The sequence below is a fragment of the Phyllobates terribilis genome, unplaced genomic scaffold, assembly GCF_046119375.1.
Source record: "Phyllobates terribilis strain yellow unplaced genomic scaffold, ASM4611937v1 Scaffold_3__8_contigs__length_932513732, whole genome shotgun sequence".
Taxonomy (NCBI): Eukaryota; Metazoa; Chordata; class Amphibia; order Anura; family Dendrobatidae; genus Phyllobates; species Phyllobates terribilis.
Window position 1 is genome coordinate 289695458 of NW_027362763.1, and position 144179 is coordinate 289839636.

At 41.8% G+C, this 144179-nt stretch overlaps 2 protein-coding genes across 2 annotated transcripts in view; one reads left to right on the forward strand and one right to left on the reverse strand.

Moving 5' to 3' along the window:
• Positions 1–4068: 4068 nt before the first annotated feature.
• CLDN11 (claudin 11) lies at positions 4069–67474 on the forward strand. The gene is made up of 3 exons (XM_073674879.1): positions 4069–4436; positions 35920–36084; positions 64136–67474. The coding sequence occupies exons 1-3, from the start codon at positions 4211–4213 to the stop codon at positions 64369–64371; spliced, it is 627 nt and encodes a 208-aa protein (XP_073530980.1). The 5' UTR covers positions 4069–4210; the 3' UTR covers positions 64372–67474.
• Positions 67475–100227: 32753 nt separating this feature from the next.
• The window catches only part of SLC7A14 (solute carrier family 7 member 14), a 156045-nt gene continuing 112093 nt past the window's right edge, over positions 100228–144179 (reverse strand). Inside the window, exons 3-8 of the mRNA XM_073674880.1 lie at positions 121928–122164; positions 119092–119309; positions 117289–117435; positions 116128–116336; positions 115169–116046; positions 100228–102905 (exon numbers count right to left, since the gene is read on the reverse strand). Of these exons, the coding sequence (XP_073530981.1) occupies positions 102589–102905; positions 115169–116046; positions 116128–116336; positions 117289–117435; positions 119092–119309; positions 121928–122164 (2006 nt within the window). The 3' untranslated portion in view covers positions 100228–102588. The remainder of the gene's footprint in view (positions 102906–115168; positions 116047–116127; positions 116337–117288; positions 117436–119091; positions 119310–121927; positions 122165–144179) is intronic.

A 144179-nucleotide genomic window follows, 5' to 3' on the forward strand; every position in this document is an offset into this window, starting at 1 on the left:
GAGAAGCCCTGCTATTTAATAAACATATACAGTTATTTGAAAATTGTGCAATATTTGGAATTATTCACCTTATAAATTTTCCAAACATATTCACTGAATATTTAACTTCTAAAACTTGCATCATAAACAACAAAATCTATTAAAGGTCTTGCGGAACGTGGTGAAGCCTGTGTGTTGTATACAACAATGCGTAGCAGGCTTCACCACGTTCCGCACAACCTCTAGTGATTGAAATGATGAGGGGCCCCACTATGAAGTTTTGCCCCGGGGCCCCGAAGTTTATAGTTACGGCACTGGGCAGGGGGTGTTACACCCGTTCCTGGGAGATCTGATATGCTATCTCCTCTTGACACAATGGCCCTAGCGGGGGTCACCGGGTATCCCGCTAGGCCGCAAGTCCTCCTAACGAAGACGATCAAGGAACGCTGAGCTTCCTTCGCTCCAGGCGACCCCCACCCCTCCTGTTGTCTTAACCCAGGCCGACCCCTGTACCGTACGTTGGTGTAGGAAATGACTGCCCGTCTCGTGTCTCCCTCATTTCTCCACAAGTGTTATTACCTAGTCGAAGTCTCCACTTGGATCTTCAGTGCTTGACTGATGGAGGATGTCTGCTTGGTCTAGGGGAACGAGGGCTGGGCTCCGGCTCTCAGCTGGCCTCTGGGGATTGACTGGCATAGATTGGGGGTACAGGCCTTGACCGGCGCAGTCTGGACCCTGGCTTTTGACCGGCGTGGGTCTGGTCCTCGGGTCTTGACCGGCAAAGGCGCGTCTCTGGATCTCGATGGGCGTCATCTGGGCTCCGTCTGACAGCAACCAGTACTCTGTGTTCGCACGCTCTTTGCAGAGGCCTTTCACACTGACTTGAGTGTCGTCTCTGGCCCACGTCTGCTCTGCTCCACTCCTTGGTGCCAACTTTCCCTGTGGTTTGGTTCACAGGACCTTTATATCCGGGAACTTCATTATACAGGGCATCTGACCAGGTCCCACTGCAACTCTTCCGATGCTGGTTGATTCCATATGGTTCAGTCTAGCCAGTAGACAGTGGCCTTCCTTCACTAATGCCACATCACGCAGGGGCTCTTCAGGGATACCATTGCCATCTCTTACACCTGCACAAGTTCTTCTCTCCTCCAAGGTCACAAGTGAGTGGACTCTAGCTGTGCTTAGTAAAGGTTATAAATGTAATTCTTTTTTGTAATCTGTTATAGCTGGTCTTTTCTGGACATGAACTCTGGATTTGCTGTATGAAAGGTAGAAACACTAAGGCCAAATTCAGATTTCTATTAAACAGGGTGTCAGAACCAGGCGTTGCCTGACCAGAATTCTTGGAGGATGTTTAGATTCCATTCTTTATTCATAGCAATGTTCTTAGGCAAAATTGTGAGTACCCCCACTTACTTGAATGAAAATAGCCCCACACATGAATGGTCTCAAGATGCTTTACTGTTGGCATCTCACAGCACTCATGATAGTGCTCACCCCAATCTCCTGACAATCTTTCTTCCAGATGTCCCAAACAGTCTAAAGGAGGCTTCATCAGAGAAAATAACTTTACAGGCAGTACAGAGATTGGAATGCCAAGGACTGGGGTTGAGTCTTTGCAAAAACAATGTATTCATCTATGAAATATTAAAAACTTGTAAAATGCTTATAATTGTACCTCAGTAACCATAGAAACATCTGACTAAAGGATGTAAAAATACTGAAGCAGCACACTTTGAGAAAAACAAAATCTGTGTCAGCCTCCAAACTTTTAGCCACAACTGTGTTCTGTTATCAATTTTTTACTCATATGGGTGGGCACCTCAGCTTTCTGTTGGGTGCATTTTTTTTTCTGAATAAAATAGGACTGCATCTGTACTGTTCAGAATACAAACTAGGGGTTAACTGGCCCTATCACATAGGTGAGTGCAATGACTTTAAATCACCTTGGCTTCCTTGCTTCTCGGGGGCGTCTGCAGGAAAGCCACCCGGCGAAACATGCGTTGGAGTCCTGGGGTGTCCTTACATGGTATTTTTTCTTTTCCCTGTGTTATGAGGCTTTAGTCACATTATATTTACTAAGTGATATACCTATTGCAGTATGTTAATATGATTATTTATTCAAACTATCCACTTGAATTTATTTAATGTGATACATATTTATGGATTCTGCTGCTATATTTATATCTGGATATATTATACTTACACAGGGAAATTACCATTCATTCAATAGACCCACTCCCCATACGCTTTTCTGGGATTATTATACTTTTCCAGTGTAGTATCTCTATCCCCTCTATGTAATCTCCTTATAGTTGATTTTTTTTTTATCCTTATGTATTAATAAAAATCTTATTTTATATTGAATATTTTGAGTGTCTATTCACTTTTCTTTGAGTAGGATTTATTAATCATATAGTGAATATTCATACATATAACAAATATTGGTTGGTGTTGATGTTCTTTTTTAGGTAGGCACAATATCTGTAGCACTAGAAGTGCATCTAGGCACCATAACCATCCCAAATCACAATACCTGCTGATATATTCACACTTCCATGCACAGTCCATTTTATTCTCGGATACTACATGGATCCTAAGGGGGCGATTCATCAAGACTGGCGATTCTCTCACTGGTTTGTCTGAGGGGGGGGGGGGCGTTTTGGAGCAAACGCTCCTGATACATAAAGAGGCCCATCAGGAGAGGCGTGAAGTGGCGTGTGCCGCTATGTGCGCCTCACCACAAATCTCAAAAGTCCCTGCTACTGTAAGATTTGTGGCGTAGCAAATACCGCCACTCGGCATGAATTTAGCGAGCGGTGGTCTCCATGCCCTGCCCCGTTCAGTCCCCCTTTGTCGGAGCTGGGGCGTGAATGGCAACATGGAAGCAAAACAGATGATACATGAGAAAAAAAAATGTTTTACACAGATTTAAAAAGAAATACAGATGTGTGAATATAGCTTTATCCTCACTACCATATTCGATGGTGACTTTGGCCCCAATTCTTCATTGCCTTTGCGCCTTTTTTTGTCCAGTTTTCTGTGTTTTGAGTTTTTTTTTTGTTTGCACCCAATTCATTACTCTACTTTTGCCTTTTTTTTAGTCTATTTCATATGTGCTCGTCTACTTTTTTTTCCCTCTTTGTGGCCAGAGTCTAGCGATTCCAGATGTTTTCATCAATTTTACTTTTTAAAGGTAGCAAAATTTGGCGCAAATTCATTCCAGCCCCCCAGGACTGTTTTTTCTACACTTAAACGAAAGTCGCGAGACACAAAAAAGAAAAGTGACTTAAAAAAAATCCTGCAAATGATGAATCAGGGCCCATATGTTTATTGTAATTTCCTCATGGGAAAATAGTTTTTATTCACTGCTGGCACAATTATTATTCTCTGTTATTGTATTTAAAACTTTTAAATCAAAAATACTAAATTTGAAAACAAAAAAATACAACAGCAACCTGATGGAAATGTGCTAATGGAAGTGTATTTAACCTGAATGTTAAGCTAAACAGAATATGTCCTCCCATTTAGCCAGTATTATTGTAATGGTATCACTCTTTATTTAATTTTTCTAAGCCTGCAATATTCAATTGCCTAAAGCTGCATTACCGACAATGTCCACTAGTGGTCTCTGCATGAACGTTAATTGGAAGAGTGCGACATTTCCAGCCTCAGTGACTCGTTCATGTAGTACAGCTGTGCTCAGTACTAGAACAATTATAAGTCATTACAAGTCCATACAAACTCTGAGAGAGCAAACTTTAAGAAGTTTAAGTAACATCTACAGGTGAGTGAGTAAGTAGATAATGATACTATTATTATCATTTACATTTGTACCACTTTTCCTCCTTTATTATATGAATTTATGTCAGTAAGTAATAACAGGAGAGTTATCAGGCAGCAGGGTCACTATAAATGTTTGTTCCATAAGGGATGTCACTTAATCATCAGTACAATCTGCTGTAATGGGAGCCCCACTGTGTAATTCCTCCTCCTTCCATGTAATTGGTGTGTCCAGGCCACTCATCCAGTTCCCCCCCTTGTTCCTCTGTAATTGGCTGGAAGGGATTTTTGGTCCCTGTCTTATAATAGGAGGAGTGGGCAGAGGAGGTTACTGATGCTGGGGGAGTCCTAGGAGTCCAGCACTTGTGTAGGACACAACCTCCCCTGACTCTCAGCAGAAGGAGTATTAGGAGCCCTTCACCTCTCCTCTTGGCCACTTTCTGTCATGGCTGGCACATGCCTGCAGTTTTTTGGGTTTGTCTCAAGTTTCATAGGATGGATTGGGGTTGTAGTTGCCACCACCACCAATGACTGGGTGCTGACTTGTGACTACAGCATCAACACCTGCAGAAAACTGGATGAACTGGGCTCCAGAGGACTATGGGCAGATTGTGTCATCTCTATAGGGCTGTATCACTGCAAGCCTCTGGCTGACATCCTCACACTGCCAGGTAAGTTCCCTGTGCTCCTTAAGATACTTATTAAACGTTTTACCAATAGACTTCTAGTATACAGGAAGGCAGGAGACAAATGTAGACATGGATGAACACATAAAAGATACACAGATGATAGATTAGATATGAGGTACATTGCTATTATATAGATACATAGATATTCACAGATAAATATACATAGATAAAAGGTCATAAATTCAGAGACCGATAAAGATAAATGGCCATAGGTAGATAGACACAAGTGAAAAGACAAAAAGGGGCACACACATATATATAAGATAGATAGATATATAGACAGACACAGAGATATAGAGATAGATTCATATAGGTAGATAGCGAGATAAATATAGAGAGATATATAGATAGATATAGATAGACAGAGAAATAGATATATAGATAGATTTAGAGAGATAGATTAGATTGACATAGAGATATGTATATAGACCGATAAATAGATATAAAGATAGATAGACATAGATAGATAAATAGATGGACAGACAGACGGATTGATAGATGTGAGATAAGTGATAGCTATGATAGACACAAGTAAACCCATAGATAGCTACTTGTATAGTATTAGTATAATATAGTAAAGTAGGTAGCTGCACAAATGGATATTTTAGGACAGATCCGTTGTAATGCATACATACTGTACATAAACACAGATAAATGGACATGAATGCCTAGGTGTTCATTATATCTTGCATGTTTGCTATTGATTATTGTAAACTGTTTGCTGTGCTTCTGTACTTCCACATGTAAGTGCTCCTCTGGCTAAAGATGAAGGGTCACTTTGTATCAAATTAACTGTGCGATAATTTTTTTTTGTTTCTTATAAATGCTAGATAGAGATAACTTGCTTGTACAATATCGTTTTTTTTGCCTATGAACTCTGTAAATAGGTTTGCGCTTTAAATGTTATTTGTGATATATTATTTATACTATTTAGAAATGCTTGACAAATATTTTTTTTTAAAGCTCCTCCATAAAATCTGGATCTTTTCCAAACTTGACAAGTTTAGGACATGCCAGTTTAAAAAAGGCCCAACTTGCTGCAATGTTTATCTATATCAAAGGGGTTTCCCATCTCGCACATATGACACATTTGCAGAATATGCCATAAATGTATAGTAAATGGAAGTCACACTTATGGGACCGCCATCGATTTCGAGAACAGGACTTTAAAGTACTCCACTGTAGGTGCAGATGTGGTAAGAAATCCCATTAATTTGTATGGTAATTCCAACCATCTCTCTACTGACAGCAGTGCACAATGGGGCCCTTTTCCCGAGATAAATATGGGACCTGCATCTACTGCATATTTGTGGCATATCTTGTCATTTTGCCATAAATATACGGGATGGTAAATCCCCTTTAAACTAAATCAGTTTACTCTCCTCAATAATTTTGGAAACAGTATTTTTCTTGTGGATAAAGTTACATTTAAATCTTTGCAAAAATATATTGTGATATTTTTCTAAGTGAATTGTAGCAGAAATCGTGACAACTTGATCTGAAAGGTCAGTATTTTTGCATTTAAATATAACATTGCTGATAAGACAATTAAACATTCATCTGATTTAACTCATCATAAGTGTTGTAGTTAGGAAATAGTAGAAGCCCAAAGTTCTGCCTACCAGAAGGGGGAGAAACAAACCAAGTCACCTTAGTCTGGGTCTATAGACACAGTAATAACTAAATCTTACACACTGGGTGAAGAAAATTGTAACTACACCTTTTCCTGGTACTGTAAATTGTAGCAAGTAACAAGCTTAGAGTTTAAGTACAGATACTGTAAAAATGGAAGTTATATAGAGTAGAAGATCTCTGATCCCAGAGCTGGGACTGGCACGGTCACGATAAGGGTCAGTTCGGCTATCTACTGTTATGTAGGGAATTCATGTGTTACTGCAATAGAAATTTTGGCTACCACTTTAATAGAGGCATTGTAAACTACTCAGTTTTAAGGACTGTGTTGCTGAAACTATTATGAAGGTACTGTTGCACAACAACAAGCTTGGATAAGTCAGCGAAACTCAATGGACCCCTTTTTAAGTCACTGGGATATGTTGGGTGCTGCTTATGTCTGTCGTGCAATGGATCTGTCGCAGCTTTAATTCAATTATTTTATTCTCTCATGATGGAAAAGAAAGACGGAATTCACAATAGAAGTTTGGAAACAGTAGTCTACTTCCTCAAACTCTGTACAGAATTCAGATCTATCCAATGACATTATTGTAACTTATGTATTCCAAGTCTCACATCTATTATATAGTACAGCACATATCATCTGTAAAAACTATACAGATATATTTACTGCTCTATCAGCAAAACTGAGAATGGCGTCTAAGGTCTTTAGAAAGCTGATGTCTATATCTAGATGGTCTGAACCAGGCATGATTTATTTGAACTATATCTTATTAGATTCTTGAGGATGGAACAGAACAGGCTCTGGGGCACAGATCAGGCCTTAGTTCATGCTTGTTACATATTTCCTTTGATTTCTGTTGGTTCTCAGCGTTCTCCTTCCACTGTTTGTCACTTTATGAATATAACAATGGTGTCATTAGCTGACGTTATCAGCTTGCATCTGGCAGTGGCACTATTAATGCTGAGATCTGTCTTGGGACCAGGAACACAAATGGAGACTTTCTTCTGGTTGTATGAGACAAGATGTTGTCTCTTCAGTGAAACATTCCTATCTGCCTCCTGTATGTACTGAATAAATAAGATTTCTACACCAAAACGCCTTCTGATTTGTGCACAATGTTAAGCTCGTGTACTTAATTTACTGTATCATTACTGATATTGATAACATCAAAGAAACAGCTTATTCTCAGGAGGAAACAAAATCTCCTGCCAGCGGTAAGGAATAAACCTTCTGTCATGTATAACAATATCCATGTGCGCAGAATTATAAAGAGGCTTCCCAATAGAAATCATTTCACTGAAGTACAAGTAAGATTCACAGTGAGACCGGTACAAATTATACTGGAGAACATTGCCGCCTCCATGAGGCTGTTTGTACTCCTGTCACAGGATCTAGACTATTGAATAGGTTGCCCATGCTGCAGGAATAATATCACTATGCCCCCTCCATGCCATCTCTTATGCAGTGCTGGTCCCTACTGGGTTGCTGCTTTCCCATTTCTATTAGATTATTTGTATTGTTTCCTTACATGAGTCATAGTATCAGACAGATGGCTTGATGTGCACAGGAGTAGAAAGCTCTAGTCTAGAACACGTTAACAAAGGTAGCAAAGAAAATTAGTAAATGCATAAAGGGAACCTGTCAATTAATTCTGCCAAACCATGTGCAGCGGGAATCTGAACCTGGGTACATGATTGCAGCAAGGTATATTTAAAGGTAATCTCTCACCAGGTTTTTTCCACTTCTTCTGAGAGCAGCATAATGTAGGAAAAGAGACCCTGATTCCAATGATGTATCACATAGTTTACTGGGTGCAGATGTTGTGACACAATCAGAGTGTTTAGATGAAGCATGAAACAGGGCTGAGAAAGCTAACCCCGCCCACACCAGGCTCAATATGTACATTGGCTATAGACAGTGATCTGCTTATCACATGAAGGGTTTTGGTCAGACAAGCAGTCACGTGAGACCTAGTCCAGTAGTAATAATCTCCAGGTGATAAAACCTTCGTTGTAAGTAAACAACAGAACACAGCCAAAAAAGTGACACATCAGTTTGACCCCAACATCACGCTGTCCTCAGATTACATAGCAAAAACCTGCTGACAGATTCCCTTTAATATAGTTTGAAGAGACGGCCAGGAGAGGAGAGATGAGATTAGTCCGCTTAAGTTTTTCCCCGCCCCCTCCAAGTAATTGACAATTCTCTCCCATGTGTGTACATAGTGTGAGATTTGTCCTTCACCTGGAGGCAGGGAAAAGCCACAGCGGACTCATCTTGTCTCTCCTGGCCGTCTCTTAAAGAGAAAAAAAATACCTGGTTCCAATCACACAATCAGGCTTTGATTCATGCTGCTTATGGTGACAGGTTCCCTTTTCGGTGCAACTGCATTTATAGGTATCTTTTATGAATAGGCGGTCATGTGTGTTCACGAGGAATAACACTATTTCTGACCATTATGTTCTCATATCTGGCATTTTCTAGTTTTTCCTTATGCACTAGAAGCCATAGAAGTTTCTTATTATCACTCTATACACCGGTCTCCCTTCAGCTCTTTGCCCATTTCAACTCTAAAGACTTTTATAGGCAGCAAGTATAATTTGATCCTTCGCTGAAGACGGAAAAATATTAATATTTGAGAGTCCTCAGTGGTTGATGCCTTTTAATGATTAACTAAAAAGATGGTAATAAATAGCAAGCTTTCAAGACTACTCAGGTCTCTTCATCAGGCATAGTATACCACAAAATTTGAAGAGTCACATATTTATACACAACAGGACACAGGAATAATGCTATAAATAAGACAAGTGACGTGAAGCAGAACTATCAATGTGGGACCGGGAGAAAACAGTTGTAGCAGTAAATATTGGAGGAGTTCATAGATAAGGAGTGTGAAAGCTTTATTGTCCCCTGATTGAGGTCTCGTCCATGGTTGTGATGCCCCAACAGGTCTGAGGAGCACTTTCCTTATTTGATGTAAAAAGACATAAATTCATGCGACACATTCATTCCTGCTCTAAATTTGTGAAAGGCATAGCTCCCAACCATCCCGGATTCAGCGGGACTGTCCCAATTTGAGGGCTCAGTTCCGCGTTCCGTCACATCATAACTTTTGTCCTGGACTCATATACTCAACTCTCTTCTCGCTGATGTCTTCATTGCTCCATAGCTCTTCCTCCTTGGGAGAACAGGGCTGCTCTCAGCTTGGTGCATAACTTAAATTATACATTCACTGCTTCTCCGTCCTGTGATCAAGTCTCACCAGGACGCAAAGTCGCATCTCCATGTTCACAAGCTGTTGCTCTATCCAGGAGCCACAGCCCACAATGATGTAGCTAGGATAATTTGGTAATCTTGACCTCTATTGCAGGCAATGAACCCAGAAGCAGGTTATACATGTCCATTGAAATACATTGTCTATAACAAGGTCTTCATATGATCCCTGTATACGGAGGTGAAATAAAATATTTTTTTTGTTCCTATAAAAGTGGTAAAATAATAAGAAATGACAAAAATGTCATTTTTTTAATGTTACTCTACCCAGGTCTTAATTCCACACCCTTAGAATTACAGGCAGGAACTTAAGCACCTGAGCCACAAGCTCTGATGATGTAATGAGGAGAATTTTGTGTACTTGATCAGTATTGCAGGCTCTGACTCTACAGACAGATTGTACTGATAGAAATACACTGCTATGTACAATGTATGTATTTGCATTCTAGAGGACGAATAAGAGATTTTTTCATGCTATAAAATTACTAAAGAATAATAATGAAAAACACTTGATAATGAAAAAAGTAATATAATTTTTAATGTGTTAATTAAAAAATAATAAACATCACAAATCAGCAAACACAGACATATTTGCTGTCCCTGTAATTGTATTGACTCGCACAACACAGCGAACAGATTATTTACTGGGATCGGTAAAAGACGTAAAAAAAATGTTGTGATTGATATTTTTCTTTATTAAATCCATAAAAAATGTAATAAAACTGTAATGCTGAGGCCATGTTCACACGTAGCGTAAATGCTGCATTCTTTCTGGCGCATAGAGGGCATAGATTTCATGGAATCACATCCACTTTGTTCGAAATTTAGACCATGTTCACATGTAGTGTAAGTGCTGCAAATTTTCTGCTGCTTTTTTTGCAAAAAATTTCTGCTGTGTTTGACTGTTCCATCAAAGTGGATGTGATTTAATGAAAACTGCAACCGTTGTGCGCCCAAGGACGCTGCTGAACTTTTTTAAGTGCAGAATCAAAGCTTTTCTGTACTATAAAAAACACATTAAAAACGCAGCTTCACATCTGCACCCGAAACGCAAATCAAATAAGGGGGAGAAGATTGTTATTGTGTAGTTTGGTGCGGACATCTGCAGAAAACAAAAAACACAGTATTTTTGCAACGTGTGAACATGGCCTTCTTACAAATGAAAAAGTCAGATGTCATGTAGTGAAACTACATAAAGATGAGAAAGTTCTGGCGACTCAGACTGTGAATGAATAAACAAAAATTAAATCCACAGGTCCCAACTAGAGATGAGCAGGACACAGAGATGATGTCACACCAGCCCTGGCTAATCAAAAGCTGCGTGGGAACGCCGGAAGGTTAGATATTCACGGCTTCCCGTAAAGCTGCCAGGTAGCACTGACCTGGACGCTGGACCAGAGACCCGTGAATCCATCCACTCATCTCTAGTCCCAACTGTCCCGGATACAGCGGACAGGCCTGGATTTTTGTCGACGCCCTGCAGTCTTGGGCGTCTGCTGAATTTCCCTCACTACCACCGCCCCTCTGACATCTGCTCCTGCTAGGATAGAAAGAAATGGTAATGGGCGTGGATTGGAGTGTGGCCAAAGTTTGCCACCGCATGCTGTGAGCGCCGCATGATCTGTCCCTCTTTCTGTTATTCAAAAGTTGGGAGGTGTGGTCAAAGGTCATCATAGGTTTGTACTCCCACACTCTTCTGTCTCTCTGGTATGTGAAGTTACCTTTCAATACCAGCAATTTCATGTCCTTGATGCTGTGATCAGGGCTACAAAAATTTTTGATTATAGGTAGATCTATTTTTATTTCTTTTTTTTGTGTGGCGATGAGAATTCATCTATGTTCAAAGTTTTTCCCGGTCTCCCCTACATGCAGACCCCCAGCTGGACATTTGGTACATATAATTAAGTACACTACATTAGTTGTGGTGCAACTGAAAGTACCTGAGATCTTGTAGTCCTGATATGAGATGGGAATCTTTAGCTTGTCCGTTGTCATTATAAATGGGCAGGTTTTACATTTTTTCTACTTGCAGAGAAAGGATCCTTAATAACAGAAACACTGCCATACAATAACCGAAAAGAAAAGTTCGGGCGGATAGCTAGTCACGTGACAGGCATCCGTCCAAACAGCATGCTGAAAAACATAGTAAACAAGGAGAACAACTCAGCATATCATTGCAAAAGGTATATGTATTTAAACATACAAGAGTAAAGAGTAAATGTTTAAAAGACAAAAGAGGTGACTAGATGGAAAAAATGCTTGGAGGTCAGGCACATACAAGTATAAAAATGATGATTTTAGTCCCTGGGTTAGACAGAATTGCACAATTGCCCGTAGTCAAAATTTTTTTTAAATCATAAATATGAATGTATTAAATGAGCAAAAATCAATCCCTAATAAAGATCCCTCTATAAGTGAAAACCTTCTACCTATTGGAAGGTGAGAGAATACCAATATTATAACATATGGGAAACATAGTCCAAACCAGGTACCAGAACAGAGTATAGGTCCATGATAAATAACTGACAAACTAGCACAGTCAGAGAGAAGGGGGGAAGATTGAGTGGTAACCAGAAGCCCAACGCGCGTTTCGCGGTGTGACCAACCGCTTTCTCAAGGGCAGTTGATGAGCCTGTGGTGCCCCAAGGTGCGCTTATAAGCGCTATCATATAATGACCCTGAGTAAAGGCAGCTGTGAAGCGGGGCACGCACCCGGAAGTGGCCAGCTAAGCCGGGGGCGTGTCCCCCCGATCACATGACGTGGAACAGAAACTGAAACGGCGCATGCGCGCGGGTCAGGGAGTGCGCCGCGCGCGCCCCAGCCGTCAGACCGCTACTGCGCACGCACGGACAAAAAGATGTCCACGCAGGTGCAGAGCAGCACAGAGACGGCCAGGCGCGCGCGCGACGCGGCCCCCCCCCCGCTCCCGCACACCACGTAAATATGTAGTACTACATGCTGCCTGTAGAAATTTTTAAAGGGACAGAAACGGAGAGTGAATGGGACAAAAAGATAACAATATGGCGAGTGCACAAATGGACCAGTAGAAATACAGTTTATGTTTCTAATCTGTAGAAATAGTACATATTCTAAATACGGCCAGACATGATATAGATTCTGGTCCAGTAGCACTCCCATCCAAAGTAGTGAGTCCCATAGTAGATGTATTTCACATGACTCTCCAGATAGCAATAGATTCTGAGGGAACGTCCACAGTAGTGCACTGTTGAAAAAGAGGAATAGCAAATACAGAAGAACAATAATAATTAAAACCAAAAATAAAAACAAAAGTAAATATAAGGTTAAAACCACTCAAACACACATGCTAAGCCCTAAGCATGTGGAAATAGGATGTGCAAAGGGTATGGTTACAGAAATGGAGCAAAGCTCAGGGACTCATTCAAACCATACGGTGTCACCGTGTTCAGGAGCACGATCCACTGCGACTCCCTCTGAGCAAGCAACTTCTTGATATTGCCTCCTCGTATCCCCATGTATACTAAATCAATACCACGCACCATGAAAGAACGGGGATTACAATTATGTTTCATTTTAAAGTGACCTGGTATTGTCTTTGTTAGAACTCTCCTATTGGTTTTTTTCTAGTTTGCTGGTCACATGACCTTTTTTGCCTATTTAATCCGGCTCCGTCCTCCTGGCCTTGCTGGACTTCATTGTATTACTACTCTTGAGCTAGCTTGGTGCTCTGTTACCTTTCTCTGTTAGTTTTGCTAGGTCTTCTGACCTCTATGTTCTATGTTGTGTGTTTGTCTTTTACTGCTACAATTTCTGCTAGGAGGTGTCCAACTTTTTCCCAGTCCCTAGATCTTGTAGGGATCCCTCCCTTGCATCTATAGGTCTTCGTACAGACTAGCTGAGGACTTTAGCGGGTCTGATCGCAGGATCAGGTTCCCCATTACATCGTAGGGATTCAGTTTAGTTCTATTGTAGGGACAGATCTCCTGTCTTTCCTTAGTGCTTGTAGCAGATCATAACAGTCTTTAGTTGGGCTGGATCACTCACAGAAGCTGCTGCAGAGATGTCGCGAATATGCTCGCGTGTGCGTACCCGCAGTTCCCTTGTAGTCAAGCCAACATAGATCATGGGACAGCTACACGTGGCATAATAAATGACATTAGACGTGCCACAAGAAATATGGTGTCTAATGTCAAATATCTTGTGGCCGTCAGCCGAACAGAAGCTGGTGCACCGTAGAATATTAGGATAAGCCACACAATGTCCACATTTAAAACTACCGGTCGTCGGGCCCCCCGAGTCAAAAGGGCGCAACACCGGTGCTACATAGTGGCTCCTGGTTGATATGTCACCAAGATTACGACATCTCCTCGGTGTCATAGATGGGTTAGGCCCAAGATGTCCCCTCAGGGAGGGCTCCACCATCAAAATGTCCCAATGTTTTTGGAGGATGACTCTCATATTGTCCCATTCGTGGTTATAGGTGGAGATGAATCGTATGGTCTCATCCCTCCCAAGTGATTGAGTTTTGGAGCGAAGGAGGGAAGCGCGAGGGGTCTTAGATGCCCTATCATATCCCCTCTTAATGCATCTCCGACTATAACCACGCTGCAGAAAGCGCTGTTTAAGGTCTTGTGCCTGACGCCGAAAGCCCTGTTCAGTAGAACAGATGCGCCTCATCCTCAGGAACTGTCCGACCGGGACGGCCCCAATCGTGGCAGGACTGTGGGCAGACCCAGCGTGAATCAAGGAGTTGACGGAAGTTGGCTTCCTGAATACATCCGTCTGGATACCCCCCCTGGGCATCAACACACAAGGATATATCCAGGAAGTTCACCTTTTTGGTATCAAAGGTGTAGGTCAGCTTGATGTTATATTGGTTCACGCTGAGACAGTCCATGAACTCACCGAGCTGCTGTGCTGAGCCCCGCCACAAAAACAAGATGTCATCAATATATCTCAGCCAGCACAACACATGGTGGGCCGTCGGTATAGACTCCCCATCAAAAATCTCTCTTTCCCACTGCCCTAGGAAGAGATTAGCAAAAGAGGGGGCACAGGCCGCCCCCATGGCTGTGCCGCGCTTCTGGAGGTAGAATTGGTCCTTGAAGACAAAGAAATTATGGGTCAGGGCAAATTCCAGCAGCTCAAGGATGAGTTCACACAAAGGGCCGTCCAGGTCGGAGGCCCCAAGGAAGAGACGCACCGCATTTAAACCATCAATGTGGTTAATAATGGTATAGAGGCTTTCAACGTCGGCAGTGACCAAGAGAGTCCCCTCATCCACCGTGATACCATCGACCCTAGTAAGGACGTCCGTTGTGTCCTTAATATATGATGGTAAATTAATCACCAGAGATTTTAGATAATGGCCAACAAACCTACATATGGACTCACATAGTCCCCCAATACCGGACACAATCGGGCGCCCCAGAGGGTCGACGGGATCCTTGTGGATTTTGGGTAAAAGATAAAAGGTCGGGGTCCTAGGGAGGGCCACCGTCAATCCCTCAAACCTTTTTGGATATAATTGCACAATCAAGGGCCTGGGTCAAAATGTCCTGCAGCATGATTGAAAAGAGGGTCAGGGGGCAAGAGGGCAATCTGACATATGTGTTGGGATCCCTCAGTTGTCGGAATGCCTCATGCTCGTACTTTTGGGTAGGCCAAATAATGTTGCCCCCCTTGTCTGCACCCTTAATAACTACATCACTGAGTTCCTGAAGCTGTTGTAATGCCTGACGATGTTCAAACGTAAGATTATCTAATCTTCGCTTAGTAGGCAGCTTCAGGAAATCCTCAGTGACTAGTTTGGTGAAGATCTCTACTGCAGGGCACAGAAAAGGGGGGAAACCTTGTGGACTTAGGCAAAATAGATTGGGGGAACCCACCTCGTGAAAGGCCACAATGTTCCTCTGCCAATTCCTCCAGACACCTCAATGCCTCCTCCTCGACCCTTGCTTCATCCGTGATCCCCAGGCCCCTGTGGTGCAATTTCTTCAAAACCAATTTACGGGAGAATAGATGTAAATCCTTTATCGCTGTAAAAGAATTAAAGGCATTAGTGGGAGAGAAGGAGAGCCCCCTCCCCAGGATCCTGTAGCTGGTGGAGAGGACAGGGAGCTTCTGACAATGATGCTTCTTAGATTTGGGGACTGCCTAAAACACATAAGTGGGGGAGTCTGGAAATATAGATTTTACTCTTCAGGCATCTTTTTGTATTAAAGGTTGTAGTTTTCGGGGGTGCCCTCCTTAGTGCCTCCAGATTTGGATTGTGGGTGACTACAAGAGGCACCCGGCTGCTTTCTTCTTCACATTTGTAATGTAAGAGATGATTACTTGATATTCAGGTGGCTCTTGTAAACTGATTTTCAATTGATCTTGGATGGTAGCCCTGATTTAAAAAGGTCTTTCTGAGGCCACCAATATGTTGGTCTATATCTGTAGGGTTGGAACATATCCAATAGTATCTGATGGCTTGACTGTAGACAGATTCGTTTATGTGTTTTGGATGAAAACTGTCCCATGTAAGGTATGTTGGACGGTCAATTGGCTTCTGGTACAGAGACATCTCTATTTCATTGTTCTTGCTAATAGTGTCCAAAAAGTTAATTTCAGTACAGGAGTGGTTGAGTATTAAGTTGATGGTGGGATAAAACTGATTAAAGTGTTCATGGAACTGTAGCGCCCCGAGGGTTCGGCCGCTACAGGGGTATTGCACCTCAGCCCAGAGTTGTGATATTCCACTCCCGGGTAAGGATGGAGTATGGACCAGGGCTCAGTTAGCTGCATACAGCACACACACCCCATTTCCGAGGGACAGCTCTACGGTGCTCCCACTAGACAGAAGTGCAGGCACGACCGACTATGTCCCTGTCTGGAGTGGGGAGGGGGGATGGAACACCCAGTGCTGTAGGGGCAGATAGGGGTTGGTTCCTGAGCGTAGGAAGGAGCCCATTGGTTGCTGGTCACCTGGGCTCATGGTCAGAGGGAGGTATAAAAGGTGGGCACCATCTTAGATCTGGGTTCGTTCAGTCAGAGGAGAAGACCGGGAGTGGAGGCTCTGTAGGAGCTCCACTCAGGAGCGGGCCTAGAGAGAGGCCGGAGAAGAGAGAGAGAGGAGGTGAAAGGGAGCTGTGATTAAGTCTCATCCCAGCTCCACGAGAAAGGAACAGAAAGGAACAGAGAAAGAGAAGGAGAGACAGAGAAACAGAAGGGCTCAGGAACAAGAAGGTGGAAGGGACCCTAAGAACCCACGAGAATCCAGGGTGAAGGGTCAGGCAGATTAAGGGTACCGGATCCCAAGTTGGTGGAGGAGAAACTACCCTCAGCCAAAGACCGGTCGTTGTGATCATCTATTGGTGCGACACCTCATCAAACCTACTAGGAAGGCGCCATATAGGACAGCGGAGGACGGGGCCCACGTTTAACCGCACAAGTCCGCGGCAGCTGGACAAAAGTGGGTCACTGGTGAGGCAGGCCAGAGAAAGGATTAAAGGGGGTCCTGTGCCATGCTCCTGAACTGCCTGGGAGTTGACCGAGCCCCACACCTGGTGGACGCAGCACGGCTCGGGCGGTCACTGCTGACAGAAGTGACCCGGAACAAATGAATTGTGAGTAAAGACCCTGGACTGTAGCTTGTTGTCTGTGTGCTCCTTCGCGCCTCCAGCACTACCGGTACTGGGACTCTCACCACCATCACTCCCAACATCCACTACACTGCCCTGGGGCCGCACTCTTCCCGTGGGGAGTCACACCATTCCAGCTGCATTCATCATCAGCCCCAGCGGACTGCCTTGCAGCGGCGGTATCTAATGACCGCAAATCCACGGGTGGCGTAGTCGGACATAATCAATAGCACATAACGGACTACCATTGGTCTGACCACCCTGAGCCACGGAACCGGGTTGCCACTACTACTCCCATCGTTTCCCTACCGCCTGGATCCGAGTGCCCCACGGCCCAGGGGGCGAGTCAGCTTTGGCGTAGTCGGCAGGATCTCGTGCCTGCTAACAGCGGGTACTGCGCGCCTGAACAGAGACTGTTTCATTGTACTAAAGATGGCGCCCGCCCCAGAAGAATGAGCGCCATAATGTGCGCGCCAAAAGACCACAGGAGGCCGTCTCCCATCGTGGGCCGGGTCCCAGAATGGAGCCAAAGAGGAAGCCCGCCCCCAACAACCATGAGTACGGCTGTGGAAATGTCCGTCAACGTGGGGCGGCTGCCCCTGAGAGTGATTGTCAGCAGAATGCCCCAGGACCACCCCCCATGGGGGCGGAAAGAGAAGAAAACTGCGGGGCAGGGGGTGGTCTGGATCAGTCCAGACAGACCACACCCGGGGATGGACGCCCTCAGCAGCACCAGCCTCCTGGCCCGAAGCCTGCTGCAGGCCGAACCGCTCTGCAGCCTAGCAGAAGTCCTAGCGCAGCTCCCCAGAGACCTGGAGTGTGCGCAAGCTGCACTGGAGGACCTGGAGCGGAGGATGGTCCGGGCGCAGCGGGGTGCACTCACTGAGTGGAGAGAGGAACTGGCTCGGCAGGCCGAGACCCACCAGCGACAGGCCTCAACCGCACCCCGGAGTTTGCCTGCCTCTGAGGACGGCGCAGGAGGAGAGAGGACCGGACGCGACGCCGCGGAGGGAGCCACGAGGACTGAGGCAAGTGAAGGGGACGTCACCACCCCAAGCCCAGCAACAGCAAGCCTGCCCCAGCCTCCCATCGCAGCACCCGAAGCCCCACTCACCGCACCTGTTGCCGCGCCGCCACTGCTCCCAGCTAGGCCTCAAGCGGCGAGCGCCGCGGCCACGCGCCGCCTGGTGCCACGCCCCTTGACCCCGGGCGCCGTAAAGCAAGAAGCATCATCGGCCCGGTCGCAAGGCCTGGATGACCTGGGCGCCATTGCTAAGCCTGCGCCCCTGTCCCGGATGGGACTGCCACCTAGCGCAGCCAAAAGACCCCCGGCCTGGTCGCAAGGCCGAGTGCCCCCGGGCGCTGCTCCCAGATCAGGTCCCCCCACTATACCATCGCTGGGCGTGGACCTATTGGCACATCATACCGGTCCGGATGGACTGCCGCTGGAGTGGCCGGCGGAAGTGACCGGCAGTCAGCCATGGAAGGCCCAGCCCCCGCGCGAACCTCTGATACCGGCTCCAGAACCCGTAGAGGTCACCCTACCCCCACTGGAGGACGTCCAATTTGCGTGGGACCCCACCAGCGAGAACTTGATGGGGTTCTCTCAAGAGACCCGGGCAGACGCGGTCCGTCGCCTGGAGGCCTGTCATCAGCAACTGGCGACCTTTGAGCGGGAGCGACGAGAGAGACGCGTCAAAGAGGAACGGCTCCAGGCCCAGAGTGCTGAACAAAAACGCAAGGCCCGCCAAGACCCCCGAGCAGCCCGTGGTCCCCGAATCACCGGGACCATAGTCAAATTCCACATGGAAAACGGCTGGGGGTTCTTCAGGGGCCCAGAAACCGCAGGCGATGTCTTTCTGACCTGCAGGGACGTTGAGAGTCATCTACCTGAGGGGCACCGTGGCCGTGACTTGTACCCTGGCGATGTGGTCGCCTTTACCCGCCACGTAGGTGCAAAAGGACCATACGCCCTACATGTTCATCGGCTCACTGAGGAGGAGCTACAATACCGCGGCTATGAGGAGCGCCAAGAGGACCCGGACGGGTCTGAAGAACCATATGAGGAGGAAGAGGAGCATATGGAGGACACCGCTACTAGTAAGTGGCAGAAGCATGTGTGTAAATAGTTACCCGTTGGGGTAAAAGAACTGTTTCCAGAGAGTGTGTGGTCCCCGTTGGGACTGTTAAGAGACTGTTACCTGTGTGCCCCTCATCCCCTACCAGGCTGAGGACTGTGAACAGCCATTCCCTTCCCAAAACTGGCCGAGGACTGAGAGCGGTCAATCCCTTGTATATAGTTGCGCTTCCTAAAGCGCCCCCTACTGGTTTTATAAAAAGACTACCACGTCTACCTTGGGATAGCAAGTCCCTCGTGTTTACAAGTTTGCCAAAGTTCCTGCACTTACAAGAAGAGTGCACACCTGGTCGCAAGTTGCACCGCCGCCAGGATCCAAGAATGTGTTGTAAAAATGTTTTCCTGCAAATGTTTTATATGAAAGTTTTTATAAGCTGCTAGATAGTAATGTGAATGTTTTCTAATAGTGTTTATATGTCAAAAGAGTTCCAGAAGTATTAGTAAGCGTTTTATAATAGTGTGACAAGAAAAGAAAAGCGTTTCCCATAAAGGGAATTGAACCATGTTGCCTGTTTTCTGATGTGAAAAGTTTTAAAAAATTTTTGCATGTCCTGTAATTAACTGTTTTTGCTCTTTTCCAGCCCGAGGACGTGCTGTGCTTTACCAGGGGGGAATGTAGCACCCCGAGGGTTCGGCCGCTGCAGGGGTATTGCACCTCAGCCCAGAGGTGTGATATTCCACTCCCGGGTAAGGATGGAGTATGGACCAGGGCTCAGTTAGCTGCATACAGCACACACACCCCATTTCCGAGGGACAGCTCTACGGTGCTCCCACTAGACAGAAGTGCAGGCACGACTGACTATGTCCCTGTCTGGAGTGGGGAGGGGGGGTGGAACACCCAGTGCTGTAGGGGCAGATAGGGGTTGGTTCCTGAGCGTAGGAAGGAGCCCATTGGTTGCTGGTCACCTGGGCTCATGGTCAGAGGGAGGTATAAAAGGTGGGCACCATCTTAGATCTGGGTTCGTTCAGTCAGAGGAGAAGACCGGGAGTGGAGGCTCTGTAGGAGCTCCACTCAGGAGCGGGCCTAGAGAGAGGCCGGAGAAGAGAGAGAGAGGAGGTGAAAGGGAGCTGTGATTAAGTCTCATCCCAGCTCCACGAGAAAGGAACAGAAAGGAACAGAGAAAGAGAAGGAGAGACAGAGAAACAGAAGGGCTCAGGAACAAGAAGGTGGAAGGGACCCTAAGAACCCACGAGAATCCAGGGTGAAGGGTCAGGCAGATTAAGGGTACCGGATCCCAAGTTGGTGGAGGAGAAACTACCCTCAGCCAAAGACCGGTCGTTGTGATCATCTATTGGTGCGACACCTCATCAAACCTACTAGGAAGGCGCCATATAGGACAGCGGAGGACGGGGCCCACGTTTAACCGCACAAGTCCGCGGCAGCTGGACAAAAGTGGGTCACTGGTGAGGCAGGCCAGAGAAAGGATTAAAGGGGGTCCTGTGCCATGCTCCTGAACTGCCTGGGAGTTGACCGAGCCCCACACCTGGTGGACGCAGCACGGCTCGGGCGGTCACTGCTGACAGAAGTGACCCGGAACAAATGAATTGTGAGTAAAGACCCTGGACTGTAACTTGTTGTCTGTGTGCTCCTTCGCGCCTCCAGCACTACCGGTACTGGGACTCTCACCACCATCACTCCCAACATCCACTACACTGCCCTGGGGCCGCACTCTTCCCGTGGGGAGTCACACCATTCCAGCTGCATTCATCATCAGCCCCAGCGGACTGCCTTGCAGCGGCGGTATCTAATGACCGCAAATCCACGGGTGGCGTAGTCGGACATAATCAATAGCACATAACGGACTACCATGGGTCTGACCACCCTGAGCCACGGAACCGGGTTGCCACTACTACTCCCATCGTTTCCCTACCGCCCGGATCCGAGTGCCCCACGGCCCAGGGGGCGAGTCAGAACGTCTATAGCTGTTGCTCAGACTCTGTCCAGATGATTAAAATATCGCCAATGTAATGGTAATAGACCAGAGGCCTGATGGGACCAGAGGACAGAAAGTCACTTTCAAGCTTGGCCATGAAAAGATTTGCACATTGTGGTGTAATTTACTACCCATTGCTGTACCAGCCTCCTGTAAATATATGTTGTGATGAATTTTCACCACAGAATCAGCATCAATTCCTGAATTTTCGATGAAGACTTTGCAGGCATTTAATCCATCCTAGTGTGGGATATTAGAGTACAAAGATAACAATAATATATTTTTTTATAGAACCAACATATTTTGCACCCCATAGTCATCCATAAAGAATAATGCACCCCCATAGTCAGCCATAAAGTATAATGCACCCCTATAGTCATCCATAAACTATAATGCACCCCCATAGTCATCCATAAAATATAATGCACCCCACAGTCATCCATAAAATATAATGCACCTCATAGTCATCCATGTACTAATATGGCCACTTCTTTTTTAAAAATAAATAAATAAATACCTTTCCTTCGCTCCCCCGCCATGCGCATCCTCTTGTGAAGCCGGCAGCTGACTTCGGCGTGCAACGGGAGCGTGTGATATCACTGACATACTCCCTGTCACGTTCACACCGACGTCAGCTGCTGGCCTCTGATTGGCCGGCAGCGTGTATTCTGGTGTGCGGACCCGATGTGTCTGTGCGCCTGAATACACTTCAACTGGATGTGCGTCCAAGGTTTCTGCTGCCGTCGGTGGTCCCTTGACCTGCCGGGCCTGATAGCAGCGGCAGTTACGCTGCTGCTAGTTTATTCATAAGGTCACTTGTGTCTTGAATGTAGCTGGGTGTATCCTTTACCGAGGGGTTTAAGAACCTCCTCTACCTATTCAGAAACTTGCTCAGTAAGGGTGTCCACTAGTGATGATCGAGCATGCTCGTTGCTCGAGATTTACAGCATGCTTGGGCGAGCACCTTTTCGTCACTCTGTGAACATGATTTGCGACTGACAGCTTTAATACATGTGAGTAATGCTAAAAAAACAGGTATTCCTCACATGTATTAAAGTTGTCAAATAGTCGCAAATCATGTTCACGGAGCGACGAAAACTTAAAGCCCGAGCACGCTGAAGATAATAGGTGCTCGCCTGAGCATGCTCGTAAATCTCGAGCAACGACCATGCTTGCTCATCACTAGCGTCCACGCATGAAATTATTGGTTTTCCTGGATTTCCAGATTTGGGGATTTTGGGAAGCATGTAGAATGTCCCTATTCTTGGACTGTCTGGTATCAGGTCATCAGGTCTCATGGATTTGTCAGGAAGACAAGAAATCATCTTGTAATAGTTCCTTGTAATAGTCCTGTGTAGGGTTAGACCCAAATATTGTGTAGTAGCGTGTGTTGATCAGTTGTTTGTGTACTTCCTTCATGTAATCTGATGTGTTCATCATAACTATTGCACCACCCTTGTCTGCAGGTTTAATAATGATTTCTTTGTTGGTATTCAGAGATTGTATGGCCCATCTCTCTTAGGCACTGATGTTGGATGGTTGTCTCCTGTTTGTGTCTAGGATAGTGGACTTTACCAAATGTTTGAAGGAGTCTATCTATTTGTTCAAATGAGGGTTGCGTCCAGGTGGAGGTGTCCAGTTTTTCCTCTTCTTGGTTGACAAGATCCTTCTTCCTTCAGTCTGGGTGGGTTCTAAATCTTCTGTGTCATTGAAATATTCCTGTGTCCCGTTCTGTATAAATATGTGACTCTTCAGATTTTCTGTTATATTATGCCTGATGAAGAGACCTGAGTAGTCTCAAAAGCTTGCTATTTTTTGCCATCTTTTCAGTTAACCATTAAAAGGCATAAACCACTGAGGACTTTAAAATTTTAATATTTTTCAATTTACAATCGAACACGGTACAAAGAGAAAAAGATGAGACAATAGGCATTTTTCTCTGTTAAAAATACTTGTACTTTACTTATTCACTCCAGTGAATTTTTTATTTCAGCGCTGTGTGGCGCCACTAATATAAGCTTCCTGGCCATAGTCTTATACATACCATCCGCCATCTTCAGCTCTTCCCGGTGGCTCTCTGGTCTCACACTGCCGTCCTATGAATGCAACTTCTAACTGACCAGAAGTCAGAGGAAACGGTCAAAATTTCTCAATGTAAGTCTATGAAAGCCTTATTCTAGCCTCATTCTGGCTCTCATAGACTTACTTTGAGTAGAGACTTCCGGATCGCCCAGCAAGCACTGGAGTGATCCGGCAGGTCACAACCTGCAGAAGACAACTGGAGCGGCGCCAATAACAGGTGAAGACAGTGACTGGTGAGGATGATACTAAGAGCAGGGAACTTAGATTAGTGACATCACTCCAGCGATAAAGTAAAAAAACCTCTGGAGTGGTGTTACGGAATTGTAAACATGGACTTGCATTATGTGTTAGCAGCAAGTTTCAAAAGTCATTGTTTCATTCAGCAGTGTAGGGAAATTCCAAAATTATCAAGCTAGTAGAAATATGATTTCTGTTATTGCTCGGAATTCAGTGATTGTCTATTTAAAGGGATACCTTATATAGTCTGTTAAAATCATCGCACCTCCTAACCTATCGATGTACTTGAAAAGATGACACGGCGTTGAGCCTCACTCAGTGGTCATTGTCAGTGATCTGGATTTGAAGTTGTAGCTAAGATTCAGTAACGCCATGATATTACTGTGCACAAATGACACAAAGATTATCTGCGGCTTCCAACACATATGGCTCCAGAGTCACTAGGTCTGGAACAACAAACAATTAAAAAATAAAAATGTCAACACTAGGCTATATTTTCAGTGCAGCCGTTACTTACAGAATACCTACCACATTATGGAAAATTGCACATACACTGAAAGATTATCGTAAACAAGCGTTTCTAGAAACACTCGTTTCAAGATAATCTTGCAGTGTAATAAAGCTTCTTGTCACCCAATGAACAAGCAAATTGTGCTGCTGAAAAGATCATTGTTCTCAGCAGCACATATCCCTGTGTAAACAGGACTCGCGTTGCCAGTAATAATGGCAGCCTATGTACACTGAAGGGTCCATTAGAGATCATCCTGTGTGCATCATTAAGTGCGTTCTTTTTGTCCAAACAGGCTATTAAACAACTGACAACATGGTCTGATCATACCACATCTCCTGGGCAGGAGAGGAAGGAAAAGAGTATACAGATATTACAGTACAGGATCACAGCTGATTCTTTCTTTAAGGTAAAACATTGCTTAAACAGTCAGGGAAATGTATTACCTCACAAAAGAAATCAGCTGTGATCCAATACTGGTCAGTATACTCTTGCTTCCTCCACTGCCCAGGAGATGTGGTATGATCAGACCATGTTCCTGTACGGTCAGACACAGCCATTATACAGTACACAGCAGGGGCACATTTATAAGATTATCTCAGCACAGGAACATTTTATTTAAACACATCCAATTGTGGAACTTATTATTATTCCAAGATCTATTGATTAAAATTAACTTTTGTTCGTGGGAAAACCCCTTTAACCCCTTTGTGACATAGGGCGTATTAGTACGTATCTGTGCCCTGGGACTTATGGACCAGATACGTATTTATACGCCCTGGCGATTTCGCCCGCACACAGGCTGTGCGGGCGTGATCGCCGCCGGGTGTCAGCAGAATCGTCATGACAACATCCGGGTCACCAGACAGCAGGAAGATTTTTTGGACATGCGCAGTGCATCTCCAAACTATCTTCTCCCTGTCCAGCGCTGACAGCCTGCATGGCACAGGGATGGTGCTCCATTCCTGTGCCATGCAGGCGATCAGAGAAAAAAAAGTGAAAGTCCCATAGTGGGACAAAGTAAAAAAGTAAAAGAAGTGTCATAAAGTGAAAAAAAAAAAAAAAAAAAAAAGTAAAAATATTTAAAAAAAAATAAAAAAAATAATCCACCAAAAATAAAAATATAATGTACCCATCAATAAATATTATTATAAAAAAAAACAAAAGTACACATATTTGATATCGCCACGTCCGAAACGACCTGACCTATAAAACTGTCCCACTAGTTAACCCCTTCAGTGAACACGGTAAAAAAAAAACAAAAAAAACGAAGCAAAAAACAATGCTTTATCACCATACTGCCAAACAAAAAATGGAATAACACGTGATCAAAAAGACTAATATAAATAAAAATGGTACCACTGAAAACGTCATCTTGTCCTGCAAAAAACAAGCCGCCATACAGCTTCATCAGCTGAAAAATAAAAAAGTTATAGCTCTCAGAATAAAGCGATGCTAAAAAAATAATTTTTTCTATAAAATTGCTTTTATTATGTAAAAGTGCAAAACATAGAAAAACGATTTAAATGTGGTACTGCTATAAACGTACTGACCCGAAGAATAAAGCTACCTTATCAATTTTACCACACGCGGAACAGAATAAAAAAAAAACAAAAAAAACAATTCCTGAATTGTTGGTTTTTGTTTATTCTGCCTCCCAAAAATCGGAATAGAAAGCGATCAAAAAATGTCACGTGCCTGAAAATGGCACCAATAACAACGTCAACTCATCCCGCAAAAAACAAGCCGTCACATGACTGTCTGCCAAAATCTGGAAAAATTATAGCTCTCAAAATATGGCAATGCAAAAGCTAGATTTTACAAAAAATGCGTCTTTTAGTGTGTGACAGCTGTCAGTCATAAAAAACCCATATGATTCTGGTATCGCTGTAATTGCACCGACCCGAAGAATAAAGTTGTCTAATCACTTATACCGCATGAGGAACGGCGTAAAAAATAACCTCTCGGGTTAGGTTTGTGCTAGGGTTAGGGTTGGGCTAGGGTTAGGGCTGGGATGGGGGTTAGGGTTGTGATGGGGTTGGGATTTTTTTCAAAAGTAAGAAAAAAAGATGACGATATGGCGACTAGTGTTGAGAGCAAGTGCTCGCTACTTGAGTTTGCATCGGGTGCTCTGGTATGCATTGAGTATCGTGGGTATTTGAGTGACATGCTCGAGTCTCCGCCCCATATGCTTCGCGGCCAAAAAAACTTTGCGGGGATTGCCTGCCACGCACGAGCGATCCCCGCATGTTTTTTTTTGGGTGTCTAATAACCGTGAAACATGCGGGGCAGGGACTCGAGCATGTCACTCGAGCAAACGCAGTACATGCTGCATACCTGAGTACCCGATGCAAACTCAAGTAGCGAGCACTTGCGCTCAAGACTAATGACAACTTATTCAATATGATGACCTAATGTTATCAAATTCTGTGTCGTACCTCTGGGTTCAAAATGTTCACTATACCCCTTAATAAAATCCTTGAGAGGTATAGTTTCCAACATGGGGTCACTTGTGGGGGAGCTCCACTGTTTAGGCACATCAGGGGCTCTCCAAACACGACATGGTGTCCGCTAACAAATTGGAACCATGTTGCGTTTGGAGAGCCTCTGTGTGCCTAAACATTGGAGCTCCCCCACAAGTGACCCCATTTTGGAAACTAGACCACCCAAGGCACCTATCTAGATGCATAGTGAGCACTTGGAACCCCCCAGGTGCTTCACAAATTGATTCGTAAAAATGAAAAAGTGAAAAAAAAAAACACTTTTTCATTTTTACGAATCAATTTGTGAAGCACCTGGGGGTTCCAAGTGCTCACTATGCATCTAGATAGGTGCCTTGGGGGGTCTAGTTTCCAAAATGGGGTCACTTGTTGGGGAGCTCCAATGTTTAGGCACACAGGAGCTCTCCAAACGCGACATGGTGTCCGCTATCAATTTGAGACGATTTTCCATTCAATTTGTTAGCGGACACCATGTTGCATTTGGAGAGCCCCTGTGTGCCTAAACATTTGAGCTACCCCACAAGTGACTCAATTTAGGAAACTAGACCCCCAAAGGCACCTATCTAGATGCATAGTGAGCACTTGGAACCCCCAGGTGCTTCACAAATTGATTCGCAAAAATGAAAAAGTGGAAAAAAAAATCCTTTTTCATTTTTACGAATCAATTTGTGAAGCACCTGGGGGTTCCAAGTGCTCACTATGCAAGCCCAATGTTTAGGCACATCAGGGGCTCTCCAAACGCAACATGGCGTCCGCTAATTATTCAAGCAAATTTTACAATCAAAAAGTCAAATGGCACTCCTTCCCTTCCGAGCCCTGCCGTGCGCCCAAACAGTGTTTTTTCCCCACATATGGGGTATCTGCGTGCCCAGGGGAAATTGCACAACAACTTTTGGGGTCCATTTTTCTTGTTACCCCTGTGAAAATAAAAAAAATTGAGTCTAAAGTAACATTTTTGCGAAAAAAGTTAAATGTTCATTTTTTTCTTCCACATTCCAAAAATTCCTGTGAAGCACCTGAAGGGTTAATAAAGTTCTTGAATGTGGTTTTGAGTACCTTGAGGGGTGCAGTTTTTAGAATGGTGTCACTTTTGGATATTTTCTGTCATAAAGACCTCTCAAAGTGACTTCAAATGTGATGTGGTCCCTAAAAAAATGGTTTTGTAAATTTTGTTGGAAAAATGAGAAATCGCTGGTCAACTTTTAACCCTTATAGCTCCCTAACAAAAAAAATTTGGTTCCAAAATTGTGCTGATGTAAAGTACACATGTGGTAAATGTTATTTATTAAGTATTTTGTGTGACATATCTCTGATTTAAGGGCATGAAAATTCAAATTTTGAAAATTGCAAAATCTTCTAAATTTTCGCCAAATTTCCATTTTTTCACAAATAAACGCAAGTGATATCGAAGAAATGTTACCAAAATCATGCAGTACAATATGTCACGAAAAAACAGTCTCAGAATCAGGGGGATCTGTTGAAGCGTTCCAGAGTAATTACCTCATAAAGTGACAGTGGTCAGAATTGTAAAAATTGGCCTGGTCATTAACGTGCAAACCACCCTCGGGAGTAAAGGGGTTAAGTCAACAGGAAGCTGAAAATATTACTAATGTGGGAAAAGAGTATTACATTCAGCAGCTCTGAGGAATCTCTAGTATTTTTGCTTAGTGTGTAATAAGGCAGTTTTCACCTATTCATTGTGATCAAAGCCAATGTTTATTTTGACTAATTGGTGTTCCTGTGTCACATTTCCCATAATTATATAGATATCCGTTCACTTGATTACAAATGATCTAAAGCCTATAGGATGCCACTGATTTTCCTATTCTTCAAGCAGTTAGTAGAAATACCTCAGACACAAAACATTTTACTTCCGTCTTCTCTTAAAGGTTTGTTTCAATATAGCCAGATGGTGCAGAAAACAAATTCAAAGAAAAATATATCAAAATCACTGAACAAAGGCTTCTCAGAGACACTTCTAAGTGTAAAGGCCAGATATGCCTCCTGTAGAGTGCATGGGGTATGCCATTAAACAGCTGCTCGCTGAATCGAGGGAAATTTCCTGCTTGCATTATTCTTTGATACTTTTGGTAGAAACCATGGCATTAAAGGGGTTATCCAGGCTGGGGGTTCAAGTTTGCGGTCACTCTATGTGACTGCAGACTTGTGAATCCTCGAGGTGCACATAGTACAAGCTGTCAGGATTATCCAGTGGTGGCAGCAGAAGCAAGTGGGCACGTGATTGCAAGTATGCGATTTGCACACATGCGGTCACGTGCAGACTAAATTTGCGCAGACTCACTCAATATAAGTGAAATGCCTGTATGCAGAGACAAAAACCTGCCCATTTCCTGTAACCCGTCTAAGTTACTAGAGGATATGAATGACTAATACATGGAATGTGTGTATGAATTGAAGGGATTCTCTTGCTCTGGTAAACATTAGGCCTTAGGTAGCATTCACACAGGCAATGAAGTTTTGGTCCAAACACATGCAGTTTTTATTGTTTTCCACAGATTGCATAGCACTAAAACAACAAAATCCTAAACATAAATCTCTAGACTTGTACATGTGCTAACTAAACAGTACAGACTCTGGCTACTCATACACCGCTAAGCTAGCCCCAGCTCGATCACACAAAACTGCTATCATCCATAGCAACCACTGATATTTGCAGTTTGGTGCATACGCCTTGTGCCGACCCTTTTCAAAGAGATTCTGGCTTGTCTTTCTCTTCAACCTCAAGAGACATCCAGTCTGCTCAGCCTCCCCAGCAGATTGACTTAGGTGAACACCTAGCCTGTTTATGTGCAGATCTATCCAGGTGTACTAATCAAAGCCTGCAGAGCTAGGATTTAACCCTAGACTACCTCGCATTGCCTCATACCCTCCACCTCTAGCCAAAGCTGAGGGCTGGACACCATCTGCCAAAGCACAGAGCCTACAGGGCTTTAAATTGACCTGAACATGAGGTTCATGCTTGATGACACGAGGGTGACCTAGTAACTCTAAGAATTTGCTCCTATTTTTGGGTACCAATTTTCGGCCGTGCTGAATTTTGGATGGCAGCAAAGTTCCTGCCAATTTGACACCTGCAAGGTTGGCTTCTGACAGGGCCAACCAGCAAGTGGTTTTGATTGGGTTCCTTCCTTTCCAGGGTTTTAGTACTTTGCAATAATATATGGGAAAGGCCTTCCTTTCCCCTTGTCAGTGTACTTTATAGTTGACCTCTCCCACTTTTTTCACTACCCTATAGGACCCTTGCCACTGGCTGACGAACTTGCTCTCTCCTGTGGGCATTAACACAAGTATGCGATCCCCAGGCTTAAATTGTCTCACTCAAGCCGACCGATTATACTCCCTGGAATTTTCCACTTGGGCCTTGAGGAGACACTCCTTTACCTGTCCCTTTACTTTGTCCCCATTACACAATAAATCATTACGCCTACCTCTTGCGGAAACCGACTATTGACTCCCATCTCCTGAGCTGCCTCGTTTACATTTTCCTTAGTACCTTTTACTGTTAAAGGGAATCCGTTAGCAGGTTTTTGCTACCTCATCTGAGAGCAGCATAATGTATGTAAAGAGAAGCTGAATCCAACGATGTATCACTTAGTTCACTGGATGCAGCAGTTCTGACACAGTCAGAAATTTAGATTTAGAATGAAGCAGAAGCTGAGAAAGCTAATGCTGCCCACACCAGGCTCTCTGTTTACAAAGTCCATAGACAGTGAGGTGCTTATCACAGTAGGGGGCGTTGCCAGACTAGTCCAGCAATGTTAATCTCTTAGTGATAAATCCTTCACAGTTAGTAAACAACAGCATGCACTTTGACAAGTGACACATCCCTGAATGCTGTGTTTCAGCCTCTATCTCCTGCTGTCTTTAGATTACATAGTAAAAATCTGCTTACAGATTCCCTTTAAGTCTCTGAGCTGGGCAGTCCCAAATTTGTTATGAGACTCCTCCAGGTCAGGGATATTGGCTTCAGGGGATGCTTCCTTCGCCCTCCTTTATAACCAATACAGTGAAAGACAATTCATAGTTTGCATCATGTGACTTTGTTACCATAGCCGACTCCTGGTGGCATACCGGACTACTGGGTGCTACAGCTTTAGCCCAAAAGTCCCAGAAAAATGGAAAGTTACGTCCGATAGCATGGGTCATGGAACCACAGTCTGTACTCATGGCAGTCTAGGCCATGGCATGGTTCTTGGCATCTCCCAAGGACTAGCACATGTGGAAGTGTGGCCCTTGCCAAGGCCACCAAACTCCCTGAGTCCAGACGTCCAGTCACTTAGACACCATTGACAGTCACCTAGTATTCCTGAGGCCCCCGCCAGGATGAGGAACCGCACTGTATATAGGATAGGCGAAGTAGGAGTAACGCTGGCCTACCCTTTTGGGGATCGGCTCCAAGGTCAAGGGACAAACTGCTGATATATGACCCATGACTCGATGCCTCCAACAGATAATGGTATGATATTTAACCTTTCAACCTGGCTCTGATCCCTCTTGGGTCTTTGTGGCCCCTTCTTTTGGGTCCCCCAGAAATGTAATCTTAAGCTCAATTAATTGCTCAGGGAGTTCTCCATGGCCAATTATCTTTTCACAAGGCTCACAAGGTTATCTGGATTCTGGGCAGCTCTTTGGGAAAACCCAGCTTTGCATGGATTTCAGTAGTGAGTGGATAAATCAGTCCACCACCACCCTTTCCACCATCTGAGCTGGAGAGCAGGTCTTGTGCTGTAGCCATTTTTGCACCAGGTGTGACAGATGGAACATCGGGGAACGGGGAGGTTTGTCCCTTTTGTAGGGCCAAAGGTGCACCCATTATGCTCGGACTGCCAGGGTGATCTCAAAATGTGCCATAATCTCCGCCTTCAGCTTGTTGTACTCCTTGGCATCCTGCAGGGCAAGGTTGTGGTACGTTTTCTGCGGTTCCCCCGTAAGATACAGCACCAGGACAACCGCCCAGTGCTCTGGGTGCAGTTTCTCATTGACTGCCGCTCTTCACAGACTGTCAGAATAGCTTCAACGTTATCCTCCAGAGTAATTTTCTACAAGGTCTCCCGTACCGTTCGCCTCACACAGCTCCCTTTGCTTTGGTTAGTGGGTGATGCCATCTCCTTGGCCCGGACAGTTTCTTCCAGGAGAGCCATCTGCTGCTGAACCTGCCGTAACTGCTGCTGCTGAAACTGCTGTTGCTGCTGAAACTGCTGCTGCAGAAACTGCTGCTGCAGAAGCTGCTGCTTTATCTCCTGCTGCAGCTGTTGATCCTGTTGGATCAGGAGTTTGTTGGTTTCCTGTTGGGTCTGCTGCTGCTGTAACTGCACCTGGACTAAATTCTTAATATGCTCCTCCATGCTTTCAGACTGTGTTCACAGTACTGTAGCTGCCTTTACCTAGGACATTCAGTCTTTACATTACAATCACCTGTGCTTTCTGGGACTTCATGCCCGCATTTTTCACCAATTGTAGGGATTCACTCGCTCTGGTAAGCATTAGGCATTAAGCCTATTAGCATTAGGTAGCAATCACACAGGCAATGCAGTTTTGGTCCAAACATGAGCAGTTTTTATTGCTTTCCACAGGTTGCACAGCACCAAAACAACAAAATCATAAACATAAATCCCTAGCCTTGTCCAGACGCTAACTAAACAGTATAGACCCTGATTTATTCAGACACCCCAGTTGGGTCAAACAAATCTGCTATCATCCATAACAACCACTGATACTTGCAGTTTGGTGCACATGGCCTGTGCAAACTCTTCTCAAAGAGATTCTGGCTTGTTTATCTCTTCATATTCAAGACACATCTAGTCTGCTCAGCCTCCCCAGTGGACTTATTTAGATGTACACCTAGACTGTTTATGTGCAGAGCTAACCAGGTGTAATAATCAAAGCAGAGCTTGTATTTTATGTTAGCCTACCTGTCATTGCTACAGTATATATACAGTATATTACAAAAGTGAGTACACCCCTCACATTTTTGTAAATATTTTATTATGTCTTTTCATGGGACAACACTGAAGATATCATACTTTGATACAATGTAAAGTAGTCAGTGTACAGCTTATATAACAGTGTAAATTTGCTGTGCCCTCTAAATAACTCAACACAGTCTTTAATGTCTAAATCGCTGGCAACAAAAGTGAGTACATCCATAAGTGAAAATGGCCCAATTGTGGCCAAAGTGTCAATATTTTGTGTGGTCACCATTATTTTCAAGCACTGTCTTAACTCTCTCGGGCATGGAGTTCACTAGAGCTTCATAGGTTGCCACTGGAATACTCCACTCCTCCATGAAGACATCACGGAGCTGGTGGATGTTAGAGATTTTGCTGTCCTCCACCTTCTGTTTGAGGATGCCCACAGATGCTCAATAGGGTTTAGGTCTGGAGACATGCTTGTCCAGTCCAGCATCTTTACCCTCAGTTTCTTTAGCAAGGCAATGGTCGTCTTGGAGGTGTGTTTGAGGTCGTTTTCATGTTGGAATACTGCACTGTGGCCCAGCTTCTGAAGGGAGGGGATCATGCTCTGCTTCAGTATGTCACAGTTCATGTTGGCATTCATGGTTCCCTCAATGAACTATAGCTCCTCACAACCAGCAGCACTCATGCAGCCCCAAAACATGACACTCCCACCACCATGCTTGACTGTAGGCAAGACACACTGGTCTTTGTACTCCTCACCTGGTTACCGCCACACATGCTTGATACCATCTGAACCAAATAAGTTTATCTTTGTCTCATCAGACCATAGGAAATGGTTCCAATAATCCATGTCCTTCCTCTGCTTGTCTTCAGCAAACTGAGGGTTTCTTCTTTAAAAGAGGCTTCCTTCTGGGATGACAGCCATGCAGATTAATTTGATGCAGTGTGTGACGTATGGTCTAAGCACTGACAGGCTGACTCCCCCCTTTAACCTCTGCAGCAATGCCGGCAGCACTCATACGTCTGTTTTGAAAAGATAACCTCTGTATATGATGCTGAACACGTGCACTCAACTTCTTTGGTCGACCATTGCGAGGCCAGTTCTGAGTGGAACCTGTCTTGTTAAACTGCTGTATGTTAAACTGCTGTATGGTCTTGGCCAACATGATGCAGCTCAGTTTCAGGGTGTTGGCAATCTTCTTATAGCCTAGGTCATCTTTACGCAGAGCAACAATTCTTTTTTCAGATCCTCAGAGCGTTCTTTGACATGAGGTGTCATGATGAACGTCCAGTGACCAGTATGAGAGAGTGTGAGAGAGATAACACCAAATTTAACACACCTGAACCCCATTCATACCTGAAACCTTGCAACTCCAATGAGTCACATGACATCGGGAGGGAAAATGGCTAATTGGGCACAATTTGGCCATTTTCACGTAGGGGTGTACTCACTTTTGTTGCCAGTGGTTTAAACAATACTGGCTGTGTGCTGATTTATTTAGAGGGCACACCAAATTTGCCATGTTATACAAGCTGTACACTGACTACTTTGCATTGTATCAAAGTGTCACATCTTCAGTGTTGTCCCATGAAAAGATATAGTAAAATATGAAGGGTGTACTCACTTTTTTGATATACTGTGTATGTATATATATATATATATATATATATATATATATATATATATATATATATATATATATATATATATATATATATATATATATATATATATACACACACACATATATGCATACACAGTATATCCTGTATATAATGTTGAAATTTGTGTTTACAAGCGATGGTAAGGTATTCCTAATTTACGTACAGATGAGGACATTTGTTGGCCTTGCCAACCCTTATCCATACTATTTATATAGATAAGAACTGGACATTTTACTATTTGTTATTTTCTCACATGATTTGCTTTGGCATTTTTAAGATACTTATTTCCTGGTGAAATTTCTCACCTGCATTTATAGTAAGAAGAATTGTTTTAGATTCTAAAACCAAGAATAATATATTCATAAAGTTAATAAAACAGTGGGCAGCCCCAGACTGGTGATTTGTTTAAATATAGCCTAGTAACAAAAGTGCTGAGAAATGTCCATAATCCCGACATGTGGAGCAGGATCCCATAACACTCTGATCACGCTGGGGAAAAGAATTAGATTTTGCTCTTTGTAGAAATCCAGTGCTGCCGCATACATTATTAAAGGAGCTGTCCACTGCTAGGACAACCCCTTCTCGATCTGAATGTTTCCCCCGTGAAAATAAAAATACCTATACTCACCTCCCATGCAGGCACCGTTCCAGCAGTGTCAACACTCGCGTTCCCGGGGCTCATGTGCAGTTGTTATATCACGTGAGCTTGGCTCTCAACCAGTGTCACTGTCTCCGCCTTTAGACGTATGCGTAATCATGAGGGAGTGAGCAGTCAGCTGCAGCTCTGACTTCCTGTTGAGTAGTTATACGTCCAAAGGCAGAGACAGTGACGCCAGCGCTGATTGGGAGCCAGGCTCACGTGTCATAACAACCTCACGCGAGCCCCGGGAACGCGAGTGCACACACGGTTGGAACGTCGCCAGCATGGGAGGTGAGTATGTGTTTTTATTTTCACGGGGGAAAGATTCAGATCTAGAAGGAGTTGTCCAAATAGTGTTCAACCTCTATAAGCTGTTACTAAACTGGCCTAGTGATGTTAGCGTTCACATTGAGGAAGGCCTGAGGGTTGTGGGATCTCACAACCTGGAAGTTTAGGTCTGGTTTTGCTAGAAAGTTGACTCTTTCGGGAGACGTCACGGGTTTTAAAGGGAATATGTCACCACTTTGGAGTTATCAGACATCTACTATGGCCATAGAAAAGTAAATCTATAGATACGTGTATGGCCCATAGTAGAGGTTTGATTGCAGAGAAAAGCACTTTAATCAATTCTATTTTGTACAGGCTTGGCGTCCGGGGGACGCCAAGAAAACCCCGCCCATGTGCTTATTATTCCCCCAAATCCCCGCCTATATGATAAATTATCATATTCCTCCCTCCCCTGCATGTCACAGGGCCCTGTGACGTGCACTGTGCGCCCTGACTTCCCGGGCATACAGCTCACATAGAACGCGCTTTGCTTCATCCCGGCCCCGTCTCTCCATGCACTGCGCTGCAGAGTTCTATTGCGCAGGCGCCGGGAAGTGACCTGTCTTCTTAGCAAATCAGTGGACCATTGGTGCTTTCCCTCATAATTACAGAATGTTCTCTCTGGTAACTCATCATTTATATGTGTATATAGAAGAAAGAATAAATAAGGGAGTTCTGCTCCTTTCTTGATAAAGCCCAGTTATGTTTCATATTACACCTGGCCCTCATCACGTTTCCATTTTGTCAAGGACAGGGATAATGTGTTCTTCAGAGAACTTGTGCATAAAGCTCTACATGAGCCATCACCTTTTTAGCACAAATATGCAACATCAAGGTTGGGCAAAATGGAAAACTATATTTGTTCGAAAACTTTTTATGTAATTTAGTTTATTTCCATGGAGAGCTTTGACTATAATTTCTGTGGGTAATCCTGTAAATATGTGGCTTATCACTCAATAAAATGCATCCTGTTGTTGTTGACAGCTCACATCCAAGCCACCCGTGCCCTGATGATAACTGGATCTTTCCTGGGGCTTCCTGCTGTCTTCCTGCTTCTCTCTGCCATGCCCTGCATCCGAATGGGCCACGACCCTGGTACAGAAAAATACAAACGCTTTACTCTGGGTGGAATTCTGATCGTCATTTTGGGTAAGACATAATGGAAGGCTCAGTAGGGGACATTGTATGATTGTAGGACTATTTTCCATTCAACTGTATAGCAGCACTACATCTGATTTAAAGGATATGTGTTTAAAAATCAGTATAATTCATAGTCATATTTTAGCTTCCTCACATATATATAAATTGGCAATTATACATTAGATTTATTGTTTGACATATTTATACATTGTACTTTTTTAAATTCTCATTTTCAACACTCTGGTGAATGATATCTTTCAATTAAACAATAAGCTGTAAAGTCTGAGGTGAAAACTAGTATTTCTGTTGTAACTGAGAAGTTTTGTTTAAATTGCAAAATCTATTGATTAAAGACCTTTAAGCTCTTAGTAAACTTTTAATATGTAGCTAATGTTGTTTTCAGCTTTATAATTCTTAATGATTTACATTCAGAATTGCAGTAGAGCGCACCTGCTGTTCTGCCAAAGGAAAGAACTAAGGCTGTGCATAAAAACAGCACAAGATACAAGGTTTTCCTACTAGTAATTAATGCTTTAACTTTGCTGCCCTTTTATATATATTATGACCTTGCTTTTCAATTAAATACTGTTTACTTTTAATGAACCCACAGTGTATGCTAACAAAGCAATTAAAAGATGTTGCAGTGAATTAAGTGACTATGCTTAGGTCTAAGGGGTAACATTTCTCCTCATGGAGAGTGACACACCAGCTCTGGCACGTCAAGGTAAGGAGGCTTATTCGCCGTGCAATGCTCCTCTGCGAAATTTAATATGCAAATTACCTCTTCAGAAAAAAGAGGACTTGTACTCTATAGCGCCACCTATTGGAAGCAGCAATCCTACAAGTCACAATCAACCCTTTAACGAGTCGTGCAATATGACTTAGGATAAAAGCCAAATCAGAATCTCAATTTGCAGACATGGTGTTTCGGGCTGTTGGCCCTCGTCAGTGCAAAGTATGAGAACTGATTTGGCTAGGTGAGAGGCTCTGGACTGAGGTCTAAGGGGTAACATTTCTCCTTATGGAGAGTCATATTGCATGACTAGTTAAAGGGTTGATTGTGACTTGTAGGATTGCTGCTTCCAATAGGTGGCGCTATGGAGTACAAGTCCTCTTTTTCTCTGAAGAGGCATATTTGCATATTAAATTTCCCAGAGGAGCATTGCATGGTGAATAAGCCTCCTTACCTTGACGTGCCAGAGCTGGTGTGTCACTCTCCATAAGGAGAAATGTTTTAAGGACATTACATCATGGTTGGATCAGCCTGTTGTGTGTTTTTCCACTTTAATTTTGGGGGTGACTCCAAATCCAGGCCTCCATTGGTTAATAAATTTGATTTCCATTGATGATTTTTGTGTGATTTTGTTGTCAGCACATTCAACTTTGTACAGAACAAAGTATTCAATGAGAATATTTCATTCATTCAGATCTAGGATGTGATATTTGAGTGTTCCCTTTATTTTTTTGAGCAATATTATATATATATATATATATATATATATATATATATATATATATATATATATATATATATATATATATATATATATATATATACACACACACACACATACGTGGTCAAAATTGTTGGTACCCCTCGTTTAATGAAAGAAAAACCCAAAATGGTCAGAGAAATAACTTGAATCTGACAAAAGTAATAATAAATTAAAAATCAAACATTGCTTTTCAACCCTGATTCCACAGAATTTAAAAAACAATTAAACTCATGAAATAGGCCTGGACAGAAATGATGGTTCTCTTAACTTAATATTTTGTTGAACAACCTTTTGAGGCAATCACTGCAATCAAACGATTCCTGTAACTGCCAATGAGACTTCTGCACCTCTCGACAGAGATTTTGGCGCACTCCTCATGAGCAAACTGCTCCAGTTGTCTCGTGTTTGAAGGTTGCTTTTCCAGACAGCATGTTTCACCTCTTTCCAAAGATGCTCAATAGGATTTAGGTCAGGGCTCATAGAAGGCCACTTCAGAATAGTCCAATGTTTTCCTCTTAGCCATTCTTGGGTGTTTTTAGCTGTGTGTTTTAGGTCATTATCCTGTTGCAAGACCCATGACCTGCGACTGAGACCAAGCTTTCTGACACTGGGCAGCACATTTCTAGGATCTCTAGAATCCCTTGATAGTCTTGAGATTTCATTGTACCCTGCACAGATTCAAGACACCCTGTGCCAGATGCAGCAAAGCAGCCCCCGAACATAACAGAGCCAATGTTCTTTTCTTGATATGCTTCATTTTTCTGTCTGTGAACATAGAGCTGATGTGCCTTGCCAAAAACTTCCATTTTCAGTCTCATCTGTCCATAGGACGTTCTCCCAGAAGCTTTGTGGCTTGTCAACATGGCGTGCCCCCTGGGCCGTGGGGTACTCAGTAGCCGGGCCGGTCGACGCTGGGGGATGTCACGGTGGCAGTGACCCGGTCCGTGACCCAGGGCGGTCAATTAAAGGGAAAATAAAAAGGGAATAAAGTTTTTATAGAGATAATGTTCGTGACGCCACCTGTGGTATGCGGCGATATGGGGCCGCCGCAGCAGTGAAGATCCACTGGAGCTGATGGTGACGCAGCAGAGTTGGTTCAGCTCTCCACAGGCAGATCTTAGCTCCAGGGCAGGATATAGAGATTTTATGAGGTAGATGTTGGTGCGGTGTAGTGCAGGGCAGGTGATGGCGCAGCATTTATTCAAGGATACAGTGGGGTGCAGTCTTCAGATTTTACTCACAGTTGTTAAGTTTCTCAGGTTACACTTTCCGGATTATAACCGCCCACGTCGTCCTGTGTCCTCCGGGGTAGTGATCCAGCAAACTCTCAGGTATTTCAGGAGCACTTGCACGGGACCCTGTTCTATGTACCTTTCTTGATCGTCTCACTGTGCTGGCTCTCACCCTCCTGCCCTGCGCCTCACAATCAGTGTCCCAAGCCAGTAGCCTTGGGTCTTGTCGGGCGACGTGCAGTCCTCTGGACCCTATGCGGCCACCTTTTCGGCGATGTAATTGTGGTTGTTGGCTGCAGCACCTTGAAAATGCATCAGCCTCCGGTTATCTAGCTGAGCCTGGTTGTTCTCCACTAGTTTAGGGGCCGGTCCCCTCTCTGCGGCCTGATCCCTCCACGTCCGTGTGAATTCGGGCGCACGGGTGGCTTCCTGCAGTCACCGTGCCCCTGGGATCCCCTCTGTCTCTGGAGCCTTCCCTCTGCTCCCGTCCTATCTCACTCTCTCTCCTGGGCCTCTCAGACTAGGCCCGACTCCTTTCTCCCCTCCTCCTGAGCAGAGCTGCTCCTGAGCTCCTGCTCCCTGCTCTCTCTCCTCTGACTGTCTGAGCTCCTTCTAGATCATTCACTTTCTTCTTATACTCTTCCTGTCGGTGCCCCCCCCCGGACTACTTCCTCCACCCACCTCCTCTACCTAGTTCAACCCTCCAGCTAGGGACCAGGGACTGTGCTCTCCCTTAGGAGCAATCTCGCCCTTCCCTACTGAAGTCGAGTGTATTGGATGTGGGTGTGTGGGTCCCGGGTAGTACTCTGTCCTTACCTGAGAGTGGGGTACCACACCTCTGGGTGAGATGCAGTACCTCTGTGGCAACTGGACCCACAGGGGCGCCACAAACATGTAGTTTGGCAAATTCCAGTCTGGCCTTTTTATGATTTTTTTTCAACAATGGTGTTCTCCTTGGTCGTCTCCCATGAAATCCACTTTGGATCAAACAACGATGGATGGTGCGATCTGACACTGATGTTCCTTGAGCTTGAAGTTCACCTTTAATCTCTTTAGAAGTTTTCCTGTGCTCTTTTGTTACCATTTGTATTATCCGTCTCTTTGATTTGTCACCAATTTTCCTCCTGCGGCCATGTCCAGGGAGGTTGGCTATAGTCCCATGGATCTTAAATTTCTGAATAATATGTGCAACTGTAGCCACAGGAACATCAAGCTGATTGGAGATGGTCTTATAACCTTTACTTTTAACATGCTTGTCTATAATTTTCTTTCTAATCTCCTGAAACAACTCTTTCCTTTGCTTCCTCTGGTCCATGTTGAGTGTGGTACACACCATGTCACCAAACAGCACAGTGAGTATCTGTAGCCCTATATACAGGCCCACTGACTGATTACAAGATTGTAGACACCTGTGATGCTAATTAGTGGACACAACTTGATTTAACATGTACCCCTTGTCACATTATTTTCAGGGGTACCATCATTTCTGTCCATGCCTATTTCATGAGTTAAATTTTTTTAAAATTCTGTGGAAGCAGGGTTGAAAAGCAGTCTGACTGTCATTTGTTCATTTTCATAGATTTTTAATTTATTATTACTTTTGTCAGATTCAAGTTATTTCTGTGACCATTGTGGGTTTTTCTTTCATTAAACGAGGGGTACCAACAATTTTGACCACGTGTGTGTATATATACACTCTGTCACAATATATACAGTACAGACCAAAAGTTTGGACACACCTTCTCATTTAAAGAAATTTCTGTATTTTCATGACTATGACAATTGTACATTCACACTGAAGGCATCAAAACTATGAATTAACACATGTGGAATTATATACTTAAAAAAGTGTGAAACGACTGAAAATATGTCTTATGTTCTAGGTTCTTTAAAGTAGCCACCTTTTGCTTTGATGACTGCTTTGCACACTCTTGGCATTCTCTTGATGAGCTTCAAGAGGTAGTCACCGGAAATGGTCTTCTAACAATCTTGAAGGAGTTCCCAGAGATGCTTAGCACTTGTTGGCCCTTTTCCCTTCACTCTGCGGTCCAGCTCACCCCAAGCCATCAGGTCTGGTGACTATGGAGGCCAGGTCATCTGGCGTAGCACCCCATCACTCTCCTTCTTGGTCAAATAGCCCTTACACAGCCTGGAGGTGTGCTTGGGGTCATTGTCCTGTTGAAAAATAAATGATGGTCCAACTAAACGCAAACCGGATGGAATAGCATGCCGCTGCAAGATGCAGTGGTAGCCATGCTGGTTCAGTATGCCTTCAATTTTGAATAAATCCCCAACAGTGTCACCAGCAAAGCACCCCCACACCATCACACCTCCTCCTCCATGCTTCACGGTGGGAACCAGGCATGTAGAGTCCATCTGTTCACCTTTTCTGCGTCGCACAAAGACACGGTGGTTGGAACCAAAGATCTCAAATTTGGACTCATCAGACCAAAGCGCAGATTTCCACTGGTCTAATGTCCATTCCTTGTGTTCTTTAGCCCAAGCAAGTCTCTTCTGCTTGTTGCCTGTCCTTAGCAGTGGTTTCCTAGCAGCTATTTTACCATGAAGGCCTGCTGCACAAAGTCTCCTCTTAACAGTTGTTGAAGAGATGTGTCTGCTGCTAGAACTCTGTGTGGCATTGACCTGGTCTCTAATCTGAGCTGCTGTTAACCTGCGATTTCTGAGGCTGGTGACTCGGATAAACTTATCCTCAGAAGCAGAGGTGACTCTTGGTCTTCCTTTCCTGGGGCGGTCCTCATGTGAGTTTCTTTGTAGCGCTTGATTGTTTTTGCAACTGCACTTGGGTACACTTTCAAAGTTTTCCCAATTTTTCGCACTGACTGACCTTCATTTCTTAAAGTAATGATGGCCACTCGTTTTTCTTTACTTAGCTGCTTTTTTCTTGCCATAATACAAATTCTAACAGTCTATTCAGTAGGACTATCAGCTGTGTATCCACCAGACTTCTGCACAACACAACTGATGGTCCCAACCCCATTTATAAGGCAAGAAATCCCACTTATTAACACTAGAACTACTGATGGAGTCATTTTGACTCCTTTCGTTTTTTATTTCTCTTCTGTGACTACATTTTTCAGAATTCCGGCTTGAAACTCGGTGACTTTTCCTCAAATATGATGTGAAAAAAGATTTTGTGAGAATAAATAATTTTGGTGAAAAATTTGCGCGTTTTTTTCAAAATTTACCAAGAACTACTGAAGGGAGTCATTTTGACTCCCTACTATATTTTGAGGTCCTTTTGTCACTAAATGTTGCTATAAAGTTTTGTGCATAATTTTTTCACTCTGTCTTATTTACCCTGATGTTCATATAGATGTAGTTCAATTTACATGTCAACTTTTCACATTTTCCTTGTGTTTTACCTGCTTGTATTACTGTGTAATGCTGAACAAACTCTATCTGATGAGGAGCTAGATGCATTCATTGCGATATTCTATGCTCGTGGAATATCTGGCACGAACCGTCACTCGATTAGCAGTATTTGGTGTAATGACTGGGGAATACCGTTTTGCAAAGCGACAATGTCTAGGGACCGCTTTGTTGAAATTATGAGGTTTCTCAGATTTGATGAGAAATCTACTCGATCGGAGAGACTGCAAACGGACAAGTTTGCTCTATTTTCTACTGTGTGGGACAGGTTTATTGAAAATTGTATTGCGTGTTACAAACCTGGCCCATACATAATGGTGGATGAGCAACTTTTCCCAAGCAAAACTAGGTGTCCATTCACGCAGTACATGCCTTCCAAACCAGATAAATATGGCCACAAATATTGGCTAGCTGTTGATAAGAGGAGCAAATATCTGGCAAATGGCTTCCCTTATCTAGGCAAAGATGACACACGCCGTGCTGAGGACCGTTTAGCTGACCATGTGGTAATGAAGTTATTGGACCCGTTTTTGAAAAAAGGTCGCAATGTTACAACCGATAATTATTTTACTTCAGTAAAATTAGCTAAACAGCTAAAAAGCAAAGGAACAACCATCGTGGGAACACTGAACAAGATAAGGCGAGAAGTGCCTAAAGAAATAAAATCCATGAAAGAGGAATTGTACAACACTAAAGTGTTTAGAAATGAAGACAATTTTACACTTACAGTATATCAAGGAAAGCCCAACAAAAATGTTGTCATTTTGAGTTCCGTCCATCCAGATGTTGTTGTTGCGTCTGATTCCGCTAAAAAAACTCCAGAAACGGTAAAGTTTTACAATGAAACAAAATATGGAGTAGATGTAGTGGATCAGATGGCACGAAAATATACCACACGAACATGCACAAGGAGATGGCCTGTTCATGCATTTGAAAATGCCTTAGACTTTGCGGGTATAAATGCATGGATAATATTCAAGGAGATTACCCACCAAAAAATGTCACGCAAGGCATTTTTGCAAACGCTTGTGAGAGAGTTGAGTGGTCCTTATGTCACAGATAGGGAAAAGGGTTCCACGTCCCAAGTTTCTACATGCTCAGAAGTGATGGTTCAAACAAAATTTTGCCAGATCAAAGAAAAGTGCAAGAAAAATAGATCTGTCGGAAATTGTAAGACTTGTGGTAAGTCTTTGTGTGGGCAATGTACTGCCATAAATCAAAGGCAATGCCTAAAATGCGAAACACCAAATGTTTAGAAGGTGAATTCTGCGCCATATTTTCATTTTTATGCTCCTCCACCTACATTTTCTCTGCTTTTTGTTCTTCAGTTGTTGTTTATATGTGTGCACTTGAATAAAAAAAAATGTTTGAAAAACGTCTATTATAATTATTGTTATTTTCTGTAGAAAAATAAGAAAAGCAGAAAAAAAAACAATCAAAAGCATTACTGTTGGATCTCACAATAATAATACATTACAAAAAATATAATTATTAATAAATAACCACAAATGAAACTCTAAAAATAAACGAAAACAAGCAAGGAGTCAAAATGACTCCTTTCAGTAGTTCTAGGCGGGGTCACGATTCCAGTAGTCCTAGTGTTAAACCTGACAGGGCACACCTGTGAAGTGAAAACCATTTCCGGTGACTACCTCTTGAAGCTCATCAAGAGAATGCCAAGAGTGTGCAAACAGTCATCAAAGCAAAAGGTGGCTACTTTGAAGAACCTAGAATATAAGACATATTTTCAGTTGTTTCACACTATTTTGTTAAGTATATAATTCCACACGTGTTAATTCATAGTTTTGATGCCTTCAGTGTGAATGTACAATTTTCATAGTCATGAAAATACAGAAAAATCTTTAAATTAGAAGGTGTGTCCAAACTTTTGGTCTGTACTGTATATATTGTGACAGAGTTACTGGCGTTATAAGCGAGGGGAGGTATGCGTCACTCCGGCTGCTAACCTGTGTGAACTGAAGCTACAACTTTTCACCAGCATGTTATATGTTGGGGGTTAATTCACCTAAAAAGGGAGTGGTTTTGTGTGAAAGGCATAGAGATCGAATGGGAAGTCATTCACCCTACCTCCCCTCAGGGAGTGGCTGAACAAGCATAAATGCTCAGTCACTATTTTTTTTTTTTGTTAGTGTGATCTGGAGAGTGAAGTCTCCTGGCTGTGTGTGGAAGATAGAGAGCTCCACAAAAGGACTTTGCCTGAACGGCTTGTGATATACCGAGAGTGGGCAGAACTCGCTCACTTATGGACTGTGCTATACTTTATGTTTTTGTTTTGCCATTACGCCAGAAAGGCCATGTTTATTTTACTGACTCTCCAGTGCTTATGCCGCTACAATAAACCTGGAGAGGAAACCGTGTCCTGAGTCTCCTTCTGGAAGCAGCCGAGGGAATCGTCTTACTACAGTTGGTGCATGCAAGATTCCAGGAACACATGTACCTGCCACAGAGACCGGTGGATGTCCTGGGTAAAGGCCGTCAGCCAGCCAGAGATGTCTGGCAGCATGGAGGATCTAATCAAGCACCTGGTGCAGAGCCAGCAGGCACAACACCAGCAGCACCAGCAATTATTGCAGCAGCAACAATTGGTGCAACAAGAGACCACTAAGCTGCTGGTGTAACAGATCCAGCTCCAGAAACAGCAGCAACAGGATCAGCATTGGCAAGAGCAGCAGCAGATCGAGTTACTTGCAGAGGCAAGGACTGTTGTTAAGGATGTGGTCTGTTGGTGTCACAATCCGGGACATGTAGCCGCCCGGTGTCATATGTTTGCTGAACCAATAGACTGCAGCCTAGGCAGACAGTGTTCCTATTATGCTTATCCAGCCTGCAGTGTGGACTGTCAACCCGGCGAGGGGCCGCAGGTGTGTGCCATGTCCGTTAATGGAGTGATGGTGCTTGGACTGTTGGACTCTTGTAACCTTAATCAGTGCCACCTTTCCCTACCAGCTGATCCCTACCAAATCTGTGGACATCCGCTGCCTACATGGGGACTTCAAGAACTACCCAATGGCCAGAGTGGCAGTGGGAACAGACTGTGGCGCCCAATCCCACAAGGTCAGGGTGGTCAAAGACCTGATACATCCCGTCATATTGGGGCGTGATTTTCCTTTGTTCTGGGACTTGTGGGAGAAGGGTACCAGACTGAGTCACGGGGACAAAAGCCAGGTCCCTAGGGAAATACCCCGGTAGACATTGGAAGTGGATCAGTTCCCACTGTATGTCCTTGTCTGTGACGAGGACGAGGCTGTGACCAAGGAGGCCGACCTCCCTGAGTTAGAGGTGCCCGGAGAGAACTTTGGGTCAGCTCAAGTTCGGGACTTGACCTTGAAAGGGGCGTGGGACAATGTTACTGTTTGTAATGGGGTTGCTCAAGAGCCAGGGGCCGACACCAGGTACCAACACTTTGCAGTTCAGGGGGAGCTATTATACAGGGTGACCAAACTAAAAGGTGAAGAGATAGTGGAACAACATTAGATTGATAATGTATAGGAGAAGCTATTATATGGATAATTTATTTATTTATCCATATGTAAAAATCGCTGATGAAACATTGATGATAAAAACTGACCAAACACTGATGAAACTCAGATCTAAAACTGATGACATCTGTATCATTTTTTTTTTAAAAGGTCTCAGTCCTATCATGTATTTTCTGAAGTATACAGGGGAAGTTGTGATCTTATAAATGGGTTGCAAGAAAGCCATTAAAGATGAATAAAATGTGCTGGATATATTTTATATATGGAGGACCTGGTGATAGTTTCCGTTTAAAGGGAAGGTATCATCATAAAATTACCTTTTGCTTAAAATCAGGTTTTTGTGTTAACGGGGTTGTCCACTACTAAGACAGCCCCTTCTAAATCCCTATGTTTCCTCCCAGTAAAATAATAACACCTATAGCCACCTCCAGTGCTGGTGCCCTTCAAGCAGTGCCGACATTGGCTCTCCCGGGGATTGTGTAACATTGATGTCATGCAATCCCTGCAGACAATCAGTGCTGGCTTCACTCTCCCAAAAACACACATTAAAAAAAGCTAAAAAAAAGGCTAGTGAAAAAAACACTGTAAAAACACTCACAAAACAACCAAAAAACAAAACAAAAAAAAGTTTCAAGTTTACAAAAATCCTGGGAAATGAAGCGATTCCTGAAGTGTTCACTGCTTGAAAAATGGATGTTTCTGACTGACAGTAAAAGACGCAGTGTGAACATACCTTTGGGCTATGTTCCCACAGATTGTGTTTTGCTGCGTATTTTGCAGCAGATTTTTATGCAAATTTTCAGCTGCATCTAGCAGTACCAGCAAAGTCTTTGAGAAACCAGAATTCTCTGTTCACACATGTTGCTTTTTGTCTCCTGCGTATTTTCTGCCTTGCTTGCGTATTTGGAAAATAGAGCATGTCACTTCTTTCAGCGTTTATGCAGCAGAAAACGCACCTGTATTTTTGCTGCGTATTTGCTGCATTTTTTCACCCATAGGAAGTAATGGGTGGTCAAAAAAAGCAGAAAAAACAAAGCAAATAACGCAACAAAAAATGCAACAAAACCTGTGTTTTTTATGCAACTGTTTTCCTGCCAGAGAAAAGTTAGCAGCAGATTTGCAGCAGAAAAAAACATAATGTGTGCTCTTTTAAAGTTGCAAAAGGATCTGCCATCACTATTTAGAGATGAGGGAAAAACATTGAACACTGACATATTAAAGTGTTAAATATACTTATTTCTGTATATTTTTTTGTAGAGGACTTCTTATCAGATGTGATTCTTCAAAAGGACATATCATGAAATCTTATAGAAAAATGTAGTGGTTTATTCTTGAATTGTCCATTAAAAAGAATAATTGCAGCAGTTACATAAAATAGGTGAAATAGTTTCAAAGTGATTGATTCATTAGTGTCCATCTTTCCTTGAATCCTGAATGGTAGTTCATCTGTCCTTGTCAAGCATATGTCTGGATGGAGCAAATGTCAGGGCCTACATGTCGGCTGACCTCAGCACATAGATCCTCCGTCTGGTGTCGTGTGAAGTCCAAGAGAGACCCCTCCCTGTGACTCACATGGGTTATATAGGCCCCTCATAGCACCTGTTCTTCATATATGGCACTAACTATATACCATGAGCTAAATGTATGAGAATAGCCTGAATGTCTTGTCAGCAAAACCTACCACGTCCAATCTATGTACTTCAGAATTGAGAATAAAAAATGAATATCCATAATTAATATTTAACATAAAGTCAAATGGCAATTATTCACTTTTGGGTATTTCACTTCACTTTCTCGCAGTAATTTAAAAGCTTTGTTTAAATGAAATATGAGTTTTCACTCAAAGGGCACAATCCACACATATTTCTTAAAAAATCTACTTACTGAAGATAAAAATGCAATTATTTTTTTTTATTTATTTTTTGTTCAAAAAGAGCTATTTCTGGTGTTGGATTTTTAATGGTGGACTGGTAACCCTTTTGTGCCATGTCCTTCTGCAAGGAAGTCAGCTGCTTACACAGCAACTGAAAGATAAGGAACCTGTTACTTTCCTGTGCCTTGAATCACAACTGATGATAGGATGTAACAATCTGTCAAGCAAAGGAAGGATCATGGACAGGCAATTTTCTCTTTTTCCCTTTACATAAATGTAGTTTTCCATATCCTATGCCGATAAGATCAGTTTGACTATAAGTATAAACAAAAGAAAAAATGTGGCAGACCATACAGCAACTATGGCAGTAAATCATTGCACCCAGGGGATAAAAGGGAATCTGTCAGTAGGATTGTCTTTCCTAAGCCGTCTATATGGGCTTATAGGTCATAGGAGGCTAAATATAATGATACCGTGATATCTGCGATCCGATGTCTTATTCCAGAGAAATCAACAGTTTTCTGATATGTAAATGAGCTGTTCCACGCTATGGGGTGGAAACTGATCTCCCTGAGAATCTGCCCCCAAGGCTTATATTACATGAAGGAGTCGTTACCAGTGTGATGTGTAATGGCCGCTCTCTGCTCTCCTGATTGCACCAGCATTTTTTTTATTGCAGGAGTGGTGCAACAAATCTAAGTCCCATGCCCCTAGTATTATACATACCAGTCGACATCTCCTTGTTTTATCTGCTCTGTTCTGGTCGGTCTTCTGCAGTTTGTGACCTGCTGGATCGCTCTAGTGTTTTCTGGATGATCCGGAAATCACAACTCAATATAAGTCTATGAGAGTCAGAACGAGGCCAGAACGAAGCTCCCATACACTTACTTTGAGAGCTTGTGACCGTTACCTCTGACTTCCGGTCAGTCAGAAGTTGTGGTAACAAGATGGCGCAACGGGACAAGAGAGGAACTTAGGTCAGGGAACTTAGATTAGTCAGGGAACTTAGATTAGTGGCACCACTCCAGTGCTGAAATAAAGAAAAACACTAGAGTGGTGCTCTAAGATAGATGTGTAGCATGCCCTAATAGGCACTTGTAAAAATTTCTATCAGCTGACATGCAGAGGTGTGCCATCATATTAGTAATTATATATATGCCAACTTTTTTTTTTAGAAAAATAAAGGAAAGTATAGATAAATGATATTTTTATAATATTTATTGCAAATAACATAATCCCCCCCCCATATTTGGTATTCCCATAACCATATCAACCTTTATTTTATATATATACATTTCATTTATGTCAGTTAAAAAAAAGAAAGAAATCACAGAGAAATTCTATTTTCTTGTGTTTGTGCTCCCAAGACTACACTAAGAAAAATAAAAAGTTAATGAATACATAACCCAAAGAAAATCCTGCCCCACAAATAAAGGTATCATTCAGATGCTTTAACGCAAAAAGAAAAAAGTTGGCCGACTCTTCTAGACTAAAATCATTAAACAACATAGATTTGTTGTACTGTAGGTGTACAGGCCAAGGTTGTTCTTATTGAAATATTGCCAGTATGATACTAGAAAGAAGAATCTAAAAATAAAATGGTCATTAGTAAAAATCTAAATCTTGATTGATAAAAGCTTCTGGCATCACTTTAACTCACTCCAAACCCAGCGGTACTCATCTAAACACAGGATGCCTAGTGGGCACCATATGGTTCAATATCATTTACTATATACTTCTTCCAGTATTTATCTCCAGAAGGTAGCTCTTCTGTAGAAAAACGCTATCTGTGGTGTCATTATTTTTCCTGCATTAGGACATCTATTCACTTACACATATAATGAACTCTCAGATTATTTTCATTGGATACTGGAAGTTTCTTTCACGCCAAGTTGAAAGAGATTCCCTGCTGCCTCTTGAACAATACAGACTATTTGGATGATAGTGTAGGTGATATAGCTTCTAAAAAGGCTTAATGGCAAGATATATTTAAGAGATATAAGAGCCAGGTTCTTAAAAATCCATAAGGATTCAATAATTCATTTAATTTAAAGTATTATCATAACAAAAGAATCATTGATTATGTTGCAGTACAACTCCAGTCATTCATGAACATTACACTACTTGCTTAATCTATATAGTGCTGTGTAGTAAGCATTTACTTTCCTAATTAGCCTTAAGGTTATGGTGCACACTGTGCATTTTTGATGCATTTTCGCAGCGTTTATTCCATGCAGAAATGCACCAGAAACGCTAGGTAATCCGTGTGCCAGCTAATGCAATGACAATCCTGAAGTGCTGTGCACATGATCAGGAATTTTCCTGACAGGATTGCCATTGCGTTCAAATCAATTCTTTGTGTGTTTCTGCAGCATTTTTCACCCATAGACTTGAATTGAGTCGGCCAAATCCGCAGCAAAAATGCAGGTATAAAAATATTTACGGATTTGCTGCGGATGTTTGTTGCGTAGTTCACTGACTCAATTCAAGTCAATGAGTTAAAAATGTGGCAAAAACGCACAAAGAATTGCCCGCGGGAGACTACTCCTCCCATCATCCTACAGCCGCTCCCCCTGACAATAGTACGCCTGATGGGAGAAGTAGTCTCCTCATCTGGTGTCTGTGCGTTGTGTAAAAAAAATAAATAAAGAAAAATAAAATCAATAATAAAATACTTTATTCTCACCTGTCCGCTGTTACCCCGATGTCCCACGGCGATCCGATCACCCAGCAGCACGCTATACACTGACGGGAGCACAATCGCTGCCAGAAGTGTACATCGCTGCGCTGCTGGGGCTGAGTTTACCGGAGTTCATCTGCTGAAGATCAGCTGACAAGCTCTGGAGACATCACTTATGGCACCAATGCAGTGTGAGAATTTTCCCATGCAACACAGATGCAGTAAGTGAGGTCACCGGAGCTGATCAGATGATCTTCAGCTGATGAACTCCGGTGAACTCAGCCACAGCAGCGCAGCGATGTACACTGATAGGATTGATTACATTCCTGTCAGTGTATACAGTGCTGGCTTCTACAACAGTCACATCAATGATTGCTGATGTGGCTGCTGTAGAAGTGACCCAGATCTTCGTGGGACACTGTGGATTACGTCAGGATGGTGGACAGGTGAGGCATATGGTTGTTTTTTACTTTTGGTTTCTTACAGGAGACGAGGGCTTCGGGGATTGGGCGTTAGGTGAGTATACAGTGTTTTTTATGTTTAAATAAAAGATTAAAACATTGTGGAATTTTATTTAAAATAAAAGACTTTATTCTGGCCGTGTCTTTATTTAAAAAACATCAAAAACCTTACTACGGGGTTAGTAATGGGGGTGTCTTATAGACGCCTTCCATTACTAACCTGGGCTTCATGTCACCCAGCAATACAAGGCTGACATGAACCCCAACCCTATTACTCCACTCGCCACCACTGCACGGCAGTGGGAAGAGCGAAGGCTAAGCGAAGATTTGGCGCATCTTAAGGATGTGCCAGTTCTGGGGTCACTGAGGGCTGATATTATCCACCTCGGAGGGAGCCAGGATCCATGGCTATTAATATCAGCCCGCAGCTGTCTGCCTAGCCTTTGCTGGTTAGATTTTATAGGGGGACCCTACATCAATTTTTTTCTGGGGTCACCCTGTAATCTAGCCAGTAAAGGCTAAGCAAACAGCTGTGGGCTGTCATTAATAGCCAGGGAACATTTTTGGCTAATGGTTCCTTCCCTGGCTACTAATATCAGCTTCCAGAGGTCAGCTTTCCCTCTACTGGATATGAAAATGACGTGAGAGCCCACGCCTTTTTTTTTTTTTATTTTAGGCATATTTTTACTGTGTCCAAAACGCTGAATTCTATTGAACACAGGTAAATCCGCATGTGTTCACTGAACCATGCGGATTTTCCACATTCAATACTTTCTAGTGGTCCAATTTCTGTTGCGGAGACTAGCGACTCTGTAAGTGTATTTGACGTGCTGCGGTCCTGAAAGACCCGCCACATGTCAGTGTACGCGGGTGATCCGCAGCCTCAGATGTACGCATAATGGACATGGGATTTCTAGAAATCCCATTCACTATGCTGTAACATCTGGCCGCTGCAGGTTTGACACTGCATAAACACGCATCTTCAAACCCGAAGCATTTCCTGATCGTGGTCATGTTCCCAAACTCACCCACAGCATGACAAGTTCTGTAGTGGAGACGCTAGTCTCTGCTGCAGATTTTGACCGATTGAAATGTCATTACATGCGGTGGATCCGCATGTATTGACAAAACAAGTGTGGCACTAGAACACAGCTTTTTGGATGCAGCGAAAATACGCTGCATCCAAAGCGCTGCTGGTTACTGATCGTGGGGACATTGTGGCTAACAAAACAACTGTGAGCTGTTATTAATAGCCAGGGAACATGTTGGCCTAATGGGTCCTTCCCAGGCTAAAAATAGCAGCTCCAGCTGCCCCAGAAATTGCATGAATGGGAATTAATGCTAATGAGATTAGGGTTTACAGGATTAAGTGTTGCTGACACCAAACCCTTTGTTTAGTGATTAAGAGGTGTCAACCAAACACCCTCATTACTAAATAAACCTGTAAGTAAAGAGGTAAATAAACACACACACAGAGTAAAACACTTTATTTGGAATACAACAGACACATTCTTTAATCATTTAAATTTACCAATATACTCACCCCAGGTCCGATGGTCATCCAAGGGTTAAAGCGATATCCCAGGTTTTTTTTTCATCAAATATCTTTATTTAGATCCAAAAAAAGCACATAATAAACGCATCAAAATCAGCAATTTTTCTCAGCGTTTTTGCTGCCAAGAGATGCAGAAACCTTGCAGAAATTTCTGCAATCAAATCCTGAATGTGCGCACATACCCTTAAAGGGAAACAGTCTGCTGGTTCCTGCTGCCCAAACTACAGGCAGCATGACTAAGAAGAGCCTGACTGCACAATTTCAGCAAGGTATATTTTTCTCTGAAATGCTCTTTTAGTTAGTTTAGTTAGTTAATTAGTCTGGCCAACTTCTCTCCGGTGTGCTCCAAGTGATTGACAGGTCTCTTCTTATGTACATGCCTGGGAGAGACCCAGAAGCAAATCTAGGTTTTCCTGCTCTGGGGCAAAAATTCAATTTGGTGATCCTCCTATACACAGCTTAAGCATTTTATTCAGTGTGACCACTCATATGCTATTTGTATACTTACAGTCACATGCCGAGTTGCTACTCTTCCTAATCCTCTCAATATTCAGTGAAAAACTACAGCCCTTGCTTCATTGAGAGAAGCAGGAATATGGCTGGACTGTAAGTATGAAAATCGCATAGGAATGGTCAAGTGATGATCGTGAGAACGGGCAAGCGAGTCAAATGTTGACAGTGGGTATATAACACACCATGATGATTTGTCATGCTACAGTGCTTAATTTCATAATTAATATTCCTAACATAAATACAGATGTGGTAATCCTTAAAATCCTTATCAGACGGCGCAATACTTTATTAACATATAGCTTCCGACCGCATCACTCGACTGAAACTGCCCTGACCAAAGTCACCAACGACCTACTAACCGCCAAATCCAAGCGACACTACTCCATCCTCCTCCTTCTGGACCTGTTATCTGTCTTCGACACAGTAGACCATTCCCTCTTACTACAGATTCTCTCATCTCTTGGCATCACGGACTTGGCCCTATCTTGGATCTCCTCATACTTAACAGACAGGACATTCAGCGTCTCCCACTCACGCACCACCTCCTCATCTCGCCCCCTATCTGTCGGTGTCCCCCAAGGTTCAGTTCTAGGACCTCTGCTCTTCTCCATCTACACCTTTGGCCTGGGACAGCTCATAGAGTCTCACGGCTTTCAGTATCACCTCTATGCCGATGACACACAGATCTACCTCTCTGGACCCGATATCTCCTCCCTACTAACCAAAATCCCACAATGTCTGTCCGCAATCTCATCCTTCTTCTCTGCCAGATTTCTAAAACTCAACATGGACAAAACAGAGTTCATCATCTTTCCACCCTCTCATTCATATCCTCCATCTGACCTATCCATCAACGTCAATGGCTGTTCTCTCCCCAGTCCCACAAGCTCCCTGCCTTGGGGTAACCATGGACTCTGATCTCTCCTTCAAACCACATATCCAAGCCCTTTCCACTTCCTGCTGACTCCAACTCAAAAATATCTCCCGGATCCGTGCATTCCTCAGCAAAGACTCAACAAAAACACTAGTGCATACCCTCATCATCTCCCGCCTTGACTACTGCAACCTCCTGCTCTGTGGCCTCCCTTCCAACACTCTTGCGCCCCTCCAATCTATCCTAAACTCTGCTGCTCGACTAATCCACCTGTCCCCCCGCTATTCCCCGGCATCTCCCCTCTGTCAATCCCTTCACTGGCTTCCCATTGCCCAGAGACTCCAGTTCAAAACCCTAACCATGGCATATAAAGCCATCCACAACCTGTCTCCTCCATACATCTGTGACCTAGTCTCCCGGTACTTACCTGCACGTAACCTCCGATCCTCACAAGATTTCCTTCTCTACTCCCCTCTTATCTCCCCTTCCCACAATCGCATACAAGATTTCTCCCATGCATCCCCCCTACTCTGGAACTCTCTACCCCAACACATCAGACTCTTGCCTACCATGGAATCCTTCAAAAGAAACCTGAAGACCTACCTCTTCCGACAAGCCTACAACCTGCAGTAACCACTGCTCCACCACATTACTGCATGACCTCCTCTACCCCCACCTACTGTATCCTCACCCATCCCTTGTAGACTGAGCCCTCACGGGCAGGGTCCTCTCTCCTCCTGTACCAGTCGCTGACTCGTTTTGTTAAGATTATGTAAATGTTTTTGCTATGTATATCCCTATCACATGTAAAGCGCCATGAAATAAATGGCGCTATAATAATTATTAATAATAATAATAATAATAATAATAACATAGCCAGGTATCACGTCATCTGACAAATTATGGATTGTTACATGTTTTCAGAATCAGAACCAATAACAGCAGAGGAGTACATCACCAGAGCCACCATCAGTACAGAAATACAGCATCACAACCATCATCAGTACGTGATTACAGAACCACAACAACCATCAATACATGAATATATCACCAAAAGTACCAACAGCACATTAATACATCACCAGAAGCACCATCTGTAAATAAATACGTCACTAGAAGCACCGCAGTACATGAATGCAGCACCAGAACCACCACCAGTACACATGAATACAGCACCAGAACCATCATCAGTACATAAATACAGCACGTTCACCCATTAATTAGCATATCGCCACTACAGTTATAAAATTGTATTTTTGGGCATCTGAAAAAATCAATTTGACGATAAAATGGGCTTGTTAGAAAGGGTATAATGGTGGGAATAAATACATGCTGACAGTTTGGGGTGCCTGGGGAATCTTCAGGTTCCCTTTAAAAACAGAATAAAAACGGATGCAAGAATAAAACCAAAGTATCTATTTTTAAGCATATCCGTTTTTCTTTTGGTGAATCACTTAAAAAAATGAAAACTTTGGTTTTCATTTTGCATTCATTTTTGCTTTGTTTGTGATCGGATTCTGACATTTTTTTAATTACTAGATCAGTTAATGGATAACAGCTGGACATAGGAACAGAGCCCTACAAATTTAAAGGGAGAATAACTGAGGAATTTCATAAAAATTATGCTCCAAAATATTTACTGTAAACATGAATACATGGTTTATAGTGAGATAATAATCATACTGGCATTATATACAATTCACATGTTGCTGTGTAGTTATAGCGAGTTTTGTGCAAGCTACCTTGATAACATAGATGGCATTTTCTATGAGAAGATCCTATGCCACCTATGTCCACAACTAAACAATAGATCCATCTTCCCAATAGTGTCACCAGACATTTCTGCTTATGGTACTATCTATACATCATCATCACAGAAATGCATCCATTTTTATCATTCCTGCTACAGCTCACTCAAGCACAACAAGGAATGATGGAAAAATCATCCCAAAAAGTTTTCTGAAATGCCGGTCAGACAGAGTGCTGACTTTTTACCATTTAGTACTGAGTGAGAAATAATTACTTTTCCTAATATTTTAAAAGCTCCTGTTTGGCTGTTACTGCTGTGACTTTTTGCTGTTTATGACGTGTTTTCACCCGGCCGAGCTGTGCTTATGCCTGGAAAACAGATGAGTAATGTCCAAGGTAATATAGTGCATGATTCACTGTCTGAATAGGTGAACTTGTCCCTGCTGCCTGCAAATTCACCTAACTGTTGATCTGTAAGAAAATTGCTTTCTGTTTTGAAAGAATAGCTTTCTGGAAAAGATGTTTGGCATTACATTTAATTAAAAGGAACTTGTCTGCAAAAAAAATGTACTTACCTATAGTCATAGTGGTAGACTCGTAAATACCGTTTTAGACATGTGCTGGTGTCTGATTGGAAGTATGGCTACAGGGAGAAAATAAAGTTATATTCTCCTTGCAGCCACTCACTTCCAGTCATTATGGTGGAGATGAGGCTGTGAATAGTCAGTCTACTACACAGTGAATGCATTTTAATCACTCCTCCAGCTTCTTTACTGCCATCCTGATCTGCAGTGTCTGTATGCAGAGCAAGATGTCAGCCAAAGAGCAGGAGGAGTAATTACAGCATACTTGCTGTGTTGTAGTATGACTGTTCCTTGCCTCAGCTCCACCCTGATGACTGGAGGGCGAGCGGCTGCATGGAGAATATAAATTAATTTTCTCCCTGCAAACCCATTTCCAGATAGACTGTTGAATGTTTAAAATGGCATTTACCTGGATATTGCTACTATGTCTGCAGGCAAATACCATTTTTTCGTTTTTTTTTTTTCTGCTGACTGCTTCCCTTTTAACCCCTTCGCAACCCTGGGATTTTCTGTTTTTGCATTTTCGTTTTTTGCTCCCCTTGTTCCCAGAGCCATGGCGTTTTTATTTTTTGGTCAATATGGCCGTGTGAGGACTTATTTTTTGCGGGACGAGTTGTAATTTTCAACGCCATTACTAGTTTTACCATATCGTGTACGGGAAAACAGGAAAAAAATTCCAAGTGCGGTGAAATTGCAAAAAAAGTGCAATACCACAGATGTTTTTTTAATTTTTTTTTTACCACGTTCACTGAATGCTAAAACTGACCTGCCATTATTATTCTTCAGGTCATTACGAGTTTGTAGACACCAAACATGTATAGGTTCTTATTTATTTAAGTGGTGAAAAAAATTCCAAAGTTTGCAAAAAAAAATAAAAAATGGCGCCATTTTCCAAGACCCTTAGCTTCTCCATTTTTCGGGATCTGGGGCTGGGTGAGGGCTTATTTTTTTGCGCGCCGAGCTGAAGTTTTTATTGATACCATTTTGGGGTAGATCCGATGTTTTGATCGCCCGTTATTGCATTTTATTGCAATGTTGCGGCGACCAAAGAAAGTAATTCTGGCGCTTAGAATTTTTTTCTCATTATGCCATTTACCGATCAGATTAATTATTTTTTATATTGATAGATCGGGCGATTCTGTAAGAATCAGCTTACATGTGCCCGGTTCAGTGAGGGCTCAGCGCCGGAGCCCGCGCTGAACAGGGGGTGACAGCCTTGTGCGTACAAATACGGCACAGGCTGTAAAGTGGGATAATCAAATCTTTAAAAGGGTATTTCCGTTGTCTAAAAATGTACAGTAAAACACAGGGCTGTGGAGTCGGTAAGCCAAACCTCCGACTCCAACTCCGACTCCTCAATTTCCATGACACCGACTCCGACTCCCTCATACATGGCTCATGTTTAAGTGATAATTTTACTGTATCACAGATTCATCTCAGCTAAAAGTCTAGACCCTTAGATCAGGAATAGGACAGACATTTATAGGACATTTCATAACTTTCCCAAATTCTTATGAAAAAAATATTCCTCACAAACTGCATTGAACTACTGTACCCAATTTATTATATATTTTAGGAGTTGGAGTCGGTCCATTTTATACCGACTCCGATTTCGACTCCACCAAAATGGACACCGACTCCACAACTCCGACTCCACAGCCCTGGGAAAACAGGTCCCACCAATGGGACCTACTTCTTTCTTGATATCGAGGCCTCGTCGCACACAGTTGTCAGCGGAGAGGTGGTTAAAATTCCCTTTCACATGAATGAAAGCGAGCATTCTGACCATTTCTCCATTGATGGTGGTGTGCGCATCAGAGCCTCCTTCTCAAGAAAGAAGCCAGTCTCATTGGTGAGACCTTTATCTACTATACATTTATATATATCCTGTGTGTATGCCATAAATGTATAATATTGGAATATCCCTTTAAACATAATATTAATTTTACAAAATGCACAGTTTGAACCTGGTAAATATATTTTATTACTAATTAGTAAGCTGTGTTGCAGATATGCAAACAGAAGAACGACTATCCAGAAGAGTGTTGTGTATAAATATGTGACTCTTCAGATATCGTGCTAAACCATGCCTGATGAAGACACCTAAGGCCTCATTCAGACATTTGTAATTTTTATCGTCCATTGTTCATCTGAGTTTTTCTCAATTTTAATGTTTTCTATCCAGAAGAGTGGGCTACCGGGGGCCGATAACAGCTAAGGCTATAGTAACGCTCCTGACAGCTTCATCTACTATAGATATTTGAAGTAAAAGTGGAGTGGAACTTTAATAGATGAATGTAATAACTTTTTAACAATTCAGTAAAATAATCAATGCGTTAAATGGAGTATATGATGTACAGCCATGAACCAGCTGAAGGGAACAAACAATACAAACATCACAATGAGGCTTTCATCATAACAAGCTGATGTGCAAACAACAAGCAATAGAGAGAAACATGTATACATGTTACTTCTGGGTCTGAGATCTTGGCAGATTTGCCCTTGATTGTTACAAATAGGTATAACTTCTAGTGAAGACTTTCTCTGATCATGAGGTCAAAGCTACAGATGCAGAGGTAGACCTTAGCAGAATCATTTGCTCCAGAAAATGTGCCCTACAAGATACATTTGTAAAACGAAGTAAGTGAACCCTTTGGAATTACTTAAATTTGATGACTAAAAACAGATTACTTTAATTACTAATAAAATGTGGTTGTCATCTGAGTTAGGGCTCATTCAGACATCATTTTTTTAATGTATGAGTGTCGTCAGTTTTTTTTAACTGCTGAGAAAAAAAAAGTTTCTCTACTTTTTCCAATCTAACAGTCAGCAAAAAACGAACAACACCCGTATGACATCCCTGTGCTGTCCGATTTTTTCACGGACCCATAGATTTGCATTGCCAATTTTCATCCGACACTCGGATCAATATCGGACATGTCTCCATGATTTTGCATGGACCACTCGGTCCAAGGATAAGATCTGACATGTGTACAGCCCAATAGACTGTTACTACCCATGAAAAACTGAAGTGTGAATAAGAACACAATCTATCTACCTAATGAAACACAAATAGTCTTTTATTGAGTACATTGAGTAAACATTAAAATTTGTTTCACATGTTGAGTATTTGGTGCGGATTTTACGGATGAATTTCTCTACTGGAATACAGAGTGTTTCTGCATCTAAAATCTATGCATATTTTTGACACTTATCCCTGCATTTTTATGTGCATTTTTTATTGTTGCAGTAATGCACCACAAAACAGAAAAAAATAAAGCCAGGACAGCACTATAACATGCATATTTAAGGTCTCCATTAAACTAAATGGATAAAATCTGCATCAAAGGTGCATTTCTGCAACCTAAAGTGACATATAGATTAAAAAAAGTGCAACAAATGCAAATATCTGCATGGATTCCACAATCAAACAAAAATGCACCATCAGGATGAGCTCAACATAACAAGCATCAAGCTTGCGTCTACTGTAAAATGCTGTGGATTTTATGTGCATTAAATCCGTGTGTAAAATCCACACCAGATGGGCAATGTGTGAACCTAGCCTAAAAGTTTAGGTAGAATAAATAAACAAACCCTTGAATTTAGTAACGTGTAGATCCCCATTTAGCATAAATCACCTTCCACAAACATTTCCTGTAATTTCAAGTAGGATTTAACAGTTTTGAGGAAAACATTTTAGAGTGTTCCTTCCAATAAATATGTTTCGCTTCATCAATATATTTGGGATGTTTTGTGTGACCTCCTCAGGTCATTTCACAGTGTCCTGATACGGTTAAGGTCAGGATTCTGCAACCGCTGAAGATTGTTACCTCAGTCAATCTATTGGCTCCCCAGGTGCATTTTAAAGTACGATTTGATACAATTACAGTAATACCCATTTTTTTTTCTTTTACTACTTTTGTACAAGTTAATCACACTGTTAAAAAAAATCCTTAAAGGTGCGCTTTAAAGAATAACATTATTACAAAATAATCATATGGAAAACACACAAAAAATTACAATAAACTATGCCATAAACGTTCATTTTGTTCTCCTCCCTACAAAAGCATTTGAATGGTAACAGATTCCCTTTATAATGAGCACATTTTTTTTACAAATTACAAGGGGTTCACTTACATTCCCTTCCAACTGGGCTTTAAATATGATACTTTAAAAAAAGACAGTTCCAAACAGGTCCATTGTATTCCATCATGCAACATCCCACTAACATTCCACATTAGTGACCCCAAGCAAGTATTACTTGGCGTTGGCATGTTCTTACTGCATAGTAATATTGTTGGATTTATTTATTGACGTTCGAGGAATTTTAGCCAATTCATTGTGGGACATGGTCTCCAATTCACTAATATTCTTGGGTTTGTGTGCTGCAACCACCTTCTTCAAAGCCCACTGAAGATTTTCTATGAGGTTCATGTCAAGTGACTTTGATGGCCACCCCAGAATCTTCCAGGACTTCTTCTGAAACCAAGCCTTGGTGAACTTTTAGATATGCTTGAGAACATTGTTGTGTAGGAAGGTCCAATAACACCCGAGCTTCAGCTTCCTCACAGAAGGCATGATGTTTTCTCCTAGCATTTCATGATATTTTATTTGATCTGCCTTTCCCTTCAGATGCTACAGAGGAAGCAAAGCAGTCCCAGAGTATCATGAGCCACCACCATGCTTCACTTTAAGCAGTGTGTTTTTTTTAGTACATATGCTTCATTTTTCCTCTTCCACACATACCACAAAATCCATAGGTCCAAAAAGAACTGAACTTCTGTGGCTTATTTTGTTTTGATCACATTGAAAACTACTTTTCTTATGCTTTTCTTGTGCTTCTGGGTCAATAGTGGCACGGAGACCTTCTGCTTTTACTATTCCCCTTACTCTGCAAACTGAAACCTCAGTGCCCACTGCCACTAAATTTTGCTATATTGCAGTCACTTAAAAGGTTTTTGACCATGTGCCTACTCAGGAATCTTTTGGCAGCCGGTGATAGCTTCCACTTTCTGTCACTTCTAGGTAATGTACCAGTGTTCCTCTATCAGAAACAGGTGTCTGGGTATGTATCACATTTGAAGCAAGTCATACCAGCCATCGGGTGCTCTACTAAGTACAAACGACATTTGTCATGAAGTGGATAAACTATTCAGACACTGCAGTAACCATTAAAAGTGATGCTTTGTGTTGCATTTGGAGAAACCACTTGTTATGTTTGTTGTGTTGCAATAGTTACATTATTCTTGTTTGACTGCTTTTGCAGACGGCGAAAAGTGTGCTAGTTTTGCAAATTACCTAATTTGCATTAGGCTGGTCAAATATTTTTTTGATTGCAAATATCATTATTATTTATTTGTAATAAAGATATGAAGGAATGAAGAATCTCCAGGAAATCATTGAACCTGTTAATAAGTCATAGCTATTTACCAAAGACCCATGAGGTCTTGAAAGGGATTTTCTGCCTCTTTTGTTTTTTTTTTAGAAATTTCTCAGCATGGTGTAGGATAAAAAATGGGGGATTTTGGCAATGCTACAAAGAAGTGGTAGGTGAGTATAGTGTTTTTTTTATTGATGGACCATGCTGGGACCATTGCAATGCTTCAAATAAATGGGTAGAAGTAGTGCTAAGTTTTTACAGTCTAATATCCTTTACTATAAAAGCTATTGTGTTTTTTCCAAAACAATTGATTCTGCAAAGGTTTTTTTAATTTTCTGCTCCCTTGTTAGACAAGAGTAAATACATTCAATATTTGTTCTCTGATTTTTGACGTATATTAGTAAGTAGAATACATTTCCCTCTGATGCATTAGTAATTAAATAGCTCTCTGTTGAATGCCTGACTTTTAAAGACATTGAAGATTTCAACACCCCGAGGTTTATACAAGAGCATTTACATTAGGTATTAAGTGCCTGAATTACAGTTTTCCTTCCAAAGATCAAAGTCAGTCGTCCAGTTTGATCCCAGTCTGTCTCTTGCCTGAAACAAAGAGTATGGCCGACCTATTTTTTAACCCTTACAGAAACCAATGTTATGAAAGTTTTATTAGGCTTATTTGATCTGAAAAAAATTGTCACCACATTCAAGACTTCATATATAACCAGTAGGAAATCCCTGTTTAAACACAGTCCTGCACAACTGTCAATTGAAAGTTAATATACTAAATGAGTCACTAGTTCTCCAAATTATGGGATGTGGATGTCAGTATCTGTAGGAACATGGATACATGACCTTTATTGCATTTAATTTAACTAGAAAAGAAACAGGATGGCTTTCATAAGCTGTGGATGTATTTTTGCTAACCTATGCTAATTCTACAGTACTAAATAATATGAGGAGAGAGGTTATACCCATTAAATACCCAAGGATGCTGGTAAGAACGGTAAGCGTAACAATTTCGGTCGTAGGGAGTGTGACTGCAACCGAGCCCGTGGGTGTGGGGGACCTGCCTGAGCCTGCACTAGGCCTGTGGCCATAGAGTAAGCAAGGCGCAGGGAGCCAGCTAGGAGACGGAAGGACAATATATGACAATATGGGAACATAACTTATGGGAGGCAAAATTGGGGGATATTACAATATGGGGGCCAGAATAAGGGACATCATGTATGGGATCCAGAATTGGGGGAACATTATGACAATATGGGGCCACATATGAGGGCATAAGTTATGGGGGCCAGAATTGGAGGACATTATTAGAATATGGAGGTCAGAATTGAGGGACATAATTTAGGAGTACCAGATTTGGGGGGCGTTATTATTAGTATATGGGGGCCACATAAAGAGACATTTATAATTAAAGGGGTCAGAATTGGTGAACATTATTACTATATGGTGACCACATAGAAAACATTATTAATGTATGGGGGCCATATAGGAGAATATCACTAGAATATCATATTGCTCCCCTCCCCTGCAAGTCACAGGACCCTCTGACGTGCACTGTGCGCCCTGACTTCCCGGGCATACAGCTCACATAGAGCGCGCTTTGCTTCATCCTGGCCCCGTTTGCCTGTGCACTGCGCCGTAGGTTTCTATTGCGCAGGCGCAGGGAATTGACAATGACTCACTGGCACATGCGCAATAGAACCCTGCAGCGCAGTGCACAGAGAGAGGGCCTCTCACAGGGCCCTGTGACGAGCAGGGGAGGGGGGATATGATGATTAAGCAGAGAGGCGGGGATTTAGGGGAACAATAAGAACATAGGCGGGGATTGCTTGGTGTCCCCCGGACGCCAAGCCTGTACAAAATAGAATTGATTAAAGCGCTTTTCTCTGCAATCAGACCTCTACTATGGGCCATACACGTATGTATAGATTTACTTTTCTATAACCTGTATGGCCATAGTAGAGGTCTAATAACTCCAAAGTGGTGACAGATTCCCTTTAAGAGTCAATGGGTAAAAAAAGTTCAGACTGTCTATCTGCTTCAGTTGAAAAAAAGGGATGAGAAAAAAACTATTGCAACTAGGAGTCAACTAGGATGACAACTGAGAAAAAGATTGGTCCGTTTCTCTTGGATAGTAACATGGATAGGGATGTGTGAATCTGGCATTACAACAAAATAGTGTTTCAATCTCACTTCAATTCTGAAAATAACTTTCCAGCTGTTTCTGCCCTTTCTTCCACTGTGAGAAGACAGCAGGTGTAGCTGTCAAGAAGCTATTACCAAGAAAAATTAAAAAAAAATACATTCCAATGCCAACTCTGAGATGTAGAAAAAGGTGTTATGGACTTGTAATCTTTGAAAGTAATAGTATGTACTGTATGGATAAGAAGCAATTAATTACAATTCTAACCATTTCCAAAACCTTCAACCAAGCATGGTAGACGATCAGACCAGGCTTCGGGATGTATAAAAACATCTGGAAATGCAGATTTGTTTTTGAGTGAAGGCATCAAAAGTCTGATTAATACATTTAACTATTTCATTCAATAACCATTGGGAAATGATTATTCTTCAGCATCATCGCAAAACAATACGAGGCAGCCTGCTGTGAAGATTAAGGTCCTTTCCAGGACTGGCCCTTTAAAAGTAATTTTAACTGAAACATAAATTATAAAAAAAGATGACTTGTAAAGTGCTATATTATCTATAAACACGCTGAATTCTTCCTACTTCTGTTAACACTTTTCTTTGTTTTTGTTTTCCACAGCATTAAGTTCCATCATGGCCACCATATGGTTCCCAGTGTCTACACACAAGGAGACGACCATTGTGACTTTTGGCTACTCCTTGTACGCAGGATGGATTGGGGCAGCGTTCTGCTTGTTTGGTGGAATAGTTATTGTTTGCTGTTCAGGAGAATCTCAAGCATTCATGGAAAACCGATTTTATTATTCATCTCAGGGGTCCGGTTCACCTACCCATGCTAAAAGCGCCAATGTTTAAGGATCAAGAGATGAGACAAGGCTGATTGTACAGCATTCTTGGACTTTAATAACTTATGTGCCTTTTAGTTTTGTCTACGTATGCTGTTTTACAATTTAAGTGCCATGTATATATGGACAAATATTGAGTACTGTTTTCTTACAGGTCCTCAATGTATTCTTGTAGACCTTATTTGTATTTTATTGGTGCTCAGGAAAGGACGCCCAGAACAGAAAACATCATGATTTTGTAGCATTTTTACCTTTATAAGTAGAGAAACATTTAACACTAAATTTAAATTATATTTGTCAAATATGTTATTTCATTACATAAAACACCACTTAGAAGAGAAAATATTTACATAACTCACATCAAACATAAAAAGTTTTTATTTTAAGACAGTTGGCTGAGACCTGGATATTTGCATTTTGGATCTAATTTTGCAGATTACCTCTGATGACACTCTTGTAAAATGATGCTTTACATTGAAAGGTGCTATAATAGCAGAGACTTTGGGGAACACTCTATAAACGTACTTATATTGAACCTGTTCAATACTGCATTGTTAAGCTGGGTCTACATGTGTCGACTATGGCCATATCAAACAGCTACATGCAAGCTGATCGACAGTTGTTTAATGGCTGTTTAGATCGGCAGACCACAGTTCCATGTACATAGAATGATTGCTAATACGATTGCTCTATGCGCATAAAATATCTCTGTTCTCGACAGCACATGTCCTGTTTACACAGCACAATGTGCTGCGGAGAATGATGATTTTTAGATCAGCCAAACACTCATCACATCAGAAAAATATTCTTGTTTATCAGTTATTTGCCAGCCTAGTTAGATGGCCTGATATTCCAAAATGAATATTCTTAGGAATGCTCATTCCCAATTTATTGGCTTGTCTAAAAGCAGCATTAGAGAAGACTAGAGATGAGCAGATCACTTCACGCAACCCAGGTCCCCAGATCAGTGCTCTCTGGACAGTAGCTGCATGAATTTCCTGAGCTTTTGGCGGTGCGGCGTTTGACTTGTGGGCCTAGTGTGATCTCATCTTTGCGGCGTGCGGTGCACAAGTGACATCTTGCCTGCCCGGCCAATCATAAGCTGAGCCTGGGCTACCAGAGGGCAAGAAAATTGTCACAGCTCATGTCCATAGCCAGAGAGCACTGACCTGGATCTTGGCCTGGGGTTGCATGAAGCGATCCGCTCATCTCTAGAGATGACCCTTTGAAGAGATTTCCTAAAAGTCTATGTGCATAGCTTATTTACAAAAATGTGCTGCAATGTTGATTATGTAAAACAATAAAAACCTCAGAGTAAAGGTGTGTTTACACTACGCGTTGCTCAGTGTTAAACGACCGCATGTTGCAAGTTGGCAGTTAATAGCCTGTACACATAGTCCGACGCGGCTTCAGATGTGCGCTGATCAATCTGCAATAGATCGTTCTGTGCCCATAGACTGTCATTGTTCTCGGCAGCGCGACTTCTGTTTACACAAGACGATGTGCTGCTGAGAATGATGGTCTTTTGTGCAGCCCAAAGGATCATTTCACCCAACGAATGAGCATCCTGCTCATTTGTTAGGTGATCGTCAGCCTGTTTTTGCTGCAAGATTATCGTGAAATGATCATTCCTAGGATCACTCGTTTACGATAATTGTACGGTATAAATGGACTTTCAGTCCCATAAATATCCTTCTGATATATAAAACAGCCATTATAGTTTACAATTACATAATAGGCAAACATACCAATTTTGACTTGAAGCAAGCAGAATACCCGCTCTGGGATAACCGCTTTCCGGTGTGGACTTTTAAAGCAATTTTTGTATAGTTCTAATCTTTACGTCAAAACATATAAACAGTAAACTACTGATGGCTTTAGTGAAAGGTTTGGATGTCTGTTGCCTTTTGTCTCATTTATACAATGCTTTGTGATTTCCAATGGAAATGAGATATAAAAACTATTCAGTATGTGTGTATGAGACCCGAGATACAAATGGTACCAGGCCCTGTGACTGAACAAATAACAAAGGACTGCATTCTTTGACAGACCATCTACCATACTATACTTATACACATTCAATCTAATGGACGGAATGACATCATCTTCACTGACTTCATGGAACTGTACAGTGACTTTCTATAGGCATAATATGTTATTTTTCATAAGGTATATTACAATTTAAAGGGAATGCATCAGAAAGTGACCAATTATTTAAATCAGACTTTTGTGTTATATGTATTTTTTAAAACCTTTTGGCAGAACTTTATTAAAGAACAAAATTAGAAATTTTTCAATTTTTCACACTGGGTTGTTTTTAGACTCATACTTCCTGTTCTTTCAAGAAGAGTTTACAGCAATTTCCTTATCAGCAGAGGCAGATTACAATGACAGGTAACACCTCTGTACACCGCCTATAACATGGGATCCACCAATCACATTAAGCGATGTCACAGGTCCCCTTGCTTCCTCTCCTTTTACAATGACCTTTTTACATAGTTATTAGATGCTTCATGGATTTATCTGCATTTAGGTTTGTGCTACTTCCTCTCCATATTTGCTTTCAGTAGCAGAATTTCAACCATGTACAATGCAAATTGTGCTCGCCAGATGTGCTAACTTAGTGATTATCTGAAAACCTTTTTTTTTTTTTCTAAAAAAACATTTTAGGAACCTTTTTTGTATTTCTTTTTGCTGATCTGTTTTTATAAATTCTTAGGTGGAGTCCTAGAGTAAGTTCTGTTTGCATTTATTTTAACTTGTTTAAGTCAACCAGTAAGAATCTGTGCTTTATTATGTACTGTAATTATGGCATTGAATGTTATGATTTGTTGGAAGCCAATCTCTTGCTCCTTGACGCTTACAATGTTAGGCCTTCCTTATACCATTTTTTCAGCTCTGTATCTCACCAAATAAACTATTCAAAAGTTTGTGGAAAAAAAATGTCCATTCAGTTGCAAAGTTCACACTCAAAATGACTGTAAATAATACAATAATTATATTTTTACATGACGTTGTGCTCTTTTTATATAATTAATATACTGTTACTTTTTAAAATGTACATTTATTGTAATGATCCCTCTTAAATCTAATAAAATATCCTTGTCACTATATGGATTTGTTTTCTGAGCAGCTCTTAAAATGTTTCTTATAACACCAGAGTTGGATTCATATTTTCTAGTTGTGCTGATTTGAAAGATTACTCCAAGCTGAAATGAAAAATTCTGTCTTATATGCCCCACCACAACACTAGTACTTCTGTTATCTGCAGTCAAAGGGAACCTGTCATGTGAAAAAACGCTATTAACCTGCAGATATGGGGTTAATCTGCAGGTTAATATCCTTCTGAACGTGCCCGGTGCCTGTACTTGAACCGCCGCTGTCGGGAGAAAATTAATTGTATTCCTCCCATTAGCGTTCGGGTTTCAGTCAATGAGGTGGCACCGGCGCAGGTTCAGTTACCGCTCAATGTATAGAGAGAAACGGCTGTAACCGCGACTCCGGCACTGACTGACAGCCGGTTCAGCATTAGAGCTGGCTATCAGTCAGTGCCGGGGGCTTAGTTACAGCTGCCGCTCTCTATACACAGAGCGTTGGCTGCATCCGCGCCGGCGCCACCCCCGAGACTAACACTAGAACGCTACCGGGGGGATAAAGTTTATTTTCTCCTGGCAGCGGGGCTCTAAGTGCGGGCACTGGGCAGGTTCAGAAGGCTATTAACCTGCAGATGAATCCTATATCTGCAGGTTAATAGTGTTTTTCCACATGACAGGCTCCATTTAACATTTAGGTGTGCAATAAAAGGTACAATTCTTTCCAAAAGACTTATTTGGGTTGATGTCACGTCCAACTGTTACAAAACAGACCATGCAAATCAATTCTATGTACATGACAATGGAGGCATTGTTATACTGAACCAAGAAAGACCAGTCCTTCAAGTATTGCTATAAAATGGGAAATACTTTGTATTCTAGTTATCAAACAATCTAAAATGATGATGTTTACCTCATCTTAAGGCCCCCATACACATTAGACTAATGTAGGTTGAACCTATAGATATCGATGGGTCTCTTCCCACCCTAAAAATACCAGCCTGAAAACCATCCCAGAGGCGGCCTATGACATTGCATGATTCTTATCTAATGCTTACCTGGCTTTTCTCAAATTTGCATAAACACATAAACGTCATGGCAGAGTTGCTGAGTGCATTGAAAAAGGGGTCCATTCAGCCTCCAGACATCTTCTACTTCTCTGGCTCGACAACAGGGAAGATTGAAGCTCTATGTGTGAGGAGGAGCTAAGGAAGGGGGGATTGCCAAGGCAACACATGGAGCTTTATTAAGGTAGCACTAGAAGCACACATGTCCATGCAAGTACTTTCTTAATTGATGCTGCAGGCTTCAACTGATGCGTTCCGTGCTCCACACCTGCAACAGCAGTGTCAGTGCCTGGAGTCCACTGGAGGACCAGAGGAGCTAATGCTATCGCTGTTTGCACTAAATCAATGAAAGAAAAACAATTTAAACACCTCAAAAAACTAATATAACAAGTGTTTTTTCCAAATTCAACACAAAGTGCCACTTTTAATGATTACTACAGTCTGAGAATTATTCAGCTCTTTTATGACAAATGTTTTAGCACTTAGTAGAACACCCTCTTTGGCTTTATGACCTGCTTCAAATGTGACGCATTGCCAGACACCAGCTTCTGGCAGCATTCTTGAGAAATCTTACTCCATTCCTCATGGGTAATGACTTCATGTTCATTAATATTTTGGGGTTTACATGCTGCAACAGCCTTATTAAATCCCACCAAAGACTTTCAATGTGGTTCAAGTCAGATGATTGTGCCGCCAACTCCAGAATCTTCCAGGACATCTTCTTAGGCCACGGCCCCACTATCAGTATTTGGTCAGTATTCGGTCAGTACTTTCTCTCAGGAGTGGGAGCCAAAACCAGGTGAGGAACAATCAGAGAAAAGGTATAATAGAAACAAGTCACCAATTCTGCATTTATCACCCACTCCTGGTTTTGGCTCCCACTCCTGAGAAAAAATACTGACCGAATACTGATCAAATACTGATAGTGGCGCCGTGGATTTAGGCTAAGTGCCCACGTAGCGTTTTTGAGGAGTTTTTACGGCCGCGAAAACACTTGTAAAACCGTCAAACCATGCAAAGCAATGTGAATCCGGATGTGCTGTACCCATGATGCGCTAATTAGCGCGCCGAATTCGCATTGCGTTGCAAAACGCAGCATGACCATTTCTACCGCAATTACGCCACAAATTCACAGCCATTGAGGAACATTGAAACGCAGGAAACCTGCAGGTATATGTGGATTTGCTGCGTTTCAATTAAATTCAATGGCTGCGAATTTGCAGCGTAATCGCGGTGCGTGTGGTACCCAGGATGAAGAGGAGACTACAACTCCTCTTCATCCCGGCTACCACGCGGTGAAAGAAAGAAATAAAAAAGTTAAAAATAAAAAAAAACTGTATACTCACCTGTCCAGGCTCCTCCCGGCGGCAATCATCTCTCCTCTGCATCCTGCGGTGTACTGGCAGGACCTGCGGTGATGTCATTTAATCAGATGATGATCACGCGACCGCTGACGTCAGTGGTCAGGTGATGGTCGCGTGACCATCAGCTGACTAAATGACGTCACCGCAGGTCCTGCCGTTACACCGCCGGGAGGAGACCGGAGAGGAGAGTATACAGATTTTTTTTATTTTTAACTTTTTAATTCGTTTTTTGTACTATAGATGCAGCATTTAAAGCATCTAAGTTGGTCACACAATATAAATCCATGCCAGCTGCATGGATTTATATTGTGTGACCAACTTGTCAAGCACTTTTCCAAGTGATGCTCAAAATCGCTTGGAAAAGCACTTGAAATAACACATGCTGAAAGAACGCTTCTCCCTGGCAGAAAAAAACGCATGTAAATCTGCATGCATTTTTTCTGCAAGGGAGAGGCAAAAACGCTCTGCATTAAATCTGCATCGTGGGCACATACCCTTAAACTGAGTATTGGAGGGCTTTGAGGTATGCTTGGGATCAGTGTGCTGCTGGATGGCCCAATGACGTCCAAGCTTTAACTTCCTCACAGAAGACCTGATGTTTACTCCTGGGATTTCCTGATACTTCACTACTGAATTCATCGTGCCCTCCACACACTGCATATTTCCAATGCCAGAGCAAGCACAGCAGCCCCATAGCATTACCGAGCCACCGCCGTGCTTCACTGCAGGCAGGGTATTCTTTTCTGTATATGCTTCATTCTTCATCCTTAAAATATACCCCTGATCCATATGACCGAAATATTTCAGTTTTGATTGATTGATCCACAGAACAGAATCCCAAAAGGTCAGTGGCTTCTTTATATGACTTTGAGAATATTGGAACCAACTTTTCCTGTGCTATTAGATTAGTAGAGGTGGATATCTAAGGGTTCAAACATGTGCCTTTCTTTGCAAACTGAAACCTCAATGCCTGCTGTCACTAAATCTTGCTACAGATTTTTTTTTAAATGATTTGAATGGTTTTTGACCACCTGCATAGTGGAATAGGAATAGGAATCTGGTGGCAGCTGGTGATAGATGCCTCTTTCTGCCGTACCAGGTAGTGTAGTCAGTGTTCTATAAAATTTTAAAACTATACTTCTAAGCGTAACTCTAGGAACATTCAATGCCATTGATATAGTTTTGTATCATATACTTTGTGCAAGCCAGTGATCTCTTCTATTAACTTTGTGGGGCACTCTCTTGACAACCCATGTTATCTGTCACTGTCACTTCCCGACGCCTGTGCAATAGAACCCTGCGGCGCAGTGCACGAAGAGATGGGCCGGGATGAAGCAAAGAGCGCTCTAAGTGAGCGGCGCTTTGCGGATGCCCGGGAAGTTAGGGAGCACAGTGCATGTCACAGGGCCCTGTGACGTGCAGGGGAGGGGGGGAATATGATAACTAAGCATATAGGCAGGGATTTTGGGGAATAATAAACAGTTAGGCAGGGATTTATTGGCTTCTGTTATGCGTTATATCTATATATTTATATATATATGTTATATTTATACGTTATATTTATATATTTACCAATCAATGGTCGTTTAAAGGGAACTTGTCACCAGTTTTTTGGCCTATAAACCCTGCCCATCACCTTTAAGATCATAAGAATGGGGTTCCTGCAACCCCTTTATATCCTCAGACGTGCCCCTGCATTCCTCAGAAAAGTATTTTATACTGTACTTTTCCCGCTCTGTTTTATACTGGTCCCTTCAAATGCCGCCTCTTATAACTGCATGGAAGTGGATGACGTTTCTCCATCATCCATGTGGTGCCCGAAGTCTCGCACCTGAGCAGTGGAATCACCGGCTGTTCAATAGGACACAGTGAGGCGCGCCTGCGCAGCTCTCCAATTCCACTGCACAGGCACTAGACTTTGGCACTGCGTGGTTGAAGCACTGCTATGTATAACACAAGCGATTGGATGATTGCAGCTTTTAGTCTCCTAAGGGGACTATTAAATAAAGTAAAAAGTAAAAAAAAGTAAAATATTAAGAAAATGAAAAAAAAAAACACAAAAGTTCAAATCACCTCCCTTTTGCCCCATTAAAAATAAAACAATTTAAAAAACTTACACATATTTGGTATTACTGCATCTGAGCTATTAAAATCTAAAATAAATTAATCAGATCTGAAAACGGCATAATGAGAAAAAAGTTCAAAACGCCAGAATTACGTTCTTTTTGGCCACTGCAACATTGCAACAAAATGTAATAAGAAGCGATCAAAATATCATCTCTACCCAGGGGTGGATTAAGAGTAGCAAGGGCCCCGGGCAGTTTAGAAGGTGTGGGCCCCCCCCCCACACCTGATTTATCACGTGACATGTCACATGATCCCCTGTGATAGATCATGTGATAGTTCACGGGAAATTAATTTGGCACAATATTAATTGTGCTGCCTCATCTGAGAGCAGCACAATATTGGGGCAGATACCCTGATTCCAGCGATGTGTCACTTTTTCAGCTGCTTGTTGTCATTTTGAGAAAATCACCGTTTTATCTGCTGCAGATCTAGCAGCTCTCTGAATGCTGCGCTCTGTATAGCCCCACCCACACCACTGATTGGCAGCTTTCTGCCCATGCTCAGTGTACACAGAAATCTACTGATCAGTGATGGGGGTGGGGTCCTACAGAACTTACTAGTCAATTACCTTCTGACAAATCAATGATTTTATCAAAACAACACTAAGCCGCCCAGTAAGTGACACATTACTGGAATCAGTGCCTCTAACCCTACATTATGCTGCTCTCAGATTAGGTGGCAAAAACTTGATGACAGATTCCCTTTAAAGGAGCTGTAAACACAAAAAAGTTTGTATTAAAAAAAATACAAGCCATTTGTGAAATTAACTTTTTTTCATTGTTAATTCACATTAGACTGTATCTTCAACACTTTTGTCAGCAGGTCTTATTACAGACTCTGAATAGGGCAGCTCTCTCCCTCTCCCTCAGCAGAAAGTCACAGCATGGTTAAAAAACGGGATCTTTTATGATTTTCTCATAATAAATAAAAAAGGACATGCAAGTCCTCCAAACTATTTTCCGTTTCTGTATAGGGGAGGTCCTAAATCTTTCTTGTTCTTTAGTTGATCACATGTCAAAAAGGCAAAGCATTTACTATGAACTCGCCTAAAAAAATATACACTTGGAGAGTAATATCATCATCTGCATGTAAATATTCCTTGACTCTAAGGGCTCGCTCACACTGTCGTATAACACGGCCGAATGCTATGTGATGTTTTATCGGATAGGACTCGGCCCTATGTTATACTATGGGACAGTGCAGATCTGCGATTATTGGCATGAGAAAATAATCTCATTCGATATTCGGACCATGTGCACCCATACAAGTCTACGGGTGCATGTAAAACATTGGACTGCACTCGGATGTCATCCAAGTGCAGTCCGATGAACACTCACAGAGACTATGGAGAAGATGGAGAAATTAAGTTCTCCATCTTCTCCATATCTGTGCTGCGAGAGAATCGGATCACACTCAGTTGAAGCTCTGACAGAGTTTGAGCCGAGTGTCATTAGCATAATTGGCCCTATTCTCTTGCATGAACTAAAACTGAATAGTAGTGACGGACAGGCACCTCACAAGCGGGATCCATGTAGCTCTCAGATGTCATGTAGGTAGGGCTTCATTCCATGGGGTAGGGCTTAATTTCAAAGTATATAAAAAAATGGACTTCAAATAAAAATTAAATGAACACAAAAAGCACTAATTGAATTATTTTTTTCGTATTTATGTTTGCAGCCCCTTTAAAAACCCTTTGAGGACCAAGGCACATATATGTCCCATAGTTTTAAACTGGAAAAAAATCGATTGAATAAAATTTAAGGTCCTCGAAGGTGTAAGTAGGTCATAAATTCATATGAATACTTGCTCATACAATTGCACATGCCATAAGATGAAGAACAGAATCAAAAATATGACATTAAGTGGAGCACTTACAGGTATTCAAGGTGAAAGAGACATTGTCTCGAATGACAGTAAATGAGTTAGAATTCAGCAAGCTGAAAATGAAGACAGCAGGTTAGAAGCGAACCAGACTTTATGGTGCTCAGAATTAGTCAAGCAGAATTTATTGACTGCTCTTGCAAAGCACTGAGACTCCCGCTGTGTATAGATGACGCCATGCGGCCTCCCGCTGTGTATAGATGGCGCCGTGCGGCCTCCTGCTGAGTATAGATGCCGCATGGTGCTCCCCCCAGAGACAGCAGGAGGCTGCACAGCGCCATCTATACTCAGCGGGAGGCCGCACGTAGCCATCTATACACAGCAGGAGGCCGCACGGCGACATCTATACTCAGCGGGGGGCCACACGTAGCCATCTATACACAGCGGGGGGCGCACGTAGCCATCTATACACAGCGGGGGGCCGCACGGCACCGTCTATACACAGCGGGGGGCCGCACGTAGCCATCTATACACAGCGGGGGGGCGCACGTAGCCATCTATACACAGTGGGGGGCCGCACAGCGCCCCCCCCAGAGACATCAGGAGACCGCACGGCGCCAACTATACTCAGCAGGAGGCCGCATGCAGTCATGCACACACACAAACATATACAGACACGCATAAACACATTTGAAACACAAAAATACATACAAACAGACATCACACAATGACATCTGCCCACACATGCACACAAACACACACACATACACAGACAGACATCACACACACACACACACACACACACACCTGCCCACACACACACCTGCCCCCACACACACACACCTGCCCACACACACATCTGTGTGTGTGTATGTATAGTGTGTGTGTGTGTGTGTGTATGTATAGTGTGTGTGTGTATAATTTGTGTGTGTGTATTTTTTTTTAAGTTAAAAACAAGTAAAATGCATGTGGCATCAATATCAAGACTCCAGATATAAGGGCCTATTGACACTGAATTTTGCAATGCATTCATCTCCTGTTTCCAGGCTTCTATCTAAATTCCTGAAAAATGGCATTCAGATGGGCCTTGACATAGCCATTGATTTGAACAAAGGCAAACCGAGGCTAAAGTCTGAATCTTTAGGCTCCATTTGCTCTGCTTTCAGATGTCTCATTTCAGACAGCACAATCCTGAATTTCAGGGATTCAGTTGTAAGCCTTGTGTAAAGACCTGAATGCAGCGTTGAATGTAGTGTGAATAGGTCCTTACATCCTACACCCCCTCAGGGGGGATTGTTGTTATGGAGTATTGCCCCTGGGTGGCTGCAGTTATGACCACCACCAGGGCTCGCGGTCACCCACCCTAGCTTTGGTATTCTGGGGAGCTGGTATAATGAATATCTGAGAAGAGCCCTAGAGAAGCAAGAACATTGGACAACCAAGAGGTGGTGGCCTCAAGTCAGGTGTAGTGTCCAACAGGGCAAGACTTTCTAACCTGCCCACACACACACACACAGACACACACACACACACACATATACACACACACCTGCCCACACACACACACACATCTGCCCACACAGACACACACACACACCTGCCCACACAGACACACACACACACCTGCCCACACAGACACACACCTGCCCACACACACACACACATATACACACACATCCACCCACACACACACCTGCCCACACACACCTGCCCACACACACACACCTGCCCACACACACCTGCCCACACACACACACACCTGCCCACACACACACACACATCTGCCCACACACACACACACACACATATACACACACATCCACCCACACACACACCTGCCCACACACACACACACCTGCCCACACACACACACACATCTGCCCACACACACACACATCTGCCCACACACACACACCTGCCCACACACACACACACATCTGCCCACACACACATCTGCCCACACACACACACCTGCCCACACACACACACACCCACCTGCCCACACAGACACACACACCTGCCCACACACACACAAACCTGCCCACACACACACACACACATCTGCCCACACACACACACCTGCCCACACACACACCTGCCCACACACACACACACCTGCCCACACAGACACACACACACATGCCCACACACACACACACACCTGCCCACACAGACACACACCTGCCCACACACACACACACACACCTGCCCACACAGACACACACACACACCTGCCCACACAGACACACTCACACACACACCTGCCCACACAGACACACACACACACCTGCCCACACAGACACACCTGCCCACACAGACACACACACACACACCTGCCCACACAGACACACACACACACCTGCCCACACACACATCTGCCCACACACACACATCTGCCCCCCCACACACACATCTGCCCACACACACACACTTCTGCCCACACACACACATCTGCCCACACACACACATCTGCCCACACACACACACATCTGCCCACACACACACATTTTCCCCCACACACATCTGCCCCCACACACATCTGCCCACACACACACATCTGCCCACACACACATCTGCCCACACACACATCTGCCCCCACACACACACACCTGCCCACACACACACCTGCCCCCACACACACACACCTGCCCACACACACATCTGTGTGTGTGTATGTATAGTGTGTGTGTGTGTGTGTGTATGTATAGTGTGTGTGTGTATAATTTGTGTGTGTGTATTTTTTTTTAAGTTAAAAACAAGTAAAATGCATGTGGCATCAATATCAAGACTCCAGATATAAGGGCCTATTGACACTGAATTTTGCAATGCATTCATCTCCTGTTTCCAGGCTTCTATCTAAATTCCTGAAAAATGGCATTCAGATGGGCCTTGACATAGCCATTGATTTGAACAAAGGCAAACCGAGGCTAAAGTCTGAATCTTTAGGCTCCATTTGCTCTGCTTTCAGATGTCTCATTTCAGACAGCACAATCCTGAATTTCAGGGATTCAGTTGTAAGCCTTGTGTAAAGACCTGAATGCAGCGCTGAATGTAGTGTGAATAGGTCCTTACATCCTACACCCCCTCAGGGGGGATTGTTGTTATGGAGTATTGCCCCTGGGTGGCTGCAGTTATGACCACCACCAGGGCTCGCGGTCACCCACCCTAGCTTTGGTATTCTGGGGAGCTGGTATAATGAATATCTGAGAAGAGCCCTAGAGAAGCAAGAACATTGGACAACCAAGAGGTGGTGGCCTCAAGTCAGGTGTAGTGTCCAACAGGGCAAGACTTTCTAACCTGCCCACACACACACACACACACACACAGACACACACACACACACATATACACACACACACCTGCCCACACACACACACACATCTGCCCACACAGACACACACACACACCTGCCCACACAGACACACACACACACCTGCCCACACAGACACACACCTGCCCACACACACACACACATATACACACACATCCACCCACACACACACCTGCCCACACACACCTGCCCACACATACACACACCTGCCCACACACACCTGCCCACACACACACACACCTGCCCACACACACACACACATCTGCCCACACACACACACACACACACATATACACACACATCCACCCACACACACACCTGCCCACACACACACCTGCCCACACACACACCTGCCCACACACACACACACATCTGCCCACACACACACACATCTGCCCACACACACACACACCTGCCCACACACACACACACACACATCTGCCCACACACACACACCTGCCCACACACACACACACCCACCTGCCCACACAGACACACACACCTGCCCACACACACACAAACCTGCCCACACACACACACACATCTGCCCACACACACACACCTGCCCACATACACACACCTGCCCACACACACACCTGCCCACACACACACACACCTGCCCACACAGACACACACACACACCTGCCCACACAGACACACACACCTGCCCACACAGACACACACACACCTGCCCACACACACACACACACACCTGCCCACACAGACACACACCTGCCCACACACACACACACACACCTGCCCACACAGACACACACACACACCTGCCCACACAGACACACTCACACACACCTGCCCACACAGACACACACACACACCTGCCCACACAGACACACCTGCCCACACAGACACACACACACACACCTGCCCACACAGACACACACACACACCTGCCCACACACACATCTGCCCACACACACACATCTGCCCCCACACACACACATCTGCCCACACACACACACTTCTGCCCACACACACATCTGCCCACACACACACATCTGCCCACACACACACACATCTGCCCACACACACACATTTGCCCCCACACACATCTGCCCCCACACACATCTGCCCACACACACACATCTGCCCACACACACATCTGCCCACACACACATCTGCCCCCACACACACACACCTGCCCACACACACATCTGCCCACACACACACATCTGCCCACACACACATCTGCCCACACACACACATCTGCCCACACACACATCTGCCCACACACACATCTACCCACACACACATCTGCCCACACACACATCTGCCCACACACACACTCACCATCCCCCGGCTCCATTCCTCCTGCCTGCTCTCTCTCCTCTCCGGTGGTAAGTAGCAGTACAGGCCGGGCGTGCACTGCGTGATGTCACAGCTAGGAGACACAGCCGCGCACAGGGCCGTGTCTCCTAGCAGTGACGCGGCCGGGCCAGCACAGGGAAGTTAACTGCGGCAGTGCTGGCCCGGCCGATGAAGAAGCAGCGGCGGCCGCTGCTGGGGGAGCGGTCCGGGGCCCCCCCTCCCGCCACTGCTACCGGTATGTGCTGCGGCGGCCCGCACATATAATGAGGGCAATCCGGCATTAGACACCCCGCCCGGAGCCGCGGGCCCCCTGCAGGCTCGGGGCCCCGGGCGGTCGCCCGGATTGCCCTCATTATAATCCGTCTATGTCTCTACCCCAAAATGGTATCAATAACAGCATCAGCTCAGGGAACCTAAAAATAAAAAAGTAGGGGGAGGAAAAAATTAAAGTGCAAAAATGCAAAATCACAAGGTCACAAAGGGGTTAATATAATTGTTGCACAAGAAATTAAAATTTTGAACTTTTAATGTCAGATTATATAGTACAGAATTTCCTGTTTCATGGAGAGCACAATTTCCATGAAGGACTCATTCACACGGGATTTGAGTTGTGTTTGTAATGGAAAATAGCATGTGTTCACTGTTGGGAATACATCATTACCTGAACACCACTGTTATTCTGAACAACACTGCTGGCAACATTGTGTTAGAGACAATGGAACATCACATTCACAACTGTCCAATATACAACCATAAGCCCAGCATAAGATAATATAAATTAATATAAAAATATATATAACCTGAAACACATGTTGTACAAAAATACACTATTAATAAAAAAATGATTACAGGCAGAAAGCTGCCTTATAATGTAAATAGGATGGGTTGTGTGGCTTTTGAAACCTGTGTGGGAGCAGCACATTACATGGATCTATTGAAGGGTGACCAGTTATAAACACATACAATCTGCTAAATCAGTCTGGATTTTAGGGGCATGAACAGCAACTGGACCATTAAATAATGTTGATTACCAATCAAAAATGTTCAGGACATTATTTTTAATGCTATTGTTTACATTTTTTTTTTTTTCTATTTTCCTAGAAAACTCCTTTCAAGTACTATATTTTTCAACAAATTATTCTTTAACCCCTTCATGAGATTTGACGTACCTATATGTCATTGTTGGGCAGGGGTTCTCGACCAATGACGCATAGGTACGTCATGACGATCGTGCGTGGCACAGGAGCTGTACATGTGCCATCACAGCTTAAGCTTAACTAATAGCTGAGCCCTAGCTATCTCAGCCAGGAGCTGTTTAACCTCCTAAATGCTGCGAACGATATCGATCACAACATTTAGAAGGCTAGGAGAGAGAGGCGGCTCCCTCTCCTTTCTGATCGGCGCCCCCATGACGTCATCGCGCGGGCCCGCTAGTTGTCATGGCAACCCGAGGTCGTCATGACGACCTCCGGGTGTGTCAGTTACGGTGGCCTGATTAGACCTTTTCAGGAGCATAGTCTAAGAGGCTTCTGTCCTTGTAACACTGACAGGTATAATGCATTGCAGTGCTGGTGCATTGCAATGCATTATACCAGCGATCAGTTTGCTAAAAGTTAAAGTCCCATAGAGCAGGGTTCCCCAACTCCAGTCCTCAAGGCCCACCAACAGGCCATGTTTTCAAGATTTCCTTAGCACTGCTGAGGTGATAGTTGCATCACCTTTGTAATAGTAAGGAAAAGAAAATATATATATATATTTTACAAAAATCACAAAAAAATAAAGAAATATTACACCAATAAATATACATACTAAAATGACCCAATATATAAAACTGTCACACTATTTAACCCCTTCAGTGAACACAGTAAAAAAATGGCTAAAAAACAATGCTTTTTCAACATACCGTCAAAAAAGTGGAATAAAACTCAATCAAAAAGTCAAATCTAAATAAAAATGTTATCACTGAAAACATTATCCTGTCCCGCAAATAACAAGCCACCATATAGATCCGTCAGTTGAAAAATAAAAAAGTTACAGATCTCAGAATAAAACGATGCATAAACAATTCTTTTTTGTATAAAATAGTTTTTATTGTGTAATAGCAGCAAAACATAAAAAAAATTATATAAATATGATATCGCTGTAATGGTACTAACTCGAAGAACAAAGCTGCCTTATTAATTTTACCACACTGTGAACTGCATAAAAAAAACATAAAATAATTCCTGAATTGTTGGTTTTTGTTAATTCTGCCTCCCAAAAATCGGAATAGAAAGCGATCAAAAAATGTCACGTGCCCGAAAATGGTACCAATAAAAACATCAACTCGTTCTGCAAAAAACAAGCCCTCACATGACTTTGACAGTAGATACAGTTATATGAAAAAGTTTGGGCACCCCTATTAATCTTAAGCTTAATGTTTTCTTAAAATTGGTGTTTTTGCAACAGCTATTTCAGTTTGATATATGTAATAACTGTTGGACACAGTAATGTTTCTGCCTTGAAATGAGGTTTATTGTACTAACAGAAAATGTGCAATCTGCATTCAAACAAAATTTGACAGGTGCATAAGTATGGGCACCCTTATCATTTTCTTGTTTTAAATACTCCTACCTACTTTTTACTGACTTACTAAAGCACTTTTTTTGGTTTTGTAACCTCATTGAGCTTTGAACTTCATAGCCAGGTGTATGCAATCATGAGAAAAGCTACTTAAAGTGGCCACTTGCAAGTTGTTCTCCTGTTTGAATCTCCTCTGAAGAGTGGCATCATGGGCTCCTCAAAACAACTGTCAAATGATCTGAAAACAAAGATTATTCAACATAGTTGTTCAGGGGAAGGATACAAAAAGCTGTCTCAGAGATTTAACCTGTCAGTTTCCACTGTGAGGAACATAGTAAGGAAATGGAAGAACACAGGGACAGTTCTTGTTAAGGCCAGAAGTGGCAGGCCAAGAAAAACATCAGAAAGGCAGAGAAGAAGAATGGTGAGATCAGTCAAGGACAATCCTCAGACCACCTCCAGAGAGCTGCAGCATCAACTTGCTGCAGATGGTGTCACTGTGCATCGGTCAACTATACAACGCACTTTGCACAAGGAGAATCTGTATGGGAGAGTAATGCGAAAGAAGCCGTTTCTGCAAGCACGCCACAAACAGAGTCGGCTGAGGTATGCAAAAGCACATTTGGAGAAGCCAATTTCTTTTCGGAAGAAGGTCCTGTGGACTGACGAAACCAAGATTGAGTTGTTTTGTCATACAAAAAGGCGTTATGCATGGCGGCAAAAAAACACAGCATTCCAAGAAAAACACTTGCTATCCACAGTAAAATTTGGTGGAGGTTCCATCATGCTTTGGGGCTGTGTGGCCAATGCCGGCACCGGGAATCTTGTTAAAGTTGAGGGACGCATGGATTCCACTCAGTATCAGCAGATTCTTGACAATAATATTCAAGAATCAGTGATAAAGTTGAAGTTACGCAGGGGATGGATCTTTCAGCAAGACAATGATCCAAAACACTGCTCCAAATCTACTCAGGCATTCATGCAGAGGAACAATTACAATGTTCTGGAATGGCCATCCCAGTCCCCAGACCTGAATATCATTGAACATCTGTGGGATCATTTGAAGAGGGCTGTCCATGCTCGGCGACCATCAAACTTAACTGAACTGGAATTGTTTTGTAAAGAGGAATGGTCAAAAATACCTTCATCCAGGATCCAGGAGGTCATTAAAAGCTACAGGAAGCGACTAGAGGCTGTTATTTTTGCAAAAGGAGGATCTACTAAATATTAATGTCACTTTTCTGGTGAGGTGCCCATACTTATGCACCTGTCAAATTTTGTTTGAATGCAGATTGCACATTTTCTGTTAGTACAATAAACCTCATTTCAAGGCAGAAACATTACTGTGTCCAACAGTTATTACATATATCAAACTGAAAGAGCTGTTGCAAAAACACCAATTTTTATAAAACATTAAGCTTAAGATTAATAGGGGTGCCCAAACTTTTTCATATAACTGTATATAGAAAAATTATAGCTCTCAAAATATGGTGATGCAAATACTAGTTTTTGCAAAAAAAAAGCATTTTTTAGTGTGTGATAGCTGCCAAACAAAAACCCACAAGGAAAAAAGGAAGAACTTGGGATGGCGCTTCCTTTTGAATGTGGAAATCAGACAGTCCATATATCTATATTGAATTTATTGGTTTTAAAAGCTGATTTTACTGTCAAACCACATTTACCACAACCATCTCTACCCTAACCTACTGTACTGTATCCTCACCCATCCCTTGTAGATTGTAAGCCCTCACGGGCAGGGTCCTCTCTCCTCCTGTACCAGTTGCTGACTCGTTTTGTTCAAGATTATTGTAAGTGTTTTTACTTTTTATAGCCCTTTTTCACATGTAAAGTGCCATGGAATAAATGGCGCTATAATAATAAATAATAATAATAATAATTCTTCATCAGGTGACACCATAAAAAAATTTTAAAAACACAACACGTTTCAACTTCTATGATCAGATGTACCTGATGAAGACTCATAGAAGTTGAAACGCGTTGTATTTTTAAAAGTTTTTTATGGTAAATGTGGTGTGACAGTAAATTCTATTTTTAAAACTAATAAATTCAATATGGATATATGGACTGTCTGATCTCCACATTCAAACGGAAGCACCATCCCAAGTTCTTCCTTTTTTCCTTGTATACTTTCACGTGGAGTGGCTTCAGAGCCTGGAAAAGCACACGACCACGGCATCGGATTAGCAGCATACCGGAGGAGAAACTTCAGTCTTCTTCTAAATTTTCTTTCTGCCAGTGTTGTGCTGTACAGCACATCCATGTTGGGTGAGTTCATTACAGTATAGTATTATAATTAAAGGGAATGTGTCACCCCCTGGGAGATATCAGACCTCTACTGTGGGCATACAGGTTATAGAAAAGTAAATCTATACATACCTGTATGGCCATAGTAGAGGTCTGATTGCAGAGAAAAGTGTTTTCCACAGACTATAAATATATATATACGTTATATTTATCTGCCGTGGTTTAATAGCCTGTTTAAACAGGCAGACCGGTTTTCAGATGCGCATTGAATGATCCGCAATAGTTCGTCCAGTGCACATAGGCTGCCATTGTTTTTGGTTGTGCAGGTCCTGTTTACACAGAACGATGTGCTGGGAATGGTAATTTATTGTGCAGTCCAAAAGATCATTTCACCTGATGAACAAGCATCTTGCTCCTTCGCTGGATGATCGTCAGCCTATTTAGACAGCATAATTATTGGAAAAGAGTGTTACTAGGAAGGCTCATACACAATAACTTTGCATTGTAAATGGACCTTTAGTCTCAGGTATGAATGTATTCACAATACAGAGAACATTTTATCACAAGTGACGCGCCCCCTGGGCCAGTGCTGTAGTGCGGCGCGCGTGCGCGCGGGGAATACCCGGAGCCGGATCCGATGGGGGTAGTAGTCTTCGTGTGGCGGTGACCCGGTCCGTGCCCAGGGTGGTCAAACTAAGTGGCAGTTATTGGTATGATGGTATTAGTGTCCGACTACGCCACCCGTTGAATGCGATTATGAAGCCGCCGCTGCAGGGCAGTCCGCTGAGGCCGGTGGTACGGATGTGCAGCGTGGATGGTATAACCCCCAACGGGAGGGGTATGGCCTCAGGGCAGAGGATGAGGTTGATGTTGGGAGTGATGGTGTGGATGTCCCAGCACTAATGGTGCGACAAGGAAGCACGGAGACGCGAGGGTACAGTTCAGGGTCTTTACTGATGGTACAAGGCAAATTCCCCCGGGAGTACTGGCTAGTAGTTGGGGCCTGGTTAGTCTGCGAGTAAGCCGGAGTTCCCCTGGCCAGGAGGAGTTGTAGGCCTTCCCGTTAGTCTGTACCCTTCCTGGCTACCCTGCTTTCGGCGGTTACAAGTAGCCCACGTCCCTGGGTATACCGTGTGGTGCTCACCCGTATGGCTGGTGACCTGGGGCCTCCTGTTAGCCTCCGCTCCGGGATGGCGGTGCTGGTCCCTTCGTTGTGACTGAGCCTCCGGGCTTTTATGGCCAGAGGACCTGGAATCCCCTGCCGGATGGATTCTGCTGCTGGGTATATCTTAGTCCCCACAGCCTCGGACTCCTGTGTCCGGTTTTAGTACCTTCTCCCAGGGCGAGCTCTGCACAGCTCCAGCCCCTGGCGCTTCTCCTTGGCTCCTACAGAGCTCCTGAGGTCTTTCTGTCCCTGTTTCTGCGTGTCCAGACCAGACTCCGTCTCTGTCTGGAACTCCTCTCCTCTAACCCTGCCTCAGCCCCAGTTTATGTAGGGGAAGTTCTTCCCCTCCCAGGACTAGGCAGGAGGTGTGGCATGCTTAGGATTCCTGCCCAGGAGACCTCCCACCTGCTCACAGACGTAATACTGCTATTACTGTGGAAACCAGACCCCTGGGGTGCCACACAAGCATTCTAACAAAAAGTGTCATGGTTGCCTACAGCAACCAGGTAAAGCACTAGCTTAATTTCTAAACCCACTACAACAAACTGGAAGCTCGAAATGTATTGGCTGGCTATTACTGCTATTTTTATATAAATATATATACACTGCTCAAAAAATAAAGGGAACACTTAAACAACAGAATATAACTCCAAGTAAATCAAACTTCTGTGAAATCAAACTGTCCACTTAGGAAGCCACACTGATTGACAATCAATTTCTCATGCTGTTGTGCAAATGGAATAGACAATAGATGGAAATTATTGGCAATTATCAAGACCCACTCCATAAAGGAGTGGTTCTGCAGGTGGGGACCACAGACCACATTTCAGTACCAATGCTTTCTGGCTGATGTTCACTTTTGAATGTTGGTTGTGCTTTCACACTCGTGGTAGCATGAGACGGACTCTACAACCCACAGAAGTTGCTCAGGTAGTGCAGCTCATCCAGGATTGCACATCAATGCGAGCTGTGGCAAAAAGGTTTGCTGTGTCTGTCAGCGTAGTGTCCAGAGGCTGGATGCACTACCAGGAGACACGGCAGTACACCAGGAGACATGGAGGGGGCCACAGGAGGGCAACAACCCAGCAGCAGGACCACTACATCCGCCTTTGTGCAAGGAGGAACGAAAGGAACACTGCTAGAGCCCTGCAAAATGACCTCCAGCAGGCCACAAATGTGCACGTGTCTGCAAAAACGGTTAGAAACCGACTCCATGAGGGTGGTATGAGGGCCCGACGTCCACAGATGGGGGTTGTGCTCACAGCCCAACACCGTGCAGGACGCTTGGTATTTGCCACAGAACACCAGGATTGGCAAAGTCACCACTGGCGCCCTCTGCTCTTCACAGACGAAAGCAGGTTCACACTGAGCACATGTGACAGATGTGAAAGAGTCTGGAGACACTGTGGAGAGCGATCTGCTGCCTGCAACATCCTTCAGCATGACCGGCTTGGCTGTGGGTCAGTAATGGTGTGGGGTGGCATTTCTTTAGAGGGCCGCACAGCCCTCCATATGCTCGCCAGAGGTAGCCTGACTGCCATTAGGTACCGAGATTCTCAGACCCCTTGTGAGACCATATGCTGGTGCGGTTGGACCTGGGTTCCTCCTAATGCAGGACAATGCCAGACCTCATGTGGCTGGAGTGTGTCAGCAGTTCCTGCAAGATGAAGGCATTGAAGCTATGGACTGGCCCGCCCGTCTCGCTCCATCCACCAACGTCACGTTGCTGTTAGAACCCTCCTGTTAGTTTTTTTCTATTTTGTGGTCACGTGACCTGCTGCCTATTTATTCCAGCTCCGCCCTCCTGGCTTTGCTGGACTTCAGTGTTACTTTGACTCTTAATCTAGCCAGGTGCTTTGTACCTATCTCTTTAGTTTGCTTGGTCCTTGGACGTCTAAGTACATTTTGTCTGTTTGTCTTTTTGCTCCGCTACAACTTCTGCTAGGAGGTGTCCAATTTTGGCCCAGTCCTTAGTACTTTTAGGGACCCATCCCTTATATCTATAGGTCTGCGTTCAGACTAGCTGAGGACTAAGGCGGGTCTGTTCACAAGGAACCGGTTGCCCGCTGCATTGTAGGGAATCAGCTTAGTCCAATTGTAGGGATAGTTTTCCTTTCTTTCCTTAGTTCTTGTAGCAGATCATAGCAGTAAGTCCAGCCCAAAACAAATGAAACTCTAAGGAAAGAAATCCGGAGATCAGCATAGTGTCTGTTCAGGAATTGGCTCAACGCCTGCAGGGATTGTCTCTTGAGGTGGCCGAGCTCCAGCAACACGTGAGTAGCTGTCCTGGAGCGCATTTTGTGGAACCGAAGGTAGGACTGCCTGATTTTTTTATGGTAAACAACAAAAAAATTTTTCATTTAAAAATGCTTGTTTATTATATTTTCGTTTGAGACCCAAGTCCCCTGGGAATGAATCACAGCGCATTTGGTTTATCATGTCACTTTTGCGCAAGGAACCACAGGGATGGGCCTTTTCTCTCCAACCTAATGATACGTGTTTTAGATCAGTGGAGGATTTTTTTGCTGCTATGGGGTTGTTGTATGACGATCCTGATCGAGTCTCATCTGCTGAGACAGAACTGAGATGTTTGAAGCAGGGGTCAGGTGATGTTGAAAATTATTGTACACATTTCAGAAGGTGGTCTTCTGAAGTGGAATGGAATGATTCGGCGTTAAAATGTTCGTTGCTTGCTGGTCTAAGTGAAAGGGCTAAGGATCTGCTGATTGCTTTTCCTGCACCTGGAAGCTTGCAAGAAGCCATGCAATTAGCTATACGTGTGGACAGGAGACTGCGTCACCAGACCTGAACCCCATCGAGATGGTTTGGGGTGAGCTGGACCGCAGAGTGAAGGCAAAAGGGCCAACAAGTGCTAAGCATCTCTGGGAACTCCTTCAAGATTGTTGGAAGACCATTTCCGGTAACTACCTGTTGAAGCTCATCAAGAGAATGCCAAGAGTGTGCAAAGCAGTCATCCAAGCAAAAGGTGGCTACTTTGAAGAACCTAGAATATAAGACATATTTTCAGTTGTTTCACACTTTTTTGTTAAGTATATAATTCCACATGTGTTAATTCATAGTTTTGATGCCTTCAGTGTGAATGTACATTTTTCAAAGTCATGAAAATACAGAAAAATCTTTAAATGAGAAGGTGTGTCCAAACTTTTGGTCTGTACTGTACGTTGTAACCTTCAAGAGGCTAACAAAAAGTCCAAGAAGTATTTTAACAGAAAACGTCAAGAGGTTTTGTTTACGGTTGGTGACATGGTTTAGTTGTCCTCAAAGAATCTGCGGTTGAGGATTCCTTCTAAGAAATTGGGTCCGAAGTTTGTGGGACCATTTAAGGTGCTTCAGGTGGTGAACCAGTCTACTGTTAGGTTGGAGGTTCCCACCTCCTGGAAGATTAATCCGGTGTTTCATGTTTCCTTGTTGAAAAAAGCTGATGTATCCGATAGGGATGCCACTGTCACAGTTCCCCCCGGTGGTGGAAGACGGTGAATATGAAATTTCTCGTATCCTGAATTCCAGAAGGCATAGAGGGAGATTGCAGTATCTCGTCGCTTGGAATGGTTTCAGTCCTGAGGATAACTCCTGGGTAAGGGCGGATGATGTCTCTGCTGCTAGACTTATCAGAGCGTTGCACAGGAGGTTTCCTGATAGGACTGGGCCTGGAGGATCCGGAGGATCCTCATAGAAGAGGGGGTACTGTTAGAACCCTCCTGTTAGTTTTTTTCTATTTTGTAGTCACGTGACCTGCTGCCTATTTATTCCAGCTCCGCCCTCCTGGCTTTGCTGGACTTCAGTGTTACTTTGACTCTTAATCTAGCCAGGTGCTTTGTACCTATCTCTTTAGTTTGCTTGGTCCTTGGATCTCTAAGTACTTTTTGTCTGTTTGTCTTTTTGCTCCGCTACAACTTCTGCTAGGAGGTGTCCAATTTTGTCCCAGTCCTTAGTACTTTTAGGGACCCCTCCCTTATATCTATAGGTCTGTGTTCAGACTAGCTGAGGACTAAGGCGGGTCTGTTCACAAGGAACAGGTTGCCCGCTGCATCGTAGGGAATCAGCTTAGTCCTATTGTAGGGACAGTTTTCCTTTCTTTCCTTAGTTCTTGTAGCAGATCATAACAGTTGCACCACAGACTGTCCAGGAGTTGGTGGATGCTTTAGTCCAGGTCTGGGAGGAGATCCCACAGGAGCCCATCCGCAACCTCATCAGGAGCATGCCCAGGCGTTGTAGGGAGGTCATACAGGCACGTGGAGGCCACACACAATACTGAGCCTCATTTTGACTTGTTTTAAGGACATTACATGAAAGTTGGATCAGCCTGTAGTGTGTTTTTCCACTTTAATTTTGGGGGTGACTCCAAATCCAGGCCTCCATTGGTTAATAAATTTGATTTCCATTGATGATTTTTGTGTGATTTTGTTGTCAGCACATTCAACTTTGAACAGAACAAAGTATTTAATGAGAATATTTCATTCATTCAGATCTAGGATGTGTTATTTGAGTGTTCCCTTTATTTTTTGAGCAGTGTATATATATACAGTACAGACCAAAAGTTTGGACACACCTCATTTAAAGATTTTTCTGTATTTTCATGACTATGAAAATTGTACATTAACACTGAAGGCATCAAAACTATGAATTAACACATGTGGAATTATATACTTAACAAAAAAGTGTGAAACAACTGAAAATATGTCTTATATTCTAGGTTCTTCAAAGTAGCCACCTTTTGCTTTGATGACTGCTTTGCACACTCTTGGCATTCTCTTGATGAACTTCAAGAGGTAGTCACCGGAAATGGTCTTCCAACAATCTTGAAGGAGTTCCCAGAGATACTTAGCGCTTGTTGGCCCTTTTGCCTTCACTCTGCGGTCCAGCTCAACCCAAACCATCTCGATTGGGTTCAGGTCTGGTGACTGTGGAGGCCAGGTCATCTGGCGTAGCACCCCATCACTCTCCCTCTTGGTCAAATAGCCCTTACACAGCCTGGAGGTGTGTTTGGGGTCATTGTCCTGTTGAAAAATAAATGATGGTCCAACTAAACGCAAACCGGATGGAATAGCATGCCACTGCAAGATGTTGTGGTAGCCATGCTGGTTCAGTATGCCTTCAATTTTGAATAAATCCCCAACAGTGTCACCAGCAAAGCACCCCCACATCATCACACCTCCTCCTCCATGCTTCACGGTGGGAACCAGGCATGTAGAGTCCATCCGTTCACCTTTTCTGTGTCGCACAAAGACACGGTGGTTGGAACCAAAGATCTCAAATTTGGACTCATCAGACCAAAGCACAGATTTCCACTGGTCTAATGTCCATTCCTTGTGTTCTTTAGCCCAAACAAGTCTCTTCTGCTTGTTTCCTGTCCTTAGCAGTGGTTTCCTAGTAGCTATTTTACCATGAAGGCCTGCTGCACAAAGTCTCCTCTTAACAGTTGTTGTAGAGATGTGTCTGCTGCTAGAACTCTGTGTGGCATTGACCTGGTCTCTAATCTGAGCTGCTGTTAACCTGCGATTTCTGAGGCTGGTGACTCGGATAAACTTATCCTCAGAAGCAGAGCTGACTCTTGGTCTTCCTTTCCTGGGGCGGTCCTCATGTGAGCCAGTTTCTTTGTAGAGCTTGATGGTTTTTGCAACTGCACTTGAGGACACTTTCAAAGTTTTCCCAATTTTTCGGACTGACTGGCCTTCATTTCTTAAAGTAATGATGGCCACTCGTTTTTCTTTACTTAGCTGCTTTTTTCTTGCCATAATACAACTTCTAACAGTCTATTCAGTAGGACTATCAGCTGTGTATCTACCAGACTTCTGCACAACACAACTGATGGTCCCAACCCCATTTATAAGGCAAGAAATCCCACTTATTAAACCTGGCAGGGCACACCTGTGAAGTGAAAACCATTTCCGGTGACTACCTCTTGAAGCTCATCAAGAGAATGCCAAGAGTGTGCAAAGCAGTCATCAAAGCAAAAGGTGGCTACTTTGAAGAACCTAGAATATAAGACATATTTTCAGTTGTTTCACACTTTATTGTTAAGTATATAATTCCACGTGTTAATTCATAGTTTTGATGCCTGCAGTGTGAATGTACAATTTTCATAGTCATGAAAATACAGAACAATCTTTAAATGAGAAAGCGTGTCCAAACTTTTGGTCTGTACTGTATATATTCTCATGTATATGTATATAAATATTTTCTTACATTTTCTTATGTATAATATAAGACACAAACATAAAAGTTTGATGCATTTATTAAAATATACACATTTTGGTAAAGTGTATTTTTACATAATAGCTTCAAAGCAATAGATTTAACACACAATAGATTGAAAATAAGTTACTCCAGAATATATATATGCATATATTTTGTTTCTCTCTTTAGATTACACAATAACCCATTGTCCAGTGCACCAATGGGACTTGAAATCCACAAAAATAACAAATCGAACAAATACAGCATTGTCAGAAGCTAAAATTACACAATAAAGAGACCGTGTGCAGAATAAGACAATAACAGAAACACCAGATACAAAGCAGACTGAAAGGAATATAGTTGACATTGTTTGCAAGCCGACACTCCGATATAAAACAACTTTTACAATAAATGGTCAGATTGGCCTTATACAACCTGTGGCTCCGTCCTAGAAGTGGAGCTCAGTCCCAAGAACAGAAATGATAACTGTGGGATATTACAATTTATAAATAAACAATGCTATTCTTTTTCTATTCATTCTCTTTAGGTTAGAATAAATACAACAGAGACGATACATAGATACATATGTAAAGTGTGTGTCCATCAGATACCTTCTGTGCTATTCACACTGATATCTGACAGGAAGAAATTTTGCATTTTTAATATGGTGCATAACCAGTTTTACAACTAAGAGTGAAGACATAAACACAAACTGAAAAATGTCCCAATATGATATCAAATTGGAACCTCCATTTTTCTACTGCATACATGAGATTCTGTGATCCAAAAGACTTTCCTGCAAGAAATTGTTTGCAAAAAATCCTTCCAGTATAGGAAATCCTCAGCTAAGTATTACATATGATATCAGGGTACAGGTAGGCCTCGTTCATTATTACCTGAATGAATAGGCCTCATTTATCAAAACTGACTAAATTAAAAACTGTCTTTGATGCCCATAGCAACCAATCAGAGTTCAGCTTTTATGCTGCTAATAGCTCTGGTAAGATGAACCCTGCGCAGTGATTGGTTGCTATGGGCTACAGATACTGTTTTCTTTTACAGAGCTTTGTCCTGACTTATCAGGTATACATGCTCATTACTGCTAACATGAGACAACTATGTGTACCTATGGCCTCTGTAGTTAGTTTTGCTTGCACGATTAAATTATAACTGGTTTCTGGACAGCTTGCAGCAGAATGTATGTATCTGCCCCTAGCACCTCCATCCTCCATAGAACTGTATGTGAAAGTCTGTATTCACTGAAGGCAGATGTTATCGGTGAATTGAGACTATTGACAATGCATGATCATTTAAGGAGACGAAAGAAGCTTCTTCAAAGTTTCTTATTTTCACAGGTACTATTGATTTTTGTAAAATAAAATTAAAACAACGTTTAGGGCCCTTTCACACAGCGTTTTTTCTACGTTCAGTGGCTTACATGAGCGTATAACTCGGACGGAGTGGTATCCGATAGCACTCAGACCAATGTTATATTATGGGGCAGTGCTGATCAGCGTTTTTTTTCTCATACCGATTCAGCATGAGAAAACATGCATGCTGCAATTTGTAGCACAAATCGGATCGCACTCGGCAATTCAAGTCTGTGGGCACGGGGAAAACATTGGACTGCACTTTTGTTCTACTTCTTCTCCTCATCTGTGCTACGATTCTCTCATCAGAGAGAATCGGATCATACTTAGCTGACACTTGGATCAAACTCTGTTCAGAGTTTGATCCAAGTGTCATTTACATAATCGATCTTATTCTCTTGCATGAGAGAATCCCTGCTCATCTTTTGGTGCAGACGGAGTCACAGTGTGCTCTATCATGCATCATTACCGGCCATATACGCCTCTAATAGATGTATATGGCCGAAAAATGATGCACGACAGAGCACACTGTGGTTCTCTCTGCACCCTAATACTCAATTACTAGTCAATGGGGCCACTGAACGTAGGAAAAAACGCTGGGTGACAAGGCCCTTACTCAGGAAAGAAAGTCTGTCATCTGATTCATGCTGCCGAAACTGCAGGCAATTAATCATGAATCACGATTAAGGGAAAATATAGTTAAAAGTTTCCAGCCATGCTGCGGGTGATTGACAGGTATCAGACCTATGTACACACGAGGGAGAGACCTGTTAATCATCGGAATGGGACTGGGAAGAGCCGACTGGACTAGTCTTGTCTCTGGCTGTGGTCCCCGGCTGGATCATCTAACTACCGTATATTGTCATGCAATCATGCTCTGATTAATGCTGCCCGTGGTTTGGACGACATGAATCGGATGACAGATTTCCTTTAAATACTCAACATTTCAATCTCTGAAGGCATAATGCATCTACCGTATGACTGTGATTTCCAAATGATCTCCATGTCGTATATAATATACCTATGAACATATACCTCCTGAATATACCTCCAGTTTATAATAGATTTATATTAATGTGGTTAATTTCTGGATGAACCAGGGATGGAACTTGAAGGTTATGTCCAGGATTAAAATAAAAGGATTTGCTTTTTCTTTTCCGAAACACTCACTGTCTAGTGTTTTATACCAAACCAATGGACAGATGTAGTGTTATTTCTTGACAAAATATATATTTTTTTGTAATCCTGGACAAGCCCCATATATATTCCACTTTTTGAAATTTAAATGTTAGAGGTATTAATTCATTCTGACGGCAGGATAAATGTAGATATCCTGTATTTGCGGCTGTCTAAGTACTTGGTTAAAATATGTTTGCTTAGTCAATGCCATGAATTTGTAATAATAATAATTTTACCAGTATTACATTGTAAAAGTATGAAACAGGGAGATTGTACTGTTTCTTCATTCTTCCAATCACCAATGATATCCCATATTTTCATAATTTTTTTGTATCATTTCGAGGTAGTAATATGGCTCAAATTAATGTGCAGTAAATGAAAAGCTGAAATTGAATTGTTCTATGTAAAAAGCTTTGTTCAACTAGGAAAAGTATCAAGACCTAGGTATCAGCTGTCATGTCCCCGGAAAGGTTTGGACTTTAGCCCGCACCAAAGAGGGGGATGCGACCTTGGACGTACTCAAACGTCCAAAGTCATTAAGGGGTTAAAAAACATTTCACCCGACAAACGAACATTTTGCTAGTTTATTGGGTAATTACCAACCTGTTTAGACAGACCTATAATCGGGGAAAGACCATTCCTAAGAACTCACATTACAGATTCTTGGCCAATGTAAATGGTCCTTCAGCTGTCACATCCTTGTTTCTTCTGACAGAAAACATCAGTGGGAACTGCCTGATAATCCCTATAGAGATTGGATTGTCAGCGGATCCCAATAAAGTAGCTGGGATCGATTGTCAGGCCTGCTTAATGTGAGATAGACTAATATCCTACCATTTATCTCTTCAGCTTTCCTCATGGTAAATCTGAGCTGTGGTCACCTTATGTTTCAACTGCAGCAGGAAGACATCTTTTTTTTGTAAATGGTTTTCTTATTTGATTGCAGCACATTTTCTGGTTTCCCTCTAAAAATCCCATTATACATACAATGCTTCATATTTGACCACGAAAAATATCCAGAATTTTACTGTAGTAAACAAATATAACTCAAATATTAATAACATAGTTTATAATTTATTTGTATACTTCTATATGTGGGACTAAATGACACTGAGATGTTTTTGATTTTTATATTCATGTGTTGGAGAAATTAAAGTTGGTCAATGCCACAAACAAAGCTTAATCGGGCAGGTATATCTTTCAAATCTACCATAAACACGCATTCTCAACTCAGTCAAGCATGCATGTTTTTTTTTAAATATAGAGGGGGATTAAGCAGCTGTCAAATTCCTCTGCCAGTGTCCTTTGGGGAATTAATATTTAGCATGTTGAAATCAAATAGCGCGATCCTTATTTCTCCCACAGAAAAGTCAGGTGATCCCCATACATATTAGATTGACGTCTTATCCTGCCAAATTCTGTGGATTTAGTTGAGCTTTGTATAATGTGCATCTTACATCACAAACTATATAAGCTTTCTGTGTAGAAAAATGAGATTATAAATTATTTGCAGCAGCTCATACTGACATATGTACTACTTTATGTTTTAGGTAACAGTAAAGTAAGGCAGCTAATTTAATCTATTCTTATTTTCATTTATTTTTAGTACATAACGGATCAGTATATATGCTCTGTCTATGTAATGTCTTATGTTGACATTAAAGGGATATTTTCATCTCCAACATCCTGTCCTAATATATAGTAAGTGTAATAATAATAGTATTAGCAAATACCTCCAATTAGAAATGTAGTACAGTTCCTCTGATTCGCTATGTCTCTTTCCTCATGTGCAGGCATTGCAGGACCTTAGGTATCCATGGTTATGATCACAACTAGCAAACTTTGACTATATCAGTGGTCATAACCATGAATACCTAAGGTCGTGCAATGCCTGCAAATGAGGAAAGAGACATAGCGAATCAGAGGAACTGTACTACATTTCTAATTGGAGGTATTTGCTAATATTATTATTATTACACCTACTACATATTGGGATAGGCTCTTGGAGATGGGAATACCCCTTTACATTGCAGAGTTTGGATTGTGATGGGGGAATTAATTAATTAATTAATTAATTAATTTTACTATGGGGGAATTGAGTTTTTTATTTTGATCAAATGAGAAAAGAGGAAAAACTGTTTCCTCTTTATGACTTTATGATTTGTACGTGAGGATAAGGGGTGTTTTTAAATAAATATTGCCCATGAATTTCTAATTGCTTTGCGAGAAATATTGTGTGATTATATTGGTCTATATCCATTTTTCTTAGATGATAGTAAACTAAATACAAATACTCTAAGTTCTATCCAATTATCATATGCAAAGCTATTAAAGATACAGTTTAGACTAACGTCATCTGGACCCGACAATATTAACAGGTTCTGCCATTAGTCTAATGGGTATGGGGGCTCCTGACAGATGATTGTTGGGGTAAATTAGGATCCGGCATGTCCGATTTTGCAGCCACCACAAGAGATGTCAACAGCTCCATCATAGAGAACACAGAAGCACTCCTGTGATGGAAGTGTCGGGCAAGATATCTGCCAGCCGATCAGCCAAACCATTGTTTGGCTGACAGCAATCTAAAGTATATGGGGAGCTTTACCGCTCACAATCATATAATCATTATTTTTCTGCTATTTCAATTGCCCTTAATACCTCTATTGGCCTTATTTATGAGAACTGAAGCAAAAAATAGTAACTTGCTATAAAGCGCAGCCAGTTACAGTCATTTTTGTTTAGCTGCTATTGTGATTGTATGGTCAACACGTCCGCCAATTACCTGTTGTAGTTTTTCATTTTAAGTCAAGTCAAGGCCAAAACTACACTTACAAAATATGGGTGCAAAATTATTACTATTACAAACTATTTTAGTGTTTTTGTTCTAAGCAAAAGCAGCATTTGCAGATAGTATTACATTTGAACACATCAAGAAATATATTTACAAGATTGCACCTGGCAAAGGCAGCATTATACAGGAGGCAAAAAAGATAGATTTCTAATCAGCTTGTTTGACTATCTATTTCCACTATTTACTATCTACCTTTTTGCTATGAAAAGCTTAGGCTTGGAGACGCCTGAGGATGTGGTTTGTAAAAAAAGTAGAGGGGGATCCATCAAGACTGAAGTTTCATACCCAACTTGCTTAAAAGTCAGCTGGGGTGAGATGCACCCTATTCCTTAGGAGTCACAAGCCTCCTAAGTAATGAGTTTGGGTGCAAGTTTAGGCTCTGTCGATCTGAAATCCACAGCAAGTAGACTTCTGCTAGACCACAGCTGACTACGTTTCTGTAAGGCCAAGTTTGACCATTTTTCCTTCACTGAACCTAGACTAATTTTTTTAGAAAAATGGTGGTGCCATCATAAAAACTGCAAGAGCTGTAACATTTTTACTGTATATTTCTTGCACAAAAATGTGCCATTTTTATATGTAAAAAGTTGAGTAAAAGATAAACAGACAGTTTTAAAGAAAACTTGCGCCAACTGCATACAACTTGATCCCAACTTTTTTTGTCAGCTGTATGAATGACAAAGGCACACATGGATTATCATACTTTAAAGGCAGACATCGTGGAATGAAATAGTAATTCCTGCAGTCTTAATATATCAGCATATTATTCTATTATCCACTTAAACTGTAGCCATATTTAGACATCTTTCCAAAATAGGTTCAAGAATACAGCACATCACATCCATTTGTTGAAATTCTAGAGCGCATCACATATTTTTAGTTTGGTGATGTAAGTTTTTATGGCAATTTCTTCTCACTTTGCAAATTCCCGGAAAAATATTAAGTAATCAATACTCCATTATATCAACAGGAACGCTTGAGTCATACTGAGTCTTAATTTAGTATCTATAGGACAAATGGCATATCACATAACAACTTCCTAACGTGCTTCTCCCTGACAATATGCTTTATTAAAACTGAGGTTTTCAACCATCATATACCACAAATGCCTAATAGAAGATGTCTGAAAACATCTGACATTGAATCTACAAGCAAATATAATGTTATTTTAGCAGCACTTTGATTTTAATGCTGGGAATTTTAGCTTCTTCAGTGGGCTGAGCATAAGGCACATAAGGGCTGAATGAGACCCCCAGACCACTAGTTTTCAGTAGTGTTATAGATATCCCATGGGCCCCCTACAAACTACAATAAATTTTGGTGCATGTTTTGCTATCAGCTTAAAGGGGTTGTCTGGTCAAAACTGATAGGTCTGCAGTCACTCTGTATGACTGCAGACTTATGAATCCCCCCAGCGCCGGCACTGTGCACTTCGGGGATTCGCAGGTTTCAGATCCAGGAATGGAGGGAATGAAGGGTATGTATGAGTTATACATACCTCCGGCCAGTGGGCATGTATCAGTGGACGTGTCCGACTAGAGGGCGCAGCCTCGCCCACTGGATGGGAGTATGTATAACTCATACATACGTTCCGTTACTGAGTCTGAAACCGGCAAATCCCCGCAGCGTACAGTGCATGCGCTGGGGGGATTTAGAAGTCTACAGTCACACAGTGTGACTGCAGACTTATCGGTTTTGACCAGACAACCCCTTTAAGGGCTCATGCAGACAAGTGTATAAATCGAACACATACTGTTCGAGTTATTCAATAGAGCTGTTCAGATGAACCTTTTATTCGCGTTTTCCTACTGTGAAAAAAAAAAAAATTGCAGCATGAACTACTTACTTCCAACTCTTGGATGAGACTCATTGGGTCCCTCATGGAACAGCCGAGTGACATCTGATTTTTACAGATGCATTTCTATTATAAACCTAGGAAACTGTATTTTATAATGTACATGTTCATGTAGATGTATGAAAACGGATAACATGGATGTTACGAATGTAAAAGATGGACACACGGATGGCACAAAGATGAAAAGTAGAAAAAAATCATCCGAGTTTTCTGGATGAAACTTGGACAATTACTCATATGCTTGTCCGCAGAGGCCCTTAAGGTCAGCGGGTATCCTCTGACTTTTCTATGTTCATTCACAGCAGGGGCACTTTGGCTAATAGAAGTCTATTAGACAACAGAACATGGTTCTCGGCAGACCGAGTGCTGTTTACACAGGACGATGCTCTGCTGAGGACAATAATCTTTTGCATTGCGCAAAAGATAATTTCACCCAATAAATGAGCGTTTCCTAGGGTGATCAGCGTTCTTAAGAATGCTCGTTCATGGTAATCTTTAAGTGTAAATGCCGCTTAAGGCTCAACTTACATGGTGACTTCGAAAGACGTGATTCTTTTGAAGAAGAACAGACGACATCGTCTATGCTACATTATCCATGCTACTTTTTTAAAAGTTACAAAATCCATCTCTAAAAATATTTAAGGATGTCACAAATGTAATAATCTCCAAACAAAATTTTGAAACATTTGATGTGAATAATGTTAATGTTGTCTCTATGAAAAACTGAGTTCAAATGATACTTTTTTAACCAAATCCAGGAGACGGTTGCCTTCACTAGCTCTCATGTATCAATACTGCTCACTGTGGGTGTGATCATTCTATAACTTATAAAGAATCTCATCTCAAATGTGCTAACACTGATGCTGAAGAGTGTGTAATTTCTCCCTCCATTCCCTTGTATAATCTGCCATGGTTTCTTTGCTTTTTTCCCACAGAGAATGTAGGGAGAGAACAAAGAGTCAGAGACAGGAGCAGAATTCTGGTGGATGTGTGTTAGTTTGACAGACCAGCTACCTGAGTGAGAAATTAACACACATTGTGCAGCAGCCAAAAATATAATAAAAACTATTAAAAAATTGAGTTCATTTTAAATATAGCAAGCAAATAAGCAATACAAAAATAAGTGTAAAGGTCACCATATCCTTAAAAGTTTGTCAGCACAAAATGAGGGATCAAACTAAACACAGTACCTTGTGAGGACATAATCCAAATTAAAATAATGTGTTTTTACTGTTTTAAACCATTTATGCATTTTCAAGAAATTATCCTTTATTCAAATACACTTTGGGTGTGGCAAAGCAGTTCAGTGTACCTTGCCACTTACTTATTATACATGTGCACTTTACAGGAACCAGCACTGTCAATCACGGAAGAGAGGGGCAGAGATACATGCCACGCGCACCTCGTTAGTTTAGTTGAATTGCAACTAATGAAAATGCAGATTGGCCGAGTCTAGCGCAGCGTACAGTCGCTCTATTCCAGTCTTGCTGGAGTAGATGGTGCCTTTTCAGGGACTGGAGTAGCATTTCTGGCGTACAACACACTAGCCTTTTTGATTAATTTGATGGGCGGGCATGGTCATGCCCCTGTCCTGTCCCAGCTGCTCCTCAGCTCCACCCATTTCTGCGGAGCTAATTCAAACTGACGTGAAAATACCAAAAGCTGCAATTTTTTTGAGCGAATTTCCACTGGGCAAAAATGTTTCAACGTTTTTGTGCCAGTTTTCTGGCATAAAAGCTTTGATGTATCAGCTCCTATGGGTATGATTTTTATTAAGGCGGTATCCCCTACAAGGTGCTGTACTTAGTTTGGACACTCATTTTGTGTGGACAGACACCTTTTAAAATCTTTGAGTGTTGCAGGCATTTACTGTATGTATATTCACTTAGTAAATTGCACTTTTAAAATAGATTTGCTGACTGTATGCACTAATTCTTAGTCAAACCTCAGCAAAAATTATAACAAGAGGCTTTCACCATATCAAAATCTGAAATAAAAAAAATAAAAAACCTACTGAAAATGAATATTTGACATGATTAAAATTGTGGAAGACTCACTGAGCATCATTACTGCATTTAATTGCTTCCTTATTAGTGATGAACTCAAGTGCTTGTTACTCAAGTTTGCCTAGGGTGTTCGGGTAACACCGAGTATTGCGGGTGCTCGAGTGACATACTCGGGTCCCCGTGGCCGCAGGTTTCACGCAGTATATGTGGTGAACGCACCCATTGTACATCATATCCATATTGTCTTAGCATACCCAGTGCAATAATACAATATTTTCACAGCCCACTTTCTTGCCTTCCACACTCACAGTCTTTAATAGTGAATTTAGATATAAAGCACAGTAGACACACTGCATAACAATGACATGGAAATAACACAACATCTATAAACATTCTAGCGAGATTATTAACATCAAATAAGACTGGGTGGATTGGTTGTAAACTTCAAAGCTATAATATGTATATTGAAAGAATAACGGAAGTAAAAGCAGAGGTAGAAAATCACACATTTAGAAACGTGATATGAAACATGCAAGTACATCTGAAAACTTTTCAGTCGTGTAAAAATATATTGGACCTGTCTTAAACTGCAGCAGTAGTGGTGCCAGGCTGCGGGCATTTCATCTATAACAGGATATATACAATCTTAACCATTTTTTCACTCTTCAACATCTTTTCCCACATAGACAAAAAATATACTGATGTCAGAAAGGCTTCAATACAGAAACAGCAACCACCGAAAACTGCACCTCAACTGAAATGCAGTCAATGATATCATCAACAGATTTTATATTACAAACCTGAGGGTAGCATTCTTTGTATCAATAATTACTATTTATCTGCTATTAAATTTTATATCAAATCTACATATGAAAACTCCTCTGACAGAGGAACAGGAATCCCTAAGAAGCAGCCGAGATAATCATAGAGCCGTGCAGGCATAGCCATTGCTTCCACTACTCTGCATATTTAGCTATGTACAGGCAGTTTTAGCAGAATCATTTAAGTAGAATTGTTTATTTATAATGTAATAATTATATATTCATTTTTCTCCAAAATGTTTGGCACAGATGGCTTAATTCTGTCTTATCCATTATGTCTATTTTGTCTGTCAGTAGGGCATTAGAGCATTGCCAAAATACCTCTTACTAAGTACAGTACTCATTACATTTAAGTGCAAGGCCTTCAAAAAAACAAGTGTATCATGGAACATAAGGGCCCTATGACTTTTAGGGTCAGGTTACTCTTAGTCAAGCCCTCCCATGAAGATTTATTTTAATAAATGTGTGCATATGTGAATGTAGTGTAGTGTGTGTTAATATACTCACCAACCACCATCTTCTCCAGTGTCCAGCACCGTTCTGCTCCTCTTCTCAGTGACGTCAACGCTCTTCAGACTCTCCGGGTCACAGTGCGCTCTACGTATCCTTTTACCATATAAGCCTATTGAGCGTCAAAACAAGGCTCCATAGACTTACACTGTAAAAGAGACTTCTGGATCATGCATAGGTCATAGATTGAGCCAGCCAGTCTGAACAGCAGTGACGTCACTGAGAAGAGGACCAGAACAGCGTTGGATACCGAAGAGAGCAGCGGTAGGTGAGTATTTTAACACACACACTACATGCACATGTACACAGATTGAAAAAAAATCTTTGTGGGAGGGCTTCTTTAATCTACTAGTGATTTCTTTCCATTCTTTGTGGATTCATTTTCCTATGAAATATCTTTGTCAAGTAGATAAAGTTATCACTGCGTCTTTACTCTACTTGTAGGTTATTTGGCCACTACATCCTATATTACAAACACTTGCAATTTCAGAGGCCAGACGCTATTGCCTAAATAATCCCTCTTCCATAAGAATAATGCAACTATCCTTTCAGTTTAACTAGATTTTTATTGTGTGACATCAACGTTGGCTGTACCGTGATAAGTTTACACAATATAGCTGTGTTTTTTATGTTTTGTTTCTATAATAACTCTGAAAGGATATTTTCCACTCTAATTACAAACCCATTACATATTTTACAAGTGGAATTTCCCAGCTATTTGTATCTTTGCCAAACTTCTTCGTATACTGGTCATGATTTCCTGCATAATTTTCCTACTGTACATATATAACTTTTTTCCATTTCAACTCTTAGAACATTACTATCTTTTCTTAGATAAGTACAATAAAAATTCTGTGTAATATTACACTGCAGCACATATTCTTACTTTGGTTTCAGAATATCAACTCTATTAATCCTTCCTAATTCACCTAATCACCCTCTGAACATTCTCTGCTCGTTTCCCAAAATCGCAATAAACATTTTTATTTATAAATATATAAATTCTATATAAATAGGAAAATCCAAGAACTGCCAACTGTAATCAGGTATTTCAACTCCATCTTAAACCAAGAGAAAGGAAAGAAACATTTTATTTTGTATTGTTTTGGACTATGCTCATTATAATTTAATAAAACATACCAAGATAATTTCAGTCAAATATGTATGAAAAAGAAAATCAGCAAAACATGACACACTTGTTTACAACTTAGTAAGCAGTACACTGTATGAGAGAGAAGAGAATCCACATACAGGGCCTGTGAAGCTGTTGCGTTTTAGGCCACAATTGAGGTTGTTCACAAACATAACGTGTGATTGTTATTCTGGGTAGTCTAGCTCCTCATTGGCAATCAAAGCATCAAAGTCCTGTTTATGTTTTCCTTTAGTTTTGGACCTGCTGTTTGTCCGGTTACTGTCCTGTGCCTCTCCTGACTGCTGATGGTAGTAGCCTTTGGTATCTGCACTTCCCCAGTCTTGGGATTTTTCTTCTTCGGGAGGATAGGAGAAGCCATCTTCCACTGAAAAGGTGTCATCAACATCATATCTCTGGTACGTGCTCTGATGGAGAACCTCCTCTCTGGCACTAATTTCCAAGGTGCTGTTCCACATGCCATAGCCAAAATATATCAACAAGCCTATGAAACCACAAATAGATAATAAAGAAGATATTAAAATAATAATAATTAAAGAGTGAGAATTTTATAACTTTCAAGCAGATTAAATTGTCAAGAAACCATTTTACTCTGATACAGTGGTGGCCAAAAGTATTGGCACCCCTGCAATTCTGTCAGATAATACTCAGTTTCTTCCTGAAAATGATTGCAATCACAAATTCTTTGGTCTTATTATCTTCATTTAATTTGCTTGCAAGGAAAAAACACAAAAGAGAATGAATCAAAAATCTAATCACTGATCATTTCACACAAAACTCCAAAAATGGGCCAGACAAAAGTATTGGCACCCTCAGCCTAATACTTGGTTGCACAACCTTTAGCCAAAATAACTGCGAACAACTGCTTCCGGTAACCATCAATGAGTTTCTTACAATGCTCTGCTGGAATTGTAGACCATTCTTCTTTGGCAAACTGCTTCAGGTCCCTGATATTTGAAGGGTGCCTTCTCCAAACTGCCATTTTGAGATCTCTCCACAGGTGTTCTATGGGATTCAGGTCTGGACTCATTGTTGGCCACCTTAGAAGTCTCCAGTGCTTTCTCTCAAACCATTTTATAGTGCTTTTGGAAGTGTGTTTTGGGTCATTGTCCTGCTGGAAGACCCATGACCTCTGAGGGAGACCCAGCTTTCTCACACTGGGCCCTACATTATGCTGCAAAATTTGTTGGTAGTCTTCAGACTTCATAATGCCATGCACACGGTCAAGCTGTCCAGTGCCAGAGGCAGCAAAGCAACCCCAAAACATCAGGGAACCTCCACCATGTTTGACTGTAGGGACCGTGTTCTTTTCTTTGAATGCCTCTTTTTTTTTCCTGTACACTCTATGTTGATGCTTTTTCCCGAAAAGCTCTACTTTTGTCTCATTTGACCAGAGAACATTCTTCCAAAACGTTTTAGGCTTTCTCAGGTAAGTTTTGGCAAACTCCAGCCTGGCTTTTTTATGTCTCGGGTTTAGAAGTGGGGTCTTCCTGGGTATCCTACCATACAGTCCCTTTTCATTCAGACGCCAACGGATAGTATGGGTTGACACTGTTGTACCCTCGGACTGCAGGGCAGCGTGAACTTGTTTGGATGTTAGTCGAGGTTCTTTATCCACCATCCGCACAATCTTGCGTTGAAATCTCTCGTCAATATTTCTTTTCCGTCCACATCTAGGGAGGTTAGCCACAGTGCCATGGGCTTTAAACTTCTTGATGACACTGCGCACGCAAGACACAGGAACATTCAGGTCTTTGGAGATGGACTTGTAGCCTTGAGATTGCTCATGCTTCCTCACAATTTGGTTTCTCAAGTCCTCAGACAGTTCTTTGGTCTTCTTTCTTTTCTCCATGCTCAATGTGGTACACACAAGGACACAGGACCGAGGTTGAGTCAACTTTAATCCATGTTAACTGGCTGCAAGTGTGATTTAGTTATTGCCAACACCTGTAAGGTGCCACAGGTAAGTTACAGGTGCTGTTAATTACACGAATTAGTGAAGCATCACATGATTTTTCAAACAGTGCCAATACCTTTGTCCACCCCCTTTTTTTGGTTTGGTGTGGAATTGTATACAATTTGGCTTTAGGACAATTCTTTTTGTGTTTTTTCATTGCAGACAAATTAAATGAAGATAATAATACCAAAGAATTTGTGATTGCAATCATTTTCAGGAAGAAACTGAGTATTATCTGACAGAATTGCAGGGGTGCCAATACTTTTGGCCACCACTGTATGTGTTCTTTCCCATTCTCCTTTCATTTTCCACATTATTTCATTATCATAAATATTTTAATTAAACTCAAACTTTCACCCCCTTTGAATATACAGGTATATATGAGGAAAAAGGGTAAGTAGACTTTCATTTTTTATTATCGTCCATTACGGTCAATTAAATGAACATTTGTAATTATCTACATTAGACAATTTCTTCCTTATCTGTGTGAAATTTGAAGCTGAAGGCAGCTTAAAGCTAAAGACGGGTTGGTGTTGAGTTGACAACGTCGTCACTACTAGTTGAGACTCCTAGTAAGTGTAAAGCAGTGAGTGCATAGAGCTTGTGAAATGACACATGCACTATGCACTGAGTGCCATATAGAGTTCAGCAAATTTATTTCAGTAGAATTGAATACTACTCGAAATTTACAAAAATCTATATTCTTCAGAATGCAGATTTTGTCTAATTTGCTCAGCGAAAATTCAGCAAGATAGCAGCTGGCTGACCACCATTTTGCTGGACCGTAGAGGGCCATAAAAAAACTTAAAAAACCAAAATACTCACCTCACTCTGAACACCTGGTCACCTCTGCTGCATGCTCTTCCCCATAGGTCCTTGTCGCCTCTTCTTACCACCACCGTGAGCTAAATCCCAGGGCCGGAACATCTCAACCACAACCAAGCCTGGGACATTTCTGTGCATGCACATTGTATGGTTTTGGAGATGTCGTGACTTTAGGATGTGCACCGCGACACTAGGCCGCAGGGATATTCCTGGGTAAGGACATCATGGGCCTAGTCTCGAACGAAAGTCCTTGGCTATCTTGAAGTTGCCTGGGGTTTCAGTGGACGGTAAGAAGAGGCATTGAGGACCGTACGGAGGACAGTTAGCAGCTGAGGGGAGTATTGATTGATTTTTTTTCTACATCTTATGTTTATTATGTTCTAGGATCTTTTTAGCATAATAAGGGACATTAAATTTGTGGAGAATAAATTTGCCGTAACTTGAACTTCCCGGTAAAATTTGGAGAATCCTAATCTCGTCAGATTTACTCATTTGTAGTACTAAACCTTTACTGAGAGTCAGGAAAGTTCACTCTCTGGATACAGCCTCAAATTTCACACATTTCAGATAAAGGTAAAATCAGATAACAGAGCAAACTACAAATGTTATTGTAATTAATATTACTGTGCAATGATGAAAAAAATCAAAATGCAAATATTCTTTAATATGTGTGACTACCTCAAGTAAATGCTACCGAATAGTTATAATTCTGTAATTCTATTTCTGTACTAATATTGTTTTACCTAAGAATGATCAAAAATCACAACTGCACCTGAAAAGGTTAACAATGATAGTGGTTAAAATTTATACTTTAACTGGTTAGTCTGAATTTTTTCCAGAAACTGCATTACTTTTTCCAGTGGGCTGTTAGGTATTGCAGAACAATTCCATTTACATGAATGGAGCTAAGCTTCAATACTAGACACAGCCCATAGACGTAAGTGGCATTGCTTCTGGAAACCAAATTTTCTTCTATCTCATGATGTACAACCATTTGAGAAGTAGTTCACCATTTTCTAATTATTCTGTTTAATGTCATTGTATCTTGCATACAGTGGCATGTAAAAGTTTGGGCACCCCTTGTCAAAATTACTGTTATTGTGAAAGTAAGTTGAAGATGAAATGATCTCTAAAACGCCTAAAGTTAAAGATGACACATTTCCCTTGTATTTTAGGAAATAGATAGATAGATAGATAGATAGATAGATAGATTTTTTCCATCTTTTACATTTTAAAAATTACAAAAAGGAAAGCGGGCTGATGCAAAAGTTTGGGCACCCTGCGTGGTTAGTACCTAGTAGCACCCCCTTTTGAAAGTATCACAGCTTGTAAATGCTTCTTGTAGCCAGCCAGGAGTCTTTCAATTCTTGTTTGAGGGATTTTCATTCATTCTTCCTTGGAAAAGTCTTCCAGTTCTGTGAGATTCCTGATTCTCCACAACTCCAGAGTCAGCTAAATCTTTCTGAATGTCTTTTGCAATCAAGCAGGGGTTCTGATTTGCCTCTCTAGCAATCCTATGAGCAGCTATCACTGAAACTTTGTTTGGTCTTCCAGACCATATCTTGACCTCCATTGTTACTGTTAATTCCAATTTTTCAATTACATTTCAAACTGAGGAAAGTGCAACTTGAAAACGCTTTGCTATCTTCTTCTAACCTTCTTCTCCTTTGTGGGCCTCCACCATTTTCATTTTCACAGTACTAGGCAGCTGCTTAGAAGAACCCATGGCTGCTGTTTTTTAGCACAAAGTTAGAGGAGGTTAGTTTTTTATAAAGCTGGGAAATTTGCATCACCTGGCCTTTCCTAATGATGTAGTGACAACCCATGACCCTGAAAGACTAATTAAGGTCTGAAACCTTGGTCAAAGTTATCTTCACGCACAAATCTCCAAAGGTGCCCAAACTTTTGCATTGGCCCATTTTCCTTTTTGTAATTATTAAAATGTAAAAGATGACAATATATATATTTTTTGCCTAAAATACAAAGGGAATGTGTCATCTTTAATTTAGACCTTTTCGAGATCATTTCATCTTCAACTTGCTTAACTGTTCACAATAACAGTAATTTTTACCAGGGGTGCCCAAACTTTTACATGACACTGTACATGTAATTTAAAGAGTCTCAGAACTGGAATGGGTACCCTGCGTGGTTAGTACCTAGTAGCACCCCCTTTTGAAAGTATCACAGCTTGTAAATGCTTCTAGTAGCCAGCCAAGAGTCTTTCAATTCTTGTTTGAGGGATTTTCATTCATTCTTCCTTGGAAAAGTCTTCCAGTTCTGTGAGATTCCTGATTGTTCTTCCATGCACTGCTATTTTGAGGTCTAGCCACAGATTTTCAATGATGTTCAGATCAGGGGACTGTGAGGGCCATTGTAAAACCTCCAGCTTGAGCCTTTTGAGGTAGTCTATTGTGGATTTTGAAGTGTGTTTAGGATCATTATCCATTTGTAGAAGCCATTCTCTTTTCAACTTCAGCTTTTTTACAGATTGTGTTATATTTGCATCAAGAATTTGTTGAAATTTCATTGAATTCATTCTTCCTTCTACCCGTGAAATGTTCACCGTGCCATTGGCTGAAACACAACCCCAAAGCATGATTGATCCACCCACATGCTTAATGGTTGGCGAGATGTTGTTTTCCTGAAATTCTGTGCCCTTTTTTTTCCTCACATACCTTTGATCATTGTGACCAAAGAGATCTATTTTAACCTCATAGGTCCACAGGACTTGTTTACAAAATGCATCAGGCTTGTTTAGATGTTCTGTTGAAAACTTATGACACTGAATTTTATGCTGAGGGTGCAGGAGAGGTTTTCTTCTGATGACTCTTCCATGAAGGCCATATTTGTGCAGGTGTCTCTGAACAGTAGAACAATATACCACAACTCCAGAGTCTGCTAAATCTTTCTGAATGTCTTTTGCAATCAAGCAGGGGTTCTGATTTGCCTCTCTAGCAATCCTATGAGCAGCTATCACTGAAACTTTGTTTGGTCTTCCATACCATATCTTGACCTCCATTGTTACTGTTAACTGCAATTTTTCAAATACATTTCAAACTGAGGAAAGGGCAACTTGAAAATGCTTTGCTATCTTCTTCTAACCTTCTTCTGCTTTGTGGGCCTCCACCATTTTCATTTTCACAGTACTAGGCAGCTGCTTAGAAGAACCCATGGCTGCTGTTTTTTGGCACAAAGTTAGAGGAGGCTAGGTTTTTATAAAGCTGGGAAATTTGCATCACCTGGCCTTTCCTAATGATGTAGTGAACAAGCCATGACCCTAAAAGGCTAATTAAGGTCTGAAACCTTGGTCAAAGTTACCTTCGCACACAAATCTCCAAAGGTGCCCAAACTTTTGCATTGATCCATTTTCCTTTTTGTAATTTTTAAAATGTAAAAGATGACAATATATATATTTTTTGCCTAAAATACAAAGGGAATGTGTCATCTTTAACTTAGGCCTTTTCGAGATCTTTTCATCTTCAACTTGCATAACACAATATGTTCACAATAACAGTAATTTTTACCAGCGGTGCCCAAACTTTTACATGACACTGTACATGTAATTTAAAGAGTCTCAGAACTGGAATGGGCACCCTGTGTGGTTAGTACCTAGTAGCACCCCCTTTTGAAAGTATCACAGCTTGTAAATGCTTCTAGTAGCCAGCCAAGAGTCTTTCAATTCTTGTTTGAGGGATTTTCATTCATTCTTCCTTGGAAAAGTCTTCCAGTTCTGTGAGATTCCTGATTCTACTTCCATGCACTGCTATTTTGAGGTCTAGCCACAGATTTTCAATGATGTTCAGATCAGGGGACTGTGAGGGACATTGTAAAACCTCCAGCTTGCGCCTTTTGAGGTAGTCTATTGTGGATTTTGAAGCGTGTTTAGGATCATTATCCATTTGTAGAAGCCATTCTCTTTTCAATTTCAGCTTTTTTACAGATTGTGTTATATTTGCATCAAGAATTTGTTGAAATTTCATTGAATCCATTCTTCCTTCTACCCGTGAAATGTTCACAGTGCCATTGGCTGAAACACAACCCCAAAGCATGATTGATCCACCCACATGCTTAATGGTTGGCGAGATGTTGTTTTCCTGAAATTCTGTGCCCTTTTTTTTCCACACATATCTTTGATCATTGTGAACAAAGAGATCTATTTTAACCTCATCGGTCCACAGGACTTGTTTCCAAAATGCATCAGGTTTGTTTAGCTGTTCTTTTGAAAACTTCTGACACTGAATTTTATGGTGAGGACGCAGGAGAGGTTTTCTTCTGATGACTCTCCCATGAAGGCCATATTTGTGCAGGTGTCTCTGAACAGGAGAACAATATACCACAACTCCAGAGTCAGCTAAATCTTTCTGAATGTCTTTTGCAATCAAGCAGGGGTTCTGATTTGCCTCTCTAGCAATCCTATGAGCAGCTATCACTGAAACTTTGTTTGGTCTTCCAGACCATATCTTGACCTCCATTGTTACTGTTAACTCCAATTTTTCAATTACATTTCAAACTGAGGAAAGTGCAACTTGAAAACGCTTTGCTATCTTCTTCTAACCTTCTTCTCCTTTGTGGGCCTCCACCATTTTCATTTTCACAGTACTAGGCAGCTGCTTAGAAGAACCCATGGCTGCTGTTTTTTGGCACAAAGTTAGAGGAGGTTAGTTTTTTATAAAGCTGGGAAATTTGCATCACCTGGCCTTTCCTAATGATGTAGTGACAAGCCATGACCCTGAAAGGCTAATTAAGGTCTGAAACCTTGGTCAAAGTTACCTTCGCACACAAATCTCCAAAGGTGCCCAAACTTTTGCATTGGCCCATTTTCCTTTTTGTAATTTTTAAAATGTAAAAGATGACAATATATATATTTTTTGCCTAAAATACAAAGGGAATGTGTCATCTTTAATTTAGGCCTTTTCGAGATCATTTCATCTTCAACTTGCTTAACTGTTCACAATAACAGTAATTTTTACCAGGGGTGCCCAAACTTTTACATGACACTGTACATGTAATTTAAAGAGTCTCAGAACTGGAATGGGTACCCTGCGTGGTTAGTACCTAGTAGCACCCCCTTTTGAAAGTATCACAGCTTGTAAATGCTTCTAGTAGCCAGCCAAGAGTGTTTCAATTCTTGTTTGAGGGATTTTCATTCATTCTTCCTTGGAAAAGTCTTCCAGTTCTGTGAGATTCCTGATTCTTCTTCCATGCACTGTTATTTTGAGGTCTAGTCACAGATTTTCAATGATGTTCAGATCAGGGGACTGTGAGGGCCATTGTAAAACCTCCAGCTTGCGCCTTTTGAGGTAGTCTATTGTGGATTTTGAAGTGTGTTTAGGATCATTATCCATTTGTAGAAGCCATTCTCTTTTTAACTTCAACTTTTTTACAGATTGTGTTATATTTGCATCAAGAATTTGCTGAAATTTCATTGAATTCATTCTTCCTTCTACCCGTGAAATGTTCACCGTGCCATTGGCTGAAACACAACCCCAAAGCATGATTGATCCACCCACATGCTTAATGGTTGGCGAGATGTTGTTTTCCTGAAATTCTGTGCCCTTTTTTTCCACATATACCTTTGATCATTGTGACCAAAGAGATCTATTTTAACCTCATAGGTCCACAGGACTTGTTTCCAAAATGCATCAGGCTTGTTTAAATGTTCTTTTGAAAACTTCTGACACTGAATTTTATTGTGAGGACGCAGGAGAGGTTTTCTTCTGATGACTCTTCCATGAAGGCCATATTTGTGCAGGTGTCTCTGAACAGTAGAACAATATACCACAACTCCAGAGTCTGCTAAATCTTTTTGAATGTCTTTTGCAATCAAGCAGGGGTTCTGATTTGCCTCTCTAGCAATCCTATGAGCAGCTATCACTGAAACTTTGCTTGGTCTTCCAGACCATATCTTGACCTCCATTGTTACTGTTAACTGCAATTTTTCAATTACATTTCAAACTGAGGAAAGAACCCTTAGAAGAACCCTTGGCTGCTGTTTTTGGCACAAAGTTAGAGGAGGCTAGGTTTTTATAAAGCTGTGAAATTTGCATCACCTGGCCTTTCCTAATGATGTAGTGAACAAGCCATGACTCTAAAAGGCTAATTAAGGTCTGAAACCTTGGTCAAAGTTATCTTCGCACACAAATCTCCAAAGGTGCCCAAACTTTTCCATTGGCCCATTTTCCTTTTTGTAATTTTTAAAATGTAAAAGATGACAATATATATATTTTTTGCCTAAAATACAAAGGGGAATGTGTCATCTTTAACTTAGGCCTTTTTGAGATCATTTCATCTTCATCTAGCTTAACTGTTCACAATAACAGTAATTTTTAACAGGGGTGCCCAAACTTTTACATGACACTGTACATGTAATTTAAAGAGTCTCAGAACTGGAATGGGTCATGACTGCTGTCCTAGTAAAGACATTTTCATTGTGAGCACCATGTTCCACCGCCTGTCATTAGATGTTGTCACATGAGAATAAATTCCTTAGGTGTCCTGTTGCTACATACATCTTAAATTAATGAGCTCTTGGACAAAGCCCAAATTCTAAACTGTGAAAATACAAGGGCAAATTAACCTGAAGAACCTTCCATATCCCTTTTCCCTTCTCATGTTTCCCTACATAGTGATGAAGATCAATTTGCTTTAGGGGCACATATCTTTGACTGTTGATGACACAGGCCTATCAAGAAATTGGCCACGTCATGAAAATAATACGTTGATTGAGATGCTAAATTATTTTATCGCTGTCAGCCTCATATATTAAATATGCATGATGAGTGTTAGAGAAATCTCTTGATGTGCAGAGAAGCCTCAGGTCTAGCCGTACCAGATGGTATGTGAGCAAAGTTCTGTTCATAGAAATTTAATGAGGCTCTATCTTGTCCGAGTCATGGTGAGCGCTGTCCTGTGAAAGTCCAATTAAAATTGCAACTATCTGCTCTGATGGTCTCTGTTTGGTGAGTCTTTATAACCAAACGATCTGACGGAAATATTAGTCACTGAAAAAAATAATGTATTAATTGCCTTTTATGTGCATTACTCTTTTATGTAACATTATATATGCAGAATTCATTAGGCACAGCGGCAAGCCGTAGACTTAAGAGATGAAATGTTGGGAGAACTGAATATTTTATTGCTTCGCACACCTGTGAACATAGTGGCATAGATTTAAAGGAGATCACCATGCCCTTTACAATGTACCCTGGGGTATGAGATAAGAAAAAAAAGAAAAGAAAGGTAAATCTGACTGTGAGATTGATATTTGGCTCTACATGAAGTTATACAATGATGCAGCAGTACCTAGTTATGTTTGGTTGAGAAAGATATATGACAAATACATAATCCCTGTATGTACTTTGCAGTAGAAATGCCATCTGTTCTACACAGAACAGGATACACTTGCACCTATCTTATAAGTGTTATCTGATGTGTTTCCAGTTTAGAAACCTTTACTTTCTATTCTTAAACTCTGCTTACACATGCACTATGCATTGAGTGCTGTCATGACCAGAAACACTATTTACCTGCAGATATAAAGATAATCTATAAGTATATAGTGTTTAAATCCTGTATAGCTGGCTTACTGGAGCAGTGGATACAAGGAGAACATGATATTTGGGGCGGTACATGAAACAGGCTGTTTCAATATGCTGGGGAGTGATACCAGCGTGCTCACTGTATAGTGAGGGATGACTGTACCCTCTCCCTGCACCACCCCAATGACTGGAAGCAAGGAGCTGCAGGGAGAATAAAACTTCAATTTCTCCCTTTTGCCACTGCTCCAGTAAGGCAGCTACATAGGATTTAAACCATTTATACATGTAAATAAGTTTTCTTGACTTGACAAGTCCCATTTAACAAGCCATGCAAGCTCTCCATGACCCTTAAGGGAAGGACATACATTAGCACATTGGAGATTTACCTGCTTACACATGTATATGTATATCAGGAAGCATTCAGGGGAAATATTGGTTTAACCAGCAGACATTTTATTAAATACTCTCTGCATCATATTAGAATTAAATTATAGAACTCTATACTAGTGATTCATTGCTTACTATATATAATACAGTATATATTTGCTATATAGCAGAGGCTTACATAGAAATTATGGGGCACCATAGTCCTACTTGGGCTACCCCCAAAAAAAATTTCAGCAGAACCGGCAGGGTCACAGCGCATAGGCGCAGTTACAAAGGAGCATACTTCCCAACTTTTAGAGTCAGGGAGAGGGACCTGTATTGTGGCACTTACACAGTAATTTTGCCTTTATAGAATGCCCATACCCACTACCATACCCCATTCATGACCCCGATAGAATCTGATGTTAATAAAAATGCCCCCCACACACACACAGTATGATGACCCCATAGTGTTCCCAGCAAAGTAAGGATGTTGCCACAATGCCCCCCCACAGTATGATAGTCCCACAGCCAAACACAATAAAATAGGCCCTCAAACAGTATGATGATACCCACAGCCCCCACACAATATAATAGCCCCCACACAGTATGATACCCCCAAGGAGACACACCCTTTACATGATGATTCCACTGCAGCCCCCCCACATAGTATGATAGCCCCCACATCTCCTCCACACAACAGAGGTGAGTATCCTGCAACAGATCAGGGAGAGCGTGATTAAAAACCAAAATATTTTATTATCAATACATTAAAAGGAAAAAAAGCAAAACATTTTTTGAGACTGTGCCCGAGGACTGTACCCAGTTACTCCAGTAGATCTGACGCATTTCAAACTAAGTAGTTCTTATTCATAGTCTGGCACCCACAGCCTCCCAACAGTATGATCATCTCACAGCTTACCACACACAATATGATGCCACAGCCCCCATACACAGCAGTATGATGGCACCCACAACCACATTCAAGTACTAATAAAATAAAATAAAAAACACTCACCTAGCCCCATTCCCGATGTGTGGCTCCAGTCTGTGCAGTGTGTGGACTGAGGCAGTAGGCACGATCTAGTGATGTTATGGAGCTTGCTGCATTAAGACAGATGCACAGACTGAATTTGTAAGACGGTATCGTTGAATACAATGGTACTTTTGAATACAGCAGTACCATTGAAATTATGATGCCAGGTGGGGTGTTCTGAATATTTGTCATTTTACTTGTTTGTTATTTCCACGAATATACAGTGCTGTGGAATATGATGCTACTATACAAACAAAAATGTCAATGTAGATAAACTTGTTACTGGAAGAGATCCATCTTCCTGAAACACGTCACAAGACATTGCACTTCTATCACCAAAAAGCCGATGCTCAAACAGTGAATAATTATCACAAGTCTGGGGCTGTCCTTCTTATTTAAGAAATAAGTGGGCAACCTCAGACTGCTGATTTTTCAGAACAACACTCATCAGCAAAAGTGGTCAGAGAAGACCCAAGAGGACCCAAATTTCAAGCAAAAGTAGGGACTGAACTTCCGAGCTGTGGGATTTCAGTATGCAGATCCCACAACCTTCTGCGACCCTCTTCACTGTGAAACAGAAAGATGTAGCACTTTTCACTAATCCATTGCAGTATACTTTACAAAGTGGTTACCGTACGGTAACATCATTAGAGCAGTTACATGGTTCGTTAAGCGCTTCATAAAGGATGTGGAAGTACTGAATTCATGGAAATAGCGAGATTTCGCGATAGCATGTAAGATCTCACTCTTTCACAGTGAGGTGGGCTGAGATCCCACAACCTGGTTGCTCAGGTCCAAGTTTTGCTAGAAAGTTGGGTCCTTTAAGGGTGCATTACAGACCCTCTTTAATTTAAGAATTTATAGCAACATGTATGTAAGCAAATTTTAAACAATTGCTGCTTATAAACAGACTTGCAGACTAATTCCTGTTCCAGTTTCCCACTAGTGGTGTCTAAATTGTTTACCAGTTTGTATTCGCTATATATATATAAAGATTCTACCTTTTGGTGATGTTCACAACTTACCTACAAAGCACCAGACAGCAAATCGGATCCATGTAATGGATGACAATTTCAGCATAAGATAAATGTTGACTAGCATGGCAAATGCAGGAACAAAAGGAACGCAGGGCGCCATGTAAGGCAATTTTTTTGGGTTCTCCGGTTGTTGCAGGATAACAAAAATCAAAGCAAGGATCAACAGTACCATCAGAACAACCAACAGGACTGCCCACCACTCCTGGTCATAAACATAGTCTGCAGCAAATATTATAAAGGAGCAGAAGATGAATATCAAGATGAAAAGAAGCATGACACAGATGGTTACTGTGCGACCTGTGCCAAGCGTTGGGCGATCCATTTTTCCAGGTAAGCCAAGTCGTATTCGCATGGTATAGTATCGTGGACCTATAAATTTCTTCAACTTGAAAAGGTAAATGTTTTCAGAGCCATCTGCCTCTATGCCTGAGGTCATGTCAACTGTTCCATAGTTTGGATGGTTAACGTTGTAGTTGGATTTATCAGATTTACCAATGAGCATTTCGTTGTCTCCAAGTGATGGTAGATTCTTCGCCCCGCATGTGTTTGTGGCTGGACCACTGAATTCTTCTCCATCACTCATAGGGGAACAAATTTCTTTCTCACAATCAGCGATGATTCCTTCTTTTTTCTTAGTATGCTCTTGAGAAAGAAATTTAACAAAACCATCAATGTCGCTCTCAGGCTGGTAACGCAATAGCAAGACACACACAGATACCAGGGTGTAGGCTAAAAGAGTTCCAATAGACATCATTTCTATTAGATCACGAAGACTGACCAGTAGAGACAGCAGGGCGGCCAAAAATCCAGAGACAATACAAGCCACAACTGGTGTCTCTGTGTATGAGCTGACATGGGATAAAAACCTGCGAAAACAAGATAGGAAAAATCAAAAATAGGTTCATTGTGAGCAGACAGTCTATATAATTGCAATAAGCAACACTAACCTGAACAATAACCCATCACCAGACATTGCATAGATCACTCTGGGCATAGGGAATAGAGAACCAAACAAGCTGACGGTGAGGCCTGCTACAGATCCAATGGCCACAATAAACTTAGCAGCATAAAATCCATGTGCTACAAACATCTCCATCAGCGGTGATTCTGAATCAATCATATTGTATGGGACCATTAATGTTAATATTACGCTTACCTGAAAGACAGACAGCAAAAAAGTTAGGTAAAGAAATGTATAACTGATCATTTATTAATTACCTATTAATTAACATTACCTTGATAAGTAGCTTAGTCTTCCACAACAAAATTATATAAAATAAACTGCATACTGACATACCAGAGGTGAATCTTCTGTTCATGGCAGATAAGCCATTGGACAAGGGGTAAGGGAAAGGAAGTCCCAGCATGTATAGTGCTAGCAGAATGCTGGTGAAGTGAGACTGATCCCTCAAAAATGGTAGATTGCAAATTGCAAAGCATGAGAATCAGGATAATTTTTGGACATATTAGACTGCAGTTCAACTTGTTGTGTGGATTGTGGGCAGCTGCAACATGTTTTTCTTCAGGTTTAGTGTGAAAAGACATATGTGTAATGATTTATGTATGAAATATTTTGTGTAAAGAGACTTTGTAATATCGCTATTCTCTCATTAATGATAAATACTATACTATCTACAACTTAAATGGCTTGAATTTTAGTAGCTATATAGGTGCATTTTTGGGAATGGTGACTTGGATCTCCGACATGCTACATGGTAGAACAGCACTGAACTGACAAAGTAGCAGTAGGTATTGTCATAAATAGAAACTGCACCAGGGGCAAAACTACAATGGGTGCAGTAGTTGCAGTTGCCCCCGCGCCTTGGAGCCTACAGGGATCAATAGGTCCCTTTGACCACTATGAGAAAACCAATACTTTTAAAGAACAATGATACTTGAGATTCGGCATTGGGACACACATGCTTCAAGTTACTACAACTGCACAGTATAATTCATGCAGGTGTGGGGCCTGTTTCTTCTAGAACAGAATACATGACATTTTTGCTGTTTCCACTTTAATACACTTTTCATTAATTACACACACATTCTGCTCTTGAGGAAACAATAACAGGACATTATAATATGGATTATAAATCAGGACCACTTACAGATACATATGCTGTTAGACAGGTGACCAAGGAAGCAGTTATGGCATATGGAATGGAAGTATTAGGACTTTTTGCCTCTTCCCCTGTTGTAGCTATTATGTCAAAACCGATGAAAGCATAAAAGCAGGTGGCAGCACCTTTCAGCACCTATGGGTTATAAAGAGACAAAATAAGCTCATCATTCACATTTTCAGTAAAAGAACAAACCCTTGTTTAATGAAAAATTATATAACAACTTAACTTCTGTAAAAAACTATGGGAAATGGTGGTGTCTGTAGGGGTCTGAAGGACTCAAAAAGCAACGAAATCTTCCTACATCAGTTTTAAAGGGAATCTGTCATCAGGCTATTGCTACCTAATCTAATGACAGTATAATGTAGGGGCAGATACCCTGATTCCAGCGATGTGTCACTTTCTAGGCTGCTTGCTCGTAGTTGTTATAAAATCAGTGTTTTATCAGCAGGAGATTCTCACTAGAGGACTAGTAAACCTACTGCCATGTAGTCCTACCACACCCACACTACTGATTGGCAGCTTGCTGTCATACTGCGCATAAGCAGAAAGCTGCCAATCAGTGGTGTGGGCGGGGTTATACAGAGCTCAACATTCAGAGAACTGCTAGATATGCAGCAGATAGAACAGCTTTTAATCAAAACCCAGTAAGTGACACACCACTTGAATTAGGGTCTCTGCCTCTATAGCATTCTGCTCTCAGATGGGGTACCAAAACCTGGTGACAGATTCCCTTTAAGTATACCAATACAAATATCTGAAGAAGCAAACTTTTCAGTCTTTCTTAATAAAGCATGAAGAATGGAGAAAGAAGAAAAGCTTCCTCATGGCAACAAACATTTTACTTTAAAGATGGCCATAGCCATCAGATTGGATTCAACCAAATGTGCATCTGCTGATATGATGCCGAGGTCAACTATATACATATTGTCATGAATTTCACCAAACTTGACTCCAGTAGCTCCTTCATTAATTCACCAAAATTGGCTACCATTTTAATTAATTTATTGCCTCCGTCTCTCTCTCGTCCCCAAACTTTAAACACTACAACGGACTTCCAGGAAGTGCTCGGAGTTCATCCCCGCATACGGTACGGTCCTCAAGCTTTACAGTTACTGCTTAGAAGATATTATTTCTATCTGTTTAGCTTTATTCATTTATGGAACTGAAGTTCTAAATTATTTTAGATCAGGTTGGATACTATATATTAGGGACAACTACAAGTGAGTCCACTGTAGCCAGTAGTATGTAATTCTAATGTTATGTGACATTTTGGACCATGTCATTCAGGAACATGTTCAATCTGGTCCGCCAATAAGAACTATAAGGGTATGTGCACACATTCAGTATTTGCAGCACAAAAATCTGCTGGCTATAATACTAGAGTGTTGGCAGGAAAATGCTGTGTAAAATACACCAGTTTTCTCATGTGTTTCTGATGCCTTTTTTTTCCTATTCATTTGAATGTGTGAAAAATGCTGCAAAAAACGCTGAAAGAATTGATATGCTGCTGATCTGAAACTGCTTTATTCCAGCAAGGTAAAAAAACAACAGGTGCACAATGCTTGAAAAATATCATTCACGTTGCTAGTACAGTAAAACTCTGTTTTTTTCCGGCAAAAACGCAATGTGTGAACATACCCTCACAGGACTGATAGCAGTACAGGAAATACATTACCAGGCTAAAATGGAGCCAGAAGTGGTCATACCAAATTAATCTTGCCCTCATTAGCATTTTATTTTTTGGGGGCACTAATGAACTAATAAGATAACAAGAAAATTATCACCTACCCCTGACCATCCATAGGGTAGAAAATTCCCTTCTGACCAGTTTTTTCCATTGACGAAGAACAGACCAGCAATCATGATAAATACCCACACACCCAAGTTAATTACATTCAGTACATTATTAAATCCAACTGAATTCTTCACCCCCAAGGCCACAATTATTGTTACGATGACTGCAATGACCAGAGCTAGAAGGTCTGGATAGGATTCTTCACCTTTGCCTGAAATTAAATAATAATGAAAACTTAAATATCACAGCAGTAATATTTTATACAGTATAAAAATACAATAAGAAAAAGAAAAAAATGCCATGTGAAATGTCGTGTTCTCATTCGATCAGATGGTGAAGAATGGTGATGCCAGAGGAGAACGTCTGATTATGAGTCACAGGGATGAGTAATGCCTTCAGCAGATAGAGGTCTTTTTTCCTGCAGTGCATGTATCATCTTCTGGATTATATAATGTGCAGATTTGCACGCAGACTCAGCTGAGGATAATGTATGCATTTTGTCAGCCTTGATGATGTGTTTTTGTTGCATTCATCCACTATTATGTCACAGGTGACATAACATGAGGGTGAGAAGCTCCGATATGCTGTGAATATTAATCTGACAGGCAGTGAATTATACGGAAACTTTACACTGAAACATGACTTCTTTTAGAAACAATATACGGGCTCATCGTGAAGACAGTGAGTGATCAAACTGCTGTAAAGTAGATGTTAGTGTCCCGCGTAGAGATCAGTCATTGGCTGAAGCTCGTCCTTCAACTTAAGCTGAATTCAATGCCAGACCATGTTCCTAGGGTCATGTAGACATCATTTATTTTACCCAGGTGTACTAGGCATAGGAATGCTCAGAATCTTGGAATAGATTATATAAAGGTATTGCACACTGTTTGGTTCTGTTTGCTCCATTTAAATTTGGATTTTCTTTTTGGTATATAGGGTTAATAAAAAAATATATTTAAAAGGTGCAAGTTATGGATATATGCAGGACCTAAAAAATATAGTTTCCTTACTCCAAGTAATGACTGCATGTTCCATTGCTTTAGGAAAAAGGTGTTGTAAGACAATTGATTAGTCTAAAGACACAAAGATTTTTTTTAGATATGATCAGAAAAAAATAAGCCATGTCATACATGTACACACATTAAACTGAATCTGTCAGCAGATTTTGTTATGTAATCTGAGAGCAGCATGGTGTAGGCAATGAGACTCTGATTCCAGTGATGTGTCACTTACTAAGCTGTTCACTGCTGTTTTAATAAAATCAGTGTTTTATCAGCAGGAGCTTATCACTGCAGGACTTAGGTGTCTCCTGTCTCCTAGTCAACTCCTCTGTGTAACCCGGCCCCCAACACTTATTACCAGCTTTCTGTCAATGTACAGTGTGCACAGAAAGCTGGAAATCAGTGGTGTGTGCTGGGTTATACAGAGCTCAGTATTCAGAGAACAGCTAGATCTGCAGTATATAAAACAATGATTTTATCAGAATGACAGTATTCAGACAAGCAAGTGACACATTGCTTGAATCAGGGTTTCAGCCATCAAGATTCTCTCAGATTACATAGCAAAACCTGCTGACAAATTCCCTATAAGAATTAGAATATATCGTAATGAATAGTTTATCTGTACTTCTACAGGTGGCTATTCTTAATAATGCATTTGGAGCAATTACAGCAGAGCATCCCATGTGGTAGTAATTGATTAAAAAAAACCTCCTCCCATCAAAGGTTTTATCCTCTTAATATATTGCACTCATCATATTATACAGCACTGTGTACTTACAATTGCTCATTTTGCCTTTCTACCCAGTGAATTCTCTTTTCTCTGCTCTATGTAGAAACCGGAAGTCTCTTGTCCCTGCAGAAATCATTCCTCTCTTCCTTCAACTCCTGACCCAGTTGCTTTGCCCCTCCCCCCTGCCAGGGACTTTTGCAGTGACTCATGACTCATAGAAGGAAATTGACCTCCTCTTTCTACACAGAGCTTAGAAGGATTCAGCTACTCAGTTTTGAATCATGTGATGTCATAGACCTAATGGAAAAGAGAAGAATTAGCTGGGTAGAAGGGTAAAATAAGCAATTGTAAGTACACAGTACTTTATAATATGATGAATGCAATATATTAAGAGGATAAAAATTTTCACGGGAGTGCTTCTTTAATAAAATTGATATTCCATAATGATCATGATCAGAGTTTAAAAAACATTTTCAATTCATAGTATACACAATATATCTCTTTTGTCTTTCATAAGTCGGCACCATCTCCTAATTATTGTAATAAAGTTATATGTTTACATTTTTCACCAGTAATTTAGATATAAAGGGTAACAAAACCATTGTAAATTAAGAATAATGAGCTCATTAAATTTGACCTGGAAACCTCAGGCAAATATAGCACACAATTTCTTGAACGTAGGTGATGAAGGAAAACGCCCAATAATTAGTGATGAGTAAACATGATCGGATAACGTGTTATCCGAGCATGCTCGGGTGTTATCTGAGTATCTCTGGCTTGCTCGGATAATATGTTCAAGTCCCTTCAGCTGCATGTTTTGCAGATGTTAGACATCCTCAACACATGCGGAGATTGCCTGTTTGTTAGGCAATCCCCACATGTGTTGAGGCTGTCTAACAGCTGCAAAATATGCAGCCGCAGGGACTCTAGCATATTATCCGAGCATGCCAGAGATACTCAGATAACACCCGAGCATGCTCGGATAATACGGTATCCGAGCATGCTTACTCATCACCACCAAGAATACTGTAAAATTAGTTACTACGTAATAATCAAGTATTATCATCCGTGCAAATACAATAAAAGCAAAATCCTTACCTAATCCATTCAATGTCCCCACGCTCTCAATCATCCAGTGGCTGATAGTGTGATTGGCAAGGGAGTCAAACATGCTACTTAGGGCACTGGCTCCGGCTGCTGTACCAATGAGATATTCTAGGATTAAGTTCCATCCAATGAAGAATGCCACAAATTCACCAACAGTGACATAACTGTATGTGTAAGCAGATCCTGTGGTTTTGGGAACACGTACTCCAAATTCAGCATAACACACCCCTGTGGACATAAAAAAGTTACGGTAAAATTACTGAATATTTTAGTACAGTCGTGCTCAAGCTGCGAGATGCTCATAGGTTGTGTGTAAAGTGCAGCTGGGGATGTGTGAACTTAGCAAGCATGCCATGAAAGCTCTCAACGTATACCCTAAATGTAGCATGTGCTACATGATGGGTACTGCCCATTGATTTCAATAGGGGCAGTACACAGCCGCAGCCACTATCAGAAGACGGAGCAGCTCCATAACTGAGCACTTGCGGCTGCCGCCACAAACACTGAGAACAGTTGATCAGAGGGGAGTGCCGAGTGTCGCACACCCACCAATCAGACATTGATGGCCTATCCTAGGAATAGATTAGCAATGTTAAATTAGTGGACGACCTGTTTAATAATAAATGTTCATAGCATGACTTTATGAGTTATAATATATAAGTCAAAGTGTACAATGAAAATTAATACCATTTGGGTATGGTCACATGTTTTTGCAGCGCTGCATATAATACATGCATTTTTGTTGTGTTTGTATGTGTATTTTTGCAGCGTTTTTATCCATTCATTTTAGTGGGTGAAAAGTGCTGTAAAAACACTGAAAACATGATATTCTGCATTTTGTCAAAAATAGTGCAAGGCTCAAAATACCATTGAAAAAAACACAGCGTGTGCATGAGATTTCAGAAATCTCAATGATTATGTTGGTACTGTAATACACTTCATATTTAACGCACCACATACCCTGCACAAAATATGCAGCAATATACCCTTCCAGTATAAAGCAGAGGCAAACAGAGCACAGCCATAGACAAAAGTCAGAAGGCCCTAAAGAAATTGGCAGAAACTAATTATCAACCAAAGGCATTGGAGCAATTTTGGCATTTGCTGCAGGTATCACTTTTACTAATTTTCACATAAATAATTATATATACTAGATATTAACGTTTTAGATATTAACATCATAGATATTAACGTTCAAAGGGGAAATTATAAATGTACAAGTCTTGACAAAAGCCAATTATATTTAAACAGACACACTAAAATAAAAGTATATTTTAAGGATAATACCCTTGAACACCACCCTCCATCTGCTCCTCCCTAAAAAAAATGCATACAAAGTGTGAACATAATCCATGTTATTTCCAATAGTTTGGTTTAGCAAAAAAAAAAAAGCTCATGGGAGCTAATATGCAATAACTGCATACTAGGTAATTAGAATTCATTGTGTTCTAGAGATAAATGCAAACCACAAAGCTTCCATATGGAGTTACTCATCTTCATTTTCTAATTCGGATCTTGGCAGAGTTGCCCACAAAAAGATTAATCTCTGTGCAGAAGAAAAGTGAAGTTGGCATACAGTAAATGTTGCTCCAAATTGGTACAAAGCTTATGCAGTATCTTAAATTCTCCTTGTACAGAGTCGGCGGGTCATTCAGTGATTGCAATCAACTAGATGATCGGCTCCTTTTCTATCATGTTTTATTGGGACCAACCATGGCTTAATTTAATCTGAAAGCTGCTTACGGTATGTAAAACCTAAACCTAGTACCACTAGGATAGACAAGGGTTAAACATAATGAGAACATTCTCTCACTTGACTACAGTACAGACCAAAAGTTTGGACACACCTTCTCATTTCATAGTCATGAAAATACTGAAAAATCTTTAAATGAGAAGGTGTGTCCAAACTTTTGGTCTGTACTGTATGTATCAGGGATTTAGGACAATTTCACTTAGTACACCTTTTCTCATTAACTGTAATTTGGCTTAATTTGGAGATCCACATACTGCAATGGTTTTTGTCCATTATAATTGATAATAATTTACAACGGTTGTCATCACAGATGTAAGGAGACACAATCCAGAAACATTGTATATTTATTAGTCCACATCTATTTGGTTGCTGTAATGTAAAAAATTTTTTTTGCACCAGCACATTCATATATAGTATAATACTCTTATAAAGATATTAAAATATATGAAAGAAAATCTGGTTCAAAAGAAAAATGGAGCATCATCTTTCCATTCTCATTTTTTAGAGGTCCACTTTTAAATGAAAGCTGCAACATAATGTGTTGCTATGGGCTATTGCTTAAAGGGGTGGTCCGAACACACAAATTAATTTTCATTTTAAATGCCTATCTAGTTAATGCCATAATCTAATCTATTTTCTAATATACTTGAATTAAAAAGTCACTATCTTTTTGTAACTACCCTAACTGCATTATTATTTTTTTAATGCTTCCTTTTTGACGATACTTTGTTTTAGAATCACAGTGAATGCTGGAATACTCAAGGAGAAGCGTTAACAGGAGGCAGAGGGTGCGGTCACTGCCACAGCCTCTGCCCCCTTCCTGAACTGAAGCGTCATCAGCGACCTTCGCTACAAGGGCTGGGCTAGTTCCCACACTACTGAGCATGATTCTTGCCTCTGTGTCACGTGCACAATGACAAAGCACTCTCTCTAGCCTGATCTGATAAGAAGTGACAAGTGTAACAGGATTACCCTGCATGCAGAGACCACTTGCTGAAGCAGCTCTGGTCTTTGCATGCCAGGTAATCCTCTTACACTCCGCAATGACAGTGTGCTCTGTTGCTGGCTTGTTACTTCTGATCGGAGCCAGCGAGAGTGCACTGTCACTGTGCACATTGCACAGTGCATAATAGCAGCTGGGTATAATTGCACAACAGCACTAATAAATTATGTATAAAAGTAGCAAATGGTGGAATAATTAAAATATAACTTTTAATTTAAATATTTAAAACACTCAAAGACATAGATAACATAAATTACAGCATCTTCCTTGACGCAATTCACAAATACAAGCAAACAGCAAAAAAAAACAGATTAGCATCTGTATAGGGACTTTTTAATTTATGTATATTAGAAAATAGATTAGATTATGCATTAAATAGATAGGGATTTAGAATGAAAATCCTTTGCACCCAATTTCGATAAATCCATGGGATTACCTACTTACCTAACAGTCGGTCCTTGCTGACTATCTAAACAGTGTCTGCAGCCCCAGTACTGATTGTGGGTACTGTAAGCATTAAATATGTCAATGTATAGAGCTTGTAGTAGTGATCAGTGTTTTCTAGGGAGATGAATATGAAAATGAATGGACCAATCGCTCTGCACATATCATGCATCAAATATTGAGGGAGGACCAATATTTCAACATATAACACTTTCTCTATTTGTTGCTTTAGGTGTTACCACTGTAGCTAATTAGTCATACTCCAACAATTAGGAAGGCTGGTTCTGTACCAGTGTCTCCCTCGTATAACTGTATTTTTCATAATGTTCTGATAGATAATTGCTGTCAGGAAATGCTGGGACTTATAGTATTGCAAGAGCGAGGAGTCAGAAGCTGCATAAACCTGGTCTCAATCACTCAATTTCCTAATCTAATAATTCTCATTGTCAGTGAGGTCAATTCAGACAGTAATGTCGTCTTTTGTAGTCATTACATCGGCTGTACCATACACAAATTGGGATTTTCCACATTTATATGGTGCATGAGGTTGCCTAGAAACAGATGTGATGACACAGGTTGCGATATGATCATAATGTCTTCCCGTCTTTTACTTCTACGCCGTTCCAGGCATTATTAATGCCGTTTGTGTCCTTGGAGGTACAGCTTTCAGAGATGAAATGGGATTTGAAGAACATTACTAGTTTTCATTTTTAGACGAGAATGCCCCAGGTTCTAAAACAATAAAGATAGTGTAATAGTGGGGAAGGGCGTAGCCTTCCCTTGGTACTGAGATAGCTAAAGGAAGTGTTCCTAAAGTCAGACCTCTCTGAACTGTTGGTAGACCAAGCTAGGGGTTAGCTTTAGTGGTCCAGTCAGTAGAGTAAAGGGGGGACTTAGTGCCCGGATCAAGCCTTGAGTGATATAGAGCTTGTTCCTGGCATAATTCATTGTGGGCTGCAGTACCTGTAAACAGCCACAAGATGCCACTGTTCTGGGTGCAGATGTCAGGTTGAGTCTGCTAGCAGGGTTACAGGCAGTGATGAGTTAATGCTGTGTGATGACAGCTCACCGAGGGTGGGCACTTTAGGAAGATTCCTGCTTAAGTGTCTAGAAAGCAGGAGGAGTCACTCAGTAAGAGACAGTACGGGGAATCGTGCGGGCAGCCTGACTATAGTGGCTGCTAGGGTAGACGGGAGCTCTACACCCTCAGACAGTGGGATCACTACTGTGCAAGTCTCCTCACGCAAGAGCAAGAGTCCTGTTAGCTGGTCGGAGAAACTCATCAGAGGTAGTGAGGACCCGAGGCACTTCTAGTCTGCAGGAAGCAGAAGAAGATAAATAGGACTCCAGGCTAGGACGTGGGGGAGATATTTGATCCAGGTCACTGTTAATGTTACAGAAGAGTCTCGTGGACTAGAGATAGAGTCACAGAGATGCTTCACTTAAAGAGGGAACCAGGGCTGAAGATGTTGTCAGTGCCTGTGGGAGAGATGATAGCCTGTCGGGCCTTATCCATTATATCTGCCTGTAAATACTGTATATATCCCTCTTCCCCAAGTAAAGTTCAAGTTCTGGTTAAGAATCTCGTGTCCTCTGAAGTTCTGGCTGCCCTGGTCCCAGAAGAGAAATGCCTGGAGACAGCCGCGATCGGATGGCTTGAAGTAAGTGAAGAGCAACACATACACAGCCACACTTCAGAGGGAGGACACGTATTGTCTGTAGGGTGCCATAGCGAGTGGGGACTACAGCTCGCCCACGACTACCTCGCTGGGGCACCTTACAATAGCACCAAAACTCAATGCATATTGACTGATTCACGGAATAAAGAGATGCAGATCTGGGAGCCTGAGAATGCGTGTGGCCTCATGTGCCTGAGACACCCCCCTAAAGTAAGGTGAATTCCAGCTATCTTCTCCATGGTATTGTACAGGTCTGAGTGCCCTTGTATGCCAAATGCCCCATCGCAGTCACTTAAAGGGAATCTGTCACCAGGATTTTTCTACTCATCCAAGAGCAGCAGGATGTAGGGACAGAGACACTGATTCCAGCGATGTGTCAGTTACTGGGCAACTTTCTGTAGTTTTGATAAAATCATTGTTTGCTGCAGATCTAGCAGTTTTCTGAATGGTAAACTCTGTATAACCCCGTCCACACCACTCATTGACAACTTTCTGTGTGCTCAACATAGGCTGAAAGCTGCCAATCAGTGGTGTGGGCGGGGTTATACAGAGCTCATGAATATGGAGGACTACAAAACAGAAATCCTCTAGTTAGTAATCTCCTGCTGATAAACAAGTGATTTTATCAAAACTACAACAAGGAGCCCACCATAACACTTTGCTGGAATCAGGGTCTCTGTCTCTGCAGTATGCTGCTCTCAGTTTAGATAGCTAAAACCATCTACAGCCCCCTAAAACCATCTACAGCCCCCTTAGTTATCTCTGCGGCTAGACTTCTAGGACCACCATCAATCCTGGAAATGAAGGGTTTCCGTTCTGCTGGAGCGCTGTGTCCCCTTCTAGTTTTTTCTCCACACAGGGGTGTTTCTTGGCCAATCGTTGCCAGTGGCCAGCTGCAGATCCCTCCTCAGCTCTCTCTTTTTTTTTTTTTCAAAAAATGTTTTTATTTTCAGAAATTCAAACCTAAACCTAACCAAAATATATGGAGATAATTCCAGCTACAAATCTAGCTCATGTGTGTGTCTACCCAAGGCCTCCATTCATTTCATGACAAATGATTTTAGTCTTATATTTTCAAGCTCATCTAATTGCCTCTCCGACATAGTTCAAGGTGCATATCCAGTTTCTGCTTTGGGAAATAAATACAAGCAGATGAAATTCCACCTTTACCATTTAATTTAATTCTTATTTTCTACTATTCTCCTATATACTGAACAATCTAAGGGCTCATGCAGACGTCTGTGGATCTCAGTTCGATCACGGACAGCAATGCACAGATTGGCCGCGGGTCTCCCAACCCGAGAGTGACAGCCTCATAGAAATATATGAAGCTGTCATGATCCAATCAGGAAGCCTGTGACCTGTCTGTGAATTGTGGTCTGTGATCCGACAGAGATCTACAGACATCTAAATGAGCCCTTAACCCCTTCACAACCGTAGACGTATATTTACGTCATATATGTCATCGGTGGTGTCCCTGTCTTTGATGCGGGCTCCGGTGCTCCATTTGGATGATGTCATAGGTATCACTGAAACTTGGTGGGACATTACACATGATTGGAATATAAACCTTGAAGGCTAACATTTATTTATTAGAAACAGGATTAACAGGAGGGGAGGGGGTGTTGCATTGTATATCTCCACAGAGATCCAAGCTTCAGAGAAGGGTAGGTAAGGTTGGACTTCAGAAAGGCATATTTTAACCCCTTCACCACGAAGCCTGCTTTCTCCTTCCTGGCCAGGCCATTTTTTTGAATTCTGACCACTGTCACTTTATGAGGTAATAACTCTGAAACGCTTCAACGGATTCCGGTGATTCTGAGAATGTTTTTTCATGACATATTGTACTTCATGATAGTGGTAACATTTCTTTGATATGACTTGTGTTTATTTGTGAAAAAATCGGAAATATGGCGAAAATTATTTATGCCCTTAAATCAGAGAGATGTGTCACACAAAATAGTTCATAAATAACATTTCCCACATGTCTACTTTACATCAGCACAATTTTTTCCAACAAAATTTAGAAAACCATTTTTTTAGGGACCACATCACATTTGAAGTGACTTTGAGGGGTTTATATGACAGAAAATACCCAAAAGTGACACCATTCCAAAAACCGCTCGCTGCAAGGTGCTCAAAACCACATTCAAGTTTATTAACCCTCCAGGTGCTTCACGGGAATTAATGGAATGTGGACGGAAAAAAGAAACATTTAACTTTTTTTCACAGAAAGGTTATTTTGGACCCAATTTTTTTTGCTTTCACAAGGGTAAAAGGAGAAAATGGACCTCAAAATTTGTTGTGCAACTTCTCTTAAGCACACAGATAGCCAATATGTGGGGGAAAACCACTGTTTGGGCGCATGGCAGGGCTCGGAAGGGAATGAGCGCCATTTGACTTTTTGAATGTAAAATTTGCTGCCATAATTAATGGACACCATGCCACCTTTGGAGGGCCACGGATGTGCCTAAACAGTAGAAAATCCCCACAAGTGACACTATTTTGGAAACTAGACCCCTCAGGGAACTTATCTAGATGTGTTGAGCACTTTGAACCCCCAGGTGCTTCACAGAAGTTTATAACATTGAGCCGTGAAAAAAACAAACATTTTTCTCGCAAGAATGATTTTAGCACAAAATGTTGCATTTTCACAAGGGTAACAGGAGAAAATGGACCCCAGAATTTGTTGTGCAACTTCTACTGAGTATGCAGATACCCCATATGTGGTCGAAAAACACTTCTGAGGCATAGTACAAAGCTCAGAAGGGAAGAAGCTCCATATTAGAGTTCAGATTTTGCTGGACTGCTTTGAGTGTGCCATTTCACATTAGCAGAGCCCCTGAGGTGCCAGATCAGCTGACCCCCCCCCCCTCATAAGTGACCCCATTTTACAAACTACACCTCTCAATGAATTCTTTTAGGGGTGCAGTGATCATATTGACACCACAGGTGTATCACAGAATTTTATACCATTGGGCAGTGAAGAAAAAATAATTACATTTTTACCACAAATTTTTTTTTTAGCCCCAGAATATACATTATCACAATGGGAAATGGGTAAAAATGGCACCATAATTTGTCCCATAATTTCTGCTGAATGTAGAAATACCCCAAGTGTGGCTCTACAGTACTACTTAGCCACACGGCAATACTCGGGAGGGACAGAGCACTTTTTGCCTCCTGGAACACAGATTTTCCTAGAATATTTTGTGGAATCCATATACAGAGCAGAGCCCCTACGTGGTAGAAGAGCAGAATCCCCCTCAAGTGACCCCATTTTGGACATTACACCCCTTTGTGAATTTATCTACAGGTGTAGTGACGAGTTTGACTCTATGGGTGTTTTCCAGAAACAAGCAACAGTGGATGTTGCTAACTGAAGATTGCAAACTGCCGTTGTAGTGACCAGTACGTTGTAGTGACCAGTACGTTATGCCCAGCTCGTTCTTCTGGAGACATGCACCCGTAAATTAGGGATGCTCTCATCGCTACAGGAATGCAAAACATGTGGACGTTAACAGCGGTTTAGGCACACTGGAGCTCAGAAGGGAGGGGGACATCTGGATTTGGGAGCGCAGAATTCGCTGGACTTCTTTTGGAGGCGAGTGTCATGCAAGGTGAGGGAAGGAACAAGTGGACAATGACGGTAAGAGGGGGAAGGAAGCCCAACAACTAGGGAAAGGGGGAGTGTAGACCACTAGGCAGATCTAATATCACCCTGACTACACTATCGTCCCTACATAGGTTCCGCACCAGAGAGATAACGCCAACTGTTTTTCAAGGGAGGTCCAAGAAGAATCTAGCTGACTACTAGTACTCCAGGCATGGACAGAGGAACATGGAACTATCACCGGCGACTCTCTGGAGACACTGAGAGTTTTTAAAAATCAAGCAAGGGTGTGTCAATTAGCTGCAGAAGGTGGAGGTCGCTGCTGAGTCCTAAAGGAAGAAGGATATCACTACACTTCAGAGATGAGAGGATCAAGAAGATGTCTACAATGCAAAGCGCAGTGACCTTCTACAGCCGGATCCAGAGCGACTGTCTGTCACATTTGATACACCAGTGACAGAAAGGAGCCATTTCATTTTCCAGAGCCTTTGTGGTACCAGTAATGTGGAAGCCCCTATATTTTCATTAACAGATGATGGAACTGAGTGGGGACTTGCTTTTTTTGCGCTGAGATGAAGCTTTTATAGGGAACATTTTACAAAACATTGTGGATCACGTTTATCCTGCGCTCTATGCTGAGCACTTATATCGGGGTTTCTATCTAAATCTCTAAGTGACGTGATTCAGATGAAATCCCCAAGGGATCCATTCACTATAATGAGGTAGCAGAGTTACTCTGGACTCCATCTGGCCTCTGTTCAGCGGTGTCCTTCTTTTCAGAAGTGCACAAAACTGTGGCCAACGGCACTTTTATGCACACCTAATAAAAAGACGGACACTGCCAGATCATAGGCCAGACGGTGTCCACAGTGTCTCTGCCTCATTATAGGAAATCTTTTTTTAAAATTTATTTAACTCACTTATATAGCGCCATTAATTCCACAGCGCTTCACAGACAATATCAGTACCTGTGTCCTCTAAGAAAGGAATTGTAACATCAACTGATCTTCACAGTGCTATCAAAGGAATCAAAGAATCCACACTATCTATAAACAGAGAGATGGTGAGGGAACAACTAGCTAATTTAAATTAATTAAAATGACCCAGATAAATTACATACTAGGGTACTGAAATATATAGCAGAGGAAATTGCAGAACCACTAGCCAGAATCTTTGACAAATCCTGGAGAACAGGAGAAGTCCCAGAAGATTGGAGAAGGGCAAATGTTGCCCCAATCTTCAAAAAAGGAAAGAAGGTGGAGGCAGGAAATTACAGGCCAGTGAGCCTTGCTTCTATACCAGGAAAGATGTTTGAACAAATTATTAAAGAGCATATACGTACTTGCATAAGAATACAGTATAACCAGAGCCAGCATGGGTTTGTAGCAAACAAGTCATGCCAGACTAATCTAATTTCCTTCTTTGATGTAATCACTGACTAGGTGGATCAGGGAAATGCGGTAGATATAGTATGTCTCGACTTCAGCAAAGCATTTGATAAAGTATTTCATACTATACTTATTGAAAAAATGACCAAGTATGGGATTGACAAGGCTATGGTTAGGAGGATTCATAACTGGCTCAGTGAGTGGTAATAAATGGTTGCAAATCCAATTGTAATGGAAGAGTGTTTAAAGTGGGGTACCACAAGGCTCTGTCCTGGCCCCAGTGTGGTTCAACATTTTTATAAATGATCTAGATAAGGGAACTGAAGGTATACTAATGAAATTTGCAGACTATGCAAAGCTAGGCGGGATAGTGAACACTAGAGAAGACAGAGAAAGGATTCAGAAGGATCTAGATAAGCTTGAACAATGGGCAGCTACAAATAGAATGGTATTTAACAGGGATAAATGCAAGATTCTACATCTGGGCAAGAAAAACAAAAATTACATATACAGAATGGGAGGAATAGAACTAAGCAACAGAATGTATGAAAAAGGCTTGGGTATACTAATAGATCACAGTTTGCACATGAGTCAACAGTGTGATGCAGCAGCAAAAAAGACAAACACAGTTCTGGGATGTATTAAAAGAAGCATAGAGTCTAGATCATGTGAAGTAATTATCCCCCTCTACTCCTCCTTGGTCAGGCCCCATCTGGAATAGGGTGTCCAGTTCTAGGCACCACATTTTAAAAAAGACATTGAAAAACTGGACCAAGTTCAGAGAAGAGCGACCAGGATGGTGAGCGGACTGCAAAGTATGTCCTACGAGGAACGGTTAAAGGATCTGGGAATGTTTAGCTTGCAAAACAGAAGACCAAGAGGAGGCTTAATAGCTGTCTACAAATATCTGAAGGGATGTCACAGTGTAGAGGGATCATCCTTATTCTCATTTGTACATGGAAATACGAGAAGCAATGGAATGAAACTGAAAGGGAGAAGATATAGAATAAATATTAGAAAAAACTTTTTGACAATGAGGGTGATCAATGAGTGGAACAGTCTACCACGAACAGGCTGCCACGAGAGGTGGTGAGTTCTCCTTCAATGGAAGTCTTCATACAGAGGCTGGACAGACATCTGTCTGAGATGATTTAGTGAATCCTGCATTGAGCAGGGGGTTGGACACGATGACCCTGAAGGTCCCTTCCAACTCTAACATTCTATGAAATAAAATAAAAAGTGAATTTTTTTTTAAAATATTAGACAAAACAAAAAACACAAAAGTTCAAGTCATCCCCCTTTGGTCCCATTAAAAATAAAACAATTTAAAAAAATAAAAAATATATAAATTTGATATTGCTGCGTTCAGAAATGTCCGATCAAGATATAAAATAAATTAATCTGATCAATAAATTGTGTAATGAGAAAAAAAATCAAAATGCCAGAATTACGTTTTTTTTTGGTCTCCGCAACATTGCAATAAAATGCAATAACAGGCGATCAAAACACTATATCTAAATTTGTATCAATAAAAATAAAAAGGTTAACTCGGGGTGCAAAAATAAGCCATCACCTAGCCCCAGATCACAAAAATGATAACATTACAGGTCTTGGAAAATGGCAACAAATGCAAAAACATTATTTAAATTTCAGAATTTTTTTCAATACTTAAATAAAAAATAAACCTATATATGTTTGGTATCCGCATACCCGTACTGACCTGTGGAATCATATTACCAGCTCAGTTTTACCATGTAGTAAACATGGTAAATAAAAAATTAACAAAAATTGTGGAATTGCACTTTTTATTTGCAATTTCACTCCGTTTTCCAGTACACTATATGGTAAAATCAATGGTGTCGCTCAAAAGTAAAACTCGTCACGTAAAAAAAAGCTCTCATATGACAATATTGACGGAAAAATAAAAAAGTTATGGCTCTTGGAAGAAGGGAAGGGAAAAACAAATATGAAAAACGGAAAATTGTTCGGGGGTGAAGGGGCTAATACGATAAAATAATTTTAAGAATGAGCAAGGGCAAGACTAATATATTTTAATATTATTGTTAAATTCACTGCTCCACTTTTGTTTGTCTCTGTGTGGTTTACATGTTTTTCAATAAAATAATAGTATACAGCTGATTACTTTGTGTGGGCAAAAATTGATACCTACACCTAGTTTTTTAAAAAAAAACTATGCCAGGCTCTTTTTATGCAAAATTTTTCTATATAGTTGGTAGTATATCTCAGACAAAAGCAAGCATCCAGATCAATGTCAATGCATTCTGTAGGAGAAATATCATGGGTATAACAAGCCCAGAAAGTGAGCCATTGTGTAGTGGGAGTGATGTCTGAAGTGGTGATTGCATAAAGAGTTAACACACTGATCTTTGTGTTAAATTCTGAGTTGACATGGAGATGGAGGAAGGTGGCGTTAGCATTAGAATGTCTGCCAATGCCCTATGTGTGCAGAGATCTAGATTCTCCTGTTTAATTTTAACACAGATAGAGATTTGCAGATGAGATTACAGACAGGAATGGGGAAACAGCAGAAGATGTATAATAAGGGATGAGTAACCCTTGGTAACTGGGGTGCCAACCTCAAAAGACTATTTATGGCTGGAAAATCTGGATTCTACAGTATTAGTTAGGTTAGCCTACATGGATGAGACAGCCGCCCTTACCGAGGAAGAGTGAGGATTACCACCAAAGAGGAGAGCAGATAAGCTTATTCCTGTTAATGAGAAAAGTATCCGCCACCATGGCTGAAAATTAGACTGTCACAAGAACAAGCAAAGTGTCACCACTCACCAGGGTAAGTTTATTGCTATATACTGTCTACCTCTGTTCAAGCAAATGAACTCTTAAGAAAATAAAGGGTTAATTAAACATGACAGAAGCATGAGACAAATTCTAGTGATTGAACGTTTGGTTTATTTAGCTAGAAAACATTTCTGATTACGTAAATAGTCTGCATGATTCATAATCTGCAGCTGAAGACAACAAAAGAAATGTATTAACTAGGCTGCGTGCAAAAATTCTATTTTTCTATAACCCTGTCTGTCATTTTTCTCAGAGCCAGTGTTACAATCACAAACAGACTTCTGAGTGCATGTGATCTACATGATTTTGATGCCATGGCACATCAACAGCCTCATGTATGATATACATAACTGCAATACTGATGTTCCTTGCATAATGCAAACCCTCCTGCAGCCTGATGAAGTCACCCGCACATGAGTTTTTATATTCCATGTAAGTAATGTAATAAAGAATTTTGACGCATCCAGCTGCCACATGTAATTTAATGTAAGCTCAGCACTGTCTTGACAACCTGTCTGGAAGGATTAGAACATACAGGTTCTGCTCAGCTCTGGTGGCTTCCTAACATTAAGCCTTGAGGGTCAGTTTTTATTAAAAAATGAAAAAGAAATGCCTGACTGCAACAACTGCACCGTCTGCACAAACAAAGTCTACGAATGTAGAATCTCCACAAATATTATTCCCAAGATTATCAGGATCATTGCAAGTCTTCAAGCACATAAACAATTAGAACCCAGCATTTGTAGTGCTCAAACAATTATCACCTAGGCTAACATATGGCAGACAACTATTCCTCGCGGCCTACTCTATACACATGTACGGTGGGCTCTGTTGGTGGCTTTTCTCACGAAAGGATCAGTCATTTTGAAATCCAGTAACTTGATTCTTCCTTCTTCTGATTTCTGCCATCAGGGAAAATCAGAAAACTCCCATTCATATTAGATGTTCAACCAATCCAGCAAAAATGGTGTGACCACCTTGAGTGTAAGGCCACATCTTATAGGTTTTAGTGCATTTGTATGTGTAGTTTTGGCATTAAGACTCAATAACCAATTGTAGTTATTTACAGTTGAGAGTACTGGGGTAAAGCTACACTTTTGTATCGCAGTAAAAAAACACAAGAAAAAATGTAGATCAAATACAAAAAAGTGCATCATTTTCTAAACTTAAATTACTTAAAGAGACTGTCTGAGACTTTAACATTGATGGCCTATCAGACATTCAAATCAGTAGGGGCGGATATAAGCAGCACCTGACTATTCCATTGACGGAGCTGTGCTGTGCAGTTCCGGACGCTGCCCACATAGGGAATAGCTGATCGGCCGGGGTGCCAGGTATCGCAGCCCCACTGATCAGACATGGATGACCTACGCTAAGGATAGGCTATCAATGATAAAGTTCCAGACAACCCCTTTAAGCCTGCATTTCAGTTTCCACATTATGGTAACAGCTAGGGGAAACAAGACAATTAATACTTAACTTTTATTAGACTAAGTTAAAAGGAGTGAATATAAAATCAATATAGAGGAGACTGGGACTACAGGGAAAGCGCAGGGCTAAACAGTGCAGCGACTAGATGTGGACTGCTCTTGTAAGGGCGGGAGCAAGGGATGCTAGGGCAGTACAGTCCGTACAGGGAGTCCGTATTAGGGGCAGACATATACGCCTCTCCTCTGGACTCTTACTTGCCTTCCCTCCTTGAAGAACCTACCTGTCCCCGTAGATGGTGGTCAACTAACGGGTGAGGACGTTCCTTTTCCATAGTTTACCTGCACTGCTATCATTTATGCAATGTTTTGGTGTACTCTAGATACATGTATATGAAGACATTTGATGGTTATTTTACCTGCTACTAGATTACACTTATTTATGTGATTTCCTCTTGTCCATTAAGTTTTGACCTGGACACTGTTAACAGGCATTGTTCTGCTTGGAGCAATATCACTGCCTGTTTATTCTATGGGTGACCTAGGTCTCTGACCTCTATCACTATTCGGGTACAAACCGTTGTTGTCTCCTCTATATTTATTTTATATTCACTCCTTTTAACTTAGTCTGTTAAAAGTGAAGTATTAATTGTCTTGTTTATCCTTGCTGTTACCATTTTCTGACCAGGTATTCATTGTGTCTGACATAAAATCAGTCCTTTTTGCTGCTATTTTAATTTCTACATTAAACACATATAACAACACACCTCAAAAGTCAACTGAGAGAAGTTATGACCCAAATTTAAATTGTCTTTTAGTATTTACTTAGCAGTTCCCTGCAATATGCAAAAGTGTGGTTTTTGAAAACTGGTAAACATGGTTTATTCATTTATGGTGTCCATACAAGATGCTATGCAAATAAAAACATCAGGCAGCTTGTCCAAAGTTACAATGTGTAAGAGATGCGAATTAAAAGAATCTAGAGGCCATGTTGGGAATTACAGTTGGAAAACCAGAAATGATAGTGTCTATTGAGCTTTGTGTTATGTTATAGGGCAGGTGACTAGATGCAACAGCGGAGGCACCAGGTGAAAACAACAATTTATTTCTCTGATTAAAAATATGAAATGAGAGCGGAGATACTGAAGATAACAAATCACAAAAGAACAATATTTACAGTTTTTGACAAGCAATTATATAACAGAGGTATATGGGTTAGTATACAATGAGGAACTCTGGAATCAGTTCCAAGTCTATAGCTCAGCCTACTTCTAATGGGGGAAAACAGGCCCAGTATTTGGCGGGGACAGTCTCTAGAAGTTTCTGAGGTTTTCTGGCCCTGGACGAGGGCTGGTGATCTGTCTCACTAGCTGCATGTTTTCCTTACAAAGCCTATTAACATTCTCTGGGCCGCTCTAGCGTCAGTCGGAGCACCACTGGTCCACAGCTCTCCCCTGCCTGGGCCCGGTACCGTGAGTCCACGTTGGAAGAGACGACCCGTCTCACACGTCTCCTTCAATCACTGGCTCAGGCTGGAGTCTCTGGCGGGGTATCCTCAGGGCCTCTTCGGAGCTTGACTGTCGACGAGCTTCTCCTTGGTCCGTATCAGTGGGGGCTGGTCCTAGACTGTTGACCGGCGTTGTCTGAGTTGGGAACCTTGACCGGTGTAGTTCGGGTCTTTGGTGCTTGACCGTCAAAGAGTGCAGTCTGGACCTTGACCGGCATAGCTCTGGTCTTCGGTGCTTGACCGTCGTCATTTAGGCCCGGGCCTGACTGGTACCTGAGGCTGCGGCCTATTTGGCACCAAATCCTCTACCGTTTGGGCATTCTGACCTTTTATATCGAAGGCTGATTTCATCACTATCACCTTATCCGAGGTACTGTCTAATTCAGTCCCCTCTGCAACTCTTCTCTTTGGGAATAGTTCCACAGGGTTTTGTTCAAGTCTAGAGGTCACACAGCTTCGCGACACTTTGTCTCCTATGCTCCATTCTCATACAATATCACACCCAGTATCAGATAATAAGAATTTATAAAGTGTAGGTTCACTTTCACGGAGTTCGACATTTCCATTTAGACTAGGGCTAAACGGCGACTTTAGCCATGACACCTGTCGTGGACCAAAGGTTTTGCCATGCAAATGCTTGGACTCCTTGTGACTTGTCATTGTCGAAGTACGCTCGAGGTCACAATACGATCTCATTCACTTGTATTGTACTGTTATGCAGCAGCGATACATAGCGAACTTTGGTTGCGCAATAGGTGTCATGGCCAAAGTCGTAAGCCCAGCCTTAAAGTTTACCTTCAGTAAACCCTCTTTTCATATGAGATATTTATGGTGGACCTCTTCTGGTCTTTTGTAGACTATTTTAGACTTCATAGTAAGTCCTATAGCTTTCCGCCCTGTCTGCCACTGGAATATTTAAATTGTTTGATCACAGATAACCAGAGTTGAAATCCTTAAGGCCTGTTCACATTTTCTCAGAGCCTTACATCAGAGGTATAGGTTAGGAGTATTCCCTCAATGGCCACAATGTACAAAATAGAAGCAGCAATAGAATGGTCAAAAGGGCTCTTTTTGTCATTTGTTGGGTGAATGGAGGACTATGGATATATTCAGCCTATGGGTTGGGAGATTTCTTGGCAGATACACCATATATCTTCACAAGACTTGATGTATACATAGCTTGAGAAACTTCATTTTGTTAACACAAATGGTACTATAAAACTGTTGCCACGAACACATCTAATAAAAATTAGTCAAATGCTTTGAACCCAAACTGTTCGATTAGTTAAAATCAAGTCAAAATGTGATGAAATAATTCTCTAAGTATAGAAAATGTGTGTCACTGTACAATTACACTCATTTCCTAAGGTGGATCTTCATCTGCGTGACCTCTCGGCATGTTAATATATTGTCGGTGACAACCTAATCTTCTGTAGTTTAAAACTTTTCTGAATACATTTTTTATAAAGAGGTTGTCCACTACTTTTACATTGATGTCCTATCTTTAGGATAGGTCATCAATATCTGATCGGCTGGGGTCCGACACCCAGCACCCCTTTTCAGCTGTTATCGTTGTCGATGTTAATTAGAATAGGAGGCGGATGTGCAGTACCTTGGGGCGGCCACTACAAGTATATGGCCAAGCTCCACAAGGAAATACTTCCGGCCGGTGGCAGCCACCGATAACAGCTGATTGGCGGGGATGCCGGGTGTCGGACCCCGGCTGATCAGATAGTGATGCCCTACTCAAAGGATAAGGCATAAATGTAAAAGTAGTGGACAACCTCTTTAAGCAGGCTGCAATGATGGCAAGCATAAGGCCTGGGCTACACTGCGACTTTCTTTAGCCCTACTGATTGATTTTAAATATCACATCCACCCAATTAAACACAACTCAATGTTTTGCTTTGGACTGCAGGTGTAGCTACATAGCTAAAATCAATCCATAATGATCCAAAAAGCAGCAGTGTAGCCCAGGTCTTATACATACAAATTAAGAAACTCCATTGATGTAAATCAGGAATAGTCATCTGTAGGTACAACGTACTGGGAATATTACCATGCCTAAAGCTGGAGTCACACCACCATATTTTATCTCATCTGAGAGAATAGGGCTGATTATGCTATTCACTCAAACTTTGATCAGAGACTAATGCGATTTTCTCAGAGGAGGAAAATTGTCTCCATCTTCTCCATTCTGTCAGTCCGTGAAAATCGGACTGCACTCGGATGTCATTCAACTGGTGTCCGATTTTTTAATGGACCCATTGACTTGCATGGCCAAGTACGATCCGGATATTGGATGCAAATCGTGCATGCTGTGATTTTTTCCTTGGACAGACTCAGTCCAAGGAAAAATTCAGAAATGTGCCCGGCCCCATAGAATAAAACTGGTCCGAGTGCGATCCTTAGTTTTGTCGGATGGCACCCGAACTAAAAATACGATCATCTGCATGAGCCCTAAAGTGACAGTTTTTGCCACACAAAACAATGTACCTGTTACTGCAATTGACTATGTTGGGGTTTATTTCTTTCCCTTGGTACAGCAACTATGTAGTCATAGGTGTAGGTCATAGGTGACCAGTTTTTGCCCTTATATTATTCCTGCTGCTCTGCTAACTATGCCGATTATTTGTTGCATTTTTAATCCACAATATGGTCTCAGAGATATCGGCCTAATTTTTATAGTCTTTAAAGGGAACCTGTCAGCAGGATTTTGCTAAGTAAACTACAGGCTTTGTCATGTTGGGGCTGTTGCACTGATTAAAATGACACCTGAGGTGAAGAAATCCATCTTGTGGTTCTTGTGTAATCAGTGTTTGCAGTTCGGAGTTAATGATATGCTGGTGCTCTGGGGCAGGACTGTAGGCAGGGTCTTATCCTGGTGCTCTAGGCCAGATCAGCAAGATAAGACCTGCCCACAGGCCGCCCCATAGCACAAGTATGTTCCTCATCATACAGACAGCCAGACAGAGAGACAGATAGACAGAAAGACAGCCAAAGAGACAGATAGACAGCCAGAGACAGAAAGACAGCCAAAGATAGATAGTCAGAGTCAGAGAAACAGTCAGAGACAGAGAGCCAGCCAGAGAGAGAGACAGCCAGTCAGAAAGAGACACAGCCAGGCAGGGAGAAACACAGCCAGCCAGAGAGAGAGAGATACAGCCAGCCAGAGAGAGAGACACAGCCAGACAGAGACAGCCAGCCAGAGTCTCTCTGTCTCTGGTTGTCTATCTGTATCTGTCTCTGACTGTCTCTGGCTGTCTATCTGTGTCTGTCTATGGCTGTCTATCTGTCTCTGGCTGTCTATCTGTCTGACTGCCTCTATGATAAGGAACATACTTGTGCTATGCGGCAGCCTGTGGGCAGGTCTTATCTTGCTGATCTGGCCTAGAGCACAGGATAAGACCATGCCTACAGTCCTGCCCCGGAGCACGGGCATATCATTAACTCAAAAGCACAAAAACTGATTACACAAGAACCACAAGACGCATTTCTTCACCTCAGTTATCATTTTAATCAGTGCAACAGCCCCAACATGATAATACCTGTAGTTTACTTAGCAAAATCCTGTACAGGTTCCCTTTAACAAGGGGATGTGGCTCACAGAGTACAGAGTAATAATGCACAGCACCCTAAAGACACCCGCCCCAGAAAATCCTGTGAGCCACGACCCCTTGTAAAGAGCATAAAAATTAGCACCAAATAAAAAGGCCCACATATCTGGAACCGTATGGCGACTTTAAAAAAACAAACAAAAAATAAACGGAATACTGGGGAAAAGTGGGAATAAAATTAGAGTGAAAACAGGGCAGATTTGATGTTGTAACTGGTCCTCTTCTAATATTCTACCCTATTATGCTGTGTGTAGCCTTACAAGTGACAGTAAAAACAGTAAAAGACCATCACTGACCTTTCATTCTGCCACTGAGGAATACTCACTTTACGATGTAATAAGAAAGCCTACAACGTCAACTCTGGTTTTACAAATTTAATGAGGCACATGTCACTGATACCCCTTAGTGACAATGTGAATGAATGACAAACAAGGCAGAAAGAGAACATTCTGACAACAAATACAGGTAGCCCTTGGTTTACACTGGGGTCCTGTTCTGTTACAAAAATATAAGTGTTAGATTAAGCTAATTAGGTAAAGCAAGTCAAGTCTTGGGACTGTAAATCTGATCCGAGTAGCAGGGTGGGTAATAAGAGGAGCTCTGAAAGAGAAACCAATGAAACATAAAACATTACATAGTTAGAAATTGTAGGTTGAATAAAGACCTAGGTCCATCAAGTTCAACCTTTCTCCACCAATTATACATTTTTTGTCACTAAATATAATATATAACTCACAATGTTATGCGTACTGAGGAAACCATCCAGCCCTTTTTAAAAGCTGTTATAGTGTCGGCCATCACTACCTCTTGTGGTCGGGCATTCCACAGTCTGACTGCTCTGACTGTAAAGAACCCTTTCCTGTTTAGGTGCCAGGATCGCCTTTCTTCCACCCGTAATGAGTGCCCCCTGGTCCTTAGTATGGTCTTTGGAAGGAATAAGTCATGTGCCAGTTCTTTGTACTGACCACACATGTATTTATACATATATATAAGATTCTTGCATTGTAGATTTAAGGTCCCTGCATTCTAGCTGTACTATTTATCAGTCTGTTATTTATTGACCACATTAATTGTACCTGTTTTCTACCAATATTGTATATTGTACTGAGTGTGAACAGAGTTTACTGCTTTTCAGCAACACAGCAAAAACAAATAATAATCATTACCCCATTGTCTCCACAGTCAATTTTTGTTTTCACGTTAGCATTTTTCCCTCCCCTTGTTTCAAAAGCAATAACATTTTTTTTTCTCCGTCCACATAGCCGTATGTAGGCTTGATTTTTTTGACGAACGATTTGTAGTTTTGAATGAAACCATTTATTTTACCATAGAATTTATTGAAAAACGTGAAAACTATCCAAGTGGGATGAAATGGTGAAAAAAAATGCAATTCCAAAATCGTTTTTTTTGCATTTTTATGATATTCGTTATAACATGATTCGCCAGGTCGATTATCACAATACCAAACTTGCATACATTTTTTTTATTATGTAAGTAGTAAAAAAAAAATCAGTAAAAAAATGTAAGTTTGCATTTCCATTTTCTGAGACCTGTAAAGATTTTTTTTGTTGGTCGATGGAGCCATGTGAGGTTTTGTTTATTTGCATGGCGATCTGTTGGTTTTATTGATATAAATTTGGGGTACATATAACTTTTTGATTGGATTTTGCTATTTTTTAGAGAGGTATGGTGACTGAAAAAAAACTGAATTCTGGTGTTTTGATTTATTTCCTCTTAATGATGTTGTTTGTATACAGGGCCGGTGTCAGCACCCAGTGTACCCGGGCAAATGCTAGGGCCATGGACCATCAGAGGGGCCCACTCGCTGTCAGGGCCCGGGCCGCTTCCCTGGCATCTGTAGAGCCAGGGCCGCCGATGCTGCTTGATTGCCGGCACTTCACCAGACATGGTCGCGCGCAGTGCGCTATGTCTGGTAGTAATGACACGGCAGGGGCAACACTGGGCCTTTCATTTTGCTTGTGTGTCGCCCCTGCCGCGTCATTGCTAGCAGACACGGCTGTCTGAAGTACCGGCAATCAAACAACACCGGAGGTCCTGCACAGATGCGTGGGGAGAGGCCCGGGCCCCGACGGCGAGTGGGCCCCTCTGATGGCCCAGGGCCCCATGTCTGTGACACGCCGGCGACCCTGCACAGATGAGGGGGAGCAGCCCGAGCCCCGACAGCGAGTGGGCCCCTCTGATGGTCCAGGGCCCCATGTCTGTGACACGCAGGCGGCCCTGCACAGCCACATGGCAGATGAGCTGGACTGGAGACAGGACTGGGGGCAGGTGAGTGAGCCTTGTTGCCAGCTTCCCCAATCTCCATATTTAAAAAATTTCTAATGTGTGTGTGTGTGTGATGTAAATGTCTGTGTATGTCAGTGTGTATGAATGTGTATATATAGTATATATATATTTATGTCCGTTTTATGTGTTTTTAAGAATTTGTGTTCAAATATGTATGTATGTCTGTATGTGTAAGTATTTGTGTATGTGCGTGTCTGCGTATTGCATGTGCGCACACCTGTGTACCATGTGAATGTGTGTATGTGTGTGCATATCTGCGTACTGTGTGCATGTCTGCGTACTGTGTGTGTGTGCGTGCATGTCTGAATACTTTGTGTGTGCACGTCTGCATATGTGAAGGATGAGGGGACAGCCTGGGCCCTCTGTTGTATATCCATATTTCACAGCCGTATCTGTGCATCATGAATCGTGTGTGTGTTAGAGGGACCCACTGAGACTCTTTCACCCGGGGCCCAGGAAAACCTGGAGCCGGCCCTGTTTGTATTGTTAATTAGTTTTATATTTTGATGGACCAAACTTTTACAGCTGCAGATAGCAAATATGTTTATTTTGTTTATTCCTTTATCTTTAATGGAGGAAAATGAGGGTGATTCGAATCTTTATAGTTTTTTAACTTTTTTTAATGTTTTACTTTATTTTTTAGTTTTCTTATGGGACTTGAACCTGCAATAATCTTATTGCTTAT

Bases quoted from the DNA above. Each gene is read 5' to 3' on its own strand.
- CLDN11 (XM_073674879.1), top strand. From the start codon at position 4,211: ATGGCTGGCACATGCCTGCAGTTTTTTGGGTTTGTCTCAAGTTTCATA. The intron at 4,437-35,919 runs GTAAGTTCCCTG...TGTTGTTGACAG, and splicing joins TGACATCCTCACACTGCCAG to CTCACATCCAAGCCACCCGT. The intron at 36,085-64,135 runs GTAAGACATAAT...TGTTTTCCACAG, and splicing joins AATTCTGATCGTCATTTTGG to CATTAAGTTCCATCATGGCC.